This window comes from Aquila chrysaetos, chromosome 13, assembly GCF_900496995.4.
Source record: "Aquila chrysaetos chrysaetos chromosome 13, bAquChr1.4, whole genome shotgun sequence".
NCBI lineage: Eukaryota > Metazoa > Chordata > Aves > Accipitriformes > Accipitridae > Aquila > Aquila chrysaetos.
Window position 1 is genome coordinate 20,194,602 of NC_044016.1, and position 121,896 is coordinate 20,316,497.

At 41.8% G+C, this 121,896-nt stretch overlaps 2 protein-coding genes across 3 annotated transcripts; one reads left to right on the forward strand and one right to left on the reverse strand.

Moving 5' to 3' along the window:
• The first annotated feature begins 30,625 nt into the window (after positions 1 to 30,625).
• Positions 30,626 to 31,425, forward strand: SAYSD1 (SAYSVFN motif domain containing 1). The gene is made up of 2 exons (XM_030036004.1): positions 30,626 to 30,830; positions 30,911 to 31,425. The coding sequence occupies exons 1-2, from the start codon at positions 30,672 to 30,674 to the stop codon at positions 31,199 to 31,201; spliced, it is 450 nt and encodes a 149-aa protein (XP_029891864.1). The 5' UTR covers positions 30,626 to 30,671; the 3' UTR covers positions 31,202 to 31,425.
• Positions 31,426 to 33,660: 2,235 nt separating this feature from the next.
• Positions 33,661 to 119,555, reverse strand: GLP1R (glucagon like peptide 1 receptor). Of its 2 annotated transcripts, XM_030036095.2 has the most exons (15): positions 119,430 to 119,555; positions 92,970 to 93,066; positions 91,563 to 91,673; positions 68,671 to 68,780; positions 65,950 to 66,056; positions 60,998 to 61,151; positions 59,285 to 59,444; positions 50,760 to 50,820; positions 46,586 to 46,655; positions 45,770 to 45,858; positions 42,714 to 42,852; positions 41,781 to 41,822; positions 38,109 to 38,268; positions 36,985 to 37,104; positions 33,661 to 34,065 (listed from the first exon to the last, which is right to left on the reverse strand). In XM_030036095.2, the coding sequence occupies exons 1-14, from the start codon at positions 119,511 to 119,513 to the stop codon at positions 36,995 to 36,997; spliced, it is 1,494 nt and encodes a 497-aa protein (XP_029891955.1). In that variant the 5' UTR covers positions 119,514 to 119,555; the 3' UTR covers positions 33,661 to 34,065; positions 36,985 to 36,994. The 2 variants fall into 2 exon arrangements, with proteins under 2 accessions (XP_029891955.1, XP_029891956.1); XM_030036096.1 differs by lacking the exons at positions 33,661 to 34,065; positions 38,109 to 38,268 and having other exon boundaries at positions 35,810 to 37,104.
• Between the last annotated feature and the right edge of the window lie 2,341 nt (positions 119,556 to 121,896).

A 121,896-nucleotide genomic window follows, 5' to 3' on the forward strand; every position in this document is an offset into this window, starting at 1 on the left:
AGTAGTGCTTTGCTTATGTATTTTGTAAATAAATGCAAATGTCGGAAAGAGAGGAAGTTAGTACTAGTATAAAGTTTGTATAGGGGCAGAGTAGCATAAAAGCCTTCTCTCTGGCTAATTAACAGGACAGGTAGCAGGGTGCATTTCTAGTACCCTCCTCTCATAAGCCAGGTGTTCAAGAAGACGTTCTGCTTTCCTAGCTTCCTAGGTGGGTAGTGTTATAGTCTGTGCTATAACCAAACTAACCTGTGGCAAAAGTTATAGCAGATCGCTTCTCATAGTCACTTGTCTGCAGGTCATGACGAGCTGGCTGTCTGAGTTCGCTTGAAAGTGATCCTTTTAGATAATATTTTACTTCTTTCCCCTGTGATACCATGCAATCCAGAAGCAGGCCATAATTCAAATTTAAGAAGATAAAATCTTAGCTTTGGCTCTTCTTGACTTTAAGTTCATTTTCTTTAATAATTCTTTGATATGTCCCTGACCTGCTGAAGGCCAAACCTCCACTTTTCCCTGAGACCATTGTGAGCATGTGCATTTGTTTGAAGATAATTAAACTGTTTCACTGGAAACGTGTCACTTCAATCTTACATATTTGTATACTTAAATTAAAAAAACACAAACAAACAAAATAATAAATTGTGCAATTAATCTTGTTCTTACTTCTGTACCATTAGTCATGGCTGCGAGCTTTCTGGTGGTATTCAGCAGCCATGAAAGGGCAGTGCAGCTGGCAGGCCAGTTTTCAATACAGTGAGTGCTTTGCTGTTTCTTGGTCTTTCACTTGTGCTTTGTCATTCACTTGTGTTGCATTTGGCAGTTTTAAACTTCTTTTCTGAAGATGTCATTAGAGTTTTGCCTTCACGTTTGTGTAAATTCCTATGACCTTCAGTTTTTCTGTTTCTCCTGCTCTTCAGGTCTTCCCACTTATTAGGCACTTGTTTGATCTGTGTGTTCACATCCCTGTGGGTCTCATTTAAGTTTGTAAGATCTTTGAGATCAGACAGTTTGCCTTTCACCTCCCTCACAACTGTTGAAAATGGACTTGTGCTTTCTCCTTGAGTCTTTCATGTCACGAACCGTATCCTCCATTTGAAAAAACTGATACAACTTCATCAAAATAAATGCTTCATCTACAGTAAAGTGGTGCCAATCTAACTTTGCCATTCCCAAAATTATCTTGCAGAGCTTCTCTGAGGGTTCTTGGGCTTCTGGGAGGGGGTTGCTGCTGTTGTTTTGCAATTGCACGGTTCCAGTGATGCTGTTCCCTTCTTCAACCGGAGCGCTACAGCCTGCCTGCCAAACCTCAGGCAGAAGCGTAGCATGTCAGTCCAGAGGCCACTGCAGAAAGCTTGCTGGTTTGCTGTTGGCTTTGGTGTTTTGTTTCTGAATGGGGGTGTCATTTTGGAGCTGGAGTAAATGTGTTCCCTTCATACTCATAAAAACATGCCCTTGTTTCTCAGGGCTTGTCACCTTTTGAACATATTGTATTAAACATAATGAACTCTTCTGATGCTGACCCAGAAAACATGGATCTATTTCTCTGACTTACAAAAGTCCTACTTCTGCTACCTGATTTAGAGCTTTGGGTGTGCTCTCCACCAGTGCCAAGTTTCTCCTGACTGTCAAAGCATTTAGCAATATCCTGATAGCTTGAAACAATTGTACATTTCCTTCTTCCGTAGTTGAATATCATAGAATCACAGAATCATAGAATAGTTTGGGTTGGAAGGGTCCTTTAAACGTCACCTAGTTCAACCCCCCTGCAATGAGCTGGAACATCTTCAAAGCGATCAGGTTGCTCAGGGCCCCGTCCAACCTGACCTTGAATGTTTCTAGGGATGGGGCATCTACCACCCCTCTGGGCAACCTGTTCCAGTGTTTCACCACCCTCATTGTAAAAAAATTCTTATATGTAGTCTAAATCTACCCTCCTTTAGTTTAAAACCATTACCCCTTGTCCTATCGCAACAGGCCCTACTAAAAAGTCTGTCCCCATCTTTCCTATAGGCCCCCTTGAAGTATTGAAAGGCCACAATAATGTCTCCCTGAGCCTTCTCTTCTCCAGGCTAAACAATCCCAACTCTCTCAGCCTTTCCTCATAGGAGGTGTTCCATCCCTCTGATCATTTCTGTGGCCCTCCTCTGGACCCACCCCAACAGGTCCGTGTCATTCCTGTGCTGAGGACTCCAGAGCTGAATGCAGTGCTCCAGGTGGAGTCTCACTTATCTGTATGCAAAAGTTGTTCCCCATTGGTTGTTTTGCATGCAAAACTACATGAATTTTTCCCCTCTCAATTTACATGTAACCACAAGTATCTGTTGATGTAGGAATATTGAGAAAGTTAATTCTGTATTGCAGGGGTGTATTGTACTTCTGCAATACCTAAATCTTGCAAAATAATCCATTTGCGTACTGTGCTAATCCTGCCACTTGATTTAAGAAAGTGGCGTGGAATACAACATGTACCTTGCAAGCCCTGTAGCAGGGCAGGAGCAGCACAACAGCCATCCTCTGCAGTCAACAGCCTTGCTTGTACTTGCTGCCGGGTCTTTGAAACAAATAAGAATGTAGGAGAAAAAAAGAGAAGTATATGATGGTTAATCAAATATTTGGATGTCTATGAGCAACCAGCATGAAGTAGCAGTGAAAAGCTTAATGTGCTTTTAGGGTACACTAAGTGAGATGATTTTGGTAGAGACATCCAAGCCAATGGATATGACAATGACAATGATAAAGTCTCATATACAGCTGAGATCACCTAGCTTTAACAAAGCTTAACGTGAATTCAAACAGGTACAGAGGATTAGTAGGTTGGTTAGAAGAATGGGATGGATTAAACATTTTCCTGTTATTCCTTACAAAGAGATAAAAATGCCTTGATTTCTTAGCCTGGTGGGCAGACACTTAGAAGGGGATAGGACGACTATTTGTAAATGGATGGGAGGGTTATGGATCAAGGAGGGAAAAATCCTGTATAAGAGGATAACATTAGCCCCAGATCAAGTGTTTATTATCTGGTTAATTTAGGCTGGAAACTGGAATGTTCTTGAACACTCACAGAGTGAAGCTCCAAACAGGACTGGAGGGAGAGAGGAGTTTAAATTGTTGGGAGATTGAGCACGATAAGACCAATGGAAGGGATTGTGTAACTAATTTGGAGAATTCCTGAAGATAAGAATCCATGTGTATCTGCTAGGTTCAAAAGGAAACCAGATCACTGTTTGCACTGTATTTATTTTTTGGTAATCCTGTGCTAAGACTTCTGCCTCTTTCTTGTAGGGATCAGCAGAGATTTGTCCCCCTAAACTATTTAACAAACTTTGTTTAACAGTTTTCTTGCTTATTGCAGGGATCTAGCACCTCAGCAGTGCCTTCAGTCTCTCTTCTGCTGTCTGCTGTCTATAGCTGTTTTGTCTGAGCTGTTACTTAGGTCCTTGTTTAGTTATGGATATTGAGCAGGTATTGTGTGGAAGTGGGTACCTGGATGTCTGTTGCGTGCTTTCCTGGGATTGCAGGAAGCCTCGCTGCATGACCTGCATCCCAGTTCTTCGCTCCTGCTAAAGGGAGAGCTGCTGATTTCTTTTTCCCTCAAAAGGTGCTGGTAATCCAGTAGTGTTCCCCCACCCTCTGTTTATACAGACAGTTTGTGTCTTTAAAGGCTATTTACTTTTTTGTTTTGAACATTTCATGAGACACATCACTGTTTACTCAACCAAAGTCCTGGAGTACAACTGAGTGCTTGTCATGCTGTACTGATTGAATCCAAATTTATTTTGCCTCTGTTATTCCTCCTTTCTGGTGCATTAAAAAATTATATCATGGGAGAGACGCACCCTCTGGATTCCTTAAATATTCCTTGTGTCCCAGTGTTACGGCAGAGCTCTGTATGTAACTGAAATGACATCAGGCATGATCCTCCTCCTTCGGATGCACAGGGAAGGAGCAGAGTTATTTACTTTCTTTCTCTGATGGTTTTTGCACAGGAGAAATAGCTATTTCAGAGAGTACCAGCCATACCTTTATCCACCAGTTTGCTCAATAATGAGTAGTTAAGTTCTTTTTTCTGTAGAGACTGCTGTTTAAAAGCTGCATAGCCAGCTACTGCATATGCTTTAACTGAGGAACAAAAAAATCCTGCCAGCTACAAGGTCTTGCTGCTGTACTTTTCCTTGCAACCTTTAAAAAATTCAAACCATTGTTATTGTGCATAGAATCCAGCAAGGCTGTAATCACCATTAAAGAGAGTGGTTGGTTTATGTTTAGTTTGGGTTTCACTATTTTAGGGCAGACAGGAAAAATATTTATGTAATTTTTTTAGGACAGGAATAATCTTTTCTGTTTACCTTTGTGGAGTGAGCACAGCCAGGTCTATGCAGTGACTGGGACTCCTGTACCACAGTACATGAGTATTTTTGTTCTTACTTTTCTCATCCCCCATCACATTGATCAGTGGATAAGCAGGTTTCGTCTGATTTAGTGAGATGTCTAAATAGGAACCATTGCAGTAGAAAGAAACTGTTTTTCTTCTGAGCAGCAGAAATCTAGTTCCCCCAAGTCTTGCATACTACATCCCAACTTTCTGCCAGTAAAAATCAATAAATAAAAGAAATTTTTAAAAACCTTCCAGATTTAACTGTTGCACCTCTTCTGAGCCCTCCACCAATATGTTTCTTTGCCTTTCAGTGTTCTCTGCCTTTCTGCTCCCTGCATGCATACTCTCATTTTCTTCCAAACTACCGTATGGGCAAAAGGCAGTGTGTGCGATGCCTTGTTCTGAGCTGTACTGTGTTCTCCCTGACCTGACTCAGCAGGGATCTGCTGATCCCCTGTTGCAGCCTTTCCCTCAACAAGGGCATTTGCTGGTGTCTTCTATCCTCATGCAGATCTCCTACAGCACTGTAGGAATTTAGGACTTCCTCAATCCATCCATCAAATGTGGCTAAACCTGCCTGTCATGTTCAGAAGCCATTAGGAAATGCAAAGCTGGACAAGTATACAGCATTATTGTATAAAGTCCGTTTAATCAGCAAAGCACCCAAGGACGACTGGATTTCCGATTGTAATATATACAGACAGATATGTATTCCTACCCAGTTATATAACATTAGCTCTGAAGATGTGCTGTTACATGCATTCTGCAAATAGATAATTGGAGGGGGAGAGGGATGTTTGTATCATCTCATGGCAGGTAACAATGTCATAGGCACACCTGGGTGCTTCTGACCTTGTTTCTCATGCAAGTGCTAATGAAATATTTTGTGGTTTAAAAAAAAAAAAAGCTTGGAAACCCAATATCCAAAGTGTTTCAAAACTTTATTGTATGTGCCAAATATTTCCAGCTGTTATTGCCTTCCACTTATTTCCCACAGCATCTTGGCCTGGGTCTGCTAGTGATCTTTCTTTGTTGATGGCATGAGATGTTAGCCAAGCCAATGTTTATGCTGCTCAGAAGGATATTCCTCAAGCCTTACTTCATTAATGATTTTTGAAGCTTGTTAACCTGTTTATCTTCAAAGGATGGAAGTTTTAAATGCTAAATGATTTGGACAACATATATCTAGGTTTTGATAATGAGTATTATTGGATATCAGACTCCAGTCTGTGTTATAAACTAGGAGCCATCACACATCTGTCAGTTGCTTCTCACTGAGAGGAGTGAGATTAGACTGCATACATGGGTGTTTTAAGCAGCATTACATCTGCTAGCTCCAACCTATTGAGTGTTTATAATGTACATCTTCTTCAAAAGAAAAAAAATTGCTGAGATACTTGATAGTGGAAAATTTGGGGATGGTTTACTATAGCTTCTGTGATCATCCATGGATTGCCTTGTGGCATAACATAATCTTGTGAGCCGTTTAATTTAAGTAAATCTAGAGCAATAGGGGATATCTTGGATATTGTGGGATCAGCTGCTTTCTATCATGAGATTTTATAAAGTTGTATATGTAAACCAGTTGCAAAGTCTGTTTCCATTTTCTTATATACCAGCCTACAGTGCTTTCTTAAAGAGCTGATGTCAAGCTACTCAAAACCATGGTCTGATTGATTGACTGCTTTTTGTTGTTGTTTTGGCTTTCAAACATTCATTAGAATGGAAGGAAGTTTTTGCTTTAATTTTATTTTCCACCCTTCACATCATTGGTGCCGCTTGCATTTTACATTTCTTTTTGTTTTGGTGATGAAAACATCCCACTTGGTTGTTAATTGTTGTAAACATTTACTTAGCACTTTGCAGTCTCTAATGAATTAATCTCTCTAATGCTGGGTAAGTGTTATGGGTATTTTAAAGCTCAGGAGTGTTGATGAGACATACCTAAGGCCATAAAGTGTGTCAGTAGTGTAAATGGGGATTTAATTTGAGAACATTTCTGTGACTCACTGTAGTTAATGTGCTAGTAGTGTCAGTCTGTGGGTTTGTGTATGAGCCAGGATTTGCAGTATTATAGAGATTACATCTTTCTTATTGTTCTAAAGCAGCTCTTTCAGGTTGTGTGCATTTTCCTTTGAGAAGTGGATATTTTTGAAAACTTGCTTCTATGTAACTGAAATGTTAATCTTACTTGAAAGGAAGTCTGATCTGCAGCTAAAGCAAAACATTAACTGCTTCAATTTCAGCCCTAGGAGTTAGACTCCGAAAGGTGAAAATCCCCTCTCTTTCTCCCACTGATTGGGCATAGAGAGACAACCTGTTCTCTTTTCCACCTGACTGTCTGCAGGGACCCCTGTAACCAACTTGTATTGCTGAACCCCAGAGATGCTCCCCAGTCTTGCACGGCAGAGCTACGGGTAGCACAGCCAGGAGGAATCTGACATCCCATCCTGCGTGTGATAAAGCAGCCTCAGATAAAAGGGACTCAGTGCTGAGCAGCCTCTTGGAGCCAGCACAGGCAGACTCTGCCCAAAAGGCCTCTTTGCACTCCAACTCACAAATGTAGCATCCTGCTTTTTCTGGGAAGAGGAGGAAAAACCCCTTCCTTTTATTCTAAAAATGACAGAAACTCCACACAGGAAAGGTGTCACTTGCTTTATTACCAGCAGCTCAGAGCTGGTAGAACAGAACCTAAGGCACCACTGTAGCACTGGGTTATTAGAGTGGGAACAGAAGGAGCAGCTCACAGGGGTATAAGGTGCTTTCATTTCATGTTTGCATTCAATGGTTGTGTTTCTGTTATTTAAGCTTTCTGACCTGGGAATACCACTGGGTCTACACTCACAGCCTGGACTTTGCCACTTAAGTACGCATGACTATGGCTATGGGTTTTGTTTTTGGTCTGGGTTTGGGTTTTTTGGGGGGGAGGGGTGTGATTTTTTGTGTTTGTTCCCCCCGTCCCCGACCTGCCCTAATACACTTGATGTTGCTTCAGTCTCTTTTTCAGAATTCAAGGTGGAACCAGAAGTTTGATGAAAGAGATTCTTGGGGTGGGGAGGGGGAAATAATTTTCCAATCATGCATTACTTTTTCCTCCATTTTTCTCTCACCATCTTTCCCAGAGGTTGCTAAATGAAACCTAGAGCTCAAAAATGTAGAGATCAGTTTTTGTAGCTGAACACCTCGTTTAATGGCTATTTATTTGAGTGAAGTAACAGTGCCAACTAGTGGTCAGATCCTTCATAGAGTAGAGACTTGATATTCTGGCAAAAAAAAATTAATAAAAATATATGTAAATCACAATAGCTTTTATGACAATCTCACTAGTCAGCTTTCTGATAGGGAAAAGATTGTATTTATTGATTTTGTTTAATAAGGCATTTCAATTAGTAATATAACAAGTCTATCTTTAGATTAATGACGTTGTTCTTTAACCATGCATTAATACAATATTACACTTTTCTTTTTTTTCCAAAATTAATTCATCCCACTTGTAATCTGATCACCTGTGCTAATGGTTCCAAAACTAAAGAAAGGAGCATATATTATCTCCATCTTGTTTCACAATAATATCTGGGTTCTCCTTTCTTAAACTGTAGATGTGCAGGGGGTCTTGAATAACCCACTCTGGCACCTGTTTGAAAGTCCATGGTTATTCTAACAACAAGGGATATTCTTCCAACATCACTGAAAGCTTTTTTCTTCCCCCCCCCCCCCCCGCCCCCGCCTTAGTTTTAAATGTGTATCACCATATCAAAGTTTATGAGGTGGTGTGCCACAAGTTGCTTTTTTTTTCTCATGTCGCTTAAGGACTCTTTTTGTATCAAGATAGTTAGATTTTGGGATGCATATGTAAATACTACTACCTGTTATCTGGATACCAGTAAATTTAAATATCATCTTAATGTATTAAAGAGGTAAAACTGTAAAGCAGTTATTTGGATTTTATTTTTTTTTTAGTTTTTTTGGGGGGGTTGTTTGATTTTGTTGGGGTTTTTTTTCCCCTGTGAAAACTGTATCCTTCCTATAGTGTTCACCTAGCACTCAATTGTTTTAGAAAACTCATGCTCTGATTAACAAGGCAATTTCATTACATGATACAGGGAAAGGCACAGATCAGGAAGACAGCTCTCTGAGTTCTACAAACTGGTTCAAAATTAGGGTATCTTTTTACTCTGCATCAACTAGATGTTTTCAGAGTCTGCAGTCTGTAGGTGCTGTGTCTTCAGTATCTACAGTTCCCTTGATGCACAGGATTTCTAGCACAGGATTTCTAGCAGTCTGATGTTGGGGTACACCATTCTTTTAGTGTTAAACTATGGGAGACATTCCCTGGAATTTCTCCTAGAAATTGGCCTCACTACCTACCTGCCTGACTTTCAAAAAGCAAGCTTTCCACGTGTTATCAGGTACTTATAATTATTAATTTTGCATTCCTAACAATTTTGAGCCTATCTATGCTATTCGTCATGTTTTATGGCTTCTTGAAATAATGGTGATCTTATATGTTCTGTGAAGTTAGCTAGTTTGTGTGTGCCTCTTATTCCTTATAAATACAAGTCACATGTATTTTATTGTATCCAATGGCAAGCCCACTTTTCTGATGCTTAGTGAATTTTGGATCACCTCCTTGATCTCATGTGTTTAGCCGTGATGCTGAGATTAGAAGCTCTGATTCACTTTGAGCCACAGAAAAATGTGGACCACACTTAAAGGAAATATTTTGGGGCATAGTTTTGATTTGCACTAAAGCTCCAAATCCTTTTTCCCCTTCTGGCAGGCTTCTGTAAATGCTGTCCTCTTCCACCATGGAACAGGCCAGACAGAAAATTCCCCTCTCCTTCCTACAGCATCAGGAATTGGAGCCTGCTCTCTGTGGCTGTGAAGTTGTCCAGTGACTGCTCATGGCACTGCTGAGTGTCAGATTTGTATGAGCATCCTTATCCAATGTCATCCTTCAGCTCTGCTTTCACCTCCCTGATAGATAAATACTGAGCTTTGGCATTCAGTGTTTCAGAGCACCATATTCTCCAAGGCAATCCTGAAGTTTCCCATGTGTTTTGGAGGAGTGTGGGGGTACACCACGTTCTCTGGCTCTTCTGCACCCCCACAGGGTTTCTGGGTTTCTCTGTCATTCTTCTGACCCCAGACCCTGGAGTCTTCTTTTTTTCTCCTCCTACCTTGCTTGTTCAGTGCTGGCAAACCCAGCGGTCAAGCTTATAGCAGCCACAGCTTGTTCATTGGTTTTTTAATCTGTGACTACTTTGAAGATCATTAACTAACAGCCTTCACAGAAACAGCTTTCTAGCATTACTGCTGAATTTGGAAGTCCTCCATGTTGCTAGTTGCTCAGCTATCTTCAGCCCTGGTTTTTTTGCTTTTTCTCTCCTTGACTCCAAGCTCCATGGTTTTCATATTGCTTTTTTTTGTTGTTTAATATAATTTTAGCTCAGAGACATCAAACACTGACTGCATTTCTGGAAATATATATTCCCTGCTTTCTTGCCCTTTGTAGCCTGAAGGCAGCCTAAGTTCATAATTAAACTTTGGGCAAGATGGGAAAAGCGAACTGTTTGCTCCATGAACTCAGCAGCATTAACCATTAACTATGCCTCTGTTTATTTATTTTTAATGAAGGAAGAAGTAGAAAAATTAATAACATCTGTCTCTCACCTGTATTGATACATGAGTTTTATGGAGGTGGGAAGATAGAGAAGAGCAAGAGAGAAAGATGCAGCCATTGCTTTCAGTGATCTTTTCCACTTCTACTCCTGGAGACAGGATTCCAGAATTTATCTCCCCCCACCCCAGTTTTTCCTCCCTTTCTTCCTCCCCTCTCCCCAACCTTGCATTACCAGCAAGTTTAAAGAGAAGGAGGAGGGAGTAGAAAGATGAAGCAGTTCTCAATCCACCATTCTTCTCCCCATTGCAGCCTTTCCTCTTCCCTTCCTGGCAGAAGAATGCTGCTTTCTTGCTTTGGGGGTTTCTCAGTTGCTAGGAATTCAAAATATTTGTGGCTTTTTAAAAAATAATTTTGGAAATTGCTGAAGCCCTGGGGCTGGAAATGCCAAGTGTTACCTAAGTGGAATACTTGGCAGCCCAGCATGGCACCGTGTGATGGGAGATGAACCTGGGGCAAAAGGAGCCAAGTGCCAAGGGTAGAAGGGCCCCCAGCCATTTCTGAGTCAGACTCAGACAGAGGAGCAGTGCCCTGATTACAGAGGGTCGGTTGGCTGCTGCAGGAGCTGAACATTCGTCCTTCGTGAGAAGCAGCCCACACTCAGATCTCGGTGGCAGAGGGAAACCAGAGACTACATGGAGAGGTGAGCAGATAAAGAGCAGAAACAGTCACCTGGTAGGAAGAAGGGGGTTTCCTGAAGAAGGACCAAAGCTGAGGGAGACCCAACTAGCCTTAACCTATATATACTTCCTCCTTCCAAGCCCTGGGCAAATGCAATTACGTTTTCCCCTCCCTTGTACAAAATTGTCCTACCTAGCAGATTCAGAAATGAATGATGAGCACAGCCAGCCAGGAAACAAGAAGACTTGTCATATGAGTCTGTGGACAAAGAGCTCCTCACTAGGAAATAAGTGGAAAAAAATCAAAGGAGTCATCCCTCCCTCACATTGGCATAACATGCAACTCTGTGGAGTAACACACAAACCAAGGGAATCCTGCCATCTCTAGGGAAGGCTTAAGATGTTAAAATTCCTGTTTTCTTTGGCATGTGAGAAAATATTGTTTGTTGTTTTAAAACCGATATTTCAGTAATGCCAGCAGAAGAATTTATAAATCCCATGTACAATCATGAAGAGGGTAGTGTCTGTGCATGTGACATCTATGAGAAAGAATCTGGAGTATTCAAATACATCCTAGCCATTTGCTGTTAATATATAAGTTTGTTAGTCTAGTGCTTTTTACAATGTATTGATCTTTTGGCTGTTTTGTTTCTCCTCCAGAGTTTGGATGCCTGTTGTCAGCAGAAATGACTGTTCTTCAGTCATCATGAAGAGCCCCTTTATTCTCTAAGGAAAGAATTTTACATTGTCAAGAGATTCTACTCAAGCAGAAGGGAGACTGGTTTTTTCTCTTTTTTTTTTTCCCCTCATGCCAACTGTCCTTGCTTAACAGCTACTCTAGTTCATGCAGTGGTCCGACTGCTTTGCTCCTCGGCACTGCCTGGCATTCTGAGAAAGTTTGGCTAAACCTGCACAGGATTAGTCACTTTCAGTGATGGAAAAATGTTCAAGGATATACTCATAAATATTGTCCAGTACCATTTTGCAATAATATACATGAAGGAATTCTCTGGTTGCCATCATAATGTCCTACAACTAACACTGGGCTGCTGCAGTGCAGTTGTTCATCCATAGCTCTGGGGAAATTTTTATGGCCTGTGTTGCAAGCTTCTCAAAATCCAAACCAGAAATTTCCCCTGTTGGTTCAGTTAGGTCCCTGATGGCTTGCTTCATTCTGTTCCCAAGGACTGGGGGTCCAGGGCCCCATTTCATTCTGTCCAGAGATGGAGCTCAAATGTGATGCATGTAGGACAGCTTGAACTGAGCTTCTCTAGATGCCTTGGAGAACACAAGTGTAATGCTGACTTGAGGGAGACAGGAGATGTCCTGCTCTGACCCTTTCTACCTTTCCAGGGATTTGCTTAGGGGAATGCTGGCCTGGCCAGTTTTCTGCCTTACTTCTTCCTCTAGGCAAATTCCCTTCCCTACTCTCCACTCCTATGATGAATTAGGGACAGATACCTGGAATGCAGAGACTCTTCTTGATAAATATGGCTACACTACATCCTCTTCCTCACCTCACTATTTTCTTCTGAAAACTATTTTGTTCTTGCTGACATCTGGTAAGTGCAGACTCATCTTTTGAAATCCTGGATAAAAGAGGAGCTCTAATTGCTTCCTTTTAACCTGCAAGGACAGCCAAGAAAGGTGGAGGCTTTAGCTGACCACCCAGCTACAGGGGAAGAGTATGGCAGATGATAGGCACATCACTAAAGCTGAGCAGGAAGAGCTAAAAAGCTGCAGCGAGGTTGGTGATCTGAGGCAGGGACATAGGTGAGAAAGGAGTTGCAGATAAGGGGTAGTATGTATATGGGGTGGGAGTGAGCTGGAAGAGAATTTGAGAGCAGGATAGAGGATTGGGGTGAGGGGAGGAGTGAGAAGAAGGTGGTGAGAGGCTCCAGGGTGGGTTGCAGGGTCAGTACTAAGAATTTGAAACAGGATAGCGTTTAATGAGGAGATGCTCTTGAATGGGAGAAGCTGGGGGCACTGTGGTTAACTTATGGGACATTTGAGAAAAGGGGAAGTGGGCTATTTGAAACAGGAGTGGTGAGAAGGGATTTGGGATTGGAGGAAAGCTGGAAGGAAAGGGAGTGATGAGGACAAAGGAAGGAGTTGTAGAGTGAATGAAGTTTGGTCATTTGAGCTCTTAGTGGGTCACTGCAGTGCAGGGAGATGAGTGATATGACATCTGGGTCGGAAGATAGAAAGTACTGGGGACTTGGAGTGTGGGTCAGAAGCAGGATAGGTTAGGAGGATGCTCAAGGTTGCAGGGACTTCTGGCTCAGGAGGGACTGTGATTACCAATGTGCAATTCTTGTCTCTGATTACCAATGGGCAATTCTTGTCTCTACTCATCCATGTCGAAGCAGGACTCAGGAACAAAAGACACCCAGACCCACTTCCTTGCTTCTCCTCTCTGCCCCCATCACTTGCTCCAGACCAGCAGAAGCCACCTGTGAAACCCTCGTGCCATCCTTGCCTTCCCTCCTACTCCCATGCCATAGAGGTGCCACACCAAGCAATGCAGCAGAAACTCAAACTCACAGAGTCCAAAGTTCTTAGGGCTTCCCATTCCCTGCAAGTGGAATGTTTGATCTTGGGCTTCTGCTTCTTTTAGGTAAACTTGGGTTTTGAACACATGTTCAAACATTCAGAGCACAGTTCAGAATTACAACAATGGCCTCAATCATGATTTCTTGTTTCTAAATATAAACCATGGGTAGTGGGAGTTAAGAACAACTTCATCCAGGTTTCTGTACATTCCCATACTGTTTGCCATTACTGCAGGTGCAACACATCAAAACCCATTACACTTCTATTTTCAGATTAAACGTTTTTTATTAACAAAGTCTGAGTGTGTTTTAATGAGTCTGCAAAATGAATTCTACAGAAATTACTAAACACCATATGAAATGCAATAATTGCAAATATAGCCTACTAGTTTGCCTACATCAGGTAATGTGAGAAAGTATCATCATGGCCTTACAAAACCTATTAATACATGATAATTCTTTTAAAATATTATATGCATATTACAACCAGAAACAAGCACTGTGCATTGTTTTAAATGAATCTGTATTCTTCTTCAGTGGGGTGATTTGTTAGAAACATTTACTAAAAATGGGATAGGAAGAAATGTCAGTGTATATGCATGCCCCAGCAAGTATAAACTCTTCGTGAAAAGCAATGCGTTTCTCTTGTCAGGGGGCTAGACAGTTCCTATGTAGGCTGTACCTACAGACATTGCTGTGCTTATATTGTTAGGCCAGTTTTAATGTTTCTGTTCTGTTTCATATTTCAATAGTGGCAATTTTAAGTAGATAATTTGTAGAAGTAGAGCAAGAAAGTGAACAAAACTTGATGATCTTGAAGGTCTTTTCCAACCTAAATTATTCTATGATTCTATGAAAACATGAAATATTTTGCTTGAGAAGCTTAGCCTGTGAATGTGGAGTTGTCAGTGTTGTATAAAGAGGAATACAAACTCCCAGGCAGAATGTTGATGAAAAAATTACTGAGATGTGTTTATGTGACCTCAGTAAAGTACAGCTGCAGGTTAAGTAATATAAAAAATATTGCAAACTTTTTTTCCCAGGGCTCAGAGCACAAAAATAAAGGTTTGCCTTCAGGTGGTATGCGATTACCAGCTATGGAGCAAGAAACTCTCTGATGGCACTCAATTAATACAGCAGCCTGAGGTCCATCTTGTTGATCTTACAACATTTTTCTAACAAACTGTTAAGGTTCATGTATCCTCTTGGCCTTGATTATTTGCCCTAACTGGTGCTCTGTTAAATAAAATGGCATCCAGGACCGAAAAAAATTGAAGGTGTTATTGTGTTCACACCTATGACATACAATTTAATCTCCTAAACAACTCAGGCAAGACACCTACTTTTTTGTTTATTTGTTTGTTTCTTTTAGAGTAAAGAGTAAAACTATAGATGTTATGTTGCTTAGAATGGAGAATTTATCTAATCAAATAATAATAATGAAAATCAAACCATTTTACCTGCAGATGAATTTCAAGACTTATTTGTCCCTCTTCAATGAATGTCCTCTTGTCTACTGAGGACATTCAGGCTCATGTTTTGTACTAAATCCATTCCCTGCATTAAGCCCAGTATCACATAGGATAACATGGTACTAATTAATCTTCTGTTGCCTTTCTATAGAATCTTCCAATTCAAGATCTTTGCATTAGTGTAGCAATCTTTTGTTTCCAGTGTCCCACAGTAAGCTATTGTTAGAATCCAGAACAAGGGACTGAAGCTCTTGATCCAACTCTGTTATATGGCAAAATTACTGAATATTTATGTGCAGGTATCTACCCAAACGCATATTGTTCCATTTACCTTCCAAATATTTGAAAAGCAACAAAGCTCAGGTTTGTAGGTAGGTGAATGCTCAAAGTCAGGGCCCTGAGAGTCCCAGGAAAACACTCACTGACTTCACATGTCCTAATCCCTTGAGAAACACCTGTCTGGAGCTTTTGGAATAGCAGACACAAGTGAAAACACACATCACTAAGGTAATAAACATCTCTGCTCTAGTGAGAAATGTGGATTGGGAAAAATCTTCACTTCTTTTTATATTTCTATTTTTAAGTTTCCACAAAGTAAATAATGGAAAAACTTAAGCTTTTGTTGCCATATTCTGTCCTAATATGCACAAACATGACTTTCATTGACCTTTTGAGGGAGGGCTGTAGACTTCACTGAGCACAGTAGAGAATAGCATAGGCTTGGAGTGGGAAAGTTAAGAAAAGTAACTAATAGGGACTTCAAGATATTTATTAACAAGTCAGAAGTACTTGATGAGCAAAAAATGGCCAGTTATCTCAATGTCGGGGTGTGGAATAGATAAAGACACAGTAAAAAACATAAATCAGCAGGATCAACGCAACATCACAAAGCCAAAGAAATAGGAAAATGATGGAAAAAGGTCAACAAACCAAGAAATGTCAGGAAGGCAACAAAAGATGTGACAAACAAGGGTTGAAGACTGTCTGTGAAGACAAAGTAGGACTTTTATAATTAAATCAGGAACAAAAAGGTCTGTGAGACACTGCTTAAGCCAACGGGAAGTTGTTCATGGATGTGGCTAGATAGTGCTGGGAAACTGAGCAGTTTCTTCGCCTCAGCATTCACCAGAAAGAAAAGGGAAAAACCTGCCAGAACCAAAAAGACATTTTGTAGAGCAAAAAACCAGAAAATGACTGAAAACTAAGTCTGCCCACTGCAGCTGACAGAACAGTATAACAACTCAGCAGAGTGGTCCCAGGGCAGCTGGCATCTTCCCTTACTCCTCCAAAAAGGATGGCAAGCGGTGACAGGAGGACTGGCAAGAGCCAACTGCAATATCTGTATTGCCCCAGCACAGTATGGGTTATACTCAAAGAGCAGCTTTTCCTTCCCTGTCTCCGTGTATGGTGTGCATGGGTTTTGGTGAGGTTTTTTGGTGGTTTGCATGTGTGTGCGCGCAAAGCTTTTGTATTTAACTTTAATTGAAGTCCTCCTTCAGCTCACTTTCCTTATGGTCTCTCCTTTCTTTAGGATGTTTGCTTGCTCTTACTCAGGCAGCACAGTGTGCTCAGAAAATGTTGGCTTTCATGCTCAGGGCCAGATCCCCATTTGTCTAAGCTCTGTGCTTACTCAAAAGCTCTGGGGCTCAGATAAACAAGGTCATGTTACATTTATAAATAAAGCTGTGCATGACTAACTTGGGCATCTGATGGGAGAAAATAAGGTGACACTTGAGGCTGCAAAGCTCATAGTCACAAATTGAACAAGGTTAATGAAATTGCACAGGGCAAGAGAGTTTATTACTACTGCTGCTCCTGGACCATCATCCATTAAGAACATAATAACAGAATACTCTATTTTATCATGGAATAGGTATGGTGCAGACATGCAAAGAGGGTACCTTTTCTTCTGCTTGTATGTCAATCCTGATTTGCAGAAAGCACTGCTAGATATCTGCATAGAAGCAAACAATTATTAAGTGAGAAGGGGATGCTGCAGTTGCCAGCTGTTTCTTGCTGGCAGGAGGTAAAGCAAAGGTATTAAAGCTTTCATTAGCATAACCCATGCAGTATGTGCTTCTGGTCAGTGGATACCCTCTCCCTGATGAAATCTAAATTCTGCTAAATCTATAAGCTATGTCACTGTGTGACTTACCAAAAATGTCCACTTTATTTCATAATTGAGCTAGTGTAACTTTAGTTTCTGATTATTAACTCTTCACTTAGCAAGGCCAGTCTCAAAAGAAAGGGGCCAAATGGAGTCTTCTATGCTCTGTGAATGTCTTTTCCCTGGAAATTAGATCAAGATCCTTCAACTCTTGTAGTCTAAATTGCTGCTCTTTGACACTTGTTTGGCAACTGAGAAGAGCAGGATCCAAAACAGCATCGTAGAGGTGAAAGGCTACATATCCTGTCAGTGGGAAAACTTTCATCTACAAATGCAATGGTATTTGTCAAGAGGCTAGATAAGATCTGACATAAGGAAAAACCTTTGCGAAGTCCACCATAGTAACAGAAATGTATTCAGCTTGATTTAAAGCATTCTTTTTACAGTGAAATCTAAAAATGGAGCAAGACTGGGTTATAACTTAAATGCAGGAACTGTGACAAATAATTTATCCGAGGAAATGGAAGTGCCACAGGGATTGGGTTCCGAGGCAAACTTGTCTTGTGAAAAGGATGTGAAGTTAAGTAATGGTCAAATAAACCAGGGTTGTTTTGTTGTGTTTTTAATACTGCCTTTAAAAAAAAAAAAAAAGATAAATAGCAGAAGTACAGGACTGTCTGACATTCAAGAAAGGCTTGCTTGTGATTAATACACTGAAGAAACCTCTGAAGAGTTTATCTCTGTGAAAGCACTACTCCTAGGATGTTGCTAAGATCAGGAAAAATGTGGATTATTGATTACCTTGCCTGTGAATCAAACCTGTAGGAATGCAGGAATGAAAAATCTAATATAGCTGATCCTGTTTTACTTGGGACATTTTCTGAGTTTTTGCTCTTGAAACAATTAACTTTTAATAAAAAGTTACTGGTTTTGTTCTGTTTGGGTTTTTTTTTCCTTGCTCTGTGTTTCTCTTCTAGAACAATAAGAACTCAACTAAATTGCAGTCTGGTGAGGATTTCTCTCAAGGCGGCTGAGCTGATGCAGCTTAAATGCTGAGGAGCTGGAGAAGAGAAACAAATTGTATCCTTCCCAGTGCTACTTGGTTGGTACCAAACGACTGCACAGTCCTTCTGCCACCCTTTCTAATAGGCTCTGGCAGTCACTGGGATGTTGTATGTGCACAAGAGGAGGTCAGGCAGTTTGCTGAGCTTTGCTTTTTTACTCTGAAATCGTGGCCTTCCTGCTCCATTGAACAGAGATGGTCAGGAGTTCCTGGAGCAATTTTCCAAATAAAAGACACTTTTTTGTAATCCAAATATATTGCAAGAATGTTTCAGCAGAAGATGTTTCCTGTAGTGTGGTAATTCAGATTAACATGCTGAGAGAGACCTGCAAATAAGCAGAGGCTGGGTAGAGACAGACTGTATCACTGTGTCCCATGAGGTGACCCAGTAGCACTAATGTAGATGTCACAGTCTCCGGTAAAGCTGCCCATTGAAATCAAGTGCTTGCCCTGAAGCAAGCAGGGCTGGGATTTAAATGAGAGATCTTTCTTGGTTTCTTTTCTTTCTTTTCCCATGTAAATGCCCTAATTATTTTGAGGCAATTCTTTTGCTCTGTTTTCATGAAAAATAATCTCATCTGCCATTTAAAAACCATTGAGTTTGTCCCCATATGGAAAAGGAAAACTTCTACAAGATCAGAAGTTTCATAATTTTTTACCAAGCTCTAGTGCTAGCAGTGTTACAGATGTGGAGCAGGACATCAATGTTTGGGTCTTCTAGCTTGTCCCTGACCCTTCATCCCAACAGATAGTTCAGTTAATTTATTAATTGTAGCTATTTTTAAATGAAGTAATAATGCCATCAGAGCACCATGAACTGCCTGTACCTTGCTCCCCTCTTTGGCCTTTAGCACTTTCCTTAAGGATGGTCTTACTGTATGTAGCATACCCTGAAGAAATGAGCCAAACATGGAAACTGCCACGCATTTGACAACTTGTGTGTGGGACAGCATCGCCCCAGAGCATTCCTCTGCAGGTTTTGGGGGTACTTCTTCCTATTTTGTAGTTCTGAAAAAGCAACATGTGTGCTGCAACTTGCCTTCCTTGCATCTTCCTGAAGTTTGAGAACCATTTACTCTTTAGCAAGTTCCTAGTGCAGGATCTATACAACTGAAGCTCCTCAGAGTTTCCCCCCACCTACCCACCACCCCCCCCGCAAATACCCGGGTGCGCTGGTGGAGACGGGTGCATTCACCCGTGTGGAGAAGAGCCCTGCAAACCCTTACTCTCCCAATAACGCCTTTTTGCTACCACCTAGTGGACATAAGCAGGTGTGATAAAACAGACTCGTGGAGAGGGGGATGTCAGTAACAGAGAAAGAACGTGGAGAACGGTGTACAGAAATTTCCCATGATTTTGCTTTGCTGTTCCTGGGCCCTGACCCTGCTGCTGTTGCTATTGGTCCATGGTGCAGCGGAGGCAGGCCAAGGCAGAGCTGTGGCATGCTGTCATCTGAGATCCACCTGCCATGATGCTATAGCTCTTTCATAGGTGCTCCTAGGTGCCTGATGATTGCTTGTGCTTGGCTGCTTTGGGGTGATGCATGCTGCAAAACTGCCTGAGATCCCAGAAGGTCCCCAATGCTGTTTATATTGAGGGAAAGACCACAGCTGTCTTCTGACCCTGCACTGGGTTTCATCAAGCGATCAGGGGAACATTTACTGAATGTCCTAGGCCATAATATGAATGCCACATCACAGGAGATGTCACTCAGCAATAGCAAAATACCATAGCAACATGTCTGAAGGCCACAGAAGTGTATGTCAAGTCAAGAACCTTAATTTATATGCTGTAAAAGGTGGCCTTGGCCTAAAGACCTTACCACCTATCAAATGGAGAGAATTTTTTTTTTCTTAGACTTGATATATACACCAAAACTGTAAGTGCAACAAAGCATTAACAGAAACAGTTATAATGAAGCACCTAAGCATTGTTAGATGGAAGTGGCCATGGAAGCCTTATGGCCCTGCTAAGTGTTGAGGAGGGGACAGGAGGACGAAGGTGAACCTGGATTTCATTTTTCTGCAGTTAGTCAAGATTGGAGAGCACGAAAGCATAGAACAACAGAAGAAGGAATCAACTCACTTGTGAAGTGAGGCTGAGGTGATAATATGGCAACAAAAGACAGACCTAGATTGTGATAGGTCTGGAGAGATGGCACAAGTTCTTTTGGCTATATAGCCTGCAGGTAATGATGCATAGTAAATAAAACTGTAGAGCAGATGCCATTTTGTTCAGTCTCCTAGGATTTTTTTTTTTTTTTCTAGAAATAAACATAGACACTGAATTGAGCCAGCCATATAAGTCTTGGCATCAGGTTTGTACCTTCCATCAGGAATACTGGGCCAGATACTTGCTAAGGTATGGGTATGCAGCGTTAGTGGTTTTTATGCACCAGCTGATGCCTGCTGAGAATCTAGTCGGTTCTGTCCTGTTGATTCTGATTAGTTTTGTTGTTTTACTGCATGCTAACAAATCTGGGCAATGACATGAAGCAAAACCAATGCTGGGATAATTACGTGTTTGTTCTCTCTCAGTAAAAATTCTATTATTTCATGTATATGATCAGTATTTACTTTGCACTTCTCTACTTAAAATCACTTTTGTTCAAGAATGTGAATGAGTACTAATAACCAATGTTTTAAAACAACTACCAGCAGAACAGCTTCTTTTAATGAATACAGGAGAATCTTTCCTCACACTTCAATTTAAAATGTTGATACTGAAAATAAAAAAAAAAAAAAAAAAAAAGAGGACAGAATACCAAATTTCCTCTGGAAAGAAAAAGCAATAGTTGGAAAACCTGAAATTGAACTCTGAAATCCATTTAATGAAACAGACATTACATATACAGGAAGACTTGATCCATTTTTGGCTCAATACACCACATAAAGTTTCTAAAGAAAAGGATTTTCTTGGTATTGCTCCAGATTTTCAGTATCCCACGGTCTGGAGACACAGATGCTTTTGTGTAGATCACAATAATACAAATCCAATATATTTCACTCTATTCATGTGAGTGAATTAAAAACAACTTGAGATCTATCAGATCACTTCTACAGCAAATAAGTCTACCTCCATAAATACATAATGAAAGAGTCTCTGTATATGTGATTTTACTTTTATTTTACAACTTACCCCAGAACCACAAACATATGTCCATCACAGAAGGGAAAGAGGAATTAGAGAGAGGGGGAGTGTATATTCATCTAATGTAATGTAAATTGTACTTCAGTCCCTAATCCTAGAAATAAAACCCTTCAGGCCTCTGTATTCAATCCACAAATATGTCTTTGGGACATCAGTGTCAGAAGTGGCTGTGTCTGCAGCGGGGAAAAGGGAGATGTAATTTTAACTCATATTGTGCAGCTTTCCAATGTTAGCTGCATGAATTACAGAAGTGAAGATTAAAGCTGTCTAGCTGTTGGGCTCATCAGTCAGAGAGTAGGTTTTAGAATACATATGTTGAAATTCAGTGTGCATGTGATAAAAACCACACTTACTGAAAGACAAGGTATATTTTGAAAGGTGAATCTTATCTCACATAAGCAGATGGCATAGATTTAAAATTTCAGTTCTATTTAGCTCCCAAAAGATAAACTAGTCTGAATTGTGGAATATTACAGTCATTTACAAAACAATAAAATAGAAATAAATCACAAGGCAGTCACAGTCTTTTTAACATGAACTAAAAATTATGAACCAAATATTCCAGCAGTTTTTTTCCAGGCAAGATAAAACTACTGAGATTAATACAGAAATCTTTAAGGTAATCATCTAAAATGACAGCAGAGGGTGCTATCATATCTCCTTCGGTTCATGGTGTCATGACTTAATCGTTGACTCTATTATCCCTTGTGTTGTTACTCTCAAGAATCTTGAAAAAACAAATTCTGAAATTCAGTGGAGGTTGTCCAGAAAGGATTGGAGACCACGGATGGAGGAAGGAGGTACACACTGGTATGTATTTAAGACCAGAACTCAGCTTCTAAATGTGAAGGCTCTGCAACAAGCACTTTGATTTTACAAAACCAAAATGTAGAGATTTTTGCTGTTGTCTGTTTCTTTTTTCTCTAGCAACATAGATGTCAGACCTTTTAATCTGTAAATATCTCTCCCTCATGAATTTATATCTTCTACAGATTGTTGTCCTTACTGAACTGAAACAGAAATGATAGGATAATATTGCTAAATGTTTGCAATGTCCTGCCTATGAAAGCCAGTTAGTCATCCTTTGGAAGAACTGACAAAGGAACATATTGCATCTTTTGCTGCCGTCCGAGATAAACAAATGACCTAGAAACAGTCCTCAGTCTTCTCTGCCATCTGAAAACTCTACTTAACCAGCACATATGAAGCATGGTTTCCTTGGATTTGTGTTTTTTCCCCCTTCCTTTTGAAGCTTGATTGCTCAAAGCGTGGCCTATAAGGCCCCAGTCAAGTGAAGTACTTAAGCGCTGGTTGAGTTTGACTGAAGAGATAGCCTGGGTGTGAGGTTACATGCTGAACTTGCTGCAGTGCTGAGTGTCCTTCGGGATCAGCCCCCAAATGCCAAAACACAGCCCATGGTTTCTTAACCCACCAGAGGCAGGATGAGTACTCCATGTGCTCTTATGGCACTAGACCCAGCCAGACCCCGTTCTGAACTTTACTTGTCCTAAATTTAGAGGCTCAGCCCCATTCCAGGTTGTCTTTACAATGTGATATGTAAGAAGCTAACCTTATTTAGGTCTTGTCCTCTTCATGTAATTTATCTTATTTTAAAACCCTGTATGCATAAGGTACAAGATTTGTGGGCAATACCTACAGTATAATAAATAGAATAAATTGGCTGGATTTGTCACAGTAAAAAAAAAAGTTACAAAGTTTTTGTTGTTGTGAAGATCTGTTTTTAAGGGAAATAATGTGAACCAATTTTGTGTGAGGCCTGCAGGTCTCATCAAGCAGACAGCGCGGTATGAGCTCAGTTCAGTCTATCAGGAGATGTAATCCCAACGCCATTGTGGCCCTGGCAAAGTTTCTACTGACTTCAGTGGGGTCAGGATTTCGCATCACAGGGTCTCGTCAGTTCAGGAAAGCTGAGGGTCTGGTTTGGTGTCTCCATTTCTCTCAGACCCACTGGTGTGTCTCTGTCCTCACCTCTGCTGTTCTCACATGAATTCCCTTGTTCTTCTCTCCAACCTGTGTATTCACCTAGTCCCACCTTACTGGGCTTTACACCTGAGATATTGTGTCTTGATCGCTAACCAGAGGAGACTGCTGCTGAGTCTCTGCTTGATGGGGTGCTTGCCATGGTTCTGCAAAGAACTGTGGTTTTCCTGGGCTCACAGTCAGCCCCAAGCCATGAAAGTAACTTCAAGAGCAAGTGGTAACTGGTGGAAGACTGAGGATTCTGCACTTTTGAGGATGTCAAAGGTAGGCTTCTGCATTATGCATTGGATCTTGGAGTATCGAATAGATTTTTTTTGCAAGTCAGGGTTGGTAAGGTATTTAATTTGAAAAGTTATTAATCTGTTTCAATAGGCAAAGTTGCCTTTCACTAGCTTTCAGCTGTTAGTAAAGTCTGTCTTTCTGTGAGTCTTTTGTGGATTTAAGACTTCCTTAGATCTTGCTTCTCTTTTCCCATTTTGCCTCACACAGACTTTGCTTCCAGATCTTTATTCCATTTATTAGAACAAATATTAGCATGAATGAAAAATACTCTGTGAACCATGCCCTATTAAATTTAACCTACAAAGCAAGGAACTCAGATTATTAAGAGCTCTGTACAACTATTGCACCTTTTACTCTGGTTGTATCCACATGGGTTCTTGTGTTTTCTTTACAATCATGAAGATAAATTTTTTGGTATTTTATTAATGAATTAAAAGTCAACATTAGAGGGGTAAGATCCAAAATAGCATATAATTACCTAGAGTGGGGCTGAAACTTCAGTTAGACCCTTACACACAGATTGGTTGCACTCTGGACTCTGACTCGATCCAAAATGACAGTTATGAGATGCTAGATGAATGGAGCAGGTACAGTCACTAAACATGGGTGAGGGACTTGGACAGAATTTAGATTGCATGGCTGCAATCCACGACAGCCATGTACAAAACCTTTGCTCTTGTGATTAGCCAGGCTTTGTCCAGAAAGATTTGTTGGGTGCTCCTGTATGTCTAAAGAAGCGCTATCATCTTAACTGAGCAGAGCATCCTCATGTCCTATTTCCTACAAAATTAATTTGGGATTCTCAAACTACTCATTCCTAGGGGTGGTATGTTGCTCTGGTACATGGTTGAGATATCTGATGGCTCTGGATTCAGCACAGAGCACTAAAAAGTAATCACAACTTCCATTAGAAAATGAATGAGTACTTGAGGAACTTTGTACTGGTGGTGATACCCACATTTTGTATGATGGTATAACAGCTGAAGTATTTCCCCACTGAAGACTAGGTTTTTCACAGCTGATTCTGATGGTGCCCCAGCCTTGACTCATTGCATTGGTGGGATATAAAGCTTTCTGCTCCTGCCTTTCTCCCAGGGTTCACAAGCCCATAAAAATTCCTTCCATAACTGGCAGATGAATTTAGGGATTAAATTCATTACTGGTGTATCTGGGTTTTATTTGTGTGTGCCATCGACTAACTTTCACTGGTGGACCCCAACACAACCTTCGTGCATTACTGAGGACAGCTTAGAGCTCAAAGCTTCTGTTGCAATGACAATCAGTTATTTGTACTATTCTGCAGCAGAGTTTGGAAAGAAGTAGTTGGTATATCATATGTTTAAATAGTGATTTGGAAAAGTGTTTTCCTAGGTCATGCTGAAAGGCTATAGTTCTCTTGGTGGATTGGCTAGTTTATTCCTGTCTTTGAAAAGACTAGGGAAGGCCTTACCCCCAACCTTTGTAATCTGTTAGCTGTGATCTGACTGAGCAGTTTCAGTTCTGGTGGCAATCATCATAAATATTACAAAATCCAGTGTAGGTGCTGGGGCTAAGAGGAGATGATAATGAGGAGAAATTGACAAAGAGAGTAAACTGATAGTATTTCCATACAATCTGACAGTTTGTCAGAAGTAATAGTTTGGACTTTTGTCCCGTGGATTACATGGAGATCTACATATGCAACTATTTTATTTTAGGTAAGCGGGTTTCTTTCACGTAGAGCCAAGGAGGAATAGGACTGCCATGATGTCTCCCTCCTTCATCTTGTGTTCTGCTGAATAATTTGTGGGAATTAAGAAATAGCACTAAGCCCTAATGCCTGGTATACCTATCTCAGGTGTACAGGTGCAGTCACACCCCCATTTGGATTGTTTACGGGCAAATTATATTTATCAGCAAGAGCCTGAGGATTGAACCAGCTGGCTGGAATGCACATTGCCAAATGTGACGACAGCTTGTCACATCCCAATTTCTCAGGACGCTGACTCATGTTTGCCAGTTCCCAGATCAGGATTAAGGTGAAATGACACCAGGGATCCTTGAACTCACAAAACTCAGCTTTTGTTTGTCCACAACAAGAATTGGCATGCTCACCACAAAAATTGGCGTGAAACTACGTCAGTAAACTGTGTAACATGTGCTAACCATACATCACCAAACATATACTACAGGGGTCTTGCTTATTTGGGAATCAGTTCAGGGAAGACAATAAGGAGATCCCTCCCGTTGAGTCATGAGGTTCAGAGTGGACCCCCTTGCTTTCTAGACTCCTTCTCAGAGAGCAGCCTGGGGGCGGCTGGATCGACTCCTAGCCCCAGACTTGGTCAATGGTTTATGTCTAAAGGGATAAGGTGTAGGGATTACAGAAGATGAAGAAGAGAGAAACAAGACAGAGAAAGAGAGAGGAGAAAGATGCCACCAGTCCTGGGCCCAGCGCTGGTTTAGTCAGCCAAGGGGTCCGCTTCCAGTGGACATGCGCACGCGGGGCTTCAATTTGTGTCCTTTTATCACCCTTGCCCCTCCTTCGGGTGGGCCCTCGAACTCATTAGGCGTCACGAGCAGTTTGTGAGCCTTTGGGAAATAGGTCCGTGGGCCTGGGGGTCGTTTGGGGAGCAACTTCTCCTTCCCTGCAGGCCTGATCTTTCACCATCCATGGTGGGCTGCCCTGTTCAGCACGTCAGAACAGGGAGCTGTGGACCCTCTGGCATGGCCTCCCCCTCCTGTTGCTGATGGGTGCTGATCAGCTTCTTTTCACCTGGAGGTCCTTGCTAGGCAGAGTTCCTTGTTAGGCAGAGTTAGTCATTAAGCAGAAGTTGCCCCACCACAATGTTTGAGATATTAACTCTTTCAGTCTCTCACCCAGCTCAGTGCTTCTGGATGACGATTTGCCCTATCATATAGGGCAGAGATGTGAAGGCATGAGAAAAGGTTGTTGCAAAACCCTTCTGGGCATTCTGCTCCTCTAAAATGAAACCGGTCAGTGCTCTGCTGCCCTTTGCATCTTTGTGGAAGTGGCTGTATAAAACTGGCAGACAATGTGGACATAAAAGTTTACAGTGTACTCTTAACTGAAGGCTTCTGAAGGCTGAGTGTGTATGTGTGTAAGGGGGGGGACATATTCCACTTTTGTCTTCCTTACTCTTTATTCACCTTCTAGCATATAGCATTTTCTATATTTTAAACTATGGATTTGAAAGAAACAGATGTGGAACCAGAACTCAGATCTAGAATTGGTTTTAAGATGGTCTCTGACATTTTCTTTACTTCATTTTCCGTCTGTAACATGGGGGAAATGTTGTTACAGCATCTAGGTATGGGCTGTTGTGGTTAAGTGCTATGCAAACCTAGAATAATAATAATAAAGAAAATTCACTCCAAGCCCAAAGGGCCTTATGTATTTCCAACCTCACAAAAGTGCTTTGATAGTAAATTTACAAAGTTTGGGGGTTTTTTAAGTTTTGAGAAGAGTAGACTGGTTAAACCCAACATAACAATGTTGACGGGTAGGAGACACAAAATCAGGCTTCCTTTCACTTAAGTTATAGGAAATTGCAGGTGGCAGCTGCATTTTTTCCCACCCTATCTGTATCATAAAAATCAAAGGGCAGTATTCTGACCTTTTGAAGTCTTAGAACAGTTTTGAAAACTTTGACTTTTGAATCAGATCAAAGTTATGAATATGGCAAAACAAGCCCAGCTAGAATGCTCATTGGGTGTTATCTTCGAAATGTAATAAAATAGCTTATCTCCCTCTTCTGTTACAATGATTTTACTAAATATCTGACATTTACAGCCAACATTGTACTAGTAAGGGACATTTACTGTGTTCTTTTCTTCAAATGGAAGTTTCCCGTGAAATAATAAGGAACATTTCAGAGTTGTGATGGAAATATTAATTATTCTGCTCTGTCCATGTTTTAATGTGTTTAAATATAGAGCATTTCAGCATATAAAGCTGTAACATAAGTGCTAGTACCTCAGAACCTTTTAGCATGCACTGCTGAATACATAAATGTACACATTTTGAAACCACACAGATGTGAAAATTTGCAATTCAGAACCTAAAGTAGTTCAATAAAAAGACAGACAAAAATGTCCTTTATGTCTAAAGGCAAAGTACCCTGCTGCTGCTATTTTAGGAAAGAAAATTAATGACCATTTTTTACAAAGGAAGCAGCTCTTCTCTGCAGTTTAGAACTGATTAGTAAATGGATATGCAGAAAGCTCTGTATGGAATTAGACAAGTATGAGTCTGTGCACTTCAATCTATTTTATACATGTTCTCCAAGACCTCAACAACTAAAGCTAATGCTCCCTCAGCTCTATTGAACTAGGTCGTTAAATTAATAATGGGCTGCCCTTCTGTCTGCACTTATGGCACTTAGCAAATCAGTGTGTGTGTGTGTATGTTCATCTCATGAAGGAGAAGGCTCCTGTCAATGAATGAGATTAATCCATCAAGAGAATTAATGTGACTTGATTACTGTTGATATCTGAAAAAGCTAGCATGCAGGAACAGATATCTGCATCTGTAGGAAGTAAGCAACAGCACTCCAAACCATTGAGCAAGGCCCTGCGCCTCTACTATTGAATAAAGAGGTTGCTGACACCAAGACATGGTGATGGGCTGCTGATGTGATAAATGCAAAGGGTGCCACACCATCTGAATGTTCCTATCAATGCTTAGCTTAACTCAGTTGGGTTGGTATTTTGCCACAAATAGTTCTAACGCCTTCTGTCATGCAAAAATATTTCCCCAAATTAGTTTTCAGTTCTCTTGCTTCCTTAAATAGCAAGAAAGAGCAGAGGCACTTGAAAATTAATTAAGAAAAACTCTGCAGCCACTCCCAAAAATAAAAAATCAACTGCACTTTGGACATGGCTTTGACAGTTTTGTTGTTTTGCCAGTTCTTTCAGCAGCCACTTTATCTCCTTCAGTTCTCTTGCTGATGGAGTGCCATAGCCAAGCTTGTGAATGGTTTGGAAGTTCCTGATTACTGAAAAAGTAGTCCCTTAAGCCAGTGATAACTAGCTGAGAGCAGAATGCAAAGATTCTTCTGTATCATAAATATTAAAATATAGTGAAAAGTTTATAACTGGGATAAGGGAAAAGGTTTCAAAATTACTGAAGTGGAAATATATAAAGAACAACAGGTTTTCTTCTTGGCAGAGAGAAATATGCATGTGGGCTTCTTTGTATTACAGACATGACAATTATGATTTTACATGAAACCAAGTTAAAAAAATCACAAGTATTTAAAGTGATCTTAATGCTGCCTCCTAAAAGTTGATGGGCAGTTTGAGAATTTCAGTTATCAAGAATGAAGCATTAGAGATCTACCAACAGCACCCAACATTTTTGATTAATCATTTACTTAGCTGCAGCAAAGGGGAGCAAGACTGGGCTCGTAGTCTCACACCTACAAAAAGACTATGTTTGATTTGTTTTTCTCATACATAGTAAGAAAGGCATGAAGCAACTCAAGAGTCCCAGAGAAGTGTTCTTCAACCTCTCCGAGCTCTCTCAACCACGGGCCGAGGATCCAAAGACTGGGCTTGGTGAGCTGCCCAGGACCTTTGCAAGCATTGGGGTAGGGAACAAATTGTCCAGATGGTTTGTTAAACAAACAAACAAAACTAAGTGTCTATTCAATGAAGCTGTTAGTCTAAAACCAGGATATATTGAAGTCATTTAAGACTTTATGGATACAAATTTGTTCAGGTATTTGTCTGCAGTGGAACACTCATTTACAGATGAGGTTACTGTAGTGCACTTAGGCTTCAAAAGCATGATTCATGGGACTCTTTTATTTGTTTCCTAACAATACACGGCAATATAGGTAGCCTGACACAGCCACAAAATAGCTATTTGAATGCACAATAGCAAATACATACTAAACCCAGTAAATTTTGAATAAAATGTGACAGCATGTAAATCAGTGGGTGTGGCTTGCAAAGGTGGTAAGTATTAAGCTCAGGTATAACCATCAGTTTGACTAATGATGCATACAGAACATAACATGTGGAATTACCCAGCACTTCTTGGAGGAGCTGTTTTCACGAACAGTAGTACAAAAGGAAGAAAAAAAAAAATCAAAATAACATAATGTCCTGTGCAGGCTATCTTAAAACATTCTGGACTGTTATTTCAAAATCAAATTTCCACAAATAAAGAGAAAAATGTCGTTCACTGTGGCACTTTCTGCAAAGTCGGAAGGTTAAAAGAAAGTTATTTTGTAACCGAGCATAAAATAGGCATTTGAAAAATGATTTAGCTGGAAAAACCACAATTTTTTTCCACATTAAGATAACTTAAGAACACCCAAATTGATTTTTATTAGACTTCTCATATTCACTTCTGAGCTGACACATGCATGAGATATTCAGCCCTAAAGGTCACTTCTGAGAAAGCTATAAGTAACTGGAAACAGCACTGCAGGATGAAAAGATGTCTCTTCCCTAACTATTACTGCTGGAGAGTGATAAATATTTTACTCCTAAGGCTAAGAGCCGGCTCCTGTAAATAAATTTCTATTTCTTGGCTGCACTGATAGCTAAAAGATAAGGTGACATAGCTGGTCTTCCCGATTTTGATTTTTGTTTGAAGAGAGGGTGGGACAGCCCGACCTGGTTTTAGCAGACATCGGTGCTCAGGGAGGCCGGCGAGGCCCGTGGGCCTGGGTTGGAGGGAGCCCACCGTGTGCTTCTCCACGGACAGGAGTGGCTGGCTCCCCTTGTCCCTCTGAGAGCGGGGCCTGCTGGCCATGCCCAGCGCAGGTGCCCTCCTCCTCCATGCGGCCCCTTCCCAGGCCACTCAGCGCTTTTCTAGAATGGCCGCTTGAACACTCAACGCGAGTGTTGCTCGTCATCCCAGCTGCTAACGTCTCATTCGCCCTCTCCAGGCTTTGGTCACCCCATGCTTTATCCTCTGCCTCTCCTTTTCCTTTTGGTGTCAACATTAGTCACTAAGGTTTAAATATGAAAAAATCAAAAAAAAAGGGGAAGGCCTTTGGCGATTTACAGCTTTTCTCCAGAGCTAAACGGCTGGCTCTGCTATCAATTGAGAAAAGGAAAGGCGGGGGGTAGCTGGTTGTCTGTGGCTGTCTGTGGCTGCCTGTGGCTCCCTGCGGGAGGCCTAGGCCTCTGCGAGCATCGTCGGTTTGGGGTTTAGCCGGCCCGGCAACCCCCTCGCTCCGCTTTTCATCCCGGCCCCGCCACCCGCTCCGACCCTCCCGCAGGGCGGCGCGCGCGCGCGCTGCCGGGCAACCGCTGCCCCGGGGGCGGGCCGCTCCTCGGCCCCGCCCCTTCACCGACCCGTCACCGGCGCGGCGCGGCCGTCGTACCGCCCTTGCGCAGGCGCGGGGCGGCCATGTCGGCCGACGTGGAGCGGCGGCTGGCAGAGTTCCGCTCCGCCCGCGGCAGCGCCGCCGCCTCGCCGCGCCCCGCGGAGCCGTCGGGAGAGGCCGCGGCTGCAGAGGCCGCCGCGGGACAGCGGGCCGCCGCGGCGGGCCCGGGCGGCGGCGTCCAGGTGAGCGCCGAGGCGGGCAGGGCGGGGGCGCGTGGCGGCGGGTCGCTGCCTGACGCCACGTCTCGCTGCCGCCTCCACAGGCCCGGCCCGGCGGGGCGGCGGCTCCGGTGTGGGCGCGTCCGCTGCTGCTGAAGGTGCTGCTGTGGGCGGTGCTGCTGGCGCTGTTCGCGGAGCTGGAGCTGGGGCTGCCCTACTTCGTGCTCTCCCTGCTCTACTGGATGTACGCCGGCACCCGCGGCCCCGCCGAGCGGCGGCGGGACGAGCTGAGCGCCTACTCCGTCTTCAACCCCGGGTGCGCCGCCATCGCGGGGACGCTGACGGCCGAGCAGCTGGAGCGGGAGCTGCATTACCGGCCCGCCGCCGGGAGGTAGCGACCGGCCCGGCGGCGGCCGAGGGAGCGCCTGGGCTGGCGGGGACAGCCGCTTTGCTGGGGCGGCCCCCGCTGCCTCCGCCCCTCGTACCACGGACCCGAGACGGGGCTGGGGGAGGAGGAGGACAAGGAGGGTATTTCTATGCAAAACGCCGCTTGCGCCATACTCCTGGCCCGGTTTCCCCAGGCGCGGTCTGGTCCCGAATAAAGCCGTAGCAAAGCGTGCGCTCAGGTCTCGTTTCCTGGCGGGGGCGGGGGCCGGGCAGCTGGCAGCAGACCCACGGCACGGCAGCTGGTTTCGCTGCTGTGGCAGCGGCACCGAGAGGCACGGCCTTCTCAGAGCTGTAGCTGTTGGCGTGTCACCGGGTGAACTTGTGCTCCGATGGCCTTTGCCGCCGGTAACGGGAAGGCCGGGGTTTGACGACACCTTTAGTAGCACGGCCAGCACTGGCTAGAATCCTCTTTCTGAAGAAAAGACGTGAGGCACTATCAGTGTACCTAAAATAGGTGGCTGCTTCTGTTCACCCTCACATCTTTCATCTAACACAAACATCTGATGTTAATGCATGTTCCCTGTTTGCTTCATACTACAGTTTTCATCAGTTGTAGTGTAAGCAAAAAAGACTTATTATTATTCCTGGCAGTTAATACATGTTTTTCTTTAAAAGTCGTTTTGAAAAAAAATTAGGGTGAGTGTGCAGCAGATATGGAAATGTAAGAGGCTCTCAGATGGCAGGGGATTTGTCCTGTCATTCGATACAGTCCTTTTAGCACAGCACAGCTGATGATGCTTCTCATCATCATCCCACAGACTGTCAGGTGTACTTGTATGATCCATTGGTATTTTTAATATAGAGATCATTGCATTAAAACAAATCATTAATATTAAGTGACAGTGAAGAGCAGCTGGTAGAGCTTGTGCCTATGAGGACTGAATGGAGAAGAAAAGTAAAAAATTTGTCTTTCAAATCCTGTTTCCTTATGCCTTTTCTAATTTAAGTTACACACAGTGTTCAGGCTTGACTTACCCCATGTTCCATCATTGGTTGGGGAAACAAAAGTGTTCTTTATTGAATTTAATCAGACTGGAAAGAGAATAGTAGATTAAAGCACAAGTCATATGTTTAACACTGCTAAGCATCTCTCAGTAGCTCTCCACAGCGCTCTGTTAGCTTCTAGTGTTGATCTCTTGTCCAAGTTCCAAATGCTGCTATTTAAAACCAAGGACAGAATTTTTGGATTTGCACAAATTCCACCACCCTCTGGTAAAAACCCCTCAGAGTTCTCATTATTCTTACTGATTCCTTCTGACTCTACACAAGTAATATGCTGCATTTTGGTTTTGATTACTATAGCCTCTGCAGGTTCAAAGGCCTTTTTATAGTGGACATAGAGTTGCAAATATAAAGCTTTGTTTCTTTGGGAGAACCATGAACTGTGAGTCTTTCCATTCTTAGACAGTGTTCTTCTAATTACAGAGTAAGTAGTAGTCAAGTGACACTCAAAATACACCAGTGTCATGGTTTAAGCCCAGCCTGCAACAAAGCACCATGAAGCTGCTCACTCACTCCTTCCCCTGCGGTGGGATGAAGAGAAAATACAAAGAATTGCTCATGGGTTGAGACAAGGACAGGGAGGGATTACTCACCAATTATGGTCATGGGCAAAAAACAGACTCAAGTTGGGGAAAAAACAAAATGAATTTAATTTGCTACCAAGCAAATAAAAAACAAGGATAATGGGAAGTAAACCCAAATCTTAAAACACCTTTCCCCTACCCCTCCCTCCTTCCTGGGCTCAATTCCACCCCCGATTTTCTCTACCTCCCCCACAGCGGCACAGGAGGACAGGGAGTGGGGGTTGGGGTCAGTTCATCACACATTGTCTCTGCTGCTTCTTCCTCCTCAGGGGCAGGACTCCTCACTCTTCCCCTGCTCCAGCGTGGGGTCCCTCCCACGGGAGACAGTTCTCCATGAACTTCTCTGGCATGGGTCCTTCCCACAGGCTGCAGTCCTTCACGCACTTCTCCAGCATGGGTCCTTTCTGCGGGCCACAGTCCTTCAGGCACAGGCTGCTCCAGTGTGGGCTTTCCCATGGAGTCATGGCCATCTTCGGGGGCATCTGCCTGCTCCAGCGTGGGCTCCTCCACGGGCTGCAGGTGGGCATCTGCTCCCCCGCTCACCTCCATGGGCTGCAGGGGGACAGCCTGCCGTCTCACCACGGGCTGCAGGGGCATCCCCTCCTCTGGCATACCTCCTCCCCCCTCTTTCTTCACTGACCTTGCTGTCTGCACAGGGGTTTCTCTCACATTCCACTCCCCTCTCCGCTGCCCAGAGACACTACTACTGTTGCTGATTGGGTTGGTCTTGGCCAGAGGTGGGTCTGACTTGGAGCCAGGGAAGCTTCCAGCAGCTTCTGTAGCCCCTCCCCCACACAAACCCGAAACCACCAGTGACAGAATTTTGTGAGTTGAAACTTTATTCACAAGGATAAAAATAAACATAAGTGTAACATTTATGTGGAGTTGATAATCTGACATCTTGTACAGTTAGAGTCTGTGGGGGTGTTTTTTAAAACAAGGAAATATATGCAAATAAATATTAAATATAAGGTAACATCCATGAAATTCTAAAACTTCATAGCAGCAATGCTGGAAATAAAGTTTTCATTTTCTATAAACTAGTTACGTTATGTTCAGGTAAATTTATAGACTCTTCTATTTACTGCTTCATGAAACAAGTTACCACAGTAAGTGAGCAGGAAGCTGAAAGGCACAAGAAATAAAAATTCATACGTTCATCTGTTCCAGTGCTTTGTGTTGCTTTGCATATTTCATGCTACTCAAATAAATGTACATTATAAATTCTGAAATAGAGATGGCATGAATAACAACAAAGGCTTGTAAAAGGTTTTACTGAAGTAGATGAAGTATGATGGAGAAATTGGTGTTTAGGCTTGGCTGAAAGTATTTTGAGAAAGACACAATTATTGTAATTCTGCTTTGGTGGCAGTTACTTTCACTGAGTTGTTCCCTCAGTACTTAGAGGGGACTTAAAAAGGTTTGAAGAAGTGAGAGTTTAATCAGAGAGGGGAAAAAAAAAATTCCACCACAACCCTCTGCTTGGCTAAGATCTCACTTTGTCATCTTATTTTTGTCTTGGATTCTAACAAGGCTGAAGTTACAAAGGCTAGTTTGACATTTGACGCTGGAGCTATTCTTGTGGGGCCAAAGCCCTCAGTTCTTAAGTGACCAGGAGGGGCCAAAAAAGCCTAGTAACTCAAAAGCATGTCAAACTGTTGAAAGAATCTTGTGACAGCAACTAAGTACAGGCTTGTCACCACACATGTAAATACTCTCTATTCCTATGTCTGTCCTCTTTCACTTGTTATGTATACTTTTTCCAGCATAATAGTGAGTTAAAACACTTCTTTAACTTCCTATTGTCACAGCAAAACTATCCTCTTGCTAACAGCTGTGCAAGTAGCAAAAACTTTTTTTTTCTAGGTTTGCACTCAGCTAAGCAGGGCCCTGGAAAACTAGCACCCACTCGTGAATATTCATGAGTGAAATTATTCCCTCCAGTATGCATTATCATACAGCTGTAAATTTCATCTGTCATTGTGCTGCCTTTTCATCTACTAGTGACTAACTTTATCAGTCTTTTCCTATTCAAAGCACTTAAGGGTAGATGTTAAATAGAAACATCAAGCATACTGTCTACATACAGGAAGCTAATTAATTAAATTGCAGGACAGCAGTTAACATATGCGTGTGGTAGTCAGGTATTGTATTGATGGTGACACAACACAGAAGCTAGTTATTAAATTTACAGAAGAACCTGAGGTGCTTGCTTCATTCCAAGGTCAGCTCTGCAACCAATGTTAGGAAGGGAAGGCCTGGAAATGGCCCCTATAGAAGCCAGGATGCTAAACATACATAAGCCAGCCTGTGAACTGTGGTGGATTTCGACAAACATGTCTGACTTCCCCCTGGAGTTCAGTTACAAGCATTATAGCAGAAGAAGATAACCCATCCTCTCTAATTCAGTTCTAACCTGATGATTGCAAAACTAATCCACCCTGTTGGCAATTTGGATTCTAATACAATGATTGAATAATCCCATGCAAAGCAATCTAGCTTCAGGCAGGAAAGATGCTGAATTACATCGCAGAATATCCAGTCCACTTTCTTGGCAATGGGGGCTGTGAATGCAAGTGCAAAGAGAGACTTGAAAATTGGGGTTTTTTTTCCTCTCTGCTGAGTAGTCTATCTGCTACGCCATGGAAGTTACTTATTACAAGAAGTCTATGGACAGGGATATTCTCAGAGCTAGTCTTTGGCACCTTGCCTCTTTGTTGTAAAGGGAGCCCGAATAACAGCTGAATAAAGATATGTAAAGCCTGTTATTAAGTGATGCAATGGATCGTGTCCTGCTTGTAAAGGTACCTCTGTTTTCCCCCAGCAACTCTTCTAAACATCAGGGAGGGTAACATCAATAGCAGTGCAGATGCTTTCACTGCAAGAGCCCTCGCAGTTTTAAACAGACAAAAGCCCGCTGAGTTTAGGATTGGGGGGGGGGGGGGGGGGGGGGGGGGGGGGCGTGATTTTTTGAATCCCGCTGCTGGCAGGCAGGCTGGCTGTGGAGGAGGAGGAAGAAGGCAGCCCACCCCGGGCAGGGGCCGGGAGCTGTCCTCCGTGCTGAACCCTCAGCCCGCTCCAAAGCGGCCTTCCGGCGCCGCGAGAGCAGCGCCTCGCGGGCGTTTCGTGTCGCGAGAAAACGAGCACGGCTGGAGGAGAAACAAAAGCGAGCCCACACTGTGAACTACGGAATCTCCTCCAAGTGGGTGAAGTCTGCTAAGACCAGCTGCGTGTTTGCACCCGCAAGAAACGGAGTATAGCTTAGAAGGAAAATGTCCTCTTGAAGCACAAGTCATTATCCTGTCCCCATTAACACCTTTGCGCTCACTGGAGAAGCAGAGTACCACATAAAATTGGATGGGCTGTGCATTCAGGGGATATTTCCATCCGTGTCAACAGAGATAACATGCAGCTATTAATAGCAAAAGAGGCCCCTACCAGATACTGGGTTTGGTTTATTATTTTCAAGTGAAGTTTAAAAAGAGCAGTCAGAAATGTATACCACAGTGCCTGCGGTATTGACAAACATTCGGGATGCTGTTCTGCACCTACCCAGAAAACAGGTAAGCATATTTTCAACTTTAGCTTTGGGAAACTCTTACTACAAACTGGTTCTTCCCTAAAACGCATGTTGTGTCCCAAAAAAGTTCTTTTTTTCTAGAACTGGTGATAGCACCTAACCCTATCCCCATAAAAGTCTAAATGTATTTTTTGGCAATAATCATATTCTGTATCCTTGTAATTTAATCAGTCAATCACTCAGTTCACCCACTCAACAGTAATAAGCCATTGACCCTGTGGTTTCAGACTGGATCAATGCTATGCTTAAGTTTTGGACACCTGGAGGCCTTGTGTGCAAATAGGAAGAAACTCTTTTAACTTACTTTAGACATGATCAATTTTTCCTCTGATGTGTTGATTACATTAGCAGATTGCTTTCCCTAGAAACCTTTGTCCAACAGCCTGCAGGCAATAAGCAGCATATGCTTAAGTTTCTTGCTGGAACTGGCATACTTAAGCCACTTGCTTGGGTATTTAAGGGTTTTCAGGTGTATTATACAGTTCATGGTTCTCAGTCTGATTCACCTGCAGAAATCTTAGCTGAATGTGGCCTGACAAGTGGCAGCATAGACACTACTGCCTACTGTGCCTCCACTACTGATGCTGTTGGCCGGACACTTCAGAGGTTTCATACTGCTGTCTCTTTGGACATACAGATGTTCCAACCTCCAGCGCTCCCAGCTTTTCCGAAACTCCATCTGAACCTAACACAATCAAAGAAGGAAACAAAAGGAATGAATGTAGAACTAATCAGATCTTTAAATGACTCCATTATAAAAGAGCAAGGAAAAAATAAAGATACCATACTACTGAGAAAAGCTGGCAATGCTTTAAACCTGCAATATTATTGCTTCAAATTATCCAATCATCTCATTAATCCATTGTAGGGTATTCCATATTTAAAATAATGACAGCATTCACTTTTACTTGTAGAAATAAAGCTCTTTTATGCACCAGGAAATCTTATCTTCATTATTTTATTCTAAATTGTATTCAGCTGCAATACTGAACATACTCAATGCCCTACCAGTACTAACAATTAACTTGATTTTGCTTATCAGCCATGAAATGACTGAAAAGACTGGCTTCCTGCTCAATACTGTCACCACAGGTATTCTTAAGAGTTCTGTTTTAACTTCTGTTTTGGTTTAAACAGTGTTACGTCTTGAATTATTTTTGTTCTTTGAATATTTACAGTTTTTTTATTCCATACAAAAATGAAGATTTATTCAGAATTGAAAAACCAACAATTAAGCACGTTAAAGACTGTACTCCCCCCCCCCCCCCCCCCCTTTTTAAATAGCAATTACAATGTCTCATTCCAGATACTAGCTTTTTTTAAAAGCTACAAAATATGCTCATCCAGTCGCAGGTTCTGGGTTACACTGTGTAACCTCTGTACTCATCTGGAAGTTTATCCAGGGTCTTGTAACTGCTAAACAAGAACAGAATTTAGATCTTCCTGTTCCACGGGCAAAGTTCTTGCCACTTGACTGAAGTAAGAACCTCCATTAGCTTTGAACACGTAAGGCAGAGGACATAAAATTGAACCTTTTTTACTCTAGAAAAAGGCAGGAGTGCAGCTACAGAAATCAATTCATTATGGTGTGTACTTCAGCCTGGAAGTAAATTCACTATAGATGGGTCACTCAAGTGAGCCTTCTCTGGAGAGTTCCTTTTTGTTTCCTTTTAAGGGTGCAGTACTGACCACCAAGAGACTGAATAGGTTGATAGCAGTTCCAGTGCAGGCTTGTCATCATACCCAGGCTGCTGAAACCTTCATACTCTGAGGGGAACATCCTAGGGAACCAGCTGTTGTATGTCTTCTCTGCTTGTTCATTGTGAAAAACTGAATCTGGGAGGCAGCCCTAAAAAAGGAGCAAAGCCTTACATAACCAATTGTCTTCCCTTGGTGGTTACCTCTAGCAGTGCTTGTCAGCTCTGGGCTACAGCCCTTGTACTGAATACTGTCCTGGTGGGAACCAGCTGCATCTCTGCATTTCTAACAACAGAATCTGTCCCTCCAGTATCACAACAAAATGGGTCAGAAGGAAAGATGCTGAGATAGAAGCTTCTGTTTTACCATGATAACTGTGGGTCATTGTGTCAAAAGCTGCACAAAGACACCAGAAAAAGACAGTATGTCTGGCATAGCTTGGCGTAGAAGAATGAGGGAGAACAGCCTGATAAAGACAGAAAGGAAACAGTGAGATGCAGGGACCATACTGTCTGTAGACGAAGAATTGACCGTATTACCACCCCAGTACTTGCTACCTTTAGTGGGCATGGAAAACAGCTGGTTTAATAGGCAGCACTAGGAAAAAGCAGTTGTAGACATTTACAGGCAGATCCTGAAAGAAAGCATGAACCTAGTTGCTGACAGAATAAGTCAATGAGTAATAGAAATGGGTATCTCAGAATCAATCAAAGGGAGGAAATGAGTCTTCAGTCTGACTGGACATGACAGGCTGTATCCTAGAGCTACGATACAAATAGCCTGCGAGACTGAGATGAAGTGAATGAGAAGACCTGAGCAAAAGACTATAGGAATGGATCTGATTGACAGAATATTAGTTTTCTCTCCAGAGGTTAGGAAAAGGGTAAAGAATAAGCTCTGCTGTCCATGTTGAACTGAGTTTTTTGCCTACACGGCTGTGAATAGGGAATAGGTTAAGATTTATTTTGTAAAGAGGCAGCTCTTGAGCACGCAAGCAGATCTACAGATCTTTCAGCAAAGTAATTAGCCTAGTAACTTCCATGTGTGGATAAGATAACCCAGAAATAAGCTATACAGGAAAAAGGGAACCAAGAACAAAGCTCCCATGAGAAAGGGGATGAAGGAAAATTTTTATGTAGAGTATTTTGAAAGAGAAAGGGAAGAGGTATGAGAACTTGGAAAAGATGGTCATGGGGGTTAAAGGTGGAGAAGGCTTCTCACAGAGAGCAGCTGATTGGGCTTAATGCAGCTAATGGGCAAGGATGTTGAGAGTGTGGCAATGAATCTGGAATCTGATTACAAAAAATTTCAACTTTGGCAAAAAAGCATCTCAACAAATCATAGTGAAAGGAAAATAGGTCTGAAATGGGATGGAATGGAGCTGGTGGAGGCATTCAACGGGTAGTCTGTATAGAGAATGAAAAGAGGGAAGATTGGGCAATAATTTAAAAAAAAAAAAACAACCACAAAAAACAGGAGTTCTGGAGTCAGGACAGATTCTTTAAGGTAGAAGGGAGTGACGTGACCTTCCATTGTGATAGGAAGAAGGCAAAAAGGAGAAGCAAGACTACAGAGAATGAAACCCAAATCAGCTTAAACTAATTCTGGTGGAAAGAGGCAGCATCTCTGTGGTTTAGAATATTTCTTATAGAAAGCATCACTAACTGCAGATAAACTGGTCATATTAAGCCCAGCTCATTTTGCAAAAAACATTGGTGATAACAGGCAATCTGATGAGACCATGCTGTTGGCTTCAGAGCAGTATCAGAAAAAATCCAGAATCTTTCAGGTGAAATATAACTGAAATATGAACATATTTTAATGTTTTTTCCATAAGCAGATACTAGAAAAGGACATTAATATCACTTCTAGCTTCATTTCTACTCTTGATCTGGCACCAGGACTTGCAAAAAACTTTCATTCTGTATGGTTAAGAAAAAAGAAAAGGAGCCAATGAGTCACAGACAAAAATAAAAATATAGACCATATTGCAAACAAGGATAGTCTTTGGGCACATATAGCCTGTCAGAAGAAAAACAGCTTCTCATTTAGTTTAAGAAAGAAATAGAAGAGACTTGACCTAATCAAACTCTTTACATGGATTTATTTTATGGATGCTGATGACTGGGCTTGACAAAATACTTCTCCCTTCTTCTAACAACAGTTTGAACAAGCAAAATAATTCATCCTAGATTGTCTGCCAGCTTTCTGTGAAGCTGAGCACATTGTGGTTAGATTTTATGAATTACATTACAAAGGCAAGAGAACTATAGCAACAAGAGATTTGGAGGACCTCTTAGAAACGTAGGTAGGCTACTTCACAGTAAGTTCCCTCAAATGAAACAAGCCTACCTGTTTCAGGGTTTGTAATAAAGTTTGGGCTGTGATGTAGCTTTGCCCTTGTATCACATGGAGGAAATTATTGGGCATTACTCATGAGAGGCCCGGCTGCAGCTGCATAGGGGATGTATGAGCAAAGGCCAAAGTGAATCAAAAGAAATACATGATGCACCAGCAGAGGGTGCTGCATTTCAGGATTGAAGTACACCTGTAAAGCTGTACAAGGGATTTGGAATAAATATTGTCTAATTCATGCTTGAGCAAAGCCTGCTGCTACCCACCTCTTACTTTTGTAAGCAGTACAATTAACACATTCACTTAAACAAAATCTTACCCACAAGCTACAAAAGTGAAGTCTCCTGCAGGGCTTAATTCAGGTGCCTGCTGCTTTTCTGTTGACTCCAGCCTGGCCATAATGACACAAGTAGAACGTTTTTCCATTGATTCCAATTCCTTGATGAGGCCTATCTCTCAATAGGTGATCTTGAATTACCATGTCATGTTTAAAAGTAGATTTAGCATGAGTGTAAAACACTTTGATGTGCATTGAACTTAATAATGGGCTGCCAAATTAATAGTGTTTGCTTCCTTTGAAAACCTGGCTGCTGACTGAAGGAATAATAATAATAATCGCTTAGAAGGTAACATGAAAGATTCCTGCAATAGTGAAACAGAGTAATACTCTTTCCCCCAACAGGGCTGGGATTCAGCAGAAGCCATAGAAGATGGTACTTGCAATCATTTAACTCAAAGCCCTGGCTACACTTCTTCTGGGCCTGTGGGAGAGCTCACCACTCCATGAAGTTCAGTTTGAATGAGAGTGTGATGATGTCTTCAAGTAGCTGGGCCACAGGGAAACCAAACGAAACTGAACTAAATGGGCATTAGCCAAGAGGACCCTCCAGCCTCACCAGCCAGCTGAGCTCAGTTCTCAGAGTAAAACGGGCTCTACTCTGACATTCACCAACACAAGCAAGCAGCTCTATGAGACAGATTAAGAGCAGCAGCTATAATTCTTAATAAAAGAAAAGCTCCAGCAGTGCAAACTATACAATTGTGAGCAAGACAACTTGCAAGATTTCATGTCTGCAAATAGTGGCCCTGAATTATACTGCCTGAATTCCTTCCAACAACATTTGTCTGAGGACTTATCCTGTGTAGCTGGATACTTATCCTGTGTAGCTTATCCTGTACAGAGAAGGGTCTGTAAAAAAAGTAAAAGTCCTGAGCAAGGACAGTTTAGCAGTTCAAGACCATTTTTAATTTCCTTTTCCTATAGTGAATGCTGATAAGGCAAACTGGAACAACTAGCATCTCTCTTACCTCATTATTGATGAAACAGTAGAGAATTGCAACCATCAGCCCCTGAAATGAACAAAAACCAGAAGAGCAGTGAGCAGAGCAGTTTCCTTGCTTTGCCAAACAAACTTGCAGAGGGCTAGAGGCTCTACACTGGCATGTCCCATAGAAGACTGAAAGATGGAGACAATTTGTGGTCCCTGGCAGCTCTGATGGCAGAGGATAGGTTGACCAAACTGTGTCTCAAAGCACGTGATCTTAGGAAAAAGGAGTTACCATTTTCTTCAACCTATTATTTTTTTCTAAAGATTCCTTTTCCCTTCTTTTTCCTTACCTGGTTTCAAGTTATAAACACTTTGTAAGTGAACAATTCATAGGGATCTTAAATACAGCTCTGTGCTTGATAAACAGAAAATGAGTGGGTGAGCAGGGAAACTAGAAGAGTAACGATTCCCTTAGACAATGAGACTCTTTTGAAAAGCCCTTACCTAAGGCAACAGCTAAATAAAAATCACAGTAAACCTACATCCTCCTCACATGCAGTTACAGCTGTAGACAGCTACCCTTCACAGCACAGATTTTCCAAGGAGTATCAAAAACACTGGAGAAAGCACAACATTTGCTTTCAGCAATGCCATTATACAATTACAGAAAATCACAATTTCATTATTGCCTTGAGGTGTCCCATAGGAAGTAGATATTCATACATGGGTAGGAATACCAGTTTATTGTAGTATATTTAAGACACTGAAAATAAAAGTAAGTGACACTAACATCTAAGTTGACTATTAAAAATTAGTCCTTATACTTTCCCTTCCACTGTCATAATCCTGTAATATCCAGTGCTAAATTGAGAAATACAAAGAACAGGGAACATGCAATGAATGAGAGAGAAAGCAGGTCCCCAAACAGCAGTCAAAAAATATCTCATGGACATGGGCACAGTGTGAGTGCTACCTGGAAGGAAGCAAAGGAGAGCTCAGTAAAAAGTTTCACAAAGCGCAGCATCCCTCTGGCATGCTCGTCAGTAATAAAGGCAAAGATGACCTCATGGGTCCCCAGCAGCGGGATCAGAGTCAACGTAGACTTAGCCAGCCTAAGATCACAAAGAAAGAAAAAAATACAATGCCACTGAGTAGATCATTCTTGATCCCAATGATCACTGGGAGTGACTGTTTTTGCATTCTGCTTCTGACACACTGTCAACTTAGGTAAGTCACTGCACCACTTTGTGTTGCAGGGTCCTCCTTCAGAGGCTGCAGGAAAAAAAAAAAAACAACAAAAAAACCTCAAAATAACCTTAGTAGGTTTCAACATGCCACTCCATTGCAGACCACTTGCTGCTGAGAGCAAAGCTCTGTATTCAGCTACTGGCTGTATTTCACCTGGAAAATCTTCTTCCAAACTCAGGAGGAGGCCATGTGCTTTCTTGTACCTGAGATGTCTTCTTGTGTATCCTTTTCCCCATCTGTAAGTGGGAAAGATGACCAAAACCTACCTTGTTGATAGCCTGAAAGAAACAATCTATCAATAATTGGAATCTTTTAAAAATACCCTGGCAAACGGAGGAGTACTTGCTATTCCTTCCCACATCTGAGGTGTGTTAAATCTTCAAAACACTGTAACTAACCTGTAAATGCAGGTAAACTCTGTAAATGCAGAACACGTTGTAAAAGCAGTTAAACTGTCTTAAAAGTGAGCAATCACTCTGTGATTTAAATGGCAAGTTCAAAGACACAGCTAGCAAAGGAAAAAAGTCAAACTAACCTGAAATAAAGCATTTTTCAGCTGAGAGAGAGCAATGCTCAGGGATACAACAGGAAAACATTCACAAGAATGGTCCTTAACTCTCTTTTGATAGACATACATGCTAGCCACCCAACAGCATAATGAAAGATACCTGAGCCTCACATAGGAGTTTATAGGGCTATCCTGGGCCACAGAAACTATCAACATCTCACAACAACATGTTTTGAGACAATTTGGTAGATACATAATCACTCAACTAGCAGGGCTGTCAGTAGATCTTATGTGCCCTAAGGCTGTTGGCTGCTATTCTGAATCATGTAATCATTCAGACTGGAAGGGACCTCTGGAAGTTTCTGGTCCAACTCCAGTTCACAGCAGGTTGGTTACTCAGGGCTGTGTCCAGCCAAGTTTTGAGTATCTCCAAGGTCCTCCACAGCCCCTCTGGGCCTGTCTTCCAGCAACCGACCACACTCACTGTGAATTTTTTTTCACCTCTAACATGCAATTGGAATTTCTCTTGCTGTAACTTGTGACCTTGTTCTTTCATTATGCACCTCTGAAAAGTCTCCATCTCCATCTCCTATATAACCACCATTTGGTAGCTGAAAACTGCAATTAAACCCTTGCTTAGTCTTCTGTTCTCCAGACTGAATAAACCCAGTTTTCACCACCTCCTTCTATGTCATCTGGTCCAGCCCCTGAACTAGCTTGGTGAAAAACTGATACAAGTCCCATGGGGTTGGAGGGACAGGACACACTGTCTTTCTTGTACTGGGGAGCCTCAACCTGGACATCAGAAGCAGTCTCACAAGTGCTGAATGGAGGGGATGGTCACTTCCCTTTGACCTTCTGGCTATGCTCTTGCTAGTGCAGCCCAGGATGCAGTCAGCCTATGCTGTCACAAGGGCACGCTGCTGACCTCCAGCATTGTCCTCCAGCATCCCTGGGTCTGTAAAGTTGCTTTCTCCCCAGTCAGTGGCCATCCTGTACTGCTGCATGGGTTTATTACATACCAAGTGCAAGGCTCCTGTCAGCCCATCCACTGGCCTGCCAATGTCCTGTATACACAAGGACCAAGGGCTGGTGAATCAAACCAAGTATTGAAATTGAGCAGTTTACACATACAGGTAAGCAGAAGTGCAGATCTCTAGTGGATCTAGGCAGACCATTGCATTAGAAGTGGGACTTGTTTAAACGAGCAGCTTACCAGCAAGTCTTGTGATGGAGGCTCTGCTCCACCACCACCTGCCTGAGGTAAGAGGTAGAAGTGGGAGGCTGACACTGAATTGGCTCTGGAGACACCGCTTGCATAAAAAAGGGGAGTTGTGTAGGTGTACAGCAATCCCCTAGCTTATTTCATGAATGCTAATTGTTCTAGATGGGATATTTAGAGAGCTCTGCCTTAAACAGGAAGCCATACAAAGTGCTACGAAAAGGCTTCCTGGGTAATTAAGACCTCCCTAAAAAAGATCCTTTCCCTGAGCAAGGGGAGAAGTTTCTCCACAACTCCAGTCCTTCTGCAGAGAGAAGGGATTTGCTGCCATACTGAACAGTGAGCTCGCTCTCTTTGTCAAATGAACGAGCAACAAGAGACAGGTGAAGGAAAGACTGGCCTGAGAGCAAAACACTTTTCTCCTTTCTATACACAAACGTATCTAAGCTAGTGACTTTCTTGGGCACCTAGACTGATCCTTGTTTAAAACAACACATTCTAATACAGCATTTCTGTCTTCCCTCCACCCAAAATCTTTTCCACTGTCTTTGAGCAGAAAAGAAGGGGGGACAAAAAATTCTGATACATGAATCTCTGACTACTGGTCTTGTTATCATCAGAAGCATACCAACGAACTGAACTCTTTTGGGTAAAAGACTTCCCCAAAGCTTCTGGCTATAACCACCAACCTCCAGACAGACCACCAAGACTATAGTCTTTATCAGTGAAGAAGGCTGTGTTGCTGGGTAAATCCTTTTCTGATAAAGTCTTTCTGTTTACACAGCAGATTTTTGAACATGCAACATGAAGAAATGAATGTACATGCACGTCTGAGAAATGGCTCACCTGCATCAAACCTTCCTGCTGCTCGCAGAAGTCATGAGGGCAAGGGCTTTCTCCCTTGACAGAGTAAATTTACAGTCAGACTTTTAAATGGCTTCAAGCCATCAGAACTGGAAAATCCTGCCTTTGTCAATCCATTCCTTTCATGTACCTCCTTGCCTACTTCCATTTTGATGGGTATGAAGCGTCAGACCACCATATGACATACCTGCATTTTATGTCAGTTTTACACATCAGATTAGCCTGTAGTTTGGAGATGATGATGCATATAACTCTGATAAAGATCAGGAAATTTACCTGGAGAAATGAAAGAAGGATTTATATCATTATCAAGAAACATGTGTGCTTAAGTGTTCAAAAAAGCTGGTTTGTGTATGCATGTGTAGGTCCCTGTGCATCCTGCTACTCTGCAGCTACAGAATTTGCCATGGAACTCAACTCCTTGCTAAGGAACTGTGGTCTAAATACATCCTCTGTGAGTGCCCAAGTCACCTTTGAAAATGCAGGCACTTCACTAAAAGCAGGGGAGCTTACCTACATCTCTGGGGAGTGAGACATAGTAAAGGTGTGGGCTGGCCCATTTGCCTTGTCTGGAGGTCTGAGGCTGACACAGTATTGTGGCTGCAGAACGTGGCATTTCTCCACAATGCCACACCATTTGTTGCTCTTCTGCAGCCCAGTACCTGGAACATTATCTTCTGCCTCCCTGTACCACCTGCCATAGCTTTCTGCACACAGGGGAGTTCACTGGATTGCTGTGGCATGCTGTTTTGTTATCGTGTGCTGGCACTGCAACATGACAACATGTGGCCAAATTAAACAAATAAAATGCTAGTTGGGAATTCCAGTGACAGAAACGAATTTGGTTTCATAAAATCACATTTCTGAATGAAAATGTCAATACCCTCAAAGGTTATTAGCCTTTGGACATGCACAACAGCCATATGCACATCTGCTCTGTGTACTATATCATCTTCTATTCTCCTGGAAATTTGCCAGCTCACTGCACATGCCCCATACTCACCCCAATGGCAATGAGAATGGGCAGTCTGATGATTAACCAGTAATTCATGTTATAGTTTCTGGTCCAGCAACTAGGAAGATAGCAAAAAGAAGGGTACAAGAAGAAAAAGCTTCAGTACATTACTAAAATCTCCTGCTTTTCATTCTGTCACAGCAATGCAGATGGAAAACAATATTGAGGACTAGATACCAGGAAAGCACATCATGCTGACATGGAAACAGATGCAGTTGCTTCTTAGAAACACTGAATGCTTTGTACTGTTGCAGCTATCATAATCCAACTGGGTACTACTTGCCGGCCTTTCTTGCCCACTAATGGCTAGCTGTCCTCCACAATTTGCTATGAATTATCATCAGTTAATTGTGAAGATTTACTCCATTAAAACCAAGGTCAAATTTGTCATGTGGCTGAAAAGGAGACGGGGGGAGTCTGAGTCAGACCTTTCCTGCGTGGTTCTTATCCTCCACTTTCTGCATTATTTTTTATTGCTCTTCGGTCTCCAGTATCAGGTCATTTTATTATTTAACTGTTAGCTCTTTATCCCATTACCTATCATCACTTTTCTTGTATCAATATTTAGATCAGTCGTCTATTTTATTTGTCCTTATTAAGGCGGCAAACTCCAGCTCCTTCAGTGTATATGTACAGGTTTCAGGCCCAAAGGGAGTTTTAAAACTTATAAGCAAGTAAAATCAAAGATGGGAGCAATAGTTCCCAACTTTTGTCGGCCAGCTGAGCCCTCTGCCAAGTAAGTAACACGCTGCAGGCAATATAATACTTCACTGTCCCCATAAGTCTCATTTTAGCTTTTTAAATTCCTGTGTCCTTGAGCAATATTGGAGAACAATCGCAAGAAAAGTGATGCCTGAAAGCCACAGTTTCGGATCACTGGTTCAAAGTGAACTTTACACTGGGGAGTTTGTACATCTAGTTCTTTTAAGTCCTACCCTGGCCACAGCCAGCCACCACTGACTGTATGATGGGCCATGTGTGCGCACAACGGCCCGGGTGTTGGGGCAGCATTCATATGCCACTTCCCTTGTTGCCGCAGAGACAGCATTCTTAATATTTCTGTGAAATAACTTTGTTAGCCTCCTGCCAAATTGCTCAGCATTACTCAAAAGCAACAGTCATCAGTAAAGCCAGCAGGCATAAAACTATGAAACAGCACTACAGAAAACAGGTTCCTTCACAAAACAAATTTCTCTTCATCTCCAAATCTTATCTGCCAAAACTTATATATGCTCAATTTTCCTTAAGGTTTCTTAACAGGCCTATGAAACTTCAGCTTGGGTGATGTTGGTGGAGAGTAAACCCTCCCCAAACTTGTAATGGGACAGTCAACCTGAGAGAAACTAGCAAACCGTGCAGCATGTGGAAGGGATCCATGCTACAACAACACACCCACACGTGCTCACATACTAGAAAGGAAAGTGAAGCACCTTGGCTGTGGCAATTCCACATTCCCTTGCAGGTACTACAAGCCTGGGAAGGGCTCAGGATTTCATTTTCCCTTTCAATCTCACTTTAATGCATATAACAAGCATATTATTGCAACCAGCAGCTCCACAACCTACAATTCAATTGTATTTTAGATACCAGAGAAAAAGGTGTACATATTGTATGCAGTCAGCATACCTCAGCTGCAATCTGAGTAACAGAAGAACTTCTTAATTGGTACACGTGACTGGGAGCCAGCTCCATGGAGCCTTTAAAATTAATTTTATTTGAACCTCTCAAGACCGGCGGGATAATAGGCATGGCTGGAAGTGGAGTTCTAATTTTCTGACTAGCTGCAGTGGAAGCAGAGGCAATTTTAAAATTTCCTGATAATGACAGAGGCTGAGAAATGATTCTTTACATTAACTCTGCTACATTTCTCTGTGTATTAATTTGCTTCCTGTGGCACACAGCAGTTTTAGCTACTTTTAAATTTATACAAATATGTGCAATAAAAAAGCCATTACAGCCCAATTAAAGTGTCACAGCTATTAAAGTGCCCAGAAAATAAAATTGATAGATCTGTACATGATTTCTTGTCCATTTGTGCTTTCTGGGATTGCCACACTGATAAATACACCAACATCTATTGTGATTGCGATCTATCCCTGCAGTTTGCTCAGCACCACTCAGAAGCAGCTTAGCAACTAATGGCTTCAGAGCTGTGAATAGAGAATTGGTCCAGTGAAACAAATGCTACTGGTAAGTTTCTGCCTTTGCTTACCAATCTGGTATGCTTTTTCTAAAAATGAAAACACTAAATTTTTACCTTGAAGAACAGCTGAACGGCTCAATTTTTTAAAAAGTTTGTAGGCTGGCTGTCTTGCTCCCATAATTAGTTGCAGATAGAAACAAAGATGTGTAAGTATCAGCTCTTTAGGCACAGTCTAATAACTAAAAAGTACAGCTTGCCTTTAGTTTTATTTGTAATCTAGACAAAGTCTTTTTCAATAGCTCAACTTTTTAAAACAGCAGCTGCTTTCTAAAGGAGTTTACACGTGCACATGTAAGGGAAGAAGGAGCCAGTCTCCAAGTAAGTCTTGCAGGCTTCAGTCCTTCATTCAAATGGCTATGTTCACAGGACTGCCTCAAATTCCCAGCCCCGACCACATTTACTTCCAGTCATTCCTCATAGCCAGGGAAGTATTTAAGTCACAAATGAAATTTAGAGCCTGCTGCACATCCATGGTGACAGCGCTATGGCAAACAGCAAGAAAGATATCCCTGGCTGCTCCAGCAAATGCCCGCCCAAGGCACAGAAATCTTGCCTTTCAGAGAAGCTGCTACATGTGGTTATTTATTGCTGTATTTTACAAATATTTATACAAGATTTAGAAAATTCAATAAGGTGCAAAATTGCCCCTTTTAAGGTCCGCTGAAGGCAGTGAGTGACAGTTTTCCTTAATAGAAAACATAAATCAGCTCTGAGCACTACATAATGTAGGAGGCTCAGCATGAGCACTTTGAATACATTTTCTACATCAATGGGAAGATATGTCCACAGAATGTCGCCTGTTCAGAGGCCATGTGTTCTCTATACCTATTCTGGCAATTTCAACAAAACTTGCAATACATCAGTACAGCCACAATCTTGCTACAGAATATTATCAAGTCAACCTTGAAAAGGAAAGTCAGAAAATCCTAGCATTGCTTAAGCCAGAAAAGGCAGCTTTGACTGAACTTGTTCAGTACTATGAAAGACACTAAAAAAACCCTGGTTCTTAATACTCAGGAACACCAGAAAGAAGTCGGGGGGTGGCTCTGACTACACTGAATTTTCACATTGCAGCATCTCTCCAGCAAGGATTGTGTCTGGGGGGGAAGAAAGAAAAAAAGACCCTCTACAAAAGTGCTGGCTGGGTTGTTGGGAAACTAAGTAAGAGGAAGACCCAATAAATAGTATATTTAGAATAAAAAGGAAATAGCATAAAGTTATTTATTTCATCACAAAGAAAGCTACCCAAATATTTCCAGGCAGTCACTGTCACTAAGACGAGGAAGCCACTTTCCTCCCTTTTATTTTTTAAAAAACAAACCAACAAACTACAATGCTATTTGGTACACAAAGCATATATAAAGGCAATTTTTCAGAACAGCCACTAAGGTAAAAGTGGACAAAAAGTATTTTGTGTTTTGCAGCAGTCTTGTGTGTGGTATAGTTGACTTCAGCAAGACTAACATAAGCAGACAGAGAATGGGCCTTTATTTTAAGAAGATCTAAATAACGGAAACTTTAACAAGAACAGGCAATCGCATGTCTGCTGCTAGGCATAAGCTAGCCACTACAAATTGGAGGCAGAATCCTGTGGGAGGTTTTTGCCTTCCTCAGAAGCACGACTGTAAAGGCTACTGCCAAAGGCACAGTATCAGGAGCAGTCTTGGTTGGGTATGATGACTTCTACTGTTGATAACGTAACTACAGAAAAACAAAACATACCTTTCCTTGACCTGCAAAAAGATAGATTTGTTCAGACATGCAGAAAGTTCTGATCAGAAAGAAACATACGCTCCTTTCTGAAATGTTATGCGAGACCTTCAGACAAAACAGAAGCAATTATGTGAGGTTTCAGCACATTGCCAAAGCAAACCAGACTGAACAGAAAGCAAACAATGACCTGCTGGTGCACACATACAGCACAAACGAGGTAGCTAGAAAAATCAGAACTAAACCAACCCCTCATCTTCATAAAGGTACTTGACAGTTCCCCAGAGGATAACAAACAGCATTGGCACACCTGGGAAGAAAGGAGACAAGGTTGACACTGACATTGAGAGACAGGGAAAACAGAGAGAGGGACAAACCCCCTACATAATAATGAGCAACATGATTAACTGGTGGCAAGGCTGCAGCTGCTGCCCAGCACAGATGGCTGTCAATGGTAGGAGGAGGAATCTAACCTGCAAGTAACTAATGCATGTAACTCACTTTGTCTGGGCCCCCACCTAGCTCCTAATAGGCATGAAAAATGAACAACAGACCATCACCCCCATACTTGGTATATGCCAGCTTTTCCGTGGAAAGTTCCACAGAGGGGCCAAGGGAACGAAATTTCTGGAAGCTGTGCTAGCCTCTATATTCACGCTAGAGAGGAGCGCAGTGTGCTCTGACCTGAGCCTTTCCATCCACATTTCTGCCTGTGGGTCAGCTACACTGTATTCAGGCAGCACCAAGCTCAGGCTGTCTCTTGGCATCGGGCTGGAGCACACTCAGCCCCACGTACCCCCAACAGCAAAGGGGACCATGGGCACACGACACATAGCAAGCATGCTCAGGCCTCCCCCGCAGAGAAGTCCCAAGTTTGGGCTGCGGTACTGGCATGGACTTGAGCAGCTGCAGCAAAGACAGCAGATGTATCCGGTCTTTGGGAAGAGGCTCGGTCCTATGCTTACCTGACAGTGTGTGTGCTACAGTTGGTCAGTTTATCTGGGGTGTAAAGGGAAGAGAGAAAAGCCAAATAAGCTGGCAGTCATTACTTGCTTTACAATGTCAAAGGCTCTCAAATTAATTTATTTCATTTATGAAATGCCTAGGTCTTGAAAAATAATTTTAAACTGCGTCTACCAACCAATACTCAATATAGGGAATGCCAAAAAAGCCCACAAGGAAGGAAAGCACGTTGAGACTCAACGAGCAGGATAAGGAATTTCTGCCTAAGGATGAATCAAGTTGGTCTAATTCCTCTGTGTACCTCCTTGGAGAGTGTCTGATGATGTATGTACATTGTATAGGAAGGGCAACATTTAATGTGCTTTGTTATTCCATTCTTAAGAACCAATATGGTAAGGGACCATAAGAACATCAATGTGCAACAGTAAGCACTGCACAGAGCAAATACACAGTTCCTGACAGCATAAGCCACAGGGAAATCGGTGATCTCCTGCAGTCTGAAAATCTACAAGCAGTATCTGTAATGGGTATTATCTGTAAAAACCTTCTGTCTTGTTGTACTGCATTCTTTCTCTAGTATCAGAATAGCTAAATACTACAGACACAAAAGACCAATTAATTCTCCTTAATCAGTTAAAAAAAGAGAGAGAATAAAGAGCAGCAAGAAAAAAAAATTAGAATAATAGCAAAGAATGAATTGAGTGATATCATTGGGGCAAGTGGTTGAACATGTTCCATGGATGTACTTGATACCAAGAGTACACAATATTTTGGGAGCAAAGTTACTGAGAACTCCATGCTGCTTTGATAGTGGCATAAGAGATTAAGAACAGGCTCATTACAAATCACTTCCAAACACAAATGAGCCTTTGATTCAGAGAAACTAATTAGAGTTTGAATTATTCCTTTCTTGACTTTGCTGAGAATTAAGACATCTTAATATGAAACTTACAGGATAAGACACGAACACTGGGAGCACAAAGGTGCAGGGAACGATATATCGAGTGATAACGATTTGTGGATATCTCCATCTTCTGGATACGTCAGAAATCTCTCCATATTTAATCACGTTACTTGACATTTGAATTGAGAATCTGATATTAATATTATATTTCAAAAGAGCCTAGCTAGAGAGAGGCTGGTATTATTGAACTGCATCAGTACCTGCTATGCAAATATTATACAAATTAATAGGCAGCGTGTACCAGGTGACTTGTTCAACATCCTCTGCCCACTCCCACTTGTGATGCAGGCCCCTGGTGCCTTAGTGTTGCAACACCATCAGTCATGTTATTTTCCATGCTAGCAATACACATTTAATCTGAGACAGAAGGACTTAACAGTGCAATACATACATGTAAGCTTTGAACGTCAGTGCAAAGTCTACATGCAAACCATCTGACATCTACCAAATTCACAAAGTCTTGTCCTAAGAAATGGGTGGCTCTGAACACTGTCTGGGACACACTCTCAGCAGATGGGAATGCATCCAGTTTTCCAAAGCCCTAGTCAAGATCTAAAGAGGAGGCTGCCCCAAGAACGTTCCCTAATCTACCTCAAAGTCTGCAGAAGTCATTCACAACAGCAAAAGAGCAAGTCTGCAGCACCTCTGCAATAACTGTAGTTTGCAAGGATCACTGAGGCTCTCCATAGATTAATTTACAATCTTGATACCTAAATAACCTGCATTAATTGGCACAAATGCAAATATTATTCTGGTTACTTCATTCAGTCAAGAGAAGTTTGGCTGACTTGAGCAGGCAGTGGAAGCAAACTGTATACAACTCCTTGAATAAACTCTACAGATGACTATCATTCATTAACAGAATCAGCATTGTGTTCCAATCCTGGGCTCCCAACATGCAGCTGTTTTGGTGCATCTGACTTTCAGTCCTACTCTTCTTTCTCTTGCTGCTGCTATTCAAAGAATATCAGATATCTGAGAAAAAACTGCACCCGTTTATAGGATGCACTTATTTAAAATATAGGCTGAACTCTTCCTGGTTTTGCTCTTTGTTATACAGAAAGCTCCGGGATCAATCTTTGCCCAGATTAAGTAACCACAGAAAGGTGTCTGTATTCTGGAAATGGTAACGTCTACTTTTCTCTGTACTACATCACTGCTGAAGATGCCAGAAACTGCAACAGCCTGCTCATAATAGCTTCTGCCTTGTTAATTCTCTCAGGCTGATAACTGAACAAAATTCTTTGAATACTACATGGTGATTATGAAATCTGTCAAGTGTACTAGGAAATAAGCATGCCTACAGCTCAACTAATAAAGTTCAACTTCAAATGACAGGGCACAGGGCATCTGAATTATAGGCTGAGATAATAATATATATTATAGATGATGAGAAAGTAATGGAACTGCCAAATCAACATCTTAAAACCCCACTGCATATATAAGCAGCATGACTTACTTATTTTCACTCTAGCTTACATATTCTACACCTGGACAGGTATCTGCATAGTAAGGAAAAAAAAAAGAGTTGGAAAACCAGGCATTATCCAGAATGATAATAGGATGGGGTAGGTTAGAGAAGGAAGCTGTGAGAAATTCTGCACAGGAACCACCGTTTGGTTGACATTTTCACAATGCTCCACTGTCCCTAATGAGCAGAGAAGAGGGCAATTTGTGGAGCTGCTAGTGGAAGTTACCGTGTCCTGATAACAGCATGTAGAAATCAGTCTCTTCGTTTAATGAGTCTGAGATATTTTGGTAACAGAACAGAAAAGCTCAGGCTTGTTCTGGAGTCCTTTGAGTAGCAGGTACCATGAAAGGTCTCACCAGGTGGTGCTGTTCCATGCTAGCTTCTTTACCTTACCTTGAGGTGCAAGCAAGTGTTCATTCTTACAGACACACGGTATTTCTAGCTTTGCATTGTACCACATTTTACATAAAGGCAATTTCAGGGAAGAAAGATGTATGAAGAGCAAGAGAGGCTCCCCTCATCCTCACGTGCTGATTAGAGATTCCTCCTGAAGTAAATTTGTCTCTGTAGGACCAGAGCACTGCCATTCTGCCTTAAATGATCCTTAAATAAGGACATATTCCAAATACAGCATTTTAGGACTCATGAGTTTGTGTATAAGCTCATATTTCAGATGACATCACTGGTTTCCATGTGGTGAGAAGTTCAACCTCCAAGACAATCAGGCACACAAACCAGAATGACTCTATTGCTGCCAGAAGAACTCTGATCCTCCTCTTTCTCTCAGAAACCATCCAGGGTGGTCTGACTTGATCAACTGCTTGACATACGAATGCAGGAAGTATGTGATGAGGAACTGAAAGAAGCGATAAACATGTCTAGATGTAAAAAGACTAAGAGCACTGAAGATGTGAGAAGAAAAGATGAAATGTTTTTCTTTCTAAGAAAGGAAAAGCATGAAAGAGTTTAATCCAGAAGACAAAAAGTGAAGAGAATTAAGAGAAACTCCTGACAGACTTATTTCCTACCAAGATCAGTCTGGACACAAAACCTATTTTCACATCCTTGACTGAAACACAGTTTTCATTTGAAAACACACAAGAAGTGGTCAGTGCAATGAATGCATCCTGTTGCTGCTACACTGAGTTCATACTGGGGGCTTCAGAAGGAAGGTTTCTTTACTGGCTGTGTTCCAGTCAGATCTTCCTCACAATCAGGATGTGGATTTTGACACCCTAGCCAGGCTTCCTGCCTTTAATAGCTTCATTCCCTCAAAGTATTCTTCCTCAGAGCAAGTTTGGATTGCCAAGGCTTGGAAGGAAGGGGATTATTTATTTTTTATGGCAGTTTCCCTGCTGCAAGTGCAGCTGGGTCTAAAATTGCCACAGAAGCTCAGAGAACATTTAGCTTTTTATTAACATTTTCTTCTTAGCCTTTAGTGCTGAAAATTGTCTCCTGTCATTCTTCCTGCCTGGATGTCACACACACTGTGGGGTGTTGCTGCTGTTTCCCCACTCCTCCCTCCTCCCTGCTTCTGAATGTGATCAGGTCCTTTTTCCACTAAAAGCTGCTGAAAGATGCATACAACAGCATTACAGTATAAACTGCTCTTCTCCAGAGACCACTTTATACAGCACTGACACAGCTGCTTGAAGTCAATGTCAAGCTCAGCGACTCTTCACTTGGGCTCGGACACAATCAACACTGAGTTGGTGTTCTGGACACCCTGATTAAGAGCAGTCTGCATATCCCGAGAAACAAACAAAACAAAAAGGTAATCATCTTCATCTCTGTAGTGACATTGTTTTCTTTCCCCCTTCTGCAAATGTTTTGTTCTCTCTAGAAGGTGAGATCTGTGGTCAAGGATTTCTCTTATGCCAGAGGAAGGAAGCACCAGGTACCAGCAATGTATAGCAACAGATTTTTTTTCTGCAAGTGATAATGACTGAATCAACATCCTGTTTAGCTGCTGTTGTGCTGATCTCCACACTGAAAGGAAAAACTCATCTACCTGCTCTGCCATTAGCCTATTAAGAATTTTGTTTGTTGATGCTGTTAGTGTTTCTGCTTCCCCCCGCCCCCCATCAGCTTTGAAAATGGCATAAACCGTTGTTTTTGCAGTAGGATATGTGGAACTCAAGATTGACACAAATGTATGAAAGTCTGCTTTTACAAAGAAAAAGAAGACATAAGCAAGACATTTCCCACATTAAATGAAATAGGAAAAAATTTAACACTGCCATCTCAAAGCCTAGTATGGCATGAAATCTCAACAAGGAAGTGGCCATTACAGGAATACAGTTACCTCACAAGTAATCAGGAAGGTTTATAGAATCCTATTAATATACATGAGGTTGATATAAGTGACTGACATTTTCTAAAACTACATTGGTTTCCTTAGGTCTGTCAAGCTTTTATAACTTTTCTAGCTTTTGCAAAGTACAATAACACAAGATAAACAGATTTTTCCCCTTATAAAACACTTCCAACAGCAAGAATAACTACTCATTTGAACTGATACTAAATGGACTACTGTCTAATAACATTATGAACTGACCTGAAATTATCACATAGCAAAAATATATTTGGGAAATATTTATTAATTTTTCTTTACACTCCTCACTGCTAACTGTTCCTAGGAAAACACAGACTGAGTATGGTATCTTTTACATGTTTCTGTTTGAAAAGCAGGTTTATCCTTTCCATGTTTTGAATTGAGATGAAATGATCATGTTAGACATAAAATGGGAGAAGTGCTTTTCTTTATTTACACAATTATGTGGACTTTTTCCCGTGTTATAACAAAATATAGCACTATTTAATATAGCAGTTTAAAAGCTTGGACAGTAATATGTATTGGGATATTTCTACCTATTTGAGAACTGGCCCTTACATTACAGTTTTGCTTAGGATTACCTGAGGAAATAATTTGCTCTAGTTTTTTCTTTGTTCTGAGACCTGTTGTTCCTTGAAAGAAGTACAACAGGGCAAACATCATGACCAAGAGTATCTGCAAACACTCAGGTGGACAAAAACCTTGAGGAGAATACACAGTTTTATTCATATGTACATTTGAGAGAAGTACAAGTGCAAACATATGCGATCACATGGGGGATTGCAGAAGGTATTCAGACAGCAAAAACAATACTGTATGGTCTGTAAGTGATCACAAAGTTCAGTTATAATTAGAAGAAATAACAACATGAAATGACTAACACCCACTAAGTTTGTGAACAATACATATATGAAATCTTAAAACATAAATATTCATCAAATGATGAGTAATGAACAGGTTAAAAAATTATCCTGTAAGAGGACAATTCATTAACAGAACAAAGGGTCAGGGTATCAAATCAGCTCTGACAATTAAATATATATTTTTTGTTTGATCCAGCTTTATTTTTACAGTTAATCAACTATTTCAAAGAGCAGGACACTCAGCTCAAACAGGAACCTACTGTCTCTCTGAAGCCTTGGCATTATGCTGAGGCTATCATGCTGCTCAAACCGCCGCCCCCCAGAAATCTTCTAAGCATTACATACAGCAGAAAGATACCTGGTGAGGGACCTGAGCACCCAAAAAATGGAATCACCAGCGAAGCAGCAAGAAAGAGCGGAAAAGTTCTTCATATCTTTCCACTTGTTAGAGAAGAAACTGGTATAACTGATCTGGGAGCAGTGAAACAGCAGATGCTTCTGCATTTGAAGGTGGAGAATCATTCACAAGGTTTGCACATGCAGCCATGGCTGGAATAGCAAGAAACTGTGCAGATGAGAGTTGAATGGCACGGGCAGAGCTTTTCTAGGAAGCTTGGATGAAACCCATACATCCAGTGCCAAGTTCTGGCATTGCCACTCAATTCCACAAACTCATCCAGAAATTAAATATACAGTAGCAAAACTTCCATTGTAAAGGAAGAGCAAAACCAAAATAGCATCTTCTGTTTCTGCCTTCTGCTTTTGCAAGAGACAAACTATAATTAGAAGTGATTCAGATCAAAACTATCATATCCCTTACTTATAAAACAACACAATACCCTCAGGATTTGGCTAGATATAATTGTGCTTTAATTTCCTTTCCATTTCCTCCCATGACCTCAGTCAGTGCTTCAGGATAGCTAGCTCCCTCTTTTTTTTTTTTTTTTTTTTTTTTTTTTTTTTTTTTAATTGAGGGTATGGCTATTCATAAAATATGATTAAAACATACATAGTTCAAATGTTATACAAGATGCTGTTGCTTTTGCTGCATGTCCTATATAAAACAATAATAGAAAATAGAGAACTTCTTAACTAAAACTCTCCAGCAGGAAACTGCTATTACTTGCATGTATTTATTCCCATCAAAACACCAGAAAGCCTTTGCTCCTCATATATCACTATTCAGTAGAATTGAGTAATTCACGGTAAGCCATTTATATGCATTTTACCAGTGAACTAATTTGCTAGAATATTCACAGTTGGCAAATCCATAGAGAAGGACAGTCAAAGCAATTTAAATGTTCAAACCAGTTTCTGTGAAAGCACTTGCAGTATTTACTTGGATTTACCTTCAGCTTTCCAAAAGCCACCTGACTTCCACCAAAAGCGGAGGGGGGAGAATGCAATAAAAGCACAAGAGATCATTCCAAAAATAGGATTAAACTTGAACAGTAATATATTTTCAGGCTAACTGGACAGTGAAAGAATCAAAGCATTAGCCTTTCTACAGAAGGCGACTCTGGCTCAACCAACTGATTTCAAGGCATCACAGTCCTTAATCTCAAGGTCATACATGCCCATGGCACGCACACCCTGAGCACTCTTTTGCCCGACAATCACTACTTAACCTGCTCTGCCCACATAACCAACCTGACAACTCCCTGCTAGCACCTCCTTGTTCCTCAGCCCCTTTGCATCCCCCCGGCTCACACTGCCACCATTTCTCTACTGTTATCCTTGACCAGGTACAAGGTATCATCGCTATTTTGCACCACAAGTACTTAACACATGTTTGAATGTAATGGGAAACTTTCAGGAGATGAAGCAGGGCAGTCCAGGAAAGCCCACAGTCACCTGGAATCACCCACACATATTTTGTATTGGGAAACTGATGTCTTGCATGAAAAGTACCATGTGCCTGCCATTGGTTTGGGGAGTTTCTGTGGTGTCGCACAGCCCCTGCATTATGAACACAGAGCCTCTACGCCATGAGCACCCAAGAGCTGTGCCAGCCCAGCACTCTCCAGCTCAACCAAGGTAAGGGATCGGGAACCAAAACGGAATGGAGAGTGCAGGACTTGAACTGGGCAGCATGACGATAGACACACAATATTTTTTCCTATTATATCATCTGCCAGTGTATGCAGCCACAGGTGGACATATGAAAGATCAACTTACCCCAGCCAATGCAGAGATAAAGCCGAAAAATCCTCTGCTCAGAAAAGACTGAAAGTACCAGCAGCGTGTACAGGTACATGCCTTCCACCAGCAACCAGTAGTAGTTTGCAGCCACACAATACTGCATCATCACAAAGACCAAGCGGCAGCTGAGTGATTCCTGTGATGGAAGAAATGATGTCAGATGAATGTGACGGGGCTGAGACTAAAAGTATGCTAACCCAAAAGACCGGTTCTCTCTCCTACTCTTGCTCCTCAAAACAATGCTTGCTAAATTAATCACATTTGTGTACTGAAGGGACAGAAGCCAGTAACAGGTGCTATACACAGCAGATAGATGCTTTCAACAACATTCCTCCTTTAAAAAAAATTAAAATTACACATTCTGCATTTTCCCTCAATAAGCGATGTATTATAATTTGAAAAGCACAACGCAAAGATGAAAAGAAGAGCAAGTGAAAGGTACTGTATCAACTGCAGTCAGTGAATCTTTTCACTTCCCCAGATACTCTATTCTGCAGCTGAGAATTTCTCTATTAAAGAGCAAATAATGGATGCCATAATGTTGACTATTTTCAAAAGTAAAAGCTTTTTGATAGAACAGTAATTTCGCCCAGTGCATCACATTTAAGTGCAAAATCTCTCTTGGCTGGTAAATTACAGAGAGGTGGTCAGCAGGGCTTTAGATAAGTATGAAACCTGATTACCTAATTAATATACCCATCAGATCTGATGAAACCACTATTGGATAAATCATGTGTGAAAGCATAAAGCCTAGGGGTTTTTTGGAAGGAGGGAATGACTGACAATCCAATACGAACATTTCCATACCATTTAAGATATGTATTACAATGTTATTTTCTGCCAATTGATACATTGTGGATGAGAAAAAATCAACCATCATGTGAGATTGACTATGTGGTATTAGCACTTAAGCCTTAGGCAGAGTGTCAGAAAAGGATGGGTACTAAGTATGCATCAGAAGACATACCCTTTACGACCTCAACCCTGTATTGCAGCAGCAAACGCTGTACCCATATTCTAGAATCACAAGAGCTGTACAGATAATGAAAATCCCTTTCTTTGAAGATTCAAGTACCTTTTGTATTCCAGATCTGAAGGGAGAAAGGCATGCTTTCATCATGTTCACAAAAGAGTTGTATATCCCCTCCCTTCGACCAGAAGTATTTAATTAGCCCTGTTCTTCCAAAGCTTTTCTAAATGCTTTCAAATTTGCATTTTAATCAGATGCTTCCCTTTTTTCAGTCATCAACAGATTATAAAGATCTCCAAGAATGACCAACTAATTTGGACATTATACAAAATGGACAGTCCTATCACAAAAAGTACCAGCTTAGGGAAATGAATGGCCTCTTGTCACTGCTAGAAGAAATGAACCTGCAGCATGAGAAGAAGATACGAGCATTTGTATATATAAAAAATCCACCTCTTCATCTTTCCTCTGTCTAGTAGGGGCAAACTTCCCCCAGGCAGAGAAACATGCCACGGCATCAATTACTTGCCTGTACCAAGCCCGGGGTGGCACAACTACAACTGCGTACATTGCGCTACAAGTTTCAGAGAAACTCTGTGGACTGAAGAACAGCATGTTGTACAACAAGGGTTGTACAAAATGAAAACACCTGCTGTCATGCAGACACACCACAGTGATGACTCCAATACTCTGAGAACCACCACAGTGTCTGCCCCTACCTGGAAGGAGATAAGTCCTTCCCACTGGTGCTCTTGTGTGGCTGTGCTGTACATCCACTTCACCACTGAGTCTTTAATGAAGACAGATATAGCCCGGAGGATGAAAGAGGTGAAGAGGTTCAGGTGAATATAATTCCTCGTGCAATGCAGATGTCTGTAAAAAGGAAGAACTCATCATGATCCACTACCTATGTGAAAGCTGCAGCATCACACATAGGACTGAGGGAGGAAACAAATGAGCCCTGTTGGAAATCAGGAGGTACCAGAGGAAATCCCATAACTTGAGAATGGCTGTAGGGATTTCAAACTGTCTTTGGGAAGAAATCACTATCAAGGAAAAGACACATTGAAAACTTCAGCCCTAAGTGTGAATATGTGGGGAAAGGAAGGAGACCAGTGCGTAAAGAAAAAAATATTTTAAAAGTTTAAAAAGTGTAAAAATAAAGTAATTTTCAGAAGACATATCTGAAAGGACTAAAAAAAGTCAAGTTTCACATAATGCTGAAACTATCTCTCTGAATTGACCCCAATATCACTGCACAGTTTCACCTTGGCAAGGCTCAGGAACTGGTGTGCAGTACAGTTTCTGGCTGTGCTCAAACCCACAATGAAAAAATATCCACCTGTGAATTACCGTTTTGACAACAAGAGAAAAATCTGTGTTCAGATTGCCTCCTGGGGGAATTGTAAATACTTTCTGTAGAACTAAAAGGAACAGAATTTTCACCTCTGCATTCAGAACTGAAAACAAAAAAAACAAAGAAAAAAAATCCTCTTGAATTTCAACAGCCAGCTGCAAAGACAATAAAATTGCTACTTGTCAAAAAAGAGCATGTTAAGGGATAGCAAAAGAAACTGCAGTCATATAAATGGCATCCAATGGCAGAGCACTGCCAATGTTTTACCAGCCTTATCCACAAACATTTTTCTTCCAGCACTGCAAGGGTACATGCTTTGCTTCAAAGGAAGTTACACTGGGTATGATTCTTTTTTGATGCTAAAAGATACAGGTAACATGTGTGTCGTGGTTTAACCCCAGCCAGCAACTAAGCACCACGCAGCCGCTCACTCACTCCCCACCCACCCAGTGGGATGGGGGAGAAAAATCAGGAAAAAGAAGCAAAACCCACGGGTTGAGATAAGAACAGTTTAATAGAACAGAAAAGAAGAAATGAATAATGATAATGATAACACTAATAAAATGACAACAGCAATAATGAAAGGATTGGAATGTACAAATGATGCACAGTGTAATTGCTCACCACCCGCCAACCGGCACCCAGCAAGTCCCCGAGCGGCGATTCCCCGCCCCCCTCCCTTCCCAGTTCCTATACTAGATGGGATGTCCCATGGTATGGAATACCCCGCTGGCCATTTTGGGTCAGCTGCCCTGGCTGTGTCCTGTGCCAACTTCTTGTGCCCCTCCAGCTTTCTCACTGGCTGGGCATGAGAAGCTGAAAAATCCTTGACATTATCCTAAACACTACTTAGCAACAACTGAAAACATCAGTGTTATCAACATTCTTCACATACTGAACTCAAAACATAGCACCCTACCAGCTACTAGGAAGACAGTTAACTCTATCCCAGCTGAAACTAGGACAATATGATAAACAGCAATTGTTCTAGCAAGGGTTCCAGTGAACTTATGCTTTAAATGTCTATTTTTATTGCTCTAACTTGGTTTGAAAGTTATCAGTTTTGCACTGAATAGGAAGGAGAACTTTTTTTTCCATTGGTCAAATAGAATTTTTTGCATCACTTAAGTCATAGCTTATTTCAAAACTTACCTATGATGAATATTTATTTTCCTTATGATTAATATTTATTTCCTTTTAACTCAAAAGTTGTTTCTACCCTTCAGAACTGCTACACATTTAAAGTTGAAAAAATTATGCAAATTAGCCAATTGAAGAAAATAGGTTGCAAGTCGCTGTAAGAGGCTGAATTGTTATCTCGAACCATTTGCCTCAAAGATTGTGAGGTATGAGGGACTGGGCTGTCATCAAGGAACTGTGAACTGCTCATCCAGAGCCCTTTGTCTCCAAGATGGCCGGTTTAAGCGGGACACTCCTCTGTCCATAAGGACTATTACCAGGCCATTGAGGCATCCAGGGGAGGAAACTGGGCTGGAGCTGATAAGATATTGGTTTCTGGTATCGATCATGCGAAGGTCGTGTGATGAATGAAACCTGCAGCGCATGACATCATCGAAATATGCCCTATAAAGAACCCCTAGAAACAAGTGGTGAGGGGGGGCCTTTTCTTCCTCACCAAAGAATTGAAGATTGAGGACCAACGGGACGCCGCTGGATCCGTGCTGGTGACCATCCTTGCAACTCGCACCACCGACTGCTGGCCTGAGGACCAACGGGACGCCGCTGGATCCGTGCTGGTGACCTTCCTTGACCGACTGCTGGCCTGAGGACCAACGGGACGCCGCTGGATCCGTGCTGGTGACCATCCTTGCAACTCCCACCACCGACTGCTTGCCTGAGGACCGACGGGACGCCGCTGGATCCATGGTGGTGACTATCCTTGCAACTCTATCCCGACTGCTTGCTTAATTTCTACCTTTTCTTCCATTCTATCCTATTGCTACCATTTTTCCACTTTTGATACTTTTGATAATAAAAACTCTTTTGACTATACGGCATTTGACCTCATTTGTGTCTTAGTCTCGCTCTTGGGATCATATCGAAACCTTCCCCGACATTGGATCGGGACAGTCGTTACTGAGTATTTCTGCTACAGGCAATGCAAGTTATTCAAATTGTTTCAGTCATGAAGTTATGGCCCTAATTCAGCTTCCATCACTGAAATTACAGACTTTTCTTGCATTTCTTTCAGAAGATGCAAAATTGGACACTGGAGATATATTGTTTCCTCTGCTGTATCATTATTAAAAAGAGATATAAAGGTTACTCTGTAGTCTAAGAACTTAAAAAGGCCTTCCCATTACAAAAGTGGAGAACATCAGCATTTTGGTGCCACTGAATTAGATTTTGATCCCCATTTGTTGAGGTTGCACAGCTACTGGGGAGAGGCCACAAGCAGAGGTTTCAGTCAGAATTCAGCACCTGCAACCCATGTGGGGGACCAAGTTGTCTCCAGATACACAATTTAGACAGGAAAGCACAGAATGGATCGATGGCATAGTTTTAACAATGCTCTCAGCCCCTTTAACATCTGTGAAATCTCATTTTCAATATCAGCAGCACACACTCTTGTACACTTCTCCAGTCCCTGCTTCACAGTTAAAGGAAAAAATGCTAAAGCATCTCTCCACAAAAGTCAGGGCCCAGTGACAAACTTGTTCTTTGTTCCCTGCCAAAAAACATGTGCATCCTTCATTCCTTCCTTCAAAAAGTATATGGTTGCGTTCTATGACCTTTTCACTTGGGCTGATAAGATTTCTCAAAAAAGTGTCATTGATGGGTGAAACAAGGAGAAAGCACTTATCCTGGGAGACATTTGGAAACTTCAAGACCATCTGGTGCTTTGTCAGATGAGTCCCAAAGTTGCACAGGTACAACATGTACAAATCATAATTATCATGTGGCATTCACAGAGGGTGAGCATGTATCTGCATTTCTGTAGTCATTTTAAATTTTCTTTGGGATTGCTAGCCTACGCCTCTCCTCTGGACAGAGGAGGGATAATACAAGGTGTGGTAGAATATTAGAAGGCTTGCGTCATTTCAGTTTTGGAAATTAGAAGCTAAGAGGTATGACTGACCTTTTTAAATATGTAAGGGATATAAACACTTAGGAAGGAGGAAAGGAGAGGGACTGCCTTGCTAACAGAGAGCGCTGGCACCAGAGCAAACAATCATTAACTGGCAATGATAATTCTTTAGTCAAGGAAGACAGTTTCTTAAAGATCAGAGCACTGAAGGTTCCTGACCTGATTTTGAATAAGAGTAACCAGAAGATGGAAAACTTTTTTAGGAGGCAGACTCATCAGCGTGTAAGAAAGGTGATGGGACCTGGCTATATACAGCAGCAGGGAGCAGGACTTCATGCAGAGGGACTTCCTCCCCACAACAGAGCAGGATCACATCTTTGTGTTTTCTAAATATCAGTGTCCTGTGCTCAGCATCCCCAAACTGCAGAAAAGTCTGGCTGGAATCAAGACACCTCTTGCATTTACAAAGGGAAAAAGAAAAAAAAAGATCTCTCTGTTGGAGTCCAAAGTTGTTGGGTTTTTTTTTTTTCCCCCTCTTTTTTTTTTAACCAAACCTACACAGTGTATCATTTGCATGTTCAACAAATAGTGTCTTAATTTTGATGCACTCCATGCAATTTGTTGGTGCATAGCTGGATGAACCCAATACACCAGTCTGACCAGGTGACAGCAATTTCTTTCACACAAACTTTTCAAGTTTCAAAATTATGTTCTCTTCCACATTGCAAAAGAAGTAAGAATTTCTGAAAGTTCTCCAAAAAGAGAAATTGTGTCAAAAATCCATTTCTGCATTGAAATATACCCTGCATGTGAGGTCTGGGAAATAGACAAGACTGAGCTTTATGTTCTGTGTAATACCAAGGAAGGCAAGATGAAAACTTCTGTCCTAAATGTCCTCTCACACCCCAGACTAGTGCCTCATCTGCAAGGCCACGCCATGATGGAATGCTGGAATCTCTCTCTTTTTCCATCTCTTCCAGTGGAAATTTCATTGAAATAAAAAATATCACAACAAAATATTTCAACTGATAAAAAACATCTGTTCTACGCATTCATACAGGTAACTGCAAAAATTTAGGAATTTTACTTGCATTTTGAGAAGAAATGATTGTAGGAAGGAACAGAGAAGTGACATAAGATAGAAAAATAGTGAGGTGATGGAAGAAAGGGAAAAAAATAATCAAATGTTTCTGTCAAAGTCTGATACTATCATATAGAAAAACATAACACCTTTTCTCCACTCTCTTCAGAGCTTCGCCAGTTACCTGAATCCAAGAAGAATGGCAGTTGCTATTACAAGGGCAGAGAAGGAAAGAGCATATCCAATGGTGTATATGATGGACAAATTCAGGAGCTGTTCTTCTGGTGCATCCTGAGAGCATATAAAGGAGAAAAAAAGAAAAAAAAAAAAGGGAGGGGGGAAAAGACAGAGCTCATGGGCTTCAGTTCTTTTCTCCCAGCTGCTTTCTAACTTTTCTTAATGATAATGAGAAGTCATTCTCCTACTTTCAAGTTTAAATGCACATATCAAATCAGTCTTCCACTTTCTGTATGCTCTAAAGAAATAAAAATTTAATCTTAATTCCCCAGCTGCTCCCAGGTGTTCACTTAAACAGTTGGATTTTGCAGCCAGGCTAGAAAATAGATAATGTTACATTATTTCACAATAAAGTTGGAGGCATGAATTACCACACAAGCAAGTCTTAAACAGATGGCAGGAAGCACAGACACAACTCAACCCTGCAGTAAAAATGACAAAGCTGGTGTTTTCAGACTTGAACACTTAAAGCAAGTCTCCTTACTGTGTAATGAGGGGGGTCCTTTGGCTGCATCTATACTTAAAATTAAACAAGCCAGGTCCTATTTTTTGACTCTGAGGCAAAGCATGCCTTGCATTCATACAACTAAACTCTTTTCTGCCCCCAAATAGTCTCTCTTCTGCCTCAACTATGCAACCTCCTGGTAATGAACCGTAGCCCCTGAGCGTTACAGCACTGCCTGGGAGGGAGCAACCCAAGGCGGGCCAGAGCCGCGGGAATGCTTGCACCCCCCTGACAGTCCTAGGCTGTGGCTCTCTTCAGGTTCACTGTTGAAAACATGATCACTGAGACCCTTGCTTGAAAGTGCTGGCCAAAATCTTTAGGGAGAAGAGAAGTATTTGAAAAGCTACAGCAGGTCTGAATTACAACACAGAGTTATTGCTCAGCAGCCTCTGAGGCACATTCATATTCTCTGTTCTGGTTCATTTCTAAGCATGTATCTTTGTCTAAATAGACTCAGGCATTTTACTTCCCTTCTTCAAGCTGGTAATTCTGCAATTGACTCCTGAGACCTGTGCTGTACAAAGGAATACATTCATTGTACTTCAGAAATAAGTACAGCTATTCACTGTACAGCACAGCCAGGAGGATTTAAGGTGAGCATACAGGCTGTTCCTCAGGGGTTTGCTAGGTTAATGTTTTAAAGGGAATGATACAAGGGCTGCCTTATGAAGAGAAAAGAAAAATCTCTTCAGTATGAAAGCTTAGGCAAACTATTGAGACCTGACAATTTAAATCATCTACACAGATCAAAACCACATTACACACTTAAAGTAAACAATGTTATTTTATAAGGATTCACTCACAAACCCTTTGGATCTTGTTTTAGCAACACTTGTAACATAATACCCAGCAAACTTATCAAAATAACCTCTTGTTCTCATGTAGAGGATGCATAAACCAAAGGAGACTATTAAGGGGCTCTATATACATTAGCTGGAAAACCAAGCATGGCTGTTCACATTTCAGGGAGTGACACCATGTGCACAGGGTTTTAGAATCTAGATAAGTTCATGGGAACGTGGACGCAGGTGCCAAATGACCAAGTATTACCATTAGGTACCTCTCTTCTTGGCATGTCCCAACACAGCTCTGGAAGAAACCATAATGGCAAACACAGAAAAGTCAAACAACCAGGCTTATGCTTTGCGTTAAGATAGTGCATTCTGCTGGGATAGCCCAGAACATGGAAGGGACAAGGAATAAGGCTACAAATTAAAGGAAAAAGTTAAATTTAACATACTTGGAGAATTAGAAACTATCTCTTTTCCCATCTCCTTCTAGTCTGCAGCCATTTATTCTTTCTGAAGAACAAGGCACTGAGCAACAGGAACTCTAGAGGACACAGATCCTGCAGCACTTGGGAATTTCATATACTTGAACTGTTTTGGCTAGGTATGTACTAGTTCCCACTATGCTGGGACAGACAGAGTACACTCAATTTATGCAAGGAAAAGCATCACCCTTGGAGGCTCACAGCAGCAATGGTATCACGTGTCATGAGAACGCACACAGTGTGCTAGCTGACGCCAATGGCTGACAAAAATCCCCTGGAAATCCCTACACTCTCCTTCATTTGGTGCCAGGTGTCTCAGTTCCCTACAGAGTATAAAGCAATAGGGCAAGAAAATAACACTGACGAGCCTAATTCCATTGCCCACAGCAAATTAAGGTAAAAAGACAAAAACACCCCCAAACAAACAAAAAGCAGGGACTGCCCCTGCTCAAAGGTGAAAAGCAAATATCCTTCAGTTCAGTTGACCTTAATTGCCTTAATAGCTGCTAACAAGACAGAGAGAACAAACAGTCACTTTATTATAATGACGTGCCAATGGAAGAAAAGGCAAAGGAATAACATTAGGCCACTCCTTCAGTTCGGGCAGGCTGCAGTTGAGCCCCCCGCACTGCACTGCAGCTAGGACTACCTGGGTTCACTTCTCTTAGCTCTCTCACATAAATTTAAACCTGCTCTTGTCTATGCTTCACATTCCCTTTGTTGAAGGGGAGAGGCCTGATGTCCCTTACCATTAGGTTCACTTAAGTGAGGCACCCAGGATGGGTCAGTAAAGATTACTTTGACAGGACAAAAATGCCCGGACATCAATGACTGTATTTTTCTGCTCTTCTGTTTTGGTCTAAACAACAGCAAGAGATGGAAACTCTTACCTGGTCAGAGGCCTCACACTCAGACAGGTTCCTCCAGGGCAGGGTTGAATTCTCCTTCAGCAGCCACGTCCCCTCCGGGGTGCAAAACCGGTACACCTGCCCATGCAGCACTGCCAGAATCAAAACAAGCCATGGGGTTAATGGGAGGAGAGCCTGCTTGCGGGGCAAGGTGTGCAGAGTAGTCCGAGGCTTGGTGCAACCTTTCTTCCTCAACAATTGCTCTCCTGGCTGGAGGGGGAAGCCGCAGCATCACTGGGGGAGTACTTCGCCCACTCTCTGCCTGAAGTAGACGCTGCTGCTGCTTGTCCTCAGGGCCAGGGAGCAGCCTGGGAGGACACGGCTGCAAAGGGATCAGACGGTGCATACTCCAGGACAACTGCTACCCTTCAGCAGCAACAACAGTCTGAAATAGTTGCTGCCATCTTTGTGTGGATTTCACAACACACATAAGTTCCAGGTCACTGAAATATTAGATTTTAAGACACACAAATTATGGAAATGTTAAGCCTCAGCTACAAAATTCTCAAGGAAAAGAAGATGCACAAAGAGTAAATGTGCTTTTTCTTTTCTGAGATCATGCAGACCCAGAGTCAGAGAAACCTCGGAACAGGTATGCTAACACAAGCTCCTCAAAATGTAAATGCTTATACAAACATCTGCGCTACAAAACGAAGCTGTAAATCTTTGCCAAAACTACCCACGTACTCTTTTTATTTCTTCTGTCTTTGTGTTCGAATAACAAAAGCAGCAATAAATAAAATGTCTTTCTGAAGAACTTAGCAGCTTGATCTTCTAAAAGCAGGTACAATGAAATGGCTCATAATAAAATTAGATCAGACTGAAGCACCAGAATGAAAGTACAAAGGGGAAGGAGCACTCAACCATAGCGTATCAAAAGAAACCCTCTCTCTGGTGTCTGGAGTATTGGGGAAGTCTAACAACTTTTACAGATGAACATAAGCAACCTGGAGATGCCCCTGTAAGAGAGCATAGCTAGAGTAATGATGTCGGCTGCTTTGCAAAGTTTCTTACTAATCACACTTGTGACCCAGTAAACTGACGTATTCTATGTTATGAAGCTACCCCTCAAAAAGCAGTGCTGGGTCAATCCCTCAACCAGGGTTAGCCTCTACAGAGGCAATGTTCTGAAACAGACACTTATAATGTTCTGAGGTGTGAGAAGCCAAGTTAAGAGGATTCAGTTCTACATGGATGTCAAAATACCTCCCAATAACAGCTTTTGCTCAAACGCAGCCTTGCCTGCTGCAACCTCATCCTGTTGTCAGCTCCCTCATTACTGCAAACTAGAACTTGTTAGAACTGAGCATTTCTGTGCAATGGGAGAATATTAAAACTTATTTGAAATTATAACAACCCAGTAGGCTATTTGCATATTAGTTGACAACTGGTAATTTGTTTGATAATTGTCAGCAGTAGACTAGTAGTAGGTATTCTAAGTGAAGAATGATGTTTTAAAAAATAATACAGATAATCCTACTCTAATAAGGCATTTCTAATGAGTATGCTAAATGGTAACTGATAATGGTTTTGGCAGGCATAGTCTATTTGCTTTTGTAATTGATGTCTTGAATATATCAGTAAGAGATAACATAAAGATGATATAAAAATTAAGTTATGCCTGGTGGAGGTTTTTCCTTACTATTAAGGATATCTGCGTATGATTACACAAAAACAGGAGAGATTAGGTCAGCACATGCAACATACACACTCACGTCCACTAACTGCTATGAACATTTTGTCACCTGCGCTCATCATCTACTGCCAGTGCCAACCACCTCCTTCGGTCAGGATGCTGCTACAATGTTATGGATCTTACACCTGATGGAGGGCAGCAAGTAGGAAAGCATCATTTTGTCTCCCCTCAGGATTAACGGACAGCAAATTGAAGCAAGCCACTCAAAACATCTATGCAAAGGCAGTTCTAGCAATCAGGAATCAGTAAATATCATATATATTAGAAGCCAACAAAGGTGAAATCCAGTGGGGTTAAAGTCCAGAGGGTCATAGGACTCAAAAATTCCATCTGACTGCCATTGCATGAGCTGTAACCAAGAAGTATTACAAGACAAAATTATGAGAAAATCTCACACAAAGAAATTCCACTATATTCCTGAAAAAAGAAAAACTTGCTAAAGGAGAATTGATTAAAAAAAACCCAACAAAAAAACCCACAACAAAAAACCCCCCAAACATTATTTCACATTCTCTGAAACTCTTTGTGAATTTTTTCCCCCAGTATTTCTTAATGTCAAGGTTTAATTGGGATGAAAGCTTAGCCTCAGTGTATTTATTTTTTCTCCAAATCATCATGACACATTTTAATTTTCTTTTTATTGATAACACTTCTTTTGAATTAATAAGGAGGAAAATCTATTGTATGCTGAAGCCTGGCATATATTGGAGAATGGAAGAGTTTACAGTAAAAGAAACATGAAATTTGCCATCAGACAGAAAGACAAGACAATTCATTTAGATATGAAGAAAAACTAATGTAACCCTATTACACTGGAAAGGAGAGTTTCTGCCACATCTAGGAGACACAAACACTCAAACTGGACTGACGGCTTTTATGGACCTCTGGGTAGCCACAACCCTGCTGTGTCAGGTTGTTGTAGACTCACTGCTTGCCAAAACAGTGGTGGTCAGCGCAGGACACAGAGGCAACTAAAGACCAATAGGCTGCCTGTATCCAGGAAGAGCCTTAAGAAGCAAAAGAATTAATCGAACCAAAAATCCAAATAGATGAGACTGCATATGAGAGTGTGTATGAGAGTATATGTCTGGTCTATGGAATTCTTTTTAGCCAAAATGCTTACGAAATAGAAAAAGTTAAAAAAGAAAACAGACTTTAAGGCGGTGTTGAGATTCTGGTTGATACATAGAGAGATGCTTATAAAAGAGTGGAGAGACCGCACAAACCACAACATGAAGAGAGCACAGGGCTGAGGTACTGCAGGGCAGCCAGTTACACTCAGAAACGTGAAAACAAGTCTCACCATTGTGGAAATAGATTATTCTCAGTTATATGTCAAATACCACAGAACCCACACAACATCAGTAGAGGTTTAGTGTAGGGGCCATGAAGGGCTGGGTGATGGATATACACCACAGGTGGAGACCCTTCACCCCTGTAGCTGGGCACACCCAACACCAGCACTGTGCAGGGCCTGCGAGGCAAACCCAGCCCAGGGGTGCTGACAACTTTGTATGCTGCATGATCAGCCGCAGAAGCCCTCCAGAAAAGGAGGCCCAGAGCCACAGTCCCATGAGCCCTGGCCTTCACACAGCACAGCCGCTGCAGGATGCGCCTTCAGAGCAGACGCCTCCTGATCCACATCACCCTGCAGCCAATTCCCGCTTTCTCTGTTTCCTAGAAGCACAAGGCAAACAACCTCCAGCTACTCATCCTCTGGCAACAGGTCCATCACAGGCAGCCACCTGCTACTGCCCAAACACAAGAAAAAGGCTGCTAATGACTGACAGCTCAGAAGAGATGTTACCTTAACTGAAGGCTCTTCCCTGGTCTTGCCTCACTGAAGAGAAGGACAGAGAACAGTCTCAACACCAGAAACTCTGCTCTGGTGTGTCTCCAAAATAACTGATAAAAACCTGAAGTGGAGACTTTAGATCTTTATTGTTTCATATACAAGCTAAATTCTCATCTTTGCTTAGTGAAAGCAGTTCCAACTAATTTCAAAGAGATCCACTGGCTTTTAATCAGTGACATTTTGACTCAAGCACTGCAGGTTTCTTACCATTCTTACTGCTCCAAGGAAAGTATGTGGTTTGCATTAAAGCTACCTACAAATGTTCTTAAAATAATTTTTTCACATGGACTTTTTATGACTCTTTCTCTGTACAGCTGGTCATGGCTTAGGATGGCAGAGATCTTCAACCTCCTAAAATGGATAAACGGATAATAGTTGTACACATTCTCTCTTTGCTGTGGGCTTGATCCAAAGCTCACCAGGAATCTCATTTCCTTCATCTTTCATATGAAGCCATTGCTGAAAAAAATTCAGTTATTAATACATAGAGGCAAACTAACAATGACATGCTTGGAGGCTGCCTGTGTGCCATGACAGAAGGAAGGCATGAACACAGCTTCCCCCTCAACTGCTGAGCAATTTCAGCTTCTTGCTTGCAGGTGGTTTAGTCAGAGGTGATTCACATTTGTCCATGCCTGAATTCTGCAGAGTGACTTGGGCCCTCTTACCTTTAATGCAGTGCAAATACCAAACATACAACAATCAGCTTCAGTTCTAATAGACCAGCATGACGAACAATCTTTTTTGAAGGTTTGAGTGGTTACTGCCTCCTTGCTATCCTACAATACCTTTTTCCTGTCTTGTAATGCTTTTTGTTACCATACGTTTCAAATCACACTGATTATTACATTCTAGAATTGGCTACTGTCCTCTGCAAACAACAACAACAAAAAAAAAAAGCAAGAAAATCTACAGCCAGTGCATAGGGAATCTTATTTAACCTGTAAGCTAAATGTATTCACTCACAAAGTTGCACAACCTTTGGAGGAGCAACTTAATGACGCCAGTTTATTTGAACAGTGTCAATCACACCTCATTAGAATTACACGTTAAAAACATGGATTGATGCCCAGAACTCAGTCTTTGTAAACTGATAAAAGACAGAGAGAAGAGCCTAAGAGTTAGCATTGAAGTTAACATCTATCTAGTTCTCTGATGAGCCTGTAAATCAAATCAAACACTACAACTAGCTAAATACTTTCACATACGGAGAAAATATGTTATCACATGGGCAGGAGGCTCACAAATATTTCCTTATTAGCCCCCTTTTACTAGAAATAAAAACAAATTAAATTATTTCTCTGCTTCAAACCACCAACCTGATCTGCATTTTACAACGTCAGGGTGACAAGGTCAGTGTGAGATTACTCACCCAACTGTCCCTGAGGATAAACTGGAACATTATTCATTGTAAAAACAAATTACAGCATGTCCTACCCAATCAATTCTATTCAGGCAGAGACATGAGTGAATGAGAAAAAGAACAAGAGAGACCACAGTTTTGTCTGGCTGCTGTGTGTCAAGTATTATAGACCTCTCCTCTGTTAATATCTATTCTCTGCTTCCAGCAGGGGAAACATTTTGGAAAAGGTAACAATTTTTTCCCATAAAACAGAGACTTTAATATGAGAGCATTGCGACAGTCTTCAAAGCAGACTGGTAAGTTCCTGAAATGAGCAACTTGCCCTTTGATGGGGACAACAATTTATCAGAATGTAGGAGACCGTGCCTCTGTCAGCAGCGGGCTCTGTTCAGCTAGCATTTGGTGTGACCTGGGCACCGCTCTCCTGAAAGGAGCCACCTCTCAGCTGTAAAAGCTGCTGCATAAGTGTCACTCAGTCCCAATCCTGGTGCTGCTTACAGCGAAGACATCCTAAACCCAGGACTCACGCACTCGCCCGTGAGCATGCAGCTGGAAATAGGACACCAGGGAGCACCCTGATCACGAAGCCTCTGGGGAGCACAAGGAGGTCCAGCCTGCACTACTGTCCCAGAATCACATTTTTCAAAATACGCATTTATGCTGGGCTCACTGCCACATCGTCTGAAATTATATTACCTCAACAGGCAGTTTAACTACAAGTACTTTATTTAGTATCCCTCCCTGCTATTCCTCCTCCCTCATAGAATATTAGTCATCCCAACTTCTTTGCTTTAGTGATGATAAAAAAATTGAAAACCAGCTACGCCTTGCATTTTACCTTGAAGGCAGAAAGGTTGGTGATCACTTCAAGTTCCTGCAGCAGGAAGAGAATAATTTTCAGTTATATTCTATGGTTTGGTGAGAGGTGGGGAAAGATCCTAATATCCCTACTGTCAATTTTCCCCATCACTAGCTCCTAGCTTGAAAGGTCCAAGAATCTCTCCAGCCTCTTCCAATTAAAAACAAAACAAACAAAAAAATTACTGCAAAGAAGACTGACAAGAGAAAAAGAATCATGCATCCACACTCCTAACCACAGATAGATGTGAACTTATGCAGACCTAACAGATACCTTTACATGGTGCAAGGGGAGATGCAATTAAGTGAGCACAGGCCATGCCACAGGCTGCACAAGCCCACCCTGCATGCCCTGGAAATCCTCAGTGCCTGAATCCTGTGCTGTGCTATCAAAAGCACAAAGTCAGAGACTGCATATGGAGATAATGCTGTTTGGCATCACCCAAGGGATATTGCCTGCATATAAATTCTTATTTAAAAATATTCATTTTGGAATGAAATTAACACAACAAAACTAAACATTCAAGAATTAGGAAGTGGTAAGCTAAAGCTACTTATAACACCGTTCTACGTACAGAGTCACACATTTTTTCCAACAAAATCCACTGTTTTATTCAGGATACAGAATAGAGGGAGATCATTTAATGGGAAATCATTCATCCTTACCACTGTGAGACGTCAAGTCATATTTAAGCATACTGAATCAAGTCTATACCAAACACAGTATTTTCTTATTTGTATGGTCCATTCAGCTCCCCAATGAACACAAAGTGCTACTATCTCATACGTGTACACAGATGATCCAAAAAATAAAGACCATATTCTAGTCACATAGTAAAGCCAGATTTATTCAACAAAGAAAATTGTGCAGCCACAAAACTTGTCCTGCATGGGCATTCAGTCCTCCTAGTGCAGAGATCATCCTTGCCAGCTCTGCACTGTCTTGCCTCACTCAACACCAACTCCCACAGTTAGTGAGGCAATGATCCTGCAGAGAAGAGCCCCCTTTACTACATATCTCACAAGCAGATCCATTCTGCACAGTGAAGGAATAAGAGATCTGTGGAAAAATGATAGAATATAGCTTCCTAATTAAAAACTACTTGCATAATGGTGGCCAATAAAGGTTGTGTGAGCAAAACAGACCATGCCAAATCACAAAGCATTCATTAAGTTGTAACCTTATACATTGTTGGGTAGGAGTTAGTATCTCATAAACAATTAAAATATCTTCCTGAAAAACAATACTGTTTTTTAACACAAATTATTACCCTAAAAGAAGCTATACTCTCCAAGCACTTCAGCTGAGTAACTCGTATTGAGAAAGAGCTGCATTAACTATGCTAGACCACACTGCAGCCTTCACAACTTTTTGAAATATACTTTAAAAAACAACTCAAAAATGTACACATATGTATGCATTAAGTTTAATAGAGAGTGTTTATGAACTATAAAAGATGTGAATTAAGGTAATAAAAGAAGGTTGTTTATGAAAAACAAGTATTTATGATAATGGTACAGCTTTGTGAAGGTTTGGTAAGATACCAAAAAGCACCATTAAAAGTTTTGTTCAGAATAAATAAAAGTGGGTTGGAATAAATTTTTTGCAACAACAAACGTGATTGGAATTTTAATTCATAATAAACTTGTAAAAACAGTGCTAAGAGGTTTTGTGTTTTAAAGTTATTGGATCAGTTAGTTAATCTAATTAATAGAAGACATCTCATTAGACGTTGTTAAAATGAAGCAAAAAATTATGCAATAAGAAGTTTTCTTAAAAGGCTGCAAAAGACAACTAAAGTCTTCCAAGGGCAGAGGAAGGGATCTATTTTACTATGCCCATGCTCCAAGGACTTATAAAAATAAGAAAAAAAAACCAACCCTAATAAAGAACAAAATATGCAGACAGTGAAAGAAAAACAAGCTAAAAGAAAAGGAAACAGCTAGGCAAATCATTAGCATAATGCTTGCTGAGCTAAAGCAAGGAAAAACAACTTTGAGAAAAACCAATGGATAACTAGTATTTTAAATATGTATAGCTAGGAGGGAGAGGGAAGTACACATGCAAATAAACACCAGTTGTTTGACGCAGTTTATGAGCAAAACAAGAAGCTCCAGAAGATGCAGGCTAAAACCAATGCCAGGTGCTGCAAACAAACTGCCAATCTTTGGCATTTAGTGGTATTTAGTTATCCTCAAAAACAATGGTTTAAAGAACCAATGATTCAATAATCCTAATTTATCATCTGTCACAGAACAGTTATAAAGATAAACCAAAAAATTCTAAACAACTGGAAGCTTTCAGCACAGGCATCTGCAAAACATATAATAAAAAGGAACCCAAACCATCAAACTTCATTTAGAGATGACTATAATTCCACAAGTATTACCCACTATCTACAGAAAATAAAGGAAGTGGATACTTAAAAGCAGAACAAATACAATGGAGTCTCACATGTTTCAGGGTGAAGACATACATTTTTACTGAGCAAGTTGTGCACTCTGGCACTGGTTAAAGGCTTATTACCTCTGTATACATGAGCTAGCATCTGAAGCTGTAAAGAAAAATTGTATCAACTGGTAAACACTTTCCTACAGACGTTGCTCTTATACTCTCTCTGCAGACCCAGCATTACAGATATAAGCTGCATCTACTCGGTAAGAAGTAGTACTATGCAATAAAACCCCAAACCCAGCTAGCTCAAGTATAAGAAGAAATACAGTCCTTGATTCAACTGCTCAGGACACTACCCTGTGCCACATCAGCATATGCCTGTGCTCTGCCAATGGATTTCTCTACTACACAACAAGGGGATACCAGTTTTGAGTTTCAAGCTCCATAGCAGATATACCCTAACACTAACACTTCTCTGCCTTCCTCTCCCAACCCCTTCCTCTTCTCTCTGCCTCCTTTGCCCTTCTCCTTTTAGCTACTATCACACCATTCCTCTTCCTTCCCTACTTGCATTCCCCTCCTTGGTTCTCCTCTTCAGCTTTATTCCTCCAACCCTCCCTGTTGCTGCAATGCTTACTTCTATACTGCTGATCTACCTACCCACTGCTGACCCTTCCCCTTCCACCCTGCACTTTCCTATTCCTCTCTCAGCTCCTGCTCTGACTTGCCATTCTCCAAAACCACTGTAATTAAACAAAATTGCAACCTGACTGCAGCCTCTCGTGTTTTTTCTTGCCAATCCATTCCTCAGGCCTCCTCATTACACCCCAGCAGCTCCTGCTCCAGCCAAGCAGCGAGGAAAGGTGAAATCAATGAATTGCCTCTGCTCTCCGATCTGGAGCCTACTGTGTCCAGCAAGGGCACGAGAAGTCCCGCCCAGCCTGTGTGCCAAAAGCACATCTGGCCCAACAGTCACAAAGGATTGGAGGCGAAAAGACCACTGCTCCGCTCTGATGCGGCCTCTGGAGACTAGGTACAAACTCTAGGAAGTCTCGGGAGCACCCATAAGGAGTTCACCCCTGTGAGCAGCAAGAGGCGTATCACCAATACCGTAGAAGCCATCTTACTCATCCACACGCTGAAATGCAGAACAAGGTTTTGACAGATTATTTTTGAAAAGCATCAGCCTTAAAACAAACTTATATTGTGTTGATACTCAGTCAAGCAAAGTTCTGCAAGCTTATAAGCTACTAAACACAAGCTGTTACAAATAATAAAAAAAGCACCAAGTGCTTTTATTTCAGAAACCACCATCTTTCCTGTCAGTAATGACTGGAGGCCACTAAAGCTGCAGTTATATCTGGATTTACCTTTCCATTACAAAGCCAATCTTTACACCAATCTGATTCTCCACCCCAAAGTTGGGACCTAGCCCTGATCTAAAAACCAGGAACTCTTACAGCATTCTATTGGTAATCTTCCCCAAGTTTTCTATTCCATTTTTGTTTCCACTCAGTTTTCATTGCTTGAAAGGTATTTGGATGGACAAACAATCCTTTCGACTTAAATTTTTCTTTTCCTGCCAAGGTGCAATCCTTTCCTTGAATATCCACTGCCAATGCTACCTCACATTTTTAAAAACTTAGAGAGGTCTGCTGTCATTCATCAGCCACACAAACGCAATGTTTTCCACATTTTTACCCATGCTTTCATACTGTTTAAAGGAAATTGTTGATGCCTTGCTTCATTAAGCTCCAGGACAATTATCAGACAGGTTTTGCGTGTTGAAGCCAGTTTTTTTCTTTCAGAGGCAATATGCTGATGAGCACTTGATCCTTTTCTTGCCTAATTCATTTCTGCTCATTCCAATTGTCAAAAAGTCAATTAGCTCCAGAAAGGTCAGATGAGTCTGGCTGGGCGGCAACAACCACTATCATTATTATTGTCATTGAACTAGTCATGTATCCAGGTTCTCTCATAAACCTGTTGCCCAGAAAAACTTTGTTCTTATTCAAAGAAAATTCAAAGTGATGTATGGGAATCCTAATAGTTAACATTTGGAGCATGTTTGAGGAGAACTAAACATACTTTCAAAATTCATAGCAAGGACCTGGGTCTCAGGGAAAATGAAAATCTAGTCTATTACAGAAAACTGTCAAGGGGCAAGTTACCACCAAAACACGAGTGGAAGAGGATAATACTGCAAAATAAATAAAACTGTGTACACGATTAACAAGTGCAATCACTGTATAGGTTAGCACATTTTCAAGTTAAAGCTGCATTTGTGAAATGGTGCAAAAGGAAGGATGTTCTAGAACTAGACTACTTACATGCAGATGCCTTTTAAGTCAGTCCACATTTTTTGCATCACTATTCTGTCAAATGAAAATACTATAAAAAATTCAAACACAGAGCTAATAACTTCAAGAGGCAAAGAGTGTGATTCACCTTTACATAAAGCATTTACTTTGATAGATATACAAATAGATTGAGTTGTATCTTCACCCAAATTCAACTGAGGATCTTGGGAGAATGAAGCAACCTTTAAGCTCACTATCGCAGCAAAAGCATATTTGTTATGCGAGCAAACATGTATAGGTTTGATGTGAGAGGAGCATCTCCCATCATCCAAAGGTGAAGTGCCAGGGATTCCTGAAAAAGGGAGGAAGAAGTGGGCTGTAGGTCACATGGCTCTTCTAGCAAGTTGCTCTCCACCTATGCTGTTTTAAGATCAGGTATTCATGTTTTATCCCATCTTTGGGACTTGGGGCAGGTGGGGATCAATACTTTACTAATTAGCAGCATTTAAGTAAGCCAGAAAGATAATAAGCTGTTTTCAGCAAGGCATTTAATTACGTAGCACACATAAGCACTACGTTTATTCAGGCCCTTAATTAGTTCAGTTTACTCTGTCCACTGTAATTAAAAACTGCAAGTTCTTAAGTGCTTTTTTTTTTTTTTTTAACATGAAGAAAGGTTTGAGGTCCCTCCGTTTAACAGAGTATACTGGTGCTGCAGACAAATAAAAGTGGCTAGATAACATATACTTCGATTATGCAAGACTTGTAATGAGAACATAGATGAAATTTAAGGCCATTGGTGAGCTCAAACATGCCTATTGGAAGCTAAGCTACCTGCTAGACTAGCATGGGCAAGGCAGAGAGGTAGTCCAGTAGCTTCCCTGCAGCTGCGTATAACTTTATTTCTCACTTAAATATCCTATTCACAGTCAGATCAGCTGGGGGCAACTTCTCAAGCAGTCACAGAATGAGGCTTAGCTAGGTCTCTGCAGAGGTATGCCTTGATATACTTGACAGCACATCTCAAAGAATTATTTTAACAAAATAAAACCATTATACAGTTATAACTGAAAAATTGCTGGAAAACATGCAGTCCTGCCAACTACTGTAACTCCCACAGATGCAGTCACAGCAAGCTGATATCATACAGCATGGCTGTCCAGCATTTATGCTATGGCCAGCAACGCAGAAAACTAAATTCTTCCTGGAGGGCCTCAGGTGACCAGATCTGTAGCTGACATATGAACAACATGCAGCTGCTCCCATCACCCATATATGCACTTCAATGTCTGGCCACATGCAAAGCCTACTTCTGTTCCTATCACACATTTGATTAGGAACACCCATGTTTTTGTTGCAGCAGAAGGGGAATCAGAGCATACAGCTTTTCACTGTCCCTAAAGGAAGTCACATATCTCACCCCAGCTGAAAGTTCGTAAGCTACTGCTCTGTTGCATGCACCTCAATCTGAACTTAACCAGCAATTTATCTAAAAAATGTATTTCATTTGTTTAAACAAATAAAATTGATGAAATGAAGAATGGCATTGCCACATAGCCCACAATAGCTATTATTAACATGCATCTATCTGTTAATGATTTTTAAAAATTATTTCTTTTTAAAATTATTTCTTCCAACAGTCCCTATGCAGAGCAGCATATGTTCTAGAGTTCTCTGGTGTACTACCAGATGAAGACTAACAAACAGAGGCAGAGGTGAACTTGAAAGACCAGGGTTTTTTTATTTTTTAAGCAAACTGAGATTGCCAATTAGCTTGAGACAGCTTTTAGTGCAAAGAAGTATAAATTTTGAATTGCTTATAGGTTAGCAAACGCAAAGCAACATCTTTTTCACTGAAAAAAGGTCACACCCCTTTTCACCATTATGGAGAGCTTTCTGGAAACTTGGTTTTATTAGACCAAAGAAGGGAAGAAATGTAATAAATATCTAATCATCTTCACTGTATCCAATATTTGAAGTGAAATTTATTTTCTTGCATGTTAAAAGGCAAACAGATAGTTTAGCTATAAGCCCACGTTGCCATCTGCTAACTGTCTTGGTTTTAAGAACTCAGACTGTGAAACTGGATGATTAAACAAAAAGTGAGAGAGATTAAACCAGACAAGGCTTAACCTGGTCCCCCGAGCCAAGTGTTCCAGCCATGCATATACTTCAAAACTGTCTGAAGGAAAACTCTCACAAATGTCTACTTCCTCAGCTGTAGGGCTTTCCACAGAGCCCTCTAGAAAGCAACATGCATGGTTTCCTTCAGTCTGCCTCGCACAGGTGACAGCAGCATTTCACTGCCCCAACATCATTACCCATAGGAGGTCCCACAAACAAAAGCAAACATGTTCTTTCTGTTTCTGCTTTTTGCTTGTAGGACTATGGCACTTTGTCCCCCAAATACCTCCCCCTCTGAGTTTGAACAGTGCCCAAAGACAGGCAACCCTGAGAAAAGGAAAGAGGACCAGGACAATGGATTTAATCCTGCAGCACAGCAGATACCCCAGGAGAGCAGCTGCTTGACCATCAGCCCTCCTTGACCATGTTTGATGGTGGGGTAGGGGAGAGGAGCAGGGACGGCTAAATCACTTTTAGGAAAAAGTTGGCTACAGAGGCTTTTCCAACAGCCTGCTGATGGTGGGGCCAGGAGACTGGTGGGACCATGTTGCTCATGGGACAACACTTGAGCAACACTTACCGATACAGGCAGATGAAGTGAGTTATGTCACGCCCCTGACCCCAAACCAGTGCTTACCACCAGCCTGCTCCTCACCACGCTGCTGCCTGCCCAGTCCAGGAGCACTCTGCTGTGGGGAGGGCATTATGCTACTGGCCACTTCCACCAACAGCCAACAACCCAAAATCCCTGCTGAGACAGAAGTCTACTTATAATCCTCTCTCACCCAGGTCACGATATGGCATGCCACCCAAAGCACTTGTGGCAACACTTTGACAAATGTGACAAGGTTCCATTTCCTTTTTCAGCCCTTCTCCTTGGTGGGCACAACAACCACAGATGAATCTCTCAGATCCCAAACAAAATCCATTTCAACACTTATGTTTCTGCAGCTTGTGTACAAGGGAATAGGATCTGCAGTATCGCTGTTCATGATGCCACTACAACTGTGCAAGTCGATAATCACAGGTTTTGGGGAGGGGAAGATGCCACACAGGAAGGAGGTATTAGGACTTGCTGAGTTCATGATTTAAACAGTAGCGAGGACTACGCTAGACACTAATGCAGGGTGGGGACTGTGCAGACAATTTCCATCAGCTCTGCTGCACCACAAGAAGATTTGCCTGTATCTCATAGCTCTAGGGAAATTGCTTTTAAAAAGCATAAAATCCTCATGGTCAGACTGGTAACCTCTGGCACTTGGCAGTTCTGAGGTAATGCCCCATTTCCACCCAAAGCCCTCCACCCAGAGCCCACACCTACCTAAAGACACATCAGTAACAGCAGTTCTGTCACCAGAGAGGGAATGGGCAATGCTCAAAAAAGGGTCTCAAATGTAGGTTATAGCAGGGGGAAATGGGAAAGAGCTGACCTGGATGTGTCCTTGCACCTAAACATACTCTGGAACAGCAACCCAGTCTCTGGCCTCTGCATTACCACACCACCACATGAAGCTCAGTTCATGCAGTTTCTCTGACTGGGCAAAACTATTGTGCGAAGTACAGCTGTGGTCCCAGACCTCCATGACACCCTTTAACTTATTTAATCAGACTCTGACTGCATCTCTAGTAGCTAGAGACAGCCACAATATTACCATCAGAGATCATGTGATGTTACTGCTGGGTTATTCTGCCACCAGAGAGACTTTCAGGTCTTTCACGTCACAGGCTGAAAAGCTATGTTGTTTCCAGGGGTCCCCAGGCTGTACTTTGCCTGGTCTTCTGGGAGAACAAAGGAGCAGGTGTCACCATTGCAACACATAATGTAGTAAAGAGAGGATAATACAGAAGATCAAGTGAATTATAGGAGACAAGTGATTCAAGCAAAGGTGAATGACAATGGAAGTTATTAGTTAAACAAAGGAAAGGATTTCAAACTAGGAGAAAGGTGGATCTGGAGAGCATGGGGATTTACAAAGCATTGAGGCATCATGGTCAACAGCAGTTAAAGGCATACAAGCCATCTGGCCCTCTACGTGGCACAAGAAACATTCAGGATTTAATGAGAGCTTGGTAGTTCAGGAGTCCTCCAATGGCGTGTGTATGGTCATATTGGAAGACTTCATAGTAGTACAGACAAAGCATTAGGTCTTATGTCTCCATCCAGGACTGAAGAGAATCCAGTGCACACCTGGATTAGTTTCTGGTTTAGTTTCCTCCAAAGAAACAGACCCCCAAACTGCTCAAACTAACTCAGTCACAGCAAGTAAGACAATCAAGGGGTGGCTTCAAAATTCACTACAGTGCCTGATCAAGATACCAATACAGACACAGACCAGCAGTCAAGCCAATTCAGGTGTCAGACACCTCAAAACCACAGACAGGTCCTAAGTTGAAACAAAAGCATTCAAATAGTTCAGAAGATTTTGAGTAGAGATCTGAATAACAGCCACATCTGTGTTAATGCAAGTTTGGAGCCAGCCTTTGTGCAGCCCAGTCCATATATGAGCAACTGATGCGGCTACTGTTCACATAACTCGTCTGAAACTAGTACCTCTGGAAGGTTTTTTAATTAAAAAGGATTTAGTGCTATTAAGCAATAGAAAATCAGAACCCCAGAGGAGGCATAATTGCAAGATGAATTGTGCAGCTCCACAGTTTCCAAATCCACATAGTGTTACTGGCAGCTGACCTTCAATTATAAGAAGGTAACAAGAAAAAGCACACGGTCAGTGACAGTGAGGTGCCCACTGTCCCTTAAAGCAATACTGCTCCCCTTGGAGGTTTCTGCACTGATTGGACTTTGAGACAGCTGCTGTCCTAGTATAACTCATGGTAATCTCACTGACTACAGTGTGGATAGCAAGTCGTGCAAAGTTTACCTGTTGTAACTTCAATGTTACCATAAACTGAATAGGTTTTCTGGGTTTTCACTAAAGGCAAGGGTTGGCCCAAGACACATATGGGAACAAAAGTTTTGACTCAGGCAGCCAGAAGTACATGAAATTTGTCTTCAACAAGCTTTGGCCGTGGTCCAAAATCTGTGCTGCCAACTTCACTGAACAAATCCTTTTAGCAGTAACCTCCCTCCTGCTATTTCAGCATCTCCCCATGAAGACCTGTCCAACAGCGGGAGTTGTGTGAGAACAAATAGAAGCAAAACAGAGCTGGAGTGACATAGCCCATACAGGTTTGAAATTGCTGTAGTTTGCTCTTTCAAAGATGTATAAGCAGGCTAAAAAAAAAAAAAGCTTTGGTTTGGTTTTGGGGGTGGGAAAGCAAGGCATGGCAGAAATTAAGCATGTGTTCGTTTTGATAATCCCAGCATTTCACTTCATATTTTCAAAGCACTTCAAAACACCACTTTGAAAAACAAGAAGTCTTCCCAAAGAGAAAACTTATGAATTTCACTACAGAGCCCTGAACAGAATGCTTTGTTTGACCAAAATTAGATTCCCGTCCACCTTCTGTTTGCCCCAATGCCACTGCTTCTCATTATCCCAAAGGGCTTCCTCACTACATACACAAAGCTATTTTATATGGCAGTAGAGGGACACAGATAATTTTATGAACTCCTACCATGTAGTTGCAGCCCAGCAGTGATTGGGCTCCTCATTTGCTATGATACCAAACCCCTGCATTGTGCTGTGAGACACATTAGCCACCTATTTCTCATTCCAGTGACAATGGTTTAACCTGCATTGAAGCAGAGGCTACTCTAAACCTCAGCGTCTTCAGCTTCAGTATGATACTGATTACCCAGACACCTATAATATCCTTATTTCACAGTTTCCTGTTGAGCTAAGGCAATCCTATAATGACCAATATACTTGAAGCAGATGAATGCTAATACAGCTGCAATCACACCAATCGGGAAACTGATCTGCATGAGGGGGTGGGGGTGAAGTATCAAAGGAATGAGGACAAAAGGACAAAACCCCGCATTTCAGTTGAGTGAAATTACCAATCTTGTTTGCTGCACAGCTGCAGATGGTAAAAAGGCAGTAGTGAAGTGCCACTGAAGAAACATGTAATAAACCAACCTTTGGGCTACATCCCAAAAGTGCACCAACAACCCAATGCCCAGTACTTCGGTGTGAGCTATAAAACAAAAATTCCTCTAAAAATTCAGGTTTAATTTACTTGCCTGTTACAAAGCAAGTCTGTAGCAGTACAGGGATACACAGTCTCAAGCATAAAATCTTGGTCTGATGTTGAGATTTCTTTTATTCAATTATCACTGACATATTCCCAGCCTTCAGAGTCCATCCTTGCAGTCAGCTTGCTAATACTGAGTTTGGCAGGGATGCTGACACACCTGCTAGGTAACACAATGAAAAATGTCTCACACTCAGTATTTCTAAAGAGATCTGACACACAAGTGGGACAGTATTGACTGTCTTTACTTTACTGTACTTTATAGGCTGCCTTAGCAAGCAGCACTTTCAAAAAGGGCAGAAGACGAATACTGTAATCACAAGGTGAGTGATGCTGTGAGACACCACCTTACAACTGCACACATTGCTTGGCACAAAAGATCTGCAGGCCCATCCTCCATGGATTTGTTTTGTGAAAGACTGGTCTTGAGTCTCTGTATGCACACAAGTCTGAATAGATGTACAGCACTGAGAACACCAGTTTTATTCTCAATTTTTTCAACAAACAGATTCCTAACTCCCTGCAGTTGCTCTTGTACCTTGAGATAAATGAGCAATCTGAAGACCTGGAGAAAGCATTACTGCTGAACCCACACCCACAATGCAGGCAGTGATTCAGAAGCTGCCACATTAAGGAAACAAGAAGTTACACCTCACTTGTAACACCTCACACTGCACGTGTGGCAGCAACCAAAGACAAGAATCTACTAACATCATGTGGGGTTGGACTAGTGACACAGCACACACCTGCTGAGCAGGTAAAAAGTTCTCCACATCATTTTCGGCTTGCGACTCTGCTAGGCGACCTGCTGAGCTACATCTGCTGTTGAGATTTGCAGAAGGGCAGGCTCAAGACTGATAGCTACTAGGACAAGAAGAGTGGGACACAAACAAGAATAAAAGCTGTTAAAGTGTAAGATCTGCAAAACCTGTAATTGAACCAAGGAATGCTCCAAGTTTACAAACTCTTCCCATGCAAAATCTTTTCCCCATCTCCTATTCTAGCTGACACCAATGGAAATTTGTAACACCTGACAGTAACTAGCTACCAAGACTTATCATCTTAAAAAAATTACCAGAAACAGAGAATCACAAAACAGCCAAGACTGGAATGGGACTCTGGAAATTTCCTAGTACAACACCCTGCTCAGAGCAGGGTGAACTAGGGCAAGTTGCCTAGGTCCATGTCCAGTCATCTTCTTCAAGGATAGAGACTCCAAAACCTCTCTGGGTCACCTGTTCCAGGTTTTTGACCAACCTCACAGTAAAATAATTATGTTTGAAGGAAATTTCCTGTATTTCAATTTGTGATCATACACATTGATAAGATTCCCCCTGAGCCTTCTCTTCTCCAGGCTGAAGAATACCAGCTCGTTCAGCCTCGTCTGATATGAGAGACACTCCCATCCCTTAATAATCTTCATGGTCATTTGCTGGACTTGCTACAGCATGTCCATGTCTCTCCCATACTAGGGCACCTAGGACTGGACAAAGCACTCCAGATATGTCTCACTCCCCAGAGTAGAGGGGAAGGATCATCCCCTTGAGTTGCCAGTAATGCTCTTCCCAATACAGCCCAGGAAGCTGTTGGTGTTCTTTGCCTCAAGGGCACATTGCTGCTCATGCTGAGCTTGGCGTCCACCAGGACCTCCAGGGCCTTTTCTGCAAAGCTGCTTTCCAGCCAGTCAGTACTGGTACATGCAGCTATCCCTCCCCCAGGGGCAGGACTTTGTATTTCCTTTTGCAGAACTTCACAGGATTCCTGTTAGCCCATTTCTTCAGCTTCTCAAGGTCCTTCTGAATGGCAGGACAATCATGTGGTGTATCAGCCATTCCTTCCAGTTTTGTATGGTCTGCAAACTTCCTGAAGGTGCACTCAGTCCCATCGTTCAGATCATTAATAAAGATGTTAAACCATATTGGCCCTTCTACCAATCCCTGGGGTAGACCACTAGGGAACAATTTCCAAGTGGACTTTGTGCTGCTGACCACAACCCTATATGCCCAGCAGCTCAGCCAGTTTTCAGTTAATATCATTGTTCATCTATCTAATCCACACTTCCTCAGTTTGTCAATGAGGATGTTGTGGGAAACTGTGTCAAAAGCCTTACTAAAGTCAAGATAAACACATCCACTGCTCTCCCCTTGTCTACCAAGCTAGTCATATCAGGTTCATCAAGCATGATTTCACCTTCATAAAGCCATGCTGACTACTCCCAATCACCTTCTTGTCCTTTATGTGTTTGGAAACAGCTTCCAGGATTATTTGCTTCATCACCTTCTTGGGGACTGGTGCAAGGCCGATCACCTATAGTTCCCCAGATTCTCCTCCTTGCGCTTCTTGAAGATAGTGGTGACAGTTGCTTTCCTCCAGTCCTCAGGAATCTCCCTCAATTGCCAGGACCTTTCAAAGACAATCAAGAATGGTCTCATAATGGTATCAGCTATCTCATTCAGCACTTGTTAGTACATGCCACCAAGTCCCATGGACTTGTGTATGTCCCATTTAAGTGTTCCATAACCCAATCCTCCTCCACTAAGGCCAAGCCTTCCTTGCCCCAGACTTTACCACTGATCTCAGGGGCCTGGGATTGCTGAAGGCAAGTTTTACCAGTAAAGCCCATGATGAAGGAGGCAGCGAGTACCTCAGTCATCTCCCCATCCTTTGTCACAAGATCCTCCTGTCCCATTCAGCAGTAGATCCAAGTCTTCTCTCATATCTGCTTAGAAGCCCTTTTTGTTGCCCTTCACATCACTTGTCAGATTCTGGGCGGGCTTTGGCTTTCCTAACCCTATCCTTGAATGATCAGTGTCTCTATATGCCTCCTGGGTCACCTGTCCCTGCTTCCAACTCTTCTACACTTTTTACGAAATGGCCAGGTCATAAAGAGACTTGCAGTCAATGCTTGCTCCATTTTAGTACCCCGTCAGAAGCAGTATTCAGTTTCAAGTGTTTCAATTTATTCCTCAGGGGACTTCTGGGGGTATGGTGTGAAGTCCCCCAGCAAACTTTGATTAGGAGTCAGGTTTTTAAGTGCATAAAGGGACAGCAGTCTTAAATGAATAAGCTTGGCTGAAGCACTTCATACTTAATGATGACCTTCACTGAACACGTTTTGCAGGTACTTCCCAAACAAGGTCTCACCTTTTCATTTTCTCCATTTTCATTAGGTGAAGAGATGGAACCCCTGCAGTGCTAGAATCTATTTCAAGTTACAAGTAGGGGGCTAAGCAAGAAATAATAAGCATGCTTTAGTGATTACTGTAAATCACAGGGTGTCCAATTTCCTGATGCTCTAGATCTTCCATTATAAAGATGTTACCTCTTCATCATGGCAACCCATTAACATTCACTTTGACCATGACTCCACAAGATGTCACGAAATGGTATCAGGTCATGGTAATTCAGGCTCCTAAATTACGTACCTGGCACCAATACAAACTTCTTGTTTTACATTAGCCAATGAAAGGCCTCCTTATTCCATTCTTATTCCTTGCTGATGAAACAGATATTGAGGTATATGCACAACAAGGGAACACGTCCAGAGGTTTAATGACTTTCTGAAGTACTTTTGCAGCCCTTCCTAGCAAGGGTTTATACAAAATGCTGCTATTCTTTCCACTGAAACAAACACTGTTTTCAGGATAATGAATTCTTTTTAAAAAACTTATTTCCAAAAGTATGAAAGATAGTGCACATTCCAATAATTTATTAATCTGCAGTATTGTGTTAAACCTTGGCTCTCTCCAGCAGTGATGTTTCAAGAGCAGTTGGAAGTCAAATAACTATGTCCAGGGTCTTAAAGACTGCAAGTAAACAGGTTTAGAGGAAAGTAGTTTAATCCTGTGAGGAGTTTTAGCTATCCAGAAAGATTAGCACTATTGGAAAAAATTCTGCAGCATCCAATAATTTTATGTCAATTAATTATGAGGTAAATATTGATTTCATACATTTATAAAAGCTTGTTTACCCATTCTAAAAACATAATATCTTTATTAAAAATCTGAAGAGGATTAGCAAACACCATTTTAACTTCAGAGGTTATCAAATTGGCAGTTACTACCAAGACAGTTGAGATAATACAAAAGATGTGCAGAAGTTAGAACTATGGACACAGTAGCATAATATAAACCTGGTAGAATACAGAGCAATACATCTGGGGGGGGCAAGGAGGGGAATCACCCCAACATAGACGTTCAGCACAAACAAGACAGGAATAAAACTGCCAAAGCAGAAATGTATGTAAGAAAGGGCCAAACACTTCTTGGCAGTGAGGGGTGAGAAAAAAAAGTGTCAGAAACAGCCCTGCGAGCACTGAGGTCAGAGAAGATGGAGGGAAGGAGGTGCTGCAGGCACCAGAGCAGAGACTTCCTTGCAGCCCCTGAAGATACCATGGTGGATGTGATGAGTTGACCTCAGCCAACTGCCAAACATCCGACCAGCCGCTCACGCTCCTCAACAAGATGGGGGAGAAAATAAGATGGAAAAGCTCATTGGTCAAGATAAAGACAGTAACTGGGAGAGGTAACAGGTAAAACTAGGACTGGATGTTGCCAGAGAGGGGAATAATTGTGAGGAAACTTCTGTGGTTGTAAAGCAGCGAAGGGATGAGGAATGGAGTTTTATTGTGTGTGTAAATTGTCCACCTTTGTCAGTGTTGTGATGACGACTTGATTTTGGTGTGAGGATTTCCCCTCTCCCCCCATGCCACCACCCCTTCAAGATAATGACAGTTTAATATGGAAATAAAAAGCTGCAGCAAAGCAAAATAAGGAATTTATTCACTACTTCCCATCGGCAGGCAGATGTCCAGCCACTACTTGTAAAGCAGGGCCTCAGCACGCATAACCATTACTTGCAAAGATGAACACCATAACCATGAATGCCTCCACTCCCTTCTTCCCCCTTTCCCTGAGCTTTTATTGCTGACCACAATGTCCTATGGTAGGGAATATCCCTTTGGTCAGATCAGGTTAGCTGCTGCAGTTATGCCACTTCCCAACCACTTGCAGGCCCCCAGCCTACTGGCCCTGGGCAGGGCATGGGTTGGAGAGAGAGCTTTGATGCTGTGCAAGCACTGTTCAGCAACAGCCAAACCACTGGTGCATTATGAACACTTCTAGCCATAAATACAAAGAACAGCACTATATGGGCTGCTATGAAGAAAGTTACCTCCACCCCAGCCAGACCCAGTATAATCTCCACCCCTTATTCCATACCATTTGCATCACGCCCAGGTCCCATGTTATCCAACACATCTAAGTATCCTCTGACCACCCCATCCCATTCCTTTTCTTTCTCACACCTGAAATTGTTCATACTAACACTTACAACATGTACTCCACACTTAAACCATCTTTACATTCAGCAGTCAGATTTATACATCCTCATTAACCAGTATCCTCTGTCCCTTGACAGGGGCCAAAGCCAATTTGACACACGAAGGTAGCTAGTTAATAAACTGTTTCATTTAGACTTCAAAACGTAGAAAGGTCTTCACAAAGAACAAGCTGTACAAGTCACTGGTTTAAAGACAGAATACTATACGAAGTGATCTAATACACATTGCCTTCAAGTGGCATCACATGTACATGTACATAAGGGTGTAAAATCTAAAGGTGACATTCAGTCATTCAGAGAAAAAAAGTCTTTGCAACCACTGACAATGCCTTCATCTTGCAGCATTCTGAGAAATAAATTCATCTCAGGAAGCAGCACAAAACACTTTCACTTTAGACCTTTTTGTCTTTATCTACTACAGGATGACCTACCATCTAGCTTTGCTACTTTTATATCAGTTTTCAAACTACACCATTATTACTGTTAGATAGTCTTCAACAAGCACCACAGTGCTATTTTATTAATAGTCACAACTATTCAAGCAGCAAAAACAGAGGAAAGCACAAAAATCCAGACGAAATCCAAGCCTTAACAGTCTCTTCTCTCATTTTCATTTTCTCCTGCTAAATGGAGATAGAGTGTATCATACTGAGCCCCATTCCTACTTTTATGCTGCAGAGAACTGACTGCACTCATAGCCATTTAAGCCAATTTTATCCTTGCTAAGATGGTGCAAGGAAAACAGGGTTGGTTTAAAGCTCTGAAGGAGCTTTAAGAAAGGGTCTTACCTGTGTTAGCCCAGGGGAGATACCAGGGGCAGCTGACATTCACATACGTGCCAGGCAGTCCGTCTGGCCAGCAGGCGTAGTTGTCAAATGTTCTGTTGCAGAACTTGCCTTCTGCAGAGAAATGGAAGGGAGGGTCATGCCACTGCCTTGTATTAATATGCCAAGGAAGAAAAGACTGAAGAGCAGAAGATAAAAGGAAACACAGATGTGCATTTAAGCCATACCAGCATTATGCAATTAAGCTCTGATGTGGAGTTAAATGAGATATTTGTCCAAAAGAGTTTATCCACACATAACAGGAAACTGTTGTTTCAGGCGGGGACGGAAGAACAGATTAGGGTCTTGAACTAAATCAAGGGAAAGGTAAATCAATACTGATCCATTACCATCTTTTCTCTTTTACACCCTTACGTGTCTGTTTAATTTAAAATCATTTTTGCTATGAATACTGTAGATAGTCATTCCCAAGAATGGTTCACAGTCGTGCAGTTGGAAAGTCTAGCCTAATATATAGATCCATCAATGAAATACCCACACACAACCGTAACTTCACATTACAGCTTAATCAACACGAGAATACTTCAACTTCAAATTTATTAAGCTGTCATTCTTAGAGGGCAGCACTCAACCACTCAACAGGATAATGGAGCGGAGGGAGATGAATGTTTCTCTGCCATTGTTGTCATCAGCTACTGCTCTCACTCTGCCATAATAATGTAGTTAAGAGAAGGAAAATTAACAGTTTTGAAATAATTCTTCACAGGTACAACTTTAGACCCATCTTATCTTCCTCAGTGTGTCACAAAAGCACTGAAGCACAGGAGAGGCCACACTGTGTCCAGTTGTGACTGTCATGGACAAGTCACCAGTGTCCTCTAAACACCATGATGCTGGCACATTGCAGCTGCCCTCAGCACATTACAGCAGCTCAACTGCTAAGACAAGTTGCATTCTCATTTTCACTAAGGCACTTTTTTTAAAGCCATTTCAGCATTTTACAATGCTCAAAAGTAAATTATACCAACTTTAAGGCTCACAAACTGCTAGGTCAATGGGAACAGCATGGTCCCAGATTTCCTAACACCTGTGTACTCTCTCAACCCTGGCCCCTAAAAAAGTTTCAGGGGTATTACATTAGTGTGCTGCTTTGATGTGCTACAGCCACCGCTTGCCACTGCAAAACACTCTGGACCTAAAGACTAACATCTTTACAATGAAATTGTTCTATAAAATGCTTCCTCAGCAGAGGGAAGAGTCCCACAGAGAGCAGGTGGAAACAAATGGGATAAAGAAGAAATGGACTCGAAAGTAAGCTGGAGAAGTATTATCAAGTTCATAATCACTCCCTTGCTACTGTTATCATGCATTTTAAAATTAATACATCCTATCCCTACCAAGCAGGCTTACCTGCCACAATGGGGGGTGCCTCATACAAGTATTTCAGGCATTGGAGCTGATACTCCTTCCACTTCTGCATAACCCCAGAGAGGGACCCATCTGAACTCTGGAAGAGAAAACACGAGTCTCAGACATTACAGGGATTTAAACTGTGTGTTTTTCATGCAGCCTTAGTGGGTAAGTGTGAAAATGACTACCACAAGTCAAAGAGCACTGCTTATCATAAAGGGTACAAGATACTGCTCTGCATTTGCTTGATAGCAGCCAAAGAAATATCTACTTGTACAACAAGGAACTGAAAAAAGCACAACAACCATACTGTGTCCTCACTGAAACCGCAGCTGATCTAGCCTTGCTCTCTTAAACATGCCCCAGTTGTGTGATTTATTATCTTATGAAAAGATAGGGACAGCAGCAAGTCCTTTTAGGAGAGGTTTTCTTTCCAACAGCAGTATTTCTGCTACCCCACAAATGACACCAAGTTAATTCACTGTATTCAGCATATATTCCCCAAGCATTTGTCCTGGTTTTGGCTGGGATAGAGTTAATTTTCTTCTTAATAGCTGGTACAGTGTGTATTGGATTTAGTGTGAGAATAATGTTGATAACACACTGGTGTTTCAGTTGTTGCTAAGTAGCACTTATCCTAAGTTAAGGATCTTTCAGTTTCCCATGTTCTGCCAGCAAGCAGGTGTACAAGAAGCTGGGAGGGATCATAGCCAGGACAGCTGACCCGAACTAGCCAAAGGGGTATTCCGTACCATAGGACGTCATGCTCAGCATATGAACTGGGGGGAGTTGGCTGGGTGGGGCAGATCGCTGCTCAGGCATCAGTCAGCGGATGGTGAGCAATTGCATTGTGCATCACTTGGTTTGTTTTTTTTTTTTTTAAATTTAATTTATTATATTCCTTTTCATTACAATTATTATAATATTATCGGTAGTATTACATTTTATTTTAGTTTAGTTATTAAATCGTTCTTATCTCAACCCACAGGTTTTTACTTTTTTTTCTGATTCTCCTCCCCATTCCACTGGGAGCAGGAGGAGTGAGCAAGCAGCTGCGTGGTGCCTAGTTGCAGGCTGGGCTTAAACCACGACACATTCTTCCAGAACGTGCATGAAAGCTTTTCCAGCTCAGCTTTTCTTCTATGAATAACAGCTTTTCCCTGCATCCAGTGTGTTTTTCCTGAAACTGCAGAAAGAGCAGGGACCTCCTTTTTGCACAGTTTGACCAGCTGCAGGTTCCACTGTCAGCTACCCCAAGTACTGAGGGGGCAAAGGAGAAGTATGTACAAACTCTGTCTGAGTACAAAGGAAATTAGCTGTTATTAAACTGCAAAATTTAGTGCTGGCTGCTCGCTTAACCCTAGCAGATGCTCCACCTGGCTCACAGAGGCCCAGCTTACTAACTGCATTTAAGTAAATACACATCAGTCCTTCTCTCCCCTCTCCACATTCATATAAACCGAATTACAAATGCAAGGATTAGCAGGCTGTGAGTGATCAATAATGCAGCTAACTCAGAATTCTTTTTCCAGAGAAAGGCCCAGCACAGATGTCTCAGACATACAATCAACAGCACAAACCTAATGGTACAACACACTAAAACTGAGTGGAGGAAAATTCATTTAATCCCAGCTGTTGATCAGTTTATTAAGTGAAGCATGAGGGTAAATAAACCTTGTAATTTTACCCCCACAGCTTCAACTGCTACTTTTTATTTTTGATTTGTGCTTCTAAACATTTTGCAGATGATTAGAAGGAAACCAGGGCATGGGAAGGATTGTTTTAAAACAAAGAAGTCATTTTAAAACTATACTGCATTTCAGGAAAGCCAAACTGAATGCTGTCCACTACAACGTGACTAAAATTTAGACACCAGTGCAATCACCTTGGTATAAAAGAACAGAAGTAGAACCAGCATTTTTGGATTACAGACTTCAAGTCCTCTTCTCTTGTACGCTTCTGATTAAAAAAAAAAAAGTGTTTGAAAAAAACCAAAACACCATACGCATCATGCTTCTGCCTGGACTAAGCCACTACATTTAATTACAAAGATGTTCTTGTACACATGATGAGAAGTACAACATTTAGTAGATACCTGTGTTATGTTTCAAGAATAACTGCCTATATTTACATGCAACTTAACTGTAGCTAGGGCCTCATGGCCATAGTTTTAGAATAATTTAGCCAGCTTCCCCTGAAGTCAAAACAAGCACAAGCCTGTGGATCTTTGAAACTCTGACCCTTGTGTGCCTCTGTGCCTCATTTAAATCATCTTATTTATGCCAATAAATGCTGCCAAAGTCTGTCTATGCTGAAGTCCCTAGTGTAAAATGAATGCATCCTACTGAATTTTAACCCCATGTGCTTATGGAAACACACAAACCTGTAGCATAGTGATCTGTGCTCAGCATACCCGAAGGAGAAAGAAAACATTATCACCTAAATTAGGTCTACAGGTGTGTGTAAAGAAACACATAACCAGTAACTCTAAAACTAAAATGCCATCTACAGATACATGTAGGCTGAGTAAAGAGAGAACAACTTTCAAACCTAAGTTTCTCTCAGGCAGTCTTTAAAAAGTAACTTTCAGGTTATATACATTGTTTAAAAGGTCTTCATTTTACAAGGGTGGTTATTGGAAGTTAGATAGGACTGTTTCCACCACCTTCTCATCACCAGGTGAACACTTTAATAAATTAATTAGAAGGGACTTTTTCAGGATGAACTCTTAAATTATGATTCAGAATAATTTCAGAAGCTACTAAGTGTCCCACATCTTCCCAAAAAGTAACTATTGATCATGCATGCAGATGACCACATCAAGTTAATCTAAATTCACCTTTTAAAATCATTACAAGATAAAGATGCATACAGGGTTTCATTTAGAAACAAGACTCTACCTTTTAAAATACCCTGAAAATATCCTCAAAACTGATCACACTAAGAAAATTGGCTCTTATGGAGTCAGCAAGCCTTAAAGTATTTTCTTCTAAATCGACTTTTCACCTATTCCCTTCATGAATGCAGGAAGAACCAGCTTTAATTACAGCTTAGGAAAAAGCAAGCCTCTATCCCTCCATTTAATGAAAAATTAGAAACATTCTACTTATATTGGTTTCTCATAATGTGAGAAGACAACTTGAACAAGGAGATTAGCAAACTATAATTAGACATGCCTTTTTGTGGAGATGACTGATTTGGTAGACAGTTTTCTATTATCTATAGTCTGTTGCAATAAGACAATCAAATATAAATTCCAAGACTACATAATTTGTTCTCCCTACGCAACAGCTTACTCTGGTTCAGCTAACCACCACATTTAGTTATCAGACAAATTGACTTAAATTTTATTTTAATAGATCCTAATCCCGATTTCCCAGAGATTTTGGCCCATGTGAACAAGAATCACCAGTGCCACAAATTTACAATGTAAGTAGTTATTTGAATAAGAGATACTATATTTTCTTGAAGAATAATTTAATTCCTTCTGCAACATCAAAGCACTAAACACACATATACAAGGACAAGGTTCCTGGGACAGTACCCAAGATTTGGAGCAAATTGCAAAAGTTCAAATAGCTTTATTAAACTCAGGACTATATTTTTGTTGCTAAAAGCACTGGTCCTTGCATTTTAGTTGTGGGTTTGGTTTTGGTTTTTTTGGTTTTTTCTTTTTTTTTTTTTTCCCCCAGTTATACTCAACCATGGGAGGAAAAACAGCAGCAGTTTTGCTGTGGTGAAAATATATCACAGAACGATAGTGGAGGAGAAGAGGTTGGAAACATGGCTGACTGGTTAAGGTGGAAGAGTCAAAAGGCAAGAATGGATGAAGGACATTAATGAGGTAAGTAACGGTGCAGCCTAAGGAGCATAAAATGGATGCAGAAAAATTAAGACAGGCAAAAGCACAAAGACTGGGAGCCTTTCAGTGTATGTATATAATTAAGTGTAATTAATCTCTAGTGACAAATTAGCTTATTCAACAGTCTGAAGACAGAATTCCTTACGCATCCGTAACACCTTTATAGGAAAGCCTCTTTCTGTAGCTGTCATTTGTCTTCATAGACCCTACTGTAAAAGGAAGCATTTTAATCACTTTTCAACATCTTTGAAACTATTCCTGCTGCAGCAAAAATGGCATCCATACAGATTCCAAAGTGATCAATGCTACAAAAGCACTATTTTAATACAGTGAAATCTGAGCACACAGAGTATAAACCTGCAGAGGGCTCAGACCAGACAAAATGCACCACAAAACAGCATCATTCAGAGTGGAAGGGAGAATTCTCAGAGCTTCAGAAGCAGCCAGTGACTACTGGGGCTATCTTCTTCCCTCTTCTCCTACAACCATATAAAAGGTCTTACATGCAACAGAACAAGAAATTCCTCCTTACATTTGTATTTCTTAAGTCTTTGATTGTCTGTTTTTAAATGGGAACGCTTACGTTACAGCTTTTTCATGCTTTTAACATTTCAGGATAATATGCAAGACTTCAACTTGCCACTAAAGGCTCATATGTAATGTTACAACCACTGGGACCTCCAAAATACTAATCTTAGTCTTCAAAAGCAAAAGCTAGGCAACCTGGCATTCAACCACACTTTGGTACGGCCTTGGTATTCTTCCCTTAGATAGTAACGATGACATATCTGCCTCATGACAGGAAGGTTCGGATTACATTTACTGCCTTTTATGTCAGAAGCACCACTGAGTTACTTTCAAACTTTACCACCCTCTTTGAAAAGTCCAATGTGACACATTATTTCAAGGTTATTCTGCTCAGTATCAGCACAGCAACTAAGTCCAAGATAGGTGAAGATTCCACATTACTAGCTTTATGCTCATTCTGACTTGACATTCTTTCCTGTATAATATGGATCTTATTAAATCATCTGTTATGTCGGCATAAGCTATAGGTCTGCATCAATAAAAGCCAACAGAGTGGAAACTAAGCTGGCCACCTAACAGGTTTATTCAGTTCAAAGTGTGGACATAAGCTTGAATTTACAAGACAGTTTTGTCCTCAGTTCACAGCCCAAATGCGGCAGAGCACAGCACTGCTACCCCAGAAAGCTTTGCTGTGACCCAATATCACCTTGCATTTATTGGGATGAGGTTCCTCCTGTCCAAAAAAGAATTATTTCCAGGTTTCAAGCTTAAATAAATTAATTTGTGTGGGGCTTAAATACAGTCACCTTCCTGAAAGCACTTTCCCAACTTACAAGATGCTTTGGCTTGCCACAACAGCACCTCTGGGAGCAGAAGTTTAAAAACAGAGGCTGTAGCATGGCACAACTCTGCAACAGGGCTAGCTGTTCACAGAACAAACTTATCTCCCCCTGCAATTTGTCATCGCTTTTCTCCGCTTCTAATTTGAAGTAAATATAAAAGCATATGAATGGCAGGATGCTATTACTACCTCCCTAAGTCCATCGGTCAAGATCCAATTTCTCAACAGTTACCATAAATTTGTCAAAAAAGTCCTGCCAATGCTGATGCTCCAACCACCACTTTGTGAGAACAGTTACATTTCTTTAACTGTTGCAGAAAAAAAATCCCAACACTAAACCAAAACACCCAACACTGAACTTCATATTAATGGAGTCCTTTGACCCCACTGTCCACCCCATGACAAAGCAATCCTGTTGAGGATCAGTCCTTCAAGTACAATGCTTCTTGAAAACCAAAAGATATTCCGGAAATGTGTTAGTATGGGAGCAGGCTTTATTGTTTGAACTCCCTCCCTCACTGCCCCAAAGAGATGAGTTTTAACCCGATTTTGTAACTACTTAGTTCAACTTCTGTGTAATGAGTGAATCTGAATCCATTATAGGCAGCATCTCCGACAGTCCAGTTACTCTCCTTTAAGTACTGAAGCTATGTCAAAGGAGGAGGTACATAAATTACAGTGCTGTCCCTACACTATAGATAGTACAAAAGAAGTATCATTAAAGATGTCTGAGCAATACCTTTTCCAGAGATCATACTTTAGGACAGCTGACATCCTCCAGATTTCCATATTTATTGCATTCTCTTCCCATATTATGTTGCCCGGTATTGAGTTTAGTGTAGTCATCTGACATTATGCAAGACGAAGCAACCCTTTGAGGTAAAGTCATTATTCTCTGTCCCTTCTGTAGGCCTGCTTGACTGATCAGATGATATAACACTAGTTATGCTTCCCAAGTCATATTTTACAAGATACTTCATCAGCAGTTGGATCACTCTGGACAAATCCCTCACCCTTCAGAAAAAACAAACAGCAGATCAAAACAACTTTTCTTTCAGAGAAAAGTCTATTGCCAGCTTCTAGGAGCTTTTCCTGTAAACGCTTCTGTTCCTTAGTTACTAATGAACCAGTGACTTCAAGTAGCTCAAGAGCACCAGAAAAAGAAACCTTTCAGCATCCTCCCTGCTAGTGAAAAGCAGCAAATGAACTCCCACAAAAGGAGCTATTGGTTCAGTGAGAAACTCCCTGGCGACATCTGCCAGCTGAGTTTTCTCTTAGACTGCAGCAGTTAGCACTTACAATGAGACCTTCAAGAAAAACAAAGTCTCAGTACTTTGATAATGGCAAATCTTGAAAACAGTGTTTCACCAGCTGTCTAACCATGGAGACTGCTCTATTCTGTCACTGGTTTAAGACTAAGTTTCATGACATCAAGCTTTTGAACTCAAAAGCTGCAAGAGCAAGCTCTCATCAGGCACTTATATCCAATTAATGCACAGAGGAGACACTCATCCTCTGCCTGTCTCTTCAGAGCTGCTCAGCCCAGACTGACAGCACACCTCCAGTCCTGAACAGTAACACTGGGCTTTCAATAACTTCCCAAAACACACAAGATCACCCTATTCCATTTCATCCTGAGTAGCTTCAAAACAGTATTTCAGCCCATCCAAAGAGCATCCTGAAAGAACAAACACCACTCCTATCAAAGACAAGAATATGTATAAAAACACCTGTGGGGAGGGTTTTTTTGTTTTGTTGGGGGTGGGGGGGTGGTGTTTGTTGTTCTTTTGTTTGTTTTAAATCAGAGGCTGAATCTCAGCATTCCTCTTCTCTTGGCTGAAAATAACCACTGCACCACATGGTCCCTCATCCTGGCCTGCCTGCCCTCATGCTTTTTTCTTCTTCTTTTGCACACCTGCACAGCTTCAGAAAGAAGGATTGGCTGTGCTCAATCCCATAGCAGCCTATAATAGCACAGGGCACCAATCACCAACCCCCTCCCCTCATTCTTAAGACCTGTTCTTTCTAGATTAAGGAAAAAAGATAAGCATATGCATCTCCTAAAGAAGGTTTGGAAATGCAGATTCCCAAACACAGAATGCTTCTGCCCAGAGTCTCAGATAAGGCATTTTAAAGAACAAAACCAAAACTGACTTGAGGCACATTCCTACTTCTCAGTCCTTCTGTTGACTAGGCACAGGCAGCTCCCAGTTCAGCTGGCTTACCATTTCACAAATTTTTCCAAACACATAAGCTGTCTTGAACAGGTGGGAGAATTCAGCCCTGACCACAAGGGTTTCCACTCCAGGACCAAACGTCCCAGGTCTGTCCTGGGATGCTTCATTCGTCCTTTGGAACTGACCAGTTTTCTCTTCCCATCCCTGAAATCTTTGTTTTGACAAGGTGCACTTCAATGAGAATAATCTCTCTTGGCCCCTATAATTTTCTGGATCAAGGCAAACTATCTGGCATTCAGAGGCATAAATGTCAAAGCAAATTTTTTTAACACCTAAATCAACTTACATAACATACAGTCTCAAAATCAAGGGAATAAAGTACAGCCTAATATTTCAGCATGCTACAAAATTAAGCATCATCTTCTAGAGACATAAATAAATAAATAAAATCAAACTCCTGTAAGTCAGGTAGGATAGACTGAAAATCTGGTACAAACCTGTGTTCGAAGGGTTAATTCTATTGCTTCTGTCTTCAGTGATGGACAGACCTGGGGCAAGAAGAGTTACCTGCAGAGTTTTTCTACCCCATGAAGAGCTTTCCCAGCCTGGAGAGAAGTTTCCTCTGGTCACTGTAGGACCCATGAATCCATATGCTTACCACTGAAGCAGAAACATATTTAGACTGACAGACATTGTTACCAGAAAACGTTATTTTCATTACAACATCTTTCATCTGTTCTGGTAAATGTTCCTGTCAAGGATGTATTACCTGAGCCAGTCAAACATGACAGAAGAAACTACTGAGCAGCTATGCAGAGAGACAGAAGAAGAAAGCAAAATTCAAAAGCAACTATAACTCCCAAACTCTTGGAGAGCAGAAAGCAATCCCACAATTTTAGTGGGAGACATAGTGTGCCAGCACTCATGAGAATTAAATTATCATAGGACTCCAGTACAAGGAGATTTTATTGTGCATTGCAAATCTTGACACATGCTTTGTGAAGTGCTCTTTAGAAGACAACTTTTATTGATGCAGTTATACAACAGAGCAAGCAAAACAGCAAAATGAAGAATTTAAATTGCATTTTTTAGACAGATACAAAACGTGTAGCACTAGAAACACTGTGGAAGGAACAAAGGCAAAGTTGAGCAGTGTTCTGGGAGCAGGGGAAGCTACAAAGCTGAAGACAAGAAGAGCACTTCTGACCTACCCTCACAGATCTAGAAACAAAACGCAGCCTATGCTGCTCGAAGAGGAAGTCAGCATTTCATTAAAAATGTTGTAATAACATAGAATCATAGAATGGTTTGGGTTGAAAGGGACCTTTAAAGATCATCTAGTTCCAACCCCCCTGCCATGGGCAGGGACACCTTCCACTAGACCAGGTTGCTCAAAGTCCCATCCAGCCTGGCCTTGAACACTTCCAGGAATGGGGCATCCACAACTTCTCTGGGCAACCTGTTTCAGTGCCTCACCACCCTCACAGTGAAGAACTTCCTTACATCTAATCTAAATCTACCCTCTTTCAGTTTAAAGCCATTACCCCTTGTCCTATCACTACATGACCTTGTAAAAAGTCCCTCTCTGGCTTTCTTGTATGCCCCCCCTTTAGGTACTGGAAGGCTGCTACAAGCTGCCTCTACAGTCAAGTCTCTAACCTTTGTCAAAATGAGTATTTTGAGTTGTGCACAAAGCTTCCCCTCCCTCAGCTCCAATTTTCAAAGCACTGAGGGAAGCAGTGACCATGCAGTAATAAAGGTGAAAATAGATAGGTCACTTAAAGGAACTGAAATCATTCCATTAGTTCCATGTTAGTAGTTTCACAGCCAGATATTTCCCATCTGACATTAACCTTAAATCAAGCAGCACTTGTAGGAACAGAACAGATTCGCAGAGAAGAGACTAGAGGAAAAAACTTGGAAACTTAAACAGCAGTGGCTTAATTTGACATGTGTCTCCTGAGGAAAAGTCTGCTTTCTGAACTAACCTGCTCTGCAAAGAATTTTTATGTTTTACATCTCAGTTCATCCTTAAGATGTACTTCTGGAGCACAGGGCCATCTTACAGCATAACTAATAGCATTTAAAGCAGCATAAACAGGCACTGCTGTTGAAAGAGGTGGTTTCTCTGTCCTCAGAGAAAGGCTGTGATTTCCCCCACGCCTCGCTCCTGTCTTCTCCTTATGCCACCATAAGCACTTGTGCCATCACAACGTGAGCTGGACAGGCAAACTCTCCAGGGTAAAATTAAACATGCAAAATGCTTAAGAGGATAAGAGTTGCTGTGAAGCAGAGACAAAAGCAGCACACCTCACAGCAAGGCATAAGAATTATCTTAATTATCCACCATCTTAGAACTAAGAGGGGACTAAAATGAAGCCCACTACCTGTATAGAAACATTAAGCTAGGAGTCATATGTTTTTACTCACAAAGACACAAAGACTTGAGGACTTCAGTTATTGGAGATATAGCCCTTAAAGTCTCTTCATCTATGCTTGTTACTAGACGACTCATGATTTTTCACCTTTTGCCACTAGGAATGGTACATGGCAACCATGGTGACCTTGATGGGCCAGAAGGACCCATGATGAAAAACTCATCAATTCCCTGCATAGCACCTTCTAGAGCCCCACACTAACTCCTGCATCCATCTCACACATGCTAGCTTAACCAGAAAATACCACTCAGACACACATCTGATCTTGACTTGAAGATTCCAAGTGACAGAGAATCCACTGCACCCTTAGGCAAGATGCTACTGTGGTCAATTACCTTCAGTATTGAATTCCACACTTATTTCTGGTCTGACTTGAATTAACCATGCAAATAAGTTTCCTTAAAAGGAATTACCTTGCAAAACATGAAGGATGTCACAATAATTTTAATTAATAAAACGGGACTGATGTAGTTAAAATATACCCGATTCAATTTTCCCTAGGTAACAGGTTGGTTAGTATTTATGACATTACATCATTTTTAAGCCTTTTCACAACACTGTTGGATGAGTATCAGATTAAACAGCTAATAGTTACTAGTGAAAGCAAACACAAATTTAATTTTTCATGGTATTACTACCATATGGTACCATGCTAACACTCTGCACTGGAGCCCTGTGGAGGAGAGGCCAGACTCCACCCCAACAGTGTTAAGACTGACCTAGTTTCTGACAAAAGAGCCAGTTAGTTGTCCTTTAGCCCCAGCCGCCACAGACTTTTCAGATACTTTAACCTTTATTAGCATTTTTAAAACTGTTGGTTTGTACTTGTTGCTATCAGCTTCCTTACCTTTTTGTTATATATCATCACTTGAGTTATATTAGCTGCCGCTTCCATTTCTTACAAGAATGGTTTAAGTTGTTACAGAAGACAACTACACAGCTGGAGGTACCGAAGACAGTATCTGCATCTTGAACACCTCAAAGTTAAAAGTATTTGTGCTTTTATAAGATAATTTTTTCCTTTTGTGTCATTTTTACTCTTTCAGCTTTACAGCTGTGGCTGGTAGCTTATATTTCTTTCTACTTTTCCAATTAGAAGGAATGGATTGGGTAAAGTAGTCAAAATCCTTAGATAGAAGTGCTGCATTATCAGCACTGTACATCACCTCTGCTTCTAGAGATTGGTAAAAGCTTTCATGCCTGACTACCTTAGGCAAAATATAAGTCTTTTCCTCACAGCTAGCAAAGTAGCACACTGATATACTACAGACAACAATCACTCTTCCACCTCAGCTATCTTTGCTTTAGCAGCATAGATTTTGAGGACAGAAAGTTCACTGAAATGTTTAAGTTTAAAATCGGTAAATTAGGCACTGTATGTGAAAGTTCTACTCAAACGTCACACCAGCCACACATGCACGTGTGTGAGTACACACACCCCTCCTACACCCTTCCAAATCACCCAGAGAATACAGCATTACATGGCCCTTGCCCTTTTCCTTTCTTGCTGTCTTCTTCCTCTCCCTCCCACTGAGTGTATGTGGAGTCTAGGAAGACATGACTCAAAGCACAGGACCTTAAGTGGATTCACAGTATGGAAGCATTAATAGTCTCCATTCACTTTCTAACTTTAATTATTGGATTCTGCCTATATTTCTGAGCCATCTTATCCTCCCTTCTTACACATACACCCACATATAATACTTAAATTAATTTTTACTTTGCATGTTATGGAAATGCAGCAAATCACAACATAAGATTAATATCTCCAAAGCTGTCCGAGATGCTCGTGCACTTTTATTAGAAGAGCATCTTTTAAAGAAACTCACTGCCACAGCTTCTCTCTCCATGTCTTACTACTCTGTCACACCTAGCTCTCAACAGGCTGAGAGCAATCACCAATATTCCTTAAAAAAAACAACCACACAAAAAAAACCCCAAACCCAACCCACAAAATAAACCAAGTTATTCTTCATCACTAAGTAATAAAATTACAAATTTTAAACCCTATGAAGGACTAGTCAGTAGATCAGATAGACCTTTAAGATTGATATGTGGTACATAGACACCGTAGAATATGCTGCAATTAAAATTTTTCCTAGTGAGCCAAACATTCTTATTACCCATATAGAATTAAAAATACTAAGTGGAAAGAAAAAAAAGGTCAACTTTGTTCATATTCTTAAAGCCCATAGCCAAAACCAGGCTAGAAATGGCAGGTACATGAAAAACCCTGTGCTCCAACAACCTGCAGGAACAGCTTCTGTTCAGGTCACTGGAAGGCGTGTCCTCCTCCTTTATGGCAACCAAGATTTGTTCAGATCCTGTGAATAAGTCTTTGTGCATGCAAACCTCTCTCAACATCCTTTACACAACAGTTTCCAATTATTAAAATGAGCAAGTAATGAATTCATTAAAGTTTCATCCTTTGTACTTCCTATCTCCAAAATGAAGACTCATTTAGCTATATTAGGAGTGTTTAAAAAAAAAAAAAGGACATTTTTATTAGCTTTTCAAAAACAAAAGAAACACCAGTGCTCATTGCTACAATTTAGCAAAGTTCCAGTGGACTACAGGATCTCACTAGGCTGATTGCAATATAAACAACTGTTTCAGGGGGAAAAAAAAAAAAAACCAAAACAAAAACCTAAAAACTTCACTCTTATGTGTCCATTTTATGGAATTTAAGGAAAGAAACAACACAACCAAAAAAGGCAGTAACTCACTATATGGAGGACAGGGAGATAACTCTGGCCAGAGCTGGGACATGCTCCCTGGAGGAGCTCATTAGACGAGCAGCTTGGGTAATCGGACAAACATACAGCAGAAGGGCCAGCTTGTCTGCTTCGTTTCTACCAAAACTTTTAATGGAAAGGACACTAACCCACAGAACATTTCTCTTGTCAGATTACTTAGACCAGAAATGGTCAAAAACTTCAGAAGACACCAGGGTGGAAAAAAAGACAGATGAGAGGGAAAAGAAGGCTAAAGAGAAAGTGATTTAGTCAAGACCAAAGTAGGCTGACACTTTCCATTTCCAACTGTTCAAATAGTTTATTTTCCAGCTTGGATCATAACACTAAATAAAAGACAAGCATTGCAAAATAAGCACAAAGCAGTTAGCTCACAATGGTATTGGAAGTTGAATGTTTGTTTCCATGTTGGCTGCCTGTCATCCCATACTTGACAGTTTTCCAAGCTTGCTACAAATTTGCTATGAAATTATCTTCTCGTTTCCCAGTGACATAGTCTGCTGCCCATGTTGCCTTTCAAGAAACACTTTTCTTCTGTGCTAATCCCAGCTGTCCATTAAGCAGGATACAGACACTTTGAACAGCATAATAAATCTGTTTATTTCCAGAGCTTGATTTTGCTCCAAATATTTCCAGCATGACAAAAATAACAGAAAGAGGGAAGAATAAGAACAGCTATAAATTAAAAACAAACCAAAAAACTCCAGAGACCATAAAGTAGCATCCACATAAAGATCATCATCTTAGATGTAATTTGGGGACAGGAGAAAGTATTTGGAATTCTGGATTTTTATGCAAGTTCTTCCTAGCACACTAACTGGAAATTTAGTTTCTCTTGATCAGCCAGTACACAGGTTCTCTCTCTCCCCTTCTCTAAAGTACAGGCATATTCATGAATTACCTGAACATATGAATTTTCTTTAAAGCTTTATTTAAGCATTATGCCAAGCAGCTCAGATAGAATGGCAAAGCCAAGATTAATGAGGACTATAAATCTTTCTGTTGAAGAAAAACTATAGAGTATTCTCAAAGACAACAGGGGACAGCTCACAGAAAAGATTAAAGACAGGCTGTGAACCAAGTTGCTGAACCCAAGGAGAGCTCTACAAGCAAGGGGCAATACAAGGGACAAACACGAAGGAAACTAATTTTTGAAAGCTTGAGCAAGTAGGAAGTTAACCTCATGAACTATAAAGGATGTTTACATTAGCATTGTTCTCCCAATATTACAACGTTTAATCTCCCTAAGTAGTATGTGTAGCACCAACTGAGAGCTTAGTTTGTTATTAAGTGCCTGGCTCTAAAGAGTATGCTGTCTAATAGTACAAAGAGTCTCATTGATTAAGATGTCTACCATGCAGCTGTAACTCCTCCTCCTGCCACAATCAATTACACAGGAACCAAGAACATTTTCAGAAAAACATAGCCCTTCAAACCCCAACTCAAAACAAAAGGGGATTCATACTCCACTGCTTTCTGTAGCTATTACAGATATTTCCAAGGCATCTATCATATTAGTATCCAAGCACACAGACTTCATAAATTAAGCACACACAGAAGAAAGCTCATCACTACCACTCCTTCTCCAAAACAGGTACTTGGAAGGGGTTACCTTACTGCATGGGTTATTGCAACATGAACATGTGATCATCCTACCTTGTTATTAATAGTGAGAGTGACAACCACTGCTACTTTCTATGCAAAATGCAAGACAACACCGTAACTCATTTCCCTATTCAATAATTAAAACATATGCCCCCAGGAATGTTAATCACCTAACTCAATCTCCCTAAAATGAAGAGAGTAAGATAATAAAAGTTTGCAACTTTAAATCTTTCTGTGCAAGATAGCCAAGGAAAAAAGCAAACACACCCCCAAACCTGGACGTTTCTTGTCATCTATCAGCCACAAGGTGTTCCACCAGACTTGCATAGGGGCCACAAAGACACATTTAACATAAATCTTGGGCCACCTCTGTTTCTTTTCTCACCTGACTATTCCATTCCCTATTCCTAGAAGAAAGCCTTTATCTGCAAGCGCTGATAAAAAGATAAAAAGAAAACTTTAACAAAGAACAACAGCTTGTGAACAAGCCACAAGTTTCATTTTGGCCAGACTCTTTGCCACCAACAACCACTGTCTTGGATGGCACATCTCCCTTGATTGCTCAGACTAACCATGACTACTATAGCAACAATGTGGATAGTTTGTTACCCATCTTCTCATCTTTCCTTTCTCATGTACAGAACTCAGAGTGTTGTCCCCAAAGAGGACCCCAACTACTTTTTTGTAGCTGAAAGCATGTACTTCCCACCCATCCCCACAGAGAAATTTCAGTTTTCTGCTGAAAAGAAGAAACATTTTGTCCTGAACGGGTTTTGAAAGAGTTTCCCCAAAACATCCCCCCCCGCCCCAAAAAAAAAAAAAAACACCCCAAAAAACCCAAAACCAAACCCCTCTCTATCATCTTCCTTCTGGGAAAAGAAAAAGCATCCTGGAAGATCACCCTAAAGGTCTAAACAAGAGACTGCTGTCCACATTTGGAAAGCCTGTGACATCCTTTTGCCAAAACTAAGCAGGAGTAGTGAAAGCTGCACTAACTCAAGACTTCTTTTACAGAAAACTAACAGTCTACAACTGTAACAGCTTCCTCTAGAATTAATATGTAGGGGAAGAGATTAATCTGTGTAATCATTTGCTCATTTCCCTACTCATACAATGTTTCATTGCTGGTGCAATTACATAAAGGTCTATTTGATCCCAATCAGGTGATTTTAAGTCTATTGTATGGAGATTTATTAGACCTTACCGTCTTGAAAAAAAGTTTTGAATGGTAAAATACCACGCATAAAGTCCGTTTCTAGTTAATTAAGAAGGATGAAGGGTGGCAGAGTGCAAAAGAAGGTAGGAGTGAGGAGCAAGATAAAAGCTTCCTTGAAGCATTAGAGAATGTGCCAACACTCTTACCATAAGCAGCAAGGAAGTAGGAAAACAGATTAGGAAATACAGAGCTCTTTGGCTGGTCAATGACCCATTGGCATGGATGCTCTTTTACCACACAAGTAAATAAGTAAGTATTTTTTTCCATCACAGGTCCAGCTCTAGGTGGCCCTGCTTGAGCAGGAAGGTTGGACCAGATGACCTCCAGAGGTTCCTTCCAACATCAGCCATTCTGTGATTCCAGCCCTGAGACACCAATGTAGCTTAGACATCAAAACAAGTTTAAAAAAAAAAAAAAAAAATCAATCAAGAAATGCAGTTTCAAACTCCAGCTTTGTTTCCTGCAATTTACAACCATCTCTACTATTGCAAGGCCATTAAGTTAAGAGTTCAAACTATAAAGCTAACATTCTTTCATTCTTACATCGCATTCTTACATTAGTAATAGAATCAGTTTTACTCTAGAAAGCTTTAATAGCCTCATTCATTAGCACCAGGTGTCTTAATCCCCAAACAGGAACGAACAAATTCAGAACATACTGGATTATTCTACAGATAGCTTCTAACGCAAGTTTATCCTTTAACTAACAACAGCTGCCCCCCGGAAGTCCATAGGGAGCTAAGCTGAATGAGACTGAATGCAGTTTTTTGTAAAGTTTCCTATTTCAAATTTTAGCTAAATACAACTAATAAACAGGAGTGCTAAGATCTCAGCTTAAAGCACATCTATCATGATACAAAATGTGCTAGAACTTCTTTTTCTGAAATACTGTTTGAACAGGATGTTTCTGACCACCTTTGTACCTGAATGTCTTTCGTACCATCTCTGTGACACTTCATATTTCATTTAGAAATTCATTTCGTTTTCCTTTGAAGGAAGTCCACTACAAATACATCTGAATTTATTTGATGTGCAATTTATAACTATGCAGTGTCACTGTAAAGAGCATATAATAGCTTCCTGTCTTTTTTTCCAGAGCATACTCTGCTTGCAGTGTCACCAAGTTTAAAAGGAATGGGATCTTTTTGTTATTCTTAGTGATGCATTTCAAATGGTACTTGATAAATTTTTCTTCATTAAGAAATGGTAATGAAAAGGGCAATAGATTAGAGAACACCACAGCATCTAACAAAAGCAAAGACCAGTAGCTATTTCGGATAATTCAGATCAAATACTATACTGGTCATTTTCCCATCTCAAGGGATAAAAACTAAAAGCTGTATAACAAGCTTTGTACAGCAGAATATTTTTATTTGGGAGGAATGGGACTGAAGGAGGAAGATGGGGATTGACCTAACTAAATATCATTGATCCAGTGATACAGGGCTGTATCGCTTATTTGTAATACATGCACAGCTGTACCAATATCCACAATGCTTTTAAAGGTGACTTACATGGAAGCGTAAGGGTTTTTTCCAGGGTCTAGCTCTTTCCACAACAGCAGTAGCACCTCTAGTAATATTAGGGCATATGAGGCAGGCTGTTACCTTCCTACACATTGGTGTTCCTTTCAAACTTTGTGCTTCCTACTCACTTTTACCTACTGAATCAGAGTGAAAAACTCAAGTGCTGATGCATAGGTTCTCACCCTGTCTGAAACGTGCAGAATTTGGATTTCAGCATACAAAACTCCTCAGCACGATCATCAGTCTGTATAAGAGTCACAGCCAGCCATAAAGGCAACAGGCTTCTGGGCTTCCCAAACCAGACAGGAACCTTGCCCTGCCACCGTATTCCAGCTCCCAAGGGGTTTATTCTAACTGAGTCTGAACAACACAAAGATCAAATCGGCATGAGTAAATTAATTCATTAAGTAGTAACTTGAATAGAGTATTCTGTAACTTATAGACCAAGTGTTTTGAAAGTTTCCTGTTTTCCCCCTCCAATTCAGCATAAAGACACCTGATGCTTGCCGATACTCCTGGTCACCCAGCCCTTTTTGCATGTCAAAATGTCTTACAGCAGCTCTTCAGTAGATTCTGTACAGCACTCTAGACATGTCAGAGGAGCAAACTAAGTTATCAATTTCCATCTTGAACAAAATCTATGAAGAGGCTACTGCATTGTCAGGAGCCTGTGCATGTCAGGAAATGAATCTTATGATAGAAGCCTGCTGATAGCAGGCATGTCAGTCTCTCCCAGAAGGTTTGAAAGGCAGTAATCACTACTTTTTAACACCACAGCTTAGTAGTTACATTAAACCCATACTTCAGAATTTCTACCAGGCACCTGCAGAAGCAGAAAACTAGACCAGAAATGCCCTCCAAAGGGAGCAAGGCTTCTGCCATTACTTTACCTGCAATAGTTCTGAGTTAGTCTCCTTTATAGGAGAAAGCAAAAAAAAAATAAATCTGCTGGGTTGCTGACAGCACATATGGCATGCTGTGCCTAGGATTTATCTTCCACTCCACAAAAAGCTAAGGAGCTGAATATCACAGAAGGATGCTAGACAAAAGTCAAGAGAAAGCTAATCTAATGTCTCCAACCCCTCCCCAAGGATGGGGCTTTAGAGATGAACTGCAGCATAGAATACAATCTCTAGCCGCATCCACCAAGGCTCCTGCTAACATGCACATCAAATACTTTCTCAAGTGCTTTGTGCATATGTGGCCTCCAATCCAACAACTAACTTAAAAGTAGAGTCTCCCCATCTAACTGAGCACAGACCCTTTGTCTTTTCTTCTGTCCATTAAAAGCCAACTATGTCATATTGAAAAAATAACAGATTCAGCGATGAGATCTCTGCAATTGCAGGGACAAACCATACCCTCTCACCTACTACCCTCCTAATACCCTATACAGTGACAGAAAACTTCAAACTAAAAAAAAAATGGATGTTCTACAATACTATGGAAGTTCACTTCTGCTTTAGGGTGTTTTTTTGGTTTTGTTTTTTTGAAGGTGGGGACAGGTTTTGTCACTCATCATGGTAACAAGGTAATCCTCTGATTTATTTGGTCTAAGAGATTCTTAGAAGACTGAGTCACACTTGCTGCAGATGAGAAGTCATCTACTTGCCATCCCTCCTTTATTCCCCCCCCCCCCCCCCAGTCACACCCTACATTGTCATGCAGTCCAATCACACTCATTTTACAAGGGCTTTTTTCAGATGCCAAGAAAGACTGAACTGATGAAAGAGATAAGCAAATGCAAAATTTGACTCAATCTGGTCACATTAAAAACAAACTCTTTGAAACTTAATTGCAAAGAGTTGACCTGCAATGAAACAATTGGAATATGCTTTGAGCAAAAGAACATTTTTCAGAATGAAACAGTACATAAAGATGAACACAGCATCCAGGAGATGTTAGTCAATACCATGAGCAGTGTTGATATCTATAGAGCAAAAAGGGAGCAGGAGTATTAGCAAATGGAAGAATAAGAGTTGTTTCCTATGGAAAGAAACACATAGAAGTTTGTTGCTAGCAGAATTCAGAGGAAAAGGAAGATTGATGCTACATATCCTGAAATATGCCAAGTCTGATTTTAAAAGGTACAATCCACACACTCCTTTGGAAGGAGTTTTATACATCCCCCTTGATTATCAGAGCTCAGTAGACAGCATGGTAAAGCTTAGTTATGGTGTCAGCTGCCATTCCTCAACTTGCTTCAACACATAAGACATGCTTACGAGTAGTTGGACCACCTTTCAAAACACCAGAGAAATACCCATTACAAACAGAGCCAGAGCACTCAGGAGGCAGCTCTTCTGGTAGCTGAGCTTCTTGTCTGCATTTGGCTTGTCCATGCGTAAGAGCAAGTCACAGACTGGACTGCTCATGCTGCCACAAAAACATGCTCTGGTGTAGGAGGACTGTTCCATAAGCTTCTGCCAAGCACCAGAGATATACTCAATGCAAAAGTCTTGGTGGCCAATATTCCTCCCATTTAGAGATGGATATATAGGACAGCGCTGTTTTCCCTCCAGCTTTTCCCTTAGGATGGTCATAGAAGTGTTTTGGTTTACCTGATGCTAGGCCTTTCAGTGTGGCTCAGACTGATGTGCTGAGCAGCACCACAATTGCAGATGTCAAAGGGGTTACCAAAACATCCTAGTCAGAAATGCAAGTCTTAAAGAGAGCAAGATCTCAGAGATTGTCCTATGCAGATAAATCCATACACACACCCCTCTTGTTTGCCCTGAAGACATTAAGTCTAACAAATTGGCAAGAAACTGCTTCATGGCGGAAGGGGGCGGGGGGGAATGCAGTGCAATTTTACAGAGGGGGCAGCAGAAAAATCAGTCTGAATAATGGCAAGAGGCATGAGTGGGTGGGCAGACAATATGCCCCAAGTATAACAAAATTTAGATGGCAAGCTAAGTCATGCTCACTTGTCATTTAAGGAAACAGGAGGTAGTGAAGAAGGCAGGACACCAAAAGAGGCACAAGCTTCTCAACTGTGCTCAAGGAGTTCATAGTCTAACATTTGCAGAAGATTCTTCCACATCAATCTTGACTCTTCAGCTATTTCCAAGGCACAATCACAAAGCGGGTTCACTTTACTGAACTTTTCCCATAGTGCAGCAGAAAGAGTGCACAGGAGTAGCAACAGAGCAAGGAAAAGGGCAGCAGCAAACAACAGCTACAACTACGCATCTAAGACAAGAATCCAAGCTTCAAAAATTGTCCTGAAGGCATCAAAGAAGGCAGTGTGAGAGCAGCAGGGCACATGCATAAGTGAGACAAGGCAAGAACAGAACAGGAGAATGCGGTTGAACTCAATGGATAGAAGAGCACAAGGCAGAAAAATACGGTAATTGGGAAAGCCAGCATAAAACAATTTAGAAAAAAGATGGCAAGAGGATGAACAATGAAATGCAATCAATTGCAAGAAAAATAGCAGTCAATACCAGACTGCACTAAGACAGCAATCCATTAACAATCAATTATAGTGAAACAGCAATAAGATGTAGTCAGTAAAATGACCATCTGAAGGAACTATTCTTTTCCATGTGTAAACTACAATTTCCTCTACCCAGTTACCATTTTTAAACTGTTCATTCAATTAAATTAAGCCTGTGTCTATTCTATACATAGCTGCAGTATTTATAAGACTATTAAGAAGCCACACTTGAACCTGGGGTGGGGGGTTGCTCACAAGGTTTTCAAGTAAGCATTTGGTAAAGAGATCCTTATGCTATCACGTCTGCACTTGGCAAGCTGTATCAATTCATTCACATACATTGGAGGGCAGGGGTTGTTGCTTGTTTCCTTAAGATGAGACTATGAAGACGAAGGGGAAGACAACTGGTGGAAATCCACTCCTGTTCTCCTCCACAAAGACCTGCCACAATGTATCCCAGCAAGACTGTCTGTAAGGCTTACTGAAGTCCTGATAAAACTGCAGGGAGTTTCCCCTTTGCACAGGTCCACTTTCATGGCAGTAAGTCATCTGCCTTCCTTCAGCAGTGGAAGAGGTGGACTTTCCACACTTATGCTTACAAACCACGATGATGATGATGCAACTTTGCCTGGAGATTCTCCTCCTACCTGTGAAGATTGACACGCATTTCATAAGCTCCTCCATGCTCACACCAAAGAATCACTGGAATGCAGCAGATCATAGGCCAGTGTGGCTGCAATTTATAAATACCAGTTTCCATTACTGAACAAAAAGAGGCATCAAAGAACAGTATTCAGCCACCAGCAGCAAACTATAAATTCACCTATCATAAGTTCAAATTTGCTGCATTTTGTATAAAACTATGACATTTGAAGGGACTACCTTCAGTTTGGCAAGCTAGAGATCCCTAGGTACTGTTTACCCTATCCCTCTTCTGATGGGAAGCACTGGATGCAAGCATTAAACTTGGTCTTTTCTTGGGTAGCTAAGTTAGGAAGATTTAATTTAATTAAAGGAGTTCCTGCCCAATGTTTTAATTCAGCCGGACAAGAAAACAACATTGTAGGGCTTAAATAGAAGGTCTCTTATCTATTGAGCAGACAACTTTTTTCCATAGCAAAGACATATCTGCTATTGTGTAAACTTACTTTTGTTAAGACAGAAACTAATAGAACTGATGCACTGCACCAAGGAAACTTGAGCAGACAGCCTTGGTGGCAGTACATATGCTGGTTTACCACAGAGAAAGAAATACAAAAGCTTTTAATGAAAGAAGCCGAATGCAAAGATAGTAGCTTTCATTCCACTACAGCATTGCAGAAGGAAACAATCAGTTTTCCAGAGGACTTCTCCAAGTTATAAACTAGTGAAGGCCCTGTGATTTCAGAGATAACGGCTCCTCCTGGTTTGTCCTCTCAAGTAACTGGTGATCAATCAACACAGCGAATTAAAGCTCAATTTAGTTTGACAGTCTAACAGAAACAGGGTATGACACAATACCTTTAAAAATCTGTTTGACAGCTGGATGACAACTGTTTATGCTTTGTATATCAGGCCCAGTTCCACTGAATTTTATTGCAGCTACAGAGCTACAACTTTCAGAGGGCAGGAGTTTTAGTTTTGCAAATTTCCGTCACTTCAAGAATGTGAGTTTTTCTTCTCACAGAACAGAGCTAAACGTGCGGCATTGCTGGTACAGCCATGAAACATGTCCTTCCATGCCCAGCTGTATCTGCCTATACTTTACCTCAAATACTTTTGTCCAAACTCTTTCAGACTGCTACTTAGCTTGGGCAGGGAGGGGGGAGGGGTGTGGGGAAACAACGGCACTAGAAATACGGGGAAGGTAGAAAGATTTGACAACTGTTTCACTAACTTAAACATGCCTGGACCAGACACCCAAGCTTTACAACAATGCCAAGAGCCAAGTCATTGTTCTGCTGTGTGAAATACAGTCCCTTCCTTTGGCCCTTGGAGATTTGATATCCTAGGCTTCTTAAGCCTGAAGTGTCATCTCCCCCCCTCCCCCCCCCCAGTTAAGTTTGGGATATTATAACAAATAAATATCTTCTGATTATACAAGCTAAAAAGATTTGCTGTGTTAGGCCATCTGGCTTTATAGCACACGCACAGTCACCAGCTTTATAAAGTTTCCAGAAAGTCAGAGTTCCTTCTAAAAAAACCCCAACAAACCCCCCCCCCCCCCATTATTTTATGAATACATAAAGGTTTTAGTCATTTGGGACAGTGTTTTAATCTGTATTAATTTAGATTATTGTCCTATTAAGTAATTCAAAGTTTTACACCATACTAAAATAGTCATGAATTCAAGTGGCCTACAAATATTAAGTTTTTTAAGAATCTGGCCATATTCCTGGGAAAGAAGCCCATTACCTAGAAGCCAGCCAAGATGCCTTCAATAATAACTACACCAAGGTGGCACAATGTCAGACCTTGAGTGTTCACCTTTTCCTCCACTGCTTTCTATACCACTCCCAGTATGTGCTGCTGAGACTGGTCTAGCACATTTTGATTTTCAGAGTGCAGGCAACAAGAAAACCAGCTCTATGCAAGCTTTTGGGAGCAGAAAATGGAGAAAGAAAAAGAATAACTAAGAACTTGCAGCCAGTCTAAGTATGGAGGAATTTTTGCCCAGGTGAAGACCCAACTAAACAAGATGCAGTTCAAGCCCCCACCCTTGCTTCTGCATGAAGTCACTAGTTGCCAGGTCACTTTTCTATTTGTTTTTCAGCCAAGCTCTGTAGCCATTTGCCCACCCTAATAACTTCTACAGAACACAAATCTACAGGACAGCGGTAGTCAGGAGCCTTAGTTCAGTTCTCTCAGCATTAGGGCATGCGACAGAAGGAGGAGTCAAAACAGGCATGGTCCTGCAAGCCTGTGCTGGGACATTCAAACTCACAGGGATCTCTGTGCTGTCATGGGCAGAGCACAGCAGACTAATGAGGTATTCAAAACCACTCCCTCACATTGCATCTTCTCATCGTGGCTTACCAGGATTCAAAGCTAGCACTCTCAGAGACAAATACCTGATCCTGGATACCCATGGTTAAAGAAGCAGATGCTGCAGAACTATAAAAGCAGACATGGCAGGCTTCAGAAGGGTGAGCAAGTAGCCATAACTATATGCACCCTGCAACACCTAACTATATGCAACACCTGCAACCTAAGAAGTCATGCTGACTGTTGGTTTGGAGAACAGAGTAACAACTGTATCTAAATAAGACTGAATAACACAATAGTAATCGAGAGTGCTAATAACATACACATACCTAAATGCCTATATACTCTAATTAATGTTGATAATGATGTACTTTTCTATTCTCATACAAGAGCACTTCAGAAATAAAAGCTGAGGAGAGCAAAAGATCTGTAATCTTTCCACTGAATTCAACTGTGTGTACTTCCATGCAGGAGTCTGTATTATTCACATTTTAGCTGCTGGAACAAAAGCACTGGGGTAGTCTGAAGAACAGAACCCCCAATTAAGAACTGTGGCACAGCTCCTGTCTGCTCTTCACTGACATTTAAACTACTTTCTTCAAGATTATCTTATCAAACCTTTGAGCGCAAGTACTACATAGAAAACTGGGATCTGAAATCCAAACCCAAGAGAGGACTGGATGGTAGGGAACCACTGGCCAGTTGCATGTCAGGTCTGTCAGCAGCAGGACATTGCTGCTCAAGGCCAAGCAGGGAAAGGACACAGGCTTGTCATTAGTAATAAGATTCTGCAATGCAGCCATGTGCTACCAGCTCTTGGTCAATTTGCTACCCTTAACACAGTAAGATCTAGACACTTACTAAGCAATTTCCAGTCACCCTGCATTTAAAATGATGGCAAATAAGTAGGACCACCTCAGATAAAAACTCTGGACTTAACTTTTTCTTCCTTCTATGTACATTCTCAGCTTTCTCTTCTCTCTGTCCCCTTTCTCGCTTGTTTGAGGGGTTAGGGGGAGGGAGAGGGAAGGCCAAAGGAAAACAGTAGTGACAGCACCAGTAAAATACTTCCTCCCCAACTCCCTATCAAATCATTCTACCCTCCTCTCACACCTGTCTTGCCCATTTAAACCAGAATACCTTGCAGCTGATTGTTATCACCTAGATTTTACTATCCACTACTGCCTAAGCAGTGCTATTTTCAGTTTACTTTAAATATTACCTTTAACACTACTCTGAAGTGAACCTGAAAAAAGACTCCCAACAGCAAAAGTCCCATGCTTTTGTATACTTAGGATTGAGCAGAGTATTTTGTACATCTTCTCAGCATACAACAAGCACAATCACTGCTGTAGACAAGTTGTCAGATAAGACCCTCTAGTGTCAGAAGAGGCTATAAAAGTACTCGGGTTTTTTGCAAGACTGAAGCCAAAGGGCAACCATAGCCTTGAGACCAGAGAAGCCTCTTTCTTCTCACCTTCCCCCAGCTCTGCATCCAGCTAAAAGAGACCCCTTTGCTAGGAAAAGTACTTTGATTCTCTGCCTCTGGCAGCCCCATCATTAGTTTGCTCACTGGTACAAGCTCAAGCTGCTCAGTGCCTTACCCTGACAAATAACAAATGCCTCCACAGACAGAGGCTCCCCAGCCTCTCTGGGCCCCCATTTCAGTATGCAATCATCTTTACGATGCAGAGATTTTCCTGACTGCAACTTTCCCTGATGCAACTTGTGCCTGTTGCCCATAACAAGGAAGAACAAAACCACAAAAAAACCCCAAACCCCGGAAGCCAATACTTGAGACTACCTTACAGACTTAGACCTAGCTGGGAACTGAACAGATCATCTTAGTGCTTTTCTGTATAAACTAGTAACCTCAGAAACTTTTAGCAACTGTAAAGAAGCTGCACAGACAGTAAACTTGGTCCATCATCACCTTCACCACCCCTTCTTTCACCTCTGCAGCCCACAACCTCAGCTTCAAGTCTGCCCTTGCCCTCCTTACAGTAAAGGCCCTTCTCGTCTCACCTCCATCCTCTCACCAGTTGCTCCTGTCCTTCTCTGTCCCCAACCCCACCAAACCGCAGTTAGCCTTCTCAGCCCATCACCCCTTCCCTCCCTCCCTCTCTCTTCCCCACCGCCTCTCCTTGCTCTTCACAACAATTACACTTTGTTTTCCCACCCTCGCGCCGTGTGCAGCTACACAGCCCAGCTCCCGCGCCTGCTGCTGCAGGCTCTTCCACGGAACACCTCGGGCAGGGCTGGCAGCTCCACCGCGCCCACGGCTCCCGCGCAAGAGGAAAACCCAATGGCCTCAGTTATTTCACCTGGGCACTACCGGAGGAAGCGTTAGAGTAATTCGCCCGGCGTTCCGGGGAGGCAGTGCCCAGGCAGGCCGCCCGGGGCAGACCTTGGCCGAGCCGGCCGTTCGCCTCCTGCGGAGCGTCCCGCACAGCCTCGTCCCCCCGGCTCGGTTTCAGTGAAAGGCTCTCCCCCCGCCAGCCGACTCGCCAATCCACCGCCACGACCCCGCTGTTTTTCCCACGGCACTACGTTTGTTTGACACTACAAGCGAGCGTATTATTGCCTATGGGTGAGGAGGGGAAGCGCTACCTCGAGGGCACCGTCCTCGCAGCAGCAGCGTCCCCGCTCCTTTCCCCCCCTCCGCCCGCCTTCAGCCCGAACTCGTCCCCTCAGACCCTCCGCGGGGGCGCACACGACGGGCGCAGCAGCTACACCGGGTCCCACGCGCGGAACGTCTCCGCGCACCGACCCCCCCGCCCCGGCGGCCGCTTGTGCTGCTGCAAGCGTTGGCGCGGGCACCCAAAAAGTAACGGGTTTAACTTCTTAATTGTCCTCGAGGCGCACCCGGGGCCGCTGCCCCAGCCCTTCCGCGGCTCCCCCGCGGCCGCGTCCTGCTCCGCGGCGCGGAAAACCGCGGCGGAGAGCGGCCCCCGCCGCCGCCCGCCCAGCGCTGACGGCGGGGAACAACTGCAGGACGCCGGGCCGGGGAACGGCGGGGGGACCCGCCGGGCCGGGCGCCCGCGCAGCCACAGCCGCCCACCGCGGCCGCGCAAGTGGGGCGGACGGCGCCGCCACAGCCGCGGCACTCACCCGCCTCACGGGGAGGGACCTTCCCGCGGCCGCCAGCAACAGGAGAGCGAAGCCGAGCGGTGCTGCCGGCGGGGAGAAGGGCATGTCCGGGGCGGCCCCCCATGCGCGGGGGACTGGCGAGGCTGAGGCTCCGGCTCCCGCTCCCCGCGGAGGCTCCGCGGCGAGAAACAGCAGCGGGGCGGCAGCAGGCGCTCCGGCGGCCGCTTTTGTAGCGGCGGCGGAGGCGGGGACAGGGCCGTGGCCGGCGCCGGCCCCGACCCAGGTGCGGTGCGGCCCCGGCCCAGCCCGGCGGGCATGGGGAGCCGCCGCAGGCGGGGGCTCCGGGGGTCGCTCCGCGGCGCGCAGGGCGGACGAGCTGGTTGCTGGTGTCGTCAGCGCGAAGGGCTGTTTCGGGGAGGGGAAGGAAAAAGAAAAAAAAAAAAGTCGAGAAGGCGCCTTTGCGATCCTGTCCCTCACCTTTTCAACTTTTTTTTTTTTTCTTTTTTTTAATTTTGCCCTGACTTTGTCCAGGCTTGGGCATCTTGGTGGCCTTCATGCTGTTTGTGACGTCCGAGTATTATTAGTTTTTAATAACAGTAAATGCAATTACCCGTTTATAACATGAATTTGCAGAGCTGCACATCAGATCAGAGCTTGGTTTCTAAGTTGAAGTCGGGGCACAGGTCAGCCCTAGCAGTAGTGTGACGTGTAAATTTGGAGGATTTAGAATACTTGCTTGCCTAGCAAAAGATGGCTCTGAATTTGCTTTGTACTAGGTTCATATTATTGTCCTTATTTATTCACTTTGCACTGACTAGTAAAACTAAACCTTCACTAAATCACATGTATTTGGTGAGATTATACACCAGAATCTGGAAGAAGAAAGCATACAGAACTTAACAGATTTAGAAAGAAAGCTCAAAATTGAACTGGGAACTGGGGAAAAGATTTCACATTGGTCTGTTAGATGCTACTGGACTATAAAGAAGTTAATAGCTTAAATATTAATGATGTGTATTAATTTCAAATACAACACAGCACCAGGCTGATGCTTTGGGAATATAACTAGTCAGAGCATCGATGATGTGTGGTCGTGAAATCATTAAATTCCTCAGCATGTGAATTGCCAGGACAGCAGTTACATCTCAACAGCTAACTCCAGGCAGAAAGAATTTGCCACGGTGTTTTGGTTGACTGAGGGCTGAAAAGATATTTCCTTCAAGTTTTCTAAAGTGAGAGAAAACAAAGGTTGAAGGAAAAAAAAAATTACTCCCAAAGAAGAAAGAAAGAACATACATTTTGGGTAGTTAAAAGAGATTATCCCCAAACACCCCAAGTTTGTTGAAACCCCTAATGTCTGCCCCAGGTGATGTTTTTTATGTTGCTTATTGAGATTAATTTTTTTACTATCCCAGTAAAATAAATGTGCTGTTACTGTAGAATAATTATGTCTGCTACAGACATTGCTGAAGACTTAGGGAACAGTGAGAAGGAATGAAGAATAAAGATCTAATTGAAAAAGCATGTTCAGCCACAGCAATACCACCTGGAACAATGAAAACACTCTGTGTTTTTTAAAGAAATCACTGATCCCCTGGATTTAAAAGATTTAAACCTATACCTAATGTTTGCCTCAAAGGGATGAAGATAATGAGACACGGAAAAGCCTGCTTATTTTGCCTGAATCTGTATTTTTTGGTGTGTGTGTGTACTAAGGCAAATTACACATAGGTATAAGAAACTTCTGTAAAAAAACTACATTTCTGTTACCTGCAGTTAGCACACATCCTTGAAGGAAGCAACCAGAGAGCATCTGCAATACCAGACCACTAGAGAAATGTGACTAGGAAAACTAACAGTTGGCTGCTAACCAACTATTTTATGTTGTTTGACTCCCCTGAAAGGCTAAGAGAGGACCCTACCCAAGCCTGATTCCACCTCACAGGAGTATTTTACTTGAAGCCCAACACCTGATCCCTTTTGGAAGTGCTTATGGGCTGGCCTTACCTCCTGGCACCTGAAGAGTATGCATGTTACATCTGCTTTCAATAAACCAAGAAAAACACCAGGCAACTTGGCAAAATATCATCCAGCTTCCTTCAGGCCAGGCAACAGAAACGTTTAAATAAAGGGAAAGAAACCTCTTCCATGTGGATAGCACCACCAGCCTTAGCAGAGTGCATCTACTTCACATGCACATCTCTACTGCTTTCTATTGTTTCTGCACCAGGCACATTAAGTTTTCCAGTTAGGACATCTGCTCCTAAGATGACTCTCAGCACCTGTGCATAGCAGAGGACCAGCTCCTTTTGCAAGAGCTTAACAGGCTCATGTCTGATGAAAAGCCTTATCAGGGCTATGAGGGTGACATATATCACTTTGGAAGTAGAGGTATTACTTTGGAATAATTCTGCTTTCCAGAAATAATCAAAGATAACTCTTTAGGTATGATGACATCATACACTAGTGTTATCTACATGAATGTTTT

What these genes read in the sequence shown, in the direction of transcription:
- SAYSD1 (XM_030036004.1), top strand. Translation starts at nt 30,672, where the DNA reads ATGTCGGCCGACGTGGAGCGGCGGCTGGCAGAGTTCCGCTCCGCCCGC. An exon ending in GCCCGGGCGGCGGCGTCCAG is followed by an intron (nt 30,831 to 30,910) that starts GTGAGCGCCGAG and finishes CCGCCTCCACAG; the next exon opens with GCCCGGCCCGGCGGGGCGGC.
- GLP1R (XM_030036095.2), bottom strand. Translation starts at nt 119,513, where the DNA reads ATGCCCTTCTCCCCGCCGGCAGCACCGCTCGGCTTCGCTCTCCTGTTG. An exon ending in AAGGACTTATCTCCTTCCAG is followed by an intron (nt 59,445 to 60,997) that starts GTAGGGGCAGAC and finishes CTTCCATCACAG; the next exon opens with GAATCACTCAGCTGCCGCTT. An exon ending in CCATTCTCATTGCCATTGGG is followed by an intron (nt 45,859 to 46,585) that starts GTGAGTATGGGG and finishes TCATTTCTCCAG; the next exon opens with GTAAATTTCCTGATCTTTAT.